General features: G+C 48.4%; 1 protein-coding gene across 2 annotated transcripts; it reads left to right on the forward strand.

Moving 5' to 3' along the window:
• Window positions 1–25,078: 25,078 nt before the first annotated feature.
• On the forward strand, window positions 25,079–87,160 carry ogfod1 (2-oxoglutarate and iron-dependent oxygenase domain containing 1). 2 transcript variants are annotated; one of them, XM_072518544.1, is made up of 14 exons: window positions 25,079–25,319; window positions 38,490–38,638; window positions 40,151–40,197; window positions 55,729–55,829; window positions 57,365–57,481; window positions 58,951–59,042; window positions 59,311–59,439; window positions 61,828–61,941; window positions 72,137–72,216; window positions 73,348–73,397; window positions 73,482–73,655; window positions 75,352–75,480; window positions 79,560–79,618; window positions 86,659–87,160. In XM_072518544.1, exons 1-14 carry the CDS (start codon window positions 25,166–25,168, stop codon window positions 86,818–86,820), a joined length of 1,557 nt encoding a protein of 518 aa, XP_072374645.1. In that variant the 5' UTR covers window positions 25,079–25,165; the 3' UTR covers window positions 86,821–87,160. The 2 variants fall into 2 exon arrangements, with proteins under 2 accessions (XP_072374645.1, XP_072374644.1); XM_072518543.1 differs by having other exon boundaries at window positions 73,348–73,655.
• Window positions 87,161–135,638: the final 48,478 nt, after the last annotated feature.

Genomic DNA, 135,638 nt, shown 5'->3' on the forward strand with positions numbered 1-135,638 from the left:
CTTGAGTCCCCGAGCGTTCAACCTTTCCTGATAGGTTCACACTTTCGCTTTTGCTATTCTCCTTTTGGACATCTTTGTACCAATTTCAATGCTTCTGCGTGCCATTTATAACACGGAGAGTTGAATTCCCACACATAACCCCAAGTGTGATCTAAGCAAGGTTTTGTTAACTTTTTTCACGGCATGTGAGAGGTTGAATAAACTTGGTTTGTTCTCACTGGAACGAAGGAGGTTGAGGGGTGACCTAATAGAGGTCTACAAAATTTTGAGGGGCATAGACTGAGTGGATAGACAGATTCTTTTTCCCAGGGTAGAGGGGTCAATTACTAGGGGGAATAGGTTTAAGGTGCGAGGGGCAAGGTTTAGAGGAGATGCAAGAGGCAAGTTTTTTACACAGAGGGTAGTGGGTTACTGGAATTCGCTGCCAGGGGAGGTGATGGAAGCAGGGACGATAGCGACGTTTAAGGGGCATCTTGACCAATACATGAATAGGATGTGAATAGAGGGATATGGACCCCCGGAAGTGTAGAAGATTTTAGTTTCGATGGCCAGCATGGCTGGCGCAAGCTTGGAGGGCCGAAGGGCCTGTTCCTGTTGCTGTACTTTTCTTTGTTCTTTGTTTGTCCCCCATTTTTATTGCCCATCACCAGTTTGCCTTGAGAAGCTGGTGGTGAACCTCTTCTTGAACCACTCACACATAGTGCTGAGCCTCTGATTCAGTGACAGCAAAGGAACATAATTATACTTCCAGTCAGGGTGCTGTGTGATTTGAAGGAGAACTTGCAGGTCGTGATCTGCCCATACATCTGCTGCCCTTGTCCTTCTAGATAATGGAGGTACTTGTTTGGAAGATACCGACTAAGGGGCTGCTGCAGTTCATCTTGTGGATGGTGCACACTTCTGCCACTATCGATGGGGGAGTGAATATGGTGCAAGGGGTGCAATCAAGCGGGCTGTTTAAAACAATAATTTGGGGATGTGAACCTGGCTGGCTAATTTATTGTCCATACCTAATAGCGGGCAGGCTTTGGAGGGCCCGGGGGTGACTTACTCTCCGTAACACTGACCTGCTCTTGTAGCCACAGATTTACACGGTTGGTTCATGCAAATGTAATAAACTCTTCTTGGAGAATGTCATTTTGGACCCGAAATCTTATTCCTGTTCCTCTCTCTTCATTAGAAATGAAAATCAGACCCAGCTATTTCAATATTACCCAGTTCACAGCAATGGCCAACTCTGCAATGACATCCCCTGAAGTTTGAATTTTAAAGATAAGCATTTTTATTTCCCATTATCTCACCACTGATGCAAAAGGCCTAATCGAAATAATCACTTTGTGCCAAACTGCTGGCCAAAGGTTTGTCCTCCAGGATTGAGGATTGTGTTCCAGACGTTATTGAGGAGGACCAGATGGGGTTTGTTAAGGGTAGGCAGTTGGTTGCCAATATAAGAAGGCTATTAAACTTGATTATGATGCCCCCGGAAGGTAGAGAGGTGGAGGTAGTGGTTGCAATGGATGCAGAGAAGGCCTTTGATCGAGTAGAATGGGAATATCTGTGGGAGGTACTGGGGTGGTTTGGATTTGGGCAGGGCTTTATTGACTGGGCCAGGTTGCTGTATCAGGCTCCTGTGGCGAGCGTATGGACGAACAGGACAACATCGGACTACTTTAGACTACATCGGGGGACGAGACAGGGTTGCCCCCTATCCCCACTGTTGTTCGCGCTAGCTATAGAGCCACTGGCAATTGCTCTGAGAGCTTCAAGGGGCTGGTCAGGCGGGGTGGGGGTGGGGGGGGGGGGGGGGAGCACAGATTTTATGCAGACGATCTACTCCTGCTTTATGCAGATGACCTACTCCTGTATGTATCGGACCCAATAGAGGGGGCAGAAGAAATCATGAGGATTCTCGGGGAATTTGGCCGGTGTTTGGGGTATAAGCTAAATATGGAGAAAAGTGAGATGTTTGCAGTCCAGGCAATGGGACAGGAGAGGCGATTGAGGGAGATGCCGTTTAGATTAGTAGGGGGAAGCTTTATGTATCTAGGCATCCAAGTGGAGCGGGAGTGGGACCGGCTGCATGAATTAAATCTGGACCGACTAGTAGACCAAATGAAGGATGGTTTTCGGAGATGGGACGCGCTTCCGTTGTCACTAGCTGGGACGGTGCAGACGGTGAAGATGACGGTCCTCCCCTGATTCCTGTTTGTATTTCAGTCTCTCCCCATCTTTATCCCGCAGTCCTTTTTTAAACGGTCAACAAAGTGATCACTGGCATTGTTTGGGCAGGCAAGACCCCGCGAGTGTGGAAGGTAATGCTTAAGTGGAGTCGGGGAGAGGGCGGGCTGGTGCTGCCAAATTTTAGTAACTATTACTGGGCGGCGAATATAGCCATGATTCGGAAGTGGGTGGGTGGGGGGAGGGTCGGCATGGGAGCGTATGGAGGCGGCTTCATGCAAGGGCACCAGTTTGGGGGCATTGGTAACTGCGCCTCTGTCATTCCCGTCGGCATGGTACTCCACCAGCCCTGTGGTGATGGCGGCCCTGAGAGGCTGGGGCAATGGAGGAGACATGTGGGAGCAGATGGAGCATCGGTTTGGTCTCCAATCTGTAATAATCACCGGTTTGCCCCGGCAAGTATGGAGGGGGGTTTCCGGAGATGGCAGAGAGCAGTAATTGAGAGGATGGGGGATATGTTTATCGAGGGGATCTTTCCGAGTTTAAGGGCGAAGTTTGGATTGGTGAGGGGAAACAAATTCAGATACCTGCAGGTGCGGGACTTCCTACGTAGACAGGTTTTAAGCTTCCCGCTCCTACCACCAAGGGGGATTTAGGACAGGATAGTTTCCAGAGGGTGGGTAGGAGAAGGGAGCATCTCTGACATTTACAAGGAACTTATGGGGTCAGAGGAGACGCAGACTGAGGAGCTGAAGCACAAGTGGGAGGAGGAGCTGGAAGGAGAGATAGAGGATGGTCTATGGGCGGACATATTGCGTAGAGTCAACCCGTCCACAATATGTGCCAGGCTCAGCCTGTTACAATTCAAGGTTGCTCATTGGGCACACATGACAGTGGCCCAGATGAGCAGATTCTTTGGGGTGGAAGACTGGTGTGCAAAGTGTGCGGGAGGGCCAGCGAACCATGTCCACATGTTCTGGACATGTCCGAAGCTTAGGGGATTCTGGCAGGGGTTTGCAGATGTCGTGTCCACGGTGTTAAAAACAAGGGTGGCACCGAGTCCGGAGGTGGTGATTTTCAGGGTGTCGGATGATCCGGGAATCCAGGAGGAGAAATAGGCAGATGTTCTGGCCTTTGCTTCCCTGGTAGCCTGGTGACGGGTACTATTAGCTTGGAGGGACTCAAAGCCCCTGAAGTCAGAGACCTGGCTATCTGACATGGCTAGCTTTCTCTGACTGGAGAAAATTAAGTTCGCCATGAGAGGGTCAATGTTAGGGTTCGCCCGGAGGTGGCAGCCGTTCGCCGACTTCTTTGCAGAAAATTAATCGTCAGCAGAGGGGAGGGGGGGGGGGGGGGGTTAGTTTAGCTTAGAGTAGGGCGTTAATAAAGGTGGGACCTGTAAGGGAGGGAGATGGCTTTTGCACTATGTTTATAGATTCATGTACATTGTTTATTTTGTTGTAAAACCAAAAATGCCTCAATAAAATGTATATTAAAAATAAAAGAAATAATCACTTTGTTTCAGATAGGTTGCATGACAATCCTTTATCAAATAGATTCTATGATGGTACAAACAGAAATCTGACATTCTAATAAAAAGCTGGCAGGAAGCGACATGGGTTGGATTTTTCACATGCTGCCCTTACGGTTCATATAACAAATGGCTGATTCGCAAAGTCCGTTTTTCCCCTGGGCAGCAAATTGAAAATCTATCCTCCACGATGAAGGTAATAAGCTCAATATATTGTACATCACAGATCGTAATTCAAACACAACTGGGCTTCAATTTTCTGGTATCTCCAATTGCATAATTGGAAGTTTTGTTTTTTAAAAACAGGCCAACATTTGTACACAGTGAACTGATTTTACTGTTTTCCTATGAGGAGAAAATGAGGAAGATATTGACCTTTTATTACATTACAACCCGTTCTATGTCTATGTCTACGTCTAACAACACCCCAACCTCTTACTTTTGCTATCTGTGGAATGTAATACATTAATAATAATCTTTATTGTCACAAGTAGGCTTACATTAACACTGCAATGAAGTTACTGTGAAAAGCCCCTAGTCGCCACATTCCGGCGCTTGTTCGGGTACACAGAGGGAGAAACAAGATGGATAACACACCGATCTACAGCACACCGGACTGACTACACTGGACGTTCTCTTTTCATGTTATCATCAATTCACTTGTACTTCTGCAGCGGTTTTAATCAGAAGTTCGGCTACAGACATATGCACAAAGAAACGACCGTGTATTGATAAATACAAAATTATAATAGTTGTGATCTAGTCAGTGGACGATGGCATTATAACTAGTATATCCGGATATGTGATACTACAGAAAATATAGGGTTCGACCTTGCCTTTGTAGGACAGTGTCCAACGGCAGCAAGTTTTATATTTCTCCTCAAATGTTATTGCCATTGACTTTTCGTCCCAATCCCACTGAAACACTCGGGAGAGCTGTAAAATGTGCTTGTAAGTTCTCTGTCCCGCTATTTCACAAAGTCAAAATCTATCCGCATCGTCCATATCCTCTGGAAAAAACCGGTTTCACAATTTTATCGGTGAAAGCTTTGCTCACAGTTGGTCAGGTTCCGGACAGTTGTTTCCCGCGTGACCTGCTAAAGAAGCACAACATTCAATACTGGCCATGGATTGAAGTATCGATTACTTTGATTAATTATTACAAGCTTCCAAACCCCGCCAATTTTACCCGTCCTCTTTCAAATGCGCTGATAAGCTTTCCTTTTATGTCCGCAATATACTTTCTGATATCTCACCCAGCTAACCAACTTTGAAGGATACTTCTAAACGGTGAGGAACATACATTTAGCCTGGGCGACAGTGCAATGCTGGCGATTGGGAATTGTTTTTGAATTCCACCTGAATTACTTTTCCATTTTCTTTCAAGGAAAAATAGCAAATCGGTAAGAGCTGAAAACCGATTCGTTTTTGGCACGAAAGCTGATACCCTACAGAACTAATTTCTATCTCTGAGGCTGAGCCGGGTTTTGCTCTCGGGTGGAGGGAACATCACCGCCTAACACTAGCCTGAACTCCACACATTTCCGAACGAATCACTAACATTAGGAGTTTGACCAGGCTGATTTTACCTCCCCCCGCTCCCCCCCCAAGACAAGAACAACATAATGGAATCCTACTGCCCACGTGCAGAAAACATAGTGCCAGTATTGGAGTGGGAGATTTCCCCACTCACTATATTAATAATAATCATCTTTATTGTCACAAGTAGGCTTACATTAACACTGCAATTAAGTTACTGTGAAAAACCCCTCGTCGTCACATTCCGGCGCCTGTTCGGGTACAGGGAGGGAGAATTCAGAATGTCCAAATTACCTAAAAGCACATCTTTCAGGACTAGTGGGAGGAAACCGGAGCACCCGGAGGAAACCCACGCAGACACGGTGAGAACGTGCAGACTCTGCACAGACAGTGACCCAAGCCGGGAATCAAACCCGGGACCCTGGTGCCGTGAAGCAACAGTGCTAACCACTACTACAGACAGCGTTTGACAACGTGGCTACTATTTTTTTTAAACAAGAGACAGATTGAGAAATGCATTTGTTTAAACTTTCGAGTTTCTCGGGTTATTCACAGTCTGTAATAATAGCAGGTTGATCAGCGAACTTTATTTTGCCTACAAACATGGTTAAATCATGGTTAATTTAGCTCTGGTTAGCGACTAACGTTCGTCTGTTTATAGTCACACCGCTTTATAATGCTGCAGGAATCCATTTAGCTCAGTATTCTGGTCTCAGGCAGAGCAATCCAGTTAGTCACATTGACATACTGAGCTAGATGCCTTTAAAACAACCAGATTCTATTCTCATCACTGTTTCTGAAAATACATCCCACGTGGTAACAATTCTACGCTCCCTTCAGCCCTGTCAGAACAGTTAGAACCATAGAATTTACAATGCAGAAGGAGGCCATTCGGCCCATCGAGTCTACACGGGCCTTTGGGAAGAGCACCCAACTTAAGCCCACACCTCCACCCTATCCCCGTAACCCAGTAACCCCACCTAACCTTTTTGGCCACTGAGGGGCAATTTATCATGGCCAATCCACCTAACCTGCACATCTTTGGACTGGGGGAGGAAACCGAAACACCCGGAGGAAACCCACGCAGACACGGGGAGGACGTGCAGACTCCACACAGTAACCCTAGGCCAGAATTGAACCCGGACCCTGAAGCTGTGAGGCAGCAGTGCTAACCACTGTGCCACTATCAACTAATATCACAAATTTCACTAATAATCACTTTCCAATATTCTAATAGACTCCATTCGTTTCCAAACATCCTGATCTCCCTTGACCTGCCGGAACTTCGTTAGAAGAGCCGCGGAGGCCCAAGAGAAACCTGAGACCCGGGAGGCCGAAGTTACAGGAGTTGAACGGAAGAATTCACTCGTGTAGCGTTGAGATGAACCTTAATGACGTTTCCACGTGGCCGTCCTGTGCGGTGGCATTGTAAATCTATTTATAAATGGCCTTGTGGTTTTGAAATCCTAAAGTTGCTCCAAAAGGAGAACAAAATTTGGTGCCAGTTTTAACTTCATTTGTGTGACCAATGCTCCTCCGCGGCGGAGATTGGCTACGTTTGATGTTCCATGCAAAATTGTAGGAATTTTCTAAGCAAACGTTTGAACACAAACAGAGGAAATCTTCCATCCAGATATCAGGCCACATCCAGCACACATGGACTTTGTGTGATAATAGAAACCAGACCAGAGCCTCTGTTGCATCCCCTCTGGTTTATATTGCCATTTAAGTTGGAATCACCAACTTCCTGTCAACTATTCTGCACGTCCTGCGCAAAGCCAAGTCTACACTTGCCACTGGGAGGGGGTGCAGATTTTCTCCCCTGTATTCTGCAAGATTTCACCCCTGGAGTGTCTTGATGCTGATACTGGATATATAAATCTAACTCACCATTCACGCAAACTTTCCCACCTCTTTGGTATTTTAGCAAATAACCATTGCACACCTCACGCCTGCAATGGCAGCATCGGGGACTCACCGGACACATGGAGCCCTGAGCCGGTTCCATTCCCAAACATTCTTCCCCCGCAGTACACGGAGCAATAATAGCGGCCAGAATCTTGGAAGCTCACATTCAGAAATTGGAGGACGGCTGCCCCTCTTTTCAGAAGCCTATACTGTCTCTTGTTCGCTTCTCCGTCGGCCAAGAACTCGCCGTCACCATGCCGCCACCAGTGAACCATGACGCCTGAACCCTCTGGAAAGAGTGTGAATGTGCAATAGAGAGTAATGTTCGTTCCGCTGAGCGCAAACCTGAATGGAGGGGTTTGGGCTATGCTGGAATCCCCAAGAACTATCAGAAAGTCAATATAAAGACAAAAATACACATCTCATTGCACAAGTAAATAAAGATACAAATGGGATATAACAATTATAATTCATAAGAACTGCAGAGAGAAATCCACTGATCAAATAATATCACTATACAAAAATTGTTCTTATTTCTAACCAGTAAATATTAAGATACCTGTGTGTGCATCGCCAGGATCAGTATACATGACAGCATGTCGGACAATGGGGGCGAAATTCGCCCCCAACGGCGCGATGTCCGCCGACTGGCGCCAAACACGGCGCCAATCAGACGGGCGTCGCGCCGGCCCAAAGGTGCGGAGTGCTCCGCATCTTTGGCGGCCTAGCCCCAACATTGAGGGGCTAGGCCGACGCCGGAGGGATTTCCGCCCCGCCAGCTGGCGGAAATGGCGTTTGTTGCCCCGCCAGCTGGCGTGGAAATGCGGCGCATGCGCGGGAGCGTCAGCGGGCGCTGTCAGTTTCCCACGCATGCGCAGTGGGGAGAGTCTCTTCCGCCTCCGCCATGGTGGAGGCCGTGGCGGAGGCGGAAGGGAAAGAGTACCCCCACGGCACAGGCCCGCCCGCGGATCGGTGGGCCCCGATCGCGGGCCAGGCCACCGTGGGGGCACGCCCCGGGGTCAGATCGCCCCGCGCCCCACCCCAGGACCCCGGAGCCCGCCCACGCCGCCTGGTCCCGCCGGTAAATACCAGCTTTGATTTACGCCGGCGGGACAGGCAATTTCTGGGCGGGACTTCGGCCCATCCGGGCCGGAGAATCCAGCGGGGGGTCCCGCCAACCGGCGCGGCCCGATTCCCGTCCCCGCCCAATCTCCGGTACCGGAGACTTCGGCGGGGGCGGGATTCACGGCGGCCTACGGCCATTCTCAGACCCGGCGGGGGTCGGAGAATGACGCCCCGGAAGTCGAACGCATTTTGCTCAGAAATGCCTATTCTCCCATGTGAATTGCTGGTTAGTGATAGTCCAGATAATAATAATAATCTTTATTGTCACAAGTAGGCTTACATTAACATTGCAATGAAGTTACTGTGAAAAGCCCCTAGTCGCCACATTCCGGCACCTGTTCGGGTACACAGAGAGAGAATTCGGAATGTCCAAATTACCTAACAGCTCGTCTTTCGGACTTGTGGGAGGAAACCGGAGCACCCATTGGAAACTCACGCAGACGTGGGGAGAACGTGCAGACTCCGCACAGAAAGTGTTGGCTACCAGTTGCTGTTCTTGGTCTCATAGTGGTTCTCGGAATCTTGTTCCATTTCTCTCACCATTGCTCAATACTATTTCTAAATGGCAACATTAGTTCTCAGTTCGGACTTTCAAACTATGGTTAAGTTGCCATTCTGCCCACAGCTAAGCCACAGGAGTCAGTCGAACTGAAAATATAAATTTGAAATCAAGTACCAAATTGTTGTCTGGAAGGGAACAGAATGAGTTAGAAAACTGTCCATTTATTGTTGGCAATTGGCTACTTTTAATTGCAGGTTGAAATTCACCTTTGTCTCGTGAAGGTAGTTTGTGCCATTTTTATTCAGAAATGTTCCAGGATTGACTCTGAGGGGAGTGGGAAATGTTCTATGAAGATTGGGATATTGGTGAGATTTGAGGTTGTTTTACTTCACTACTTACCAACCCGTGATACCCATGACCTACAAGTGGTCATGAGTCCTTTTGGAAGGAGTTTCTTTGCTTGATTTTTGTATCTTATTTGAGAATGCGTTATGCTGCAGCTGAGTATTCGGGTTGGTGAAATACTCTATTCCCATTAAATGAGGTGCACTTCTCGGATTGGAGATAAGGTGCTTGGTTGGGGGGCGGGAGGCAACAATTGTTTTGGAGCTTGGTACTTTTCATTGATATGTTTCACTGTTCTGACAATGCCACAAATTTAAAACAATCACCTTACCAGTCCACCTTCAAGTTCCATCTTTGCAACCTCCTCCATTCCTGCAAGCCTCTGAGATCATTGTGCTCCTGCAATTCTAGTTTGATATTCCACTTCAGGGCGGGTATAAACCGGTTGAGAGAAGATCAACCGCTTGTCCACACCGGCTGATAAATCAGATGGGATGTGAAGTCGGTAGATGTTGAACTGCCACCTCTTTTGCACCTCGCTAAGTTGACTTTCATCACTTTTTCATGTGTTTCTTTAGCTACTTTGTATCTCTTTTATGTCAAGTGCATGATGGATCCTCTTAATACTTTTACATTTGTCAGAAAGTAGGAAGTCATTATCCTGCACAAGGAAGGACAGAATCGTTAAACATTTTTACTCTTCTTCAACATAATAAGAACACTAGATATAGGAATAGGCCTTCGGGTTCTTGGCATCTGCTTTGCCACTCAATAATATGACAGTTATCTTTCTACATCAGTTCCAATTTCCTGCCCCAAGACCATGGGTGGGATTTTCTGTCGGCTCACGCCCAGATTGGGAAACTTGATTGGGTGGAGAATCGATTCTGACGCCGAAATTGCGGTGGTGCTGATTTCACGCCAAATTCTCCACTGCCTCGACAGCAGCGCCAATGCGTTCTAGAACACACATAAAGTAAACACTGTTGGAATATCATTAGCAGGCCCGACCCAGGATTCTCCAGGGCCTCCGCAATTCTCCATCTCCAATGGGCCAAATTCCTGACAGTGAGGTTCACTTGCGCTTTTAAAAATCTTGAAACTAGTGTTGTGGCTGATGAGGGAGGGAGAGGATATAGGACACAGAAGCATGCCCATGGGCTGCTGGCCAGTCACTGGCCTGGCTTGCTGGGGTGGGGGTCCCTGCCAGGGTGGGGGAGGGTGACAGGGGAACAGACCGGGATAGCCCCCATGGGACTGCGGTAGTGTCCAGGCACAGACCGCCATTGCTGCAGCCATCTTGTTGCGCACCCTACTGACTACTCACCTTGGATCCTGGTTCTGCAAAGTGACACTGGCCATATGGGTGCCCCCAGCCCCCACCCTCTACACTAGCCTCTGCCATATCACCCCCCCCGGCTGCCACCTGCTGGTGGGGCATCACATAGTCCAACCGAGTACAATGCCCACAGTAGCCCCAAAGGAGATGGTGGGCGGGGGCCGTGGAGTGTACTGCTGGCAAAGGCAGCACCAGCCAATGGTACCCCTGGCAGCACAGATGGACACCAGTGCCAGAGACCCCCATGGTGCTGGGCACCGATAGGGCCAGGGGTGAGGGGATGGGGAGGCATGCGTGAGCAGGGTCCGCAGTGCCAACCAGGGCCACTGTGCAGCTCATTGGACCTGGTTGGGCATGGGGGTCCACACCATGCTAACATATTGGTCTTTCACCCCCTGCACACAATGGATATTGGCATTCAACAGCAATGGTGGCCTCCCTGCTAGTCACTGCAGCCCTGGGGGATGCACTGCAGCTGTACAAGCTGAAGCTGCTCAAAGAGGAGGAAGCAATGAAAGGCGCAGCAGTGGAGCATGCAGCAGCAGGACAGGAGGCAACCGCTCAGGATGGAAAGCCAGCCGCCAAACAGGTCAAGGAGGAGGAGGTTCCAAGGAGGCGCTGCATGAAGCCCGCATGGCCCAGCAGTGCATGTCGTCCGAGGAACGTCCGGACCGCGCATGCCGTTGCAGACTCTGGCTGAGCAGAGAGACAGCAACATATCTGCCAGATCATGGTGCACCCGGCACTGTGGGGGAATAGGGGAGGACACCTGCTCCTGGTGGCCTTCAAGGTAATGGTCGCCCTGAACCTTTAAGCCACGGGCTCCTTCCAGGCGTCGAGTGGGGAACTGTCCTAGAATCTCAGAGCGCGGTGCACAGGGGTATCCATGCCATCACATCCATTTCAATGTGGACCGAGCCCACCTGGATGCCCGGGCAGCAGCGTTCACTGCCAGAGCCAACATGCCCCAGGTCCAGGGGGTGATTAACAGGATGCATGTCCCCCTACGAATACATGAAGATGACAACACGCTCTACGCAAATTGAAAAAAGTTCCACTGGATGAATGTATAGTTCATCTGTGACCATCAGATGTGCATCATGCACCTCTGCGGCCGATACCCGGACAGTGTGCAGGACACATTCAAGACCCCCCGCCCCCCTCAACTGGGGGGTTGGCTTCTGGGTGCCGAGAGTTATATAGTGTGGCTGTGACTGATGACACCTATCCGGAGGCCACAGACTGACGCCGAGACCCGCTACAACGACACCCATGCAGCGACCAGAGGTGTAATCGAGCAGTGCTTCAGCATCCCGAAGATGCGGTTCAGGTGCCGGGCCCACTCTGGAGGGATCCTCCAGTATGATGCTGAGATGGTCGCCCACATCGTGGCACCCTGCTGTGACCTCCACAACATTGCACAACAGAGGGGTGCTGTGCTGGAGGAGGTGGTGGAATACCAGACCTCATCCGATGAGGAGAATGTGGGGAGGGCAAAGATGGGCAGGACATGGGGCCCAGGCAAGCATGGGAGGCCATAGGACATGTGCGGCAGGGCCAACAAGCACGGACACTCTGATTGCCTCCAGGTTCACCAACTGGGGTATGGAGGAACTGACCTGTGGTACGGACACCAACTCCCACCCCCACATCTCCCCACCCCCTGCAACCCCCTCCGTGATATATACCTGCCGCACTATGGGGGTGTGAACCCTGGGTTGGCAGTATCAGTGGGTCTTGTCCTTGAGATGGTGGATGATTATAACCCGCTCCGCGATTAGCCCTGGTGCTCTGCATTGATCGCCAATGTCTGGCTCCTGTGCATGGTAGCACTTCCCACTGTCTACCTGGATGATCCCTGCATGTGAGCTGACAATTCCATCAGACTGTCCCTTGAGATCCATGGGGTAGCGGAGGTGGGGACGGCTGGAGGGAAGGTGGAGCACAGCCCACCCACAATGTCCACCCATCCACCCCCCCTCCCCCCACGCACCCCTCTCTGCCCAAGATCCGCCCATCACTCAGGCTGTAAGATTGGAGACTGGCCTCACAGGCTGTTAGATGAAAAACTGGCCTCCTTGTTTCTGAGGGTGATGGTATTACAAATAATTTTTCTAGACACCTGTTTCTTGTTACTTTTGAAATTGCATCACATTATGCCTTTTGAATACTGGCCATTGCTGTCACTAGGCAGGTTTCTACCTGTTGCTGGGTAGATCGCATCTCATCATGCCTTGTTAAATTTGTGTAACTTCTGTTACTAGGCAGATTTCTAACTGTTTCTGGGCTGACCTGTTGCTGGGCAGATCCATGCCAACCATTTGCCTTTTTTACTGCCTGTTGCACCTGCATGCTTATATTCAGTGACTGGTGTACAAGGACAATCATGTCTTGTTGCACATTCCGCTCTCTCAATTTATAGCCATTCAGAAAGTAAGCTGCCTTCCTGTTTTTGGTAATGAAGTTGATAATCTCACCTTTATCAGCATTATATTGCATCTGCCATGCATTTGCCCACTCTCCCAGCTTGTCCAAATTGCATTGAAACATTGCTGCATCCTCCTTACAGCTCACCCTCCCACCCAGCTTCGTGTCATCTGCAAATTTGGATATATTACATTTAGTTCTCTCATCTAAATCATTAACATGTATTGTGAATAGCTGGGGTTCCAGCACAGATTCCTGCGGTACCCCACTAGTCACTGCCTGCCATTTGTAAAAACACCCATTTATTCCTAATAGAACATAGAACATAGAACAATACAGCGCAGTACAGGCCCTTCGGCCCACGATGTTGCACCAAAACAAAAGCCATCTAACCTACACTATGCCATTATCATCCATATGTTTATCCAATAAACTTTTAAATGCCCTCAATGTTGGCGAGTTCACTACTGTAGCAGGTAGGGCATTCCACGGCCTCACTACTCTTTGCGTAAAGAACCTACCTCTGACCTCTGTCCTATATCTATTACCCCTCAGTTTAAAGTTATGTCCCCTCGTGCCAGCCATATCCATCCGCGGGAGAAGGCTCTCACTGTCCACCCTATCCAACCCCCTGATCATTTTGTATGCCTCTATTAAGTCTCCTCTTAACCTTCTTCTCTCCAATGAAAACAACCTCAAGTCCATCAGCCTTTCCTCATAAGATTTTCCCTCCATACCAGGCAACATCCTGGTAAATCTCCTCTGCAACTTTGTTTCTTGTCTGCCAACCAGTTTTCTATCCATTTCAAGACACTACCTCCATCCCAAGCACTTGAATTTTGCACACTAATCTCTTATGTGGGATTTTGTCGAAGGCCTTCTTAAAGTCCAAATAAACCGCACCACTGGCTCCTCTTCATCAACTCTGCTAGTTAGATCCTCAAAGAATTTGAGTAGATTTGTCAAGCATGATTTTCCTTTCATATATCCATGCTGACTCTGTCCGATTTTGCCAGTGTTTCCCAAGTGCTCTGTTATGAAATCTTTTATAATGGACTCTAGAAATTTCCCACTACTGAAGTCAATCTGACTGGTCTATAATGCCTTGTTGTCTCTACCTCCCTTTTAAATAGTGGTGTTACATTAGCTACCCTCCAATCTGTAGGAGCTGTTCCAGAATCTATGGAATCTTGGAAGGTGACCACCAAAGCATCCACTATTTCTAGGTCCGCTTCCTTAAGTGGTCTGCAATGTAGATTATCGGGCCCTGGGGATTTATCAGCCTTCAATCTCATTAATTTCCCCAGCACCATTTCCCTACAAACACTGATTTCTCTCAGATCCTCCCCCTCTTACTAAACCATGGTTTCCCCTTCATTCTGGTATGTTATTTGTGTCCTCCATTGAGAAGACAGGGCCAAAGTATGTATTAAGTTGATCAGTCATTTTTTTGTTCTCCATTACAAATGTCCTGTTTCTTACCAAAAGGTACCTACCTACATTTGTCTTCACCAATCATTTTATCTTCATGTACCTATAAACACATTTATAGTCAGTTTTTATGTTCCCCACATGCTTACTCTCATGTTCTGTTTTCCTCTTCATAATAAATCCCATGGTTCTCCATTGCTGAATTCTAAACTGTTTTTACATAAGTACATAAGAACTAGAAGCAGGAGTAGGCCATCTGGCCCCTCGAGCCTGCTCCACCATTCAATGAGATCATGGCTGATCTTTTGTGGACTCAGCTCCACTTTCCGGCCTGAACACCATAACCCTTAATCCCTTTATTCTTCAAAAAACTATCTATCTTTATCTTAAAAACATTTAATAAAGGAGCCTCTACTGTTTCACTGGGCAAGGAATTCCATAGATTCACAACCCTTTGGGTGAAGAAGTTCCTCCTAAACTCAGTCCTAAATCTACTTCCCCTCATTTTGAGGCTATGCCCCCTCGTTCTGCTTTCACCTGCCAGTGGAAACAACCTGCCCGCATCTATCCTATCTATTCCCTTCATAATTTTATATGTTTCTATAAGATCCCCCCTCATCCTTCTAAATTCCAATGAGTACAGTCCCAGTCTACTCAACCTCTCCTTGTAATCCAACCCCTTCAGCTCTGGGATTAACCTAGTGAATCTCCTCTGCACACCCTCCAGTGCCAGTACGTCCTTTCTCAAGTAAGGAGACCAAAACTGAACACAATACTCCAGGTGTGGCCTCACTAACACCTTATACAATTGCAGCATAACCTCCCTAGTCTTAAACTCCATCCCTCTAGCAATGAAGGACAAAATTCCATTTGCCTTCTTAATCACCTGTTGCACCTGTAAACCAACTTTTTACGACTCATGCATGAGCACACCCAGGTCTCTCTGCACAGCAGCATGTTTTAATATTTTATCATTTAAATAGTAATCTCTTTTGCTGTTATTCCTACCAAAATGGATAACCTCACATTTGTCAACATTGTATTCCATCTGCCAGTCCCTAGCCCATTCACATAGCCTATCCAAATCCCTCTGCAGACTTCCAGTATCCTCTGCACTTTTTGCTTTACCACTTATCTTAGTGTCGTCTGCAAACTTGGACACATTGCCCTCTGGCCAGTGTGTATGCCTCTTCCTTGGCCTAATACTATCTCTAATTTCCCTTGAATGCCATGGTTTAACTACCTTTCCCGTTTTAATTTTGTGCCAGGCAGGAATAAATAATTATTGCAGTTTGCTCATGTGCTCTTTGAATGTTTGCCATTACCTATACACCATCTTCCCTTTAAGCAACATTTCCCAATCCATCATAGCCAACTCACGCCTCATACCATCATCGATTCTTTTCTTAAGATTCAGGACCCTAGTCTCAGAATCAACTACGTCACTCTCCATCTTGATGAAGAATGTTATCATATTATGTTTGCTCATACCCAAGAAGCCTCACACAACTAAGTTGCTGATTATTCTTTTCACATTACACAATATCCAGTCTAGGATGGCTGTTTTATAGTTGGTTCGTCAATGTATTGTGTATTGGCCCAGAAAAACTTCACCCAGAGCCAGTGTCTATGTATTTACATTGTGGACCTTGTGTTGCCCTGTTATGTATTTTCTTTTTCTTTTCTTTTTTTTCCTCATGTACTAGATGATCTGTTTGAGCTGCTTGCAGAAAAATACTTTTCACTGTACCTTGGTACATGTGACAATAAACAAATCCATCCAAAACCATCCTGTGTACACTCCAGGAATTTCTCCTCTATAGTATTGCTACTAATTTGATTTGCCCAATCTATATGCAGATTAAAGTCACCCATAATTACAGATGTTACTTGATTGCATGCATCTATAATTTTCTGTTTAATGACATTCCCAACATCACCTACAGTTTGGGGGTATATATGCAATCCCCACTAATGTTTCTTCGCCCTGAGCATTTTTCAGTTCTATTCATGTAGATTCCACATCATTGGAGCTGATACCCTTCCTCATTATTATGTTAATTTCCTCTTTAAGCAGCAACGCAACTCCACCACCTTTTCTTTTTTGCCTGTCCATCCTAAATACTGAAGAGCCTTGGGTGTTCAGTTCCCATCCCTGGTTACCCTACAGCTATGTCTCCATAATTCTGAGTATATCATACCCATGGTATGATATAGGTCTCCTTTTAACCTTTTCTACCCTAAGGTTCTATATTTCCTGGTTCTGTAATCTCTCCTAAGGCCTCTCATCCCCTGTATCATCCTAGCAAACCTCCTCTACACCCTCTCCTTCCTAAAATGTGGTCCCAAAATTGTACTCATTAATCAAGCTGTTGCCTAATCAATGATTCATAAAGGCGTTGTATGATTTCCTTGTTCTTTTTTAAATTTAATGCTCTTATATACAAACTAAATATCCCGTATGTGTTCTTAATCATATCAACTTGGCTTGTCACCATTGAAGATTTCTGAATATGCACCCCCAGTTCCCTGAGCAATTCACTCTCCGTTCCTAGGTTATTCAAAAAAGGTGCAAGGCTTGAACATATCCCTTTTGTTTGCAGCAAATGATTTCCTGCCTGTGAATGTATTTTGCTTCTAGCAGCCATAATAAATAAGCCATGTTATGAACTTGAGTGATTATCTTAAATTGGTTGTAAATGTAGCTATTAGTGCACTCATGATTATTAAGCAAGTGATGCCCAATCACAGAATCACACCTTCTTGTTTTTTTCATGGCAATGCCTCCACCAACCAGGATCAAAGTGCTAATCAATTAGCACCCTTTTCTTATGTAGTATAAATTGTTTGAAATTTGGTATTCATGTGTTTACCCTGATTGCAAGATCAAATATTTTTGCAACATATCTCACTTCTGCAATTTGCTGATGCTATTGTTAAGAGCAGTAGCAAAGAACAAATCATTAAAATTTCAAGAAAAATATTTTAAAAAAAGCAAAGGACAAATATCGAGGCAGGTATCTGTGGTCCCGTTTTCTACCACTGGGAATGCACCATCTCATCGCTCCAGTGTCTGAGTAAAGAATGGAGCAGTTGCCATTGTCCTGGTTATGAGTGATCGCCAACTCTGCCTGCACTGCCTCAGTAGGGCCTTTAGGTGGCACTAAAATCAAAGCAGAATACTGTAGATGCTGGAATCTGAAAGAAAAACAGAGAATTCCTGAAAATCTCAGCAGGTTCTGCAGCATCCATAGGGAGAGAAAACAGAACTAACATTCGGAGTGCATTTGACTCTTCTTCAGGACTGAACAAGAGGGAAAATATGTTGGATATTATACTGTATAAGAGGGCTGGGACAGCTGGAGCAGTGATTAGTGGGAGCTGGAAGAGTTTGTAACAGATGTAGCAAACTTAAGAACAAGAGACAGATGGCCCAGAGGGGGCTTAGTGGGGTTGGGGAGGTAGGGGTGAGGAAGGGTATTTGTATTGAGACATAAAATGAGGTAGATAAAAAGCAGATTAAGATGGAGGAGAAAGGTCATGGTCTAAAGTTGTTGAACTCAGTGTTGAAACCTGAGATGCTACTCCTCCAGCTTGCATTGGGCTTCACTGAGTATGGCCAAAGATAAACAAGTTGGCATGAGAGCAAGGTGCTGAGGTGAAATGGTGAACAATAAGAAGGTTGGGGTCACGCTTGCAGGCTGAGCAAAGGTGTTCCGCAAAGTGGTCACCCAGACTGCGTTTAGTCTCCACGGCGTAGAGGAGACTGCATTTGGAGCAGTGAATATTGAAGAAAGGCAGGCTGGAGAGGCAGCATCTCATTTTATGATTAGGTACTTTATAACCCTCAGGACTCAACATTGAGTTCAGTAACTTTAGACTCTGACCTTTTTCCTCCATCTTATTTCCTTTTTAAAAAAATATTCACACATCCCCTCACTCAATGTAAAAACCCTCCCTTTCCCCCTGTCATGGCCCCCTGGCCTAGTGTGTGGTCAAATCCAGCCCCACTTGACCCCGAATCACAACACAACTAAAATTAGACATTATTTTAATATACCTGAGTACCTTGGCTGAGCCCAAAGAACAGCAGTCACCAGGTACGTAAATTTAACACAAATAACCTTTATTATTTAATAGTAATGTAATTAAACTGACAAAAATGTAACTGACTACCTAATACTCCTTACCCAACCCCCCCTTTCCAACTTGCCCCACTTTACACACACACCTACACCGACACCATAGAGGGAAAGGGTGGCTGAGAGGGAAATAAACAATGATAAAGTAAAAGAATAATGGATCTCCAATGCACTAGATTGGCTTCCAGTTAAAGTCTTTCAGCAGGTCAGGCTTTCGTTTTGACACTTATTCCTTATAGACATAAGATTTTGTTTTCGAACAAGGTTGTCTAATTTCTTTGTAAATTCAAGATGATTTCAAATATATAATGCATGTGGCCAGGAACAGTGCCCTGCAGTACAGGGGGAGGCTGGGCCCATTGTTCTTCCGGGAGCAGGGCCACAGATGGCAGAGCTTCAGAGAAGACACTACCGGCCAAGGGTATTTCAATGTCAAACTTCCTCCCTCCTGATGTCAGAGTTCCAGTGCAGGAGAAGACTACATCTGTTCCAGGGGACGGTAGACCACCAGTGACACGTGATGCAAAAGTTGGTACCATATGGACTGGGAGGTCACCCTTTGCCTGTGGCCCTTAAAGGTACTCCCATTCTTTTTAATAAAATTTAGAGTACCCAATTATTTTTTTTTCCAATTAAGGGGCAATTTAGCGTGGCCAATCCACCTAATCTGCACATCTTTGGGTTGTTGGGGTGAAACCCATGCAGACATGGGGATAATGTACAAACCCCACACGGATAGTGACCCAGGGCTGGGATTTGAATCCGGGTCCTCATTGCTGCAGTCCCAGTGCTAACCACTGCACCACATGCCGCCCTGGGGTACTCCCACTCTGAACATCTATGCCAGCTGCTCCTTTCAGGACAGCGCGTGTGACCTGTGCGCCATAATCCAGTCAACCGAGCAGAAATGCATAAAGGAGTTCATATATGCACGATTAGAATGGGCCCACATATCATCACCGTGGACCAGGACCACGTGGACCAGGATGCCAGGGTCATGGGCTTTGCCCTCATAGCAGATATGGCCCAGGTCATGGGCTTCGCCCTCATAGCAGGCATGGCCCAGTTGCAGGGTGTCACCCACTGCATCCACATGGCCTGTAGTCTCCACAGAACATGGGATGTCATTTATGCACCTCAAGGGATATCATTCCCTCATGACCAGCTTGTCTGTGACCACGCAATGTGCATCATGCAGTTGTGTGACTATTTCCCAGGGAGTGTCCATGATAGTTACATGTTGGGATGCTCGCAGATCCGAGCCATCTTTGCAGGAGAGCAGCGGCTGGAGGGATGGCTTCTTGAGGACAAAGGGTACCTCCCCTTTTGGAGGTGGCTGATTGAGACTGCCTGCAATGAGGCTTATGCGTAAATGTGCATGCTGATCGAGCAGGCGATTGGATTGCTCAAGATGCCGTTCCTTCCAGTGCTTCGACCAGTCGGGGGGAAGCCCTCCAATACAGCCCCCAGAGGGCATTCCGCAACATTGTGGCATGCTGTGTTCTGCACAACTTGGCACTGCAGAGGGGAGAGTAACTGGACCAGGAGGAGGTGGAGGAGCACCACATCTCCTCGGGTGAGAAGGAGGTTGAGGAGGGTGGATTGGGTCAACATGCAGAGGAGGCAGAAAGGCCTCTAATGATGATTAGGGCCCACATGGGGCAAAGGACTAGGGATGCCCACATAGTATCTTGGTTTGTGGACGACCAGAACTAGGGAGTCAAGAACTCTCCCACCATGGGGGTCTGGCACCAACTCACTAATATGGTGCCTGCGGGAGGTCTTGTGATGGTTCCTACATTCATGTGCAGGACATCAATGCTATTGGCTGCACGCCTCTCCTCAGCGATATGTCTGACTCCTGCCTGACAGAGTTGAATGCATCCTGCCAATGAACGGGTGATCAGAGAAGCTACATGACAAGTCTTAGCTACTACTGTTTCCTCTGAGATCAGGGGTCCTGGTGTTTTTCCTCCACCTTACATACAAGGTAGGCACTCGCTCAACACTTTGTCAGCCCTTGGCATCCTCATCACTGAAGAAGAGTGGCAGTCATGAGAGATATGATGTTGTCAGGGTGCGGGAGAGTCTTACCTTCCATGGATGGGAGGGTTGTCTTTACTGCGTCTTCGGTGTGGGAGATGGAAGGGTTATATCACTGTGTTTCTCATAGTCTACAGATATGAAGCGCTGAGTGTGTGCAAGGGGTTTTCAGAGCTTGGAGCCATGACATGACAGCATGCAAAGGCAGAGACAGGAAAGGGGATTGGCACTCCCGAACATGATGCGCTACCATTGGGCAGCGAATGTGGAGAAAGTGAGGCATTGGTGGTGGGAGGGGGCAGAGTGGATCGGGTTGGAGGAGGAGTCCTGTAATGGCTCATGTTTGAGGGCCCTGGTGATGGCCCCGTTACCGTTGACTCCGAGGAAGTATACGGGGAGTCCAGTGGTGGAGTCGACTATTGAGATTTGGAATCAGCTGAGGAGGCACTTTAAATAGGATCAAATGTCGGCGTTGACGCCACTGTGTGGGAACCATGGGCTGGATTCACCGCCGGCAGGCTGCTCCGTTTTGCTGGCAGCCCAGGGGTTTCCTGAAGGCATGCGGCTGCCCCACAATGGGAAACCCCATTGGCCAGCCGGTGAAACGGAGCATCCCTCCGGCGTGCTGAACCAGAAATCTGGCGCGGTGGGATGGAGAAACCCGCCCCATATGTTTACGCTCATGGAGGATGGATGGGATGCACAGGTGGTGGAAGGAGGAGAGGTTGGAGTGGGTCAAGGATTGTTCTCGGAGGGGAAGTTTGCTGGGTTAGATGAACTGTGGGAGAGGCAAGAGGGGGTTGAGCTTGTGTACTGGCTGGTGCGGGACTTTGTGCAAAAGGGGCTACCTATGTTCCCCCAACTACAGGATTACACACAACTGGAGAAAATGTTGCTGCCAGATGAGGTAGGGGAGGGCAGGATCAGGGACATATATAGATGGTTGGGAGAGCGGGGCAAGGCGTTAGTGGAAAGGATTAAGCGGAAGTGGGAGGAGGAATTGGGGAGGGAGATAGGATGGGGACTCTGGTGTGAGGCAATGCAGCGAGTGAACTTAACCTCCTGCTGTGCCAGAATGAGCTTGATTAAGTTTAAAGTGGTGCACAGGGTACACATGACTCGGGCTCTGATGAGTCGGTTCTTTCCGGGGTAACAGATGGATACGAGAAGTGTGGACGGGGGCTGGTGAATCATGTTCACAAGTTTTGAGGACGCGAGAGGTTGGAGAGCTATTGGGAGGTGGGTTTGGGGGTGATGATAGTGGGGGCTGAGGTGAAACGGGATCCCATGGTGGCGATCTTTGGGGTTTTGGAGGTGCAGGAGCTGCTGGAGAGTAAGGGGGCCGATGTCATAGCCTTCGCCTCTCTGATTGCCCGGCAACGGATTCTTTTGAACTGGAGGTCAGATACGTCATCGGGGGTTGTGGCTTGGCTGGTAGACCTGTGCAGGTTTTTCTAGGGGAGGAGAGAAGGGATTAAAAGGGGAAACATGTACATACTGTTAACTTTGCTTTGTTGGGATGTTGTTTTGTTGTTATAAGAACATAAGAACTAGGAGCAGGAGTAGACTGCCCAACACTGATCCCTGAGGGACACCACTAGCTACTGATTGCCAACCAGAGAGACACCCATTAATCCCCACTCTTTGCTTTCTATTAATTAACCAATCCTCTATCCATGCTACTACTTTCCCCTTAATGCCATGCATCTTTATCTTATGCAGCAACCTTTTGTGTGGCACCTTGTCAAAGGCTTTCTGGAAATCCAGATATACCACATCCATTGGCTCCCCGTTATCTACCGCACTGGTAATGTCCTCAAAAATTTCCACTAAATTAGTTAGGCACGACCTGCCCTTTATGAACCCATGCTGCGTCTGCCCAATGGGACAATTTCCATCCAGATGCCTCGCTATTTCTTCCTTGATGACAGATTCCAGCATCTTCCCTACTACGACGTTAAGCTCACTGGCCTATAATTACCCACTTTCTGCCTACCTCCTTTTTTAAACAGTGGTGTCACGTTTGCTAATTTCCAATCCGCCGGGACCACCCCAGAGTCTAGTGAATTTTGGTAAATTATCACTAGTGCATTTGCAATTTCCCTAGCCATCTCTTTTAGCACTCTGGGATGCATTCCATCAGGTCCAGGAGACTGGTCTACCTTTAGTCCCATTAGCTTGCCCATCACTACCTCCTTGGTGATAACAATCCTCTCAAGGTCCTCACCTGTCATAGCCTCATTTCCATCAGTCACTGGCATGTTATTTGTGTCTTCCACTGTGAAGACCGATCCAGGAAACCTGTTCAGTTCCTCAGCCATTTCCTCATCTCCCATTATTAAATCTCCCTTCTCATCATCTAAAGGACCAATATTTACCTTAGCCACTCTTTTTTGTTTTACATATTTGTAGAAACTTTTACTATCTGTTTTTATATTCTGAGCAAGTTTACTCTCATAATCTATCTTACTCTTCTTTATAACTTTTTTAGTAGCTTTCTGTTGTGCCCTAAAGATTTCCCAGTCCTCTAGTCTCCCACTAACCTTTGCTACTTTGTATGCTTTTTCCTTCAATTTGATACTCTCCCGTATTTCCTTAGATTTTCCATCTTTCTACCGTCCTTCCTTTTTGTTGGTATAAATCTTTGCTGAGCACTGTGAAAAATCGCTTGGAAGGTTCTCCACTGTTCCTCAACTGTTTCACCATAAAGTCTTTGCTCCCAGTCTACCTTAGCTAGTTCTTCTCTCATCCCATTGTAATCTTCTTTGTTTAAGCACAACACACTAGTGTTTGATTTTACCTTCTCATCCTCCATCTGTATTTTAAACTCCACCATATTGTGATCGCTCCTTCCGAGAGGATCCCTAACTATGAGATCATGAATCAATCCTGTCTCATTACACAGGACCAGATCTAAGACCGCTTGTTCCCTCGCAGGTTCCATTACATACTGTTCTAGGAAATTATCGCGGCTACATTCTATAAACTCCTCCTCAAGGCTGCCTTGACTGACCTGGTTAAACCAATCAACATGTAGATTAAAATCCCCCATGATAACTGCTGTACCATTTCTACATGCATCCGTTATTTCTTTGTTTATTGCCTGCCCCACCATAATGTTACTATTTGGTGGCCTTGAGACTACTCCTATCAGTGACTTTTCCGCCTTACTATTCCTGATTTCCACCCAAATGGGTTCAACCTTATCCTCCATAGCACCGATGTCATCCCTTACTATTGCCCGGATGTCATCCTTAAATAACAGAGCTACACCACCTCCTTTACCATCCACTCTGTCCTTCCGAATAGTTTGATACCCTTGGATATTTAACTCCCAATCATGACCATCCTTTAACCATGTTTCAGTAATGGCCACTGAATCATAGTCATTCACGATGATTTGCGCCATCAACTCATTTACCTTATTCCAAATACTACGAGCATTCAGGTAAAGTACACTTATGTTGGCTTTTTTTTACCTCTGTTCTGAATTTTAACACCTCGATCAGTAATCTCTCCTAAGTTATATTTCCTCTTAACTTTTCTCCTAATTTTCCTTGTCGTTGAACCCATATCTTCATGTAACAACCTGCTGTGTCGCTTACCATTCATGTTTATGTTTATTGTTATTGTGATTAATGTTATTGTTTATGTTTGAAATAAAACATCTTTAAGAAAAATGACATGACAGCATGGAGGATCTGTATGGGCGAACAAAGTGATGTTTAATACAAGAGTGATATTACAATGGTGACTATCTCTCTACTAGTGCCTAGGTTCACCCACCTCATGTGTTTATTAAGTCTTTACAGGTCCAGATAGTGCGACTGGAGAGAAGGATAATCACAGGTTAAAGAGGTGTTAATTGTCTCAAGGCAGGCCAGTTGGTAGGATTTTGCAAGCCCAGGCCAGATGGTGGGGGGTGAATGTAATGCGACATGAATCCAAGGCCCCGGTTGAGGCCGTACTCATGAGTGCGGAACTTGGCTATCAGTTTCTGCTCCATCTGGACCTGTAAAGACTCAATTACCTGCAAAGACTCGCATTGAAAGTATAGTCTTGCATCATTGACTTTGTCTTTATATGTGTTTCTGGAATTCACCTTAGAAAGGAGCTGTGCTCCGAAAGCTAGTGATTCAAAACAAACCTGTTGGACTTTAACTTGGTATTGTAAGACTTCTTACTGTGCCCACCCCAGTGCAACACCGGCATCTCCACATCATGTGTGGAATTTGCACTTTCTCCCTGTGTCCACGTGGGTTTCCTCAGGTGGTCCAGTTTCCTCCCACAGTCCAAAGATGTGCAGGTTATATGGATTGGACATGCTAAATTGCCCATCAGTGTCCAAAATGGTGTGGTTACTGGGATAGGGTGGGAAAAGGGGCCGAGGTAGGGTGCTTTTCCAGAGGGTCGGTGCAGACTCGATAGATCAAATGGCCTCCTTCTGCACGGTTGGGATTCTCTGCTATGATTCCGCCCATTCACTGTTTTCTTTCCCTCCGGATGCTGTCGGACCTACTGAATTGTCCTCGCAGTTAGGTGGCGCTGTTGCGGGAGGCGATGATTCCGTTGGTGGACAGGCTGTTGCCGGGAGATGTAGTCCCTGGTGAGGCAGCAGGTGACACTGGATTTGAAGCAGCTGCTCCCGGGTAGCGATGAGCTCCAAGAGGCGACGGAGTGATCCGGAGAGTCGGGTTGGTGGGAAGAGACAGCTAAAGCATCAGGAGCTTGCGGAACTCAACCCGCTGCTGCTGGAAGCGAAGGAGCGAGTGAGCGAGGCCTGGAGCCGGGGGCTCGAGTACTCACATGGTGAGGGCCAGTAAGAGATATGGGGCTGGGAGGAGGGACTAAAGGTCTCAGAAGATTGGGAAGCGGCCAGTCCGATAATCCAAGGCCGGAGAAATTATTCCAGTGTCAGTTCAGATCAGTGGGCATGCACTGACAGTTCAGCGGCGACTACACTGCCAGCATCAGCAAATAATACGCCGCTGAAATTAATGGCAATTTTTGAAGTCCATATGTGTGCAGTTAGAGGTGGAAACTCAGTGATTCCATCTTTAGACTGTAATAAATTGGAAATCACTGAATTGGCAGTTTTAAGTGATTCATCTTGCTGTAAAAATCTTGTAAAAAGTTACTACGCCTTGTTGAATGAAGTGTAACTGGGTTTTTAAAAATATATTTTATTCAGTCAATTTTATACAAACCAACGTGGGTTAAATTGTCCCTTAATTGGAAAAATGAATTGGGTACTCTAAATTTATTAAATAATAAAATAAAAAACAAACCGAAGCAGAGGCAAAATTACAGATGATAAATAACCAACACCCATTCCACACCCTCTCTTCCCCCCCCCCTTCCCACTCTACATCCTCCCCGCTTCCCACTCTACACCCCCTCCCGCTTCCCACTCTACACCCCCTCCCGCTTCCCACTCTACACCCCCCCCGCTTCCCACTCTACACCCCCCCGCTTCCCACTCTACACCCCCCCCCCGCTTCCCACTCTACACCCCCCCCCGCTTCCCACTCTACAACCCCCCCGCTTCCCACTCTACAACCCCCCCGCTTCCCACTCTACACCCCCCCCGCTTCCCACTCTACACCCCCCCGCTTCCCACTCTACACCCCCCCCCTTCCCACTCGACACCCCCCCGCTTCCCACTCGACACCCCCCCGCTTCCCACTCGACACCCCCCCGCTTCCCACTCGACACCCCCCCGCTTCCCACTCTACACCCCCCCCCCGCTTCCCACTCTACACCCCCCCCCCGCTTCCCACTCTACACCCCCCCCCCGCTTCCCACTCTACACCCCCCCCCGCTTCCCACTCTACACCCCCCCGCTTCCCACTCTACACACCCCCGCTTCCCACTCTACACCCCCCCGCTTCCCACTCTACACCCCCCCACGTCCCACTCTACACCCCCCCGCTTCCCACTCTACACCCCCCCGCTTCCCACTCTACACCCCCCCGCTTCCCACTCTACACCCCCCCGCTTCCCACTCTACACCCCCCCGCTTCCCACTCTCCACCCCCCCGCTTCCCACTCTACACCCCCCCCGCTTCCCACTCTACACCCCCCCGCTTCCCACTCTAGCCCCCCCCGCTTCCCACTCTAGCCCCCCCCGCTTCCCACTCTAGCCCCCCCCGCTTCCCACTCTAGCCCCCCCGCTTCCCACTCTAGCCCCCCCCGCTTCCCACTCTAGCCCCCCCCGCTTCCCACTCTAGCCCCCCCGCTTCCCACTCTAGCCCCCCCGCTTCCCACTCTAGCCCCCCCGCTTCCCACTCTAGCCCCCCCCCGCTTCCCACTCTAGCCCCCCCCGCTTCCCACTCTAGCCCCCCCCGCTTCCCACTCTAGCCCCCCCCGCTTCCCACTCTAGCCCCCCCGCTTCCCACTCTAGCCCCCCCGCTTCCCACTCTAGCCCCCCCCGCTTCCCACTCTAGCCCCCCCCGCTTCCCACTCTAGCCCCCCCGCTTCCCACTCTAGCCCCCCCCGCTTCCCACTCTAGCCCCCCCCGCTTCCCACTCTAGCCCCCCCCGCTTCCCACTCTAGCCCCCCCCCCGCTTCCCACTCTAGCCCCCCCCGCTTCCCACTCTAGCCCCCCCCCCCGCTTCCCACTCTAGCCCCCCCCCGCTTCCCACTCTCCACCCCCCCCCGCTTCCCACTCTCCACCCCCCCCCGCTTCCCACTCTCCACCCCCCCCGCTTCCCACTCTCCACCCCCCCCGCTTCCCACTCTACACACCCCCGCTTCCCACTCTATACACCCCCCCCGCTTCCCACTCTACACCCCCCCCGCATCCCCCTCTACACCCCCCCGCTTCCCACTCTACACCCCCCCCGCTTCCCACTATACACTCCCCTACTCTACACCCCGCCCTGCTTCCCACTCTACACCCCCCCCCGCTTCCCACTCTACACCGCCCCCCGCTTCCCACTCTATACCGCCCCCCGCTTCCCACTCTACACCCCCCCGCTTCCCACTCTACACCCCACAGCTTCCCACTATACACCCCACCTACTCTACACCCCGCCCTGCTTCCCACTCTACACCCCCCCCGCTTCCCACTCTACACCCCTGCCGCTTCCCACTCTACACCCCTGCCGCTTCCCACTCTACACCGCCCCCGCTTCCCACTCTACACCGCCCCCGCTTCCCACTCTACACCGCCCCCCGCTTCCCACTCTACACCGACCCCCGCTTCCCACTCTACACCGCCCCCCGCTTCCCACTCTACACCGCCCCCCGCTTCCCACTCTACACCGCCCCCCGCTTCCCACTCTACACCGCCCCCCGCTTCCCACTCTATACCGCCCCCCGCTTCCCACTCTACACCCCCCCGCTTCCCACTCTACACCCCACAGTTTCCCACTATACACCCCACCTACTCTACACCCCGCCCTGCTTCCCACTCTACACCCCCCCCCGCTTCCCACTCTACACCCCTGCCGCTTCCCACTCTACACCCCTGCCGCTTCCCACTCTACACCCCTGCCGCTTCCCACTCTACACCCCTGCCGCTTCCCACTCTACACACCTGCCGCTTCCCACTCTACACCGCCCCCGCTTCCCACTCTACACCGCCCCCGCTTCCCACTCTACACCGCCCCCGCTTCCCACTCTACACCGCTTCCCACTCTACACCGCCCCGCTTCCCACTCTACACCCCCCCGTTTCCCACTCTACACCCCCCCCCGCCTCCCACTCTACACCCCCCCCCGCCTCCCACTCTACACCCCTCCCGCTTCCCACTCTACACCCCCCCACCCGCTTCCCACTCTACACCCCCCCCGCTTCCCACTCTACACCCCCCCCGCTTCCCACTCTACACCCCCCCCCTGGTTCCCACTCTACACCCCCCGCTTCCCACTCTACACCCCCCGCTTCCCACTCTACACCCCCCCCGCTTCCCACTCTACACACCCCCCGCTTCCCACTCTACACCCCCCCGCTTCCCACTCTACACACCCCCCCGCTTCCCACTCTACACCCCCTCCGCTTCCCACTCTACACCCCCCCGCTTCCCACTCTACACCCCCTCGCTTCCCACTCTACACCCCCCCGCTTCCCACTCTACACCCCCCCGCTTCCCACTCTACACCCCCCCGCTTCCCACTCTACACCCCCCCGCTTCCCACTTTACACCCCCCCGCTTCCCACTCTACACCCCCCCGCTTCCCACTCTACACCCCCCCGCTTCCCACTCTACACCCCCCGCTTCCCACTCTACACCCCCCGCTTCCCACTCTACACCCCCCGCTTCCCACTCTACACCCCCCCGCTTCCCACTCTACACCCCCCCGCTTCCCACTCTACACCCCCCCGCTTCCCACTCTACACCCCCCCCGCTTCCCACTCTACACCCCCCCACTTCCCACTCTACACCCCCCGCTTCCCACTCTACACCCCCCGCTTCCCACTCTACACCCCCCGCTTCCCACTCTACACCCCCGCTTCCCACTCTACACCCCCCGCTTCCCACTCTACACCCCCCCGCTTCCCACTCTACACCCCCCCGCTTCCCACTCTACACCCCCCCGCTTCCCACTCTACACCCCCCCACTTCCCACTCTACACCCCCCCGCTTCCCACTCTACACCCCCCCGCTTCCCACTCTACACCCCCCCGCTTCCCACTCTACACCCCCCCGCTTCCCACTCTACACCCCCCCGCTTCCCACTCTACACCCCCCCGCTTCCCACTCTACACCCCCCCGCTTCCCACTCTACACCCCCCCGCTTCCCACTCTACACCCCCCCGCTTCCCACTCTACACCCCCCAGCTTCCCACTCTACACCCCCCCGCTTCCCACTCTACACCCCCCCGCTTCCCACTCTACACCCCCCCCGCTTCCCACTCTACACCCCCCCGCTTCCCACTCTACACCCCCCCGCTTCCCACTCTACACCCCCCCGCTTCCCACTCTACACCCCCCCGCTTCCCACTCTACACCCCCCCGCTTCCCACTCTACACCCCCCCGCTTCCCACTCTACACCCCCCCGCTTCCCACTCTACACCCCCCCGCTTCCCACACTACACCCCCCCGCTTCCCACTCTACACCCCCCCGCTTCCCACTCTACACCCCCCCGCTTCCCACTCTACACCCCCCCGCTTCCCACTCTACACCCCCCCGCTTCCCACTCTACACCCCCCCGCTTCCCACTCTACACCCCCCCGCTTCCCACTCTACACCCCCCCGCTTCCCACTCTACACCCCCCCGCTTCCCACTCTACACCCCCCCGCTTCCCACTCTACACCCCCCCGCTTCCCACTCTACACCCCCCCGCTTCCCACTCTACACCCCCCCGCTTCCCACTCTACACCCCCCCGCTTCCCACTCTACACCCCCCCGCTTCCCACTCTACACCCCCCCGCTTCCCACTCTACACCCCCCCGCTTCCCACTCTACACCCCCCCGCTTCCCACTCTACACCCCCCCGCTTCCCACTCTACACCCCCCCGCTTCCCACTCTACACCCCCCCGCTTCCCACTCTACACCCCCCCGCTTCCCACTCTACACCCCCCCGCTTCCCACTCTACACCCCCCCGCTTCCCACTCTACACCCCCCCGCTTCCCACTCTACACCCCCCCGCTTCCCACTCTACACCCCCCCGCTTCCCACTCTACACCCCCCCGCTTCCCACTCTACACCCCCCCGCTTCCCACTCTACACCCCCCCGCTTCCCACTCTACACCCCCCCGCTTCCCACTCTACACCCCCCCGCTTCCCACTCTACACCCCCCCGCTTCCCACTCTACACCCCCCCGCTTCCCACTCTACACCCCCCCGCTTCCCACTCTACACCCCCCCGCTTCCCACTCTACACCCCCCCGCTTCCCACTCTACACCCCCCCGCTTCCCACTCTACACCCCCCCCGCTTCCCACTCTACACCCCCCCGCTTCCCACTCTACACCCCCCCGCTTCCCACTCTACACCCCCCCGCTTCCCACTCTACACCCCCCCGCTTCCCACTCTACACCCCCCGCTTCCCACTCTACACCCCCCCGCTTCCCACTCTACACCCCCCCGCTTCCCACTCTACACCCCCCCGCTTCCCACTCTACACCCCCCCGCTTCCCACTCTACACCCCCCCGCTTCCCACTCTACACCCCCCCGCTTCCCACTCTACACCCCCCCCGCTTCCCACTCTACACCCCCCCGCTTCCCACTCTACACCCCCCCGCTTCCCACTCTACACCCCCCCGCTTCCCACTCTACACCCCCCCGCTTCCCACTCTACACCCCCCCGCTTCCCACTCTACACCCCCCCGCTTCCCACTCTACACCCCCCCGCTTCCCACTCTACACCCCCCCGCTTCCCACTCTACACCCCCCCGCTTCCCACTCTACACCCCCCCGCTTCCCACTCTACACCCCCCCGCTTCCCACTCTACACCCCCCCGCTTCCCACTCTACACCCCCCCGCTTCCCACTCTACACCCCCCCGCTTCCCACTCTACACCCCCCCGCTTCCCACTCTACACCCCCCCGCTTCCCACTCTACACCCCCCCGCTTCCCACTCTACACCCCCCCGCTTCCCACTCTACACCCCCCCGCTTCCCACTCTACACCCCCCCGCTTCCCACTCTACACCCCCCCGCTTCCCACTCTACACCCCCCCGCTTCCCACTCTACACCCCCCCGCTTCCCAATCTACACCCCCCCGCTTCCCAATCTACACCCCCCGCTTCCCAATCTACACCCCCCCCGCTTCCCAATCTACACCCCCCCCGCTTCCCACTCTACACCCCCCCGCTTCCCACTCTACACCCCCCCCGCTTCCCACTCTACACCCCCCCCGCTTCCCAATCTACACCCCCCCCGCTTCCCAATCTACACCCCCCCCGCTTCCCACTCTACACCCCCCCGCTTCCCACTCTACACCCCCCCCGCTTCCCACTCTACACCCCCCCCGCTTCCCACTCTACACCCCCCCCCCGCTTCCCAATCTACACCCCCCCCGCTTCCCACTCTACACCCCCCCGCTTCCCACTCTACACCCCCCCCGCTTCCCACTCTACACCCCCCCCGCTTCCCACTCCACACCGCCCCCCGCTTCCCACTCTACACCGCCCTCCGCTTCCCACTCTACACCACCCCACTTCCCACTCTACACCCCCCAGCTTCCCACTGTACACCCCCCCTACTCTACACCCCGCCCTGCTTCCATTTCTACACCCCCCCCCCCCGCTTCCCACTCTACACCCCTGCCGCTTCCCACTCTACACCCCTGCCGCTTCCCACTCTACACCCCTGCCGCTTCCCACTCTACACCCCTGCCGCTTCCCACTCTACACCCCTGCCGCCTCCCACTCTACACCCCTGCCGCTTCCCACTCTACACCCCTGCCGCTTCCCACTCTACACCCCTGCCGCTTCCCACTCTACACCCCTGCCGCTTCCCACTCTACACCGCCCCCGCTTCCCACTCTACACCGCCCCCGCTTCCCACTCTACACCGCCCCCGCTTCCCACTCTACACCGCCCCCGCTTCCCACTCTACACCGCCCCCGCTTCCCACTCTACACCGCCCCCGCTTCCCACTCTACACCGCCCCCGCTTCCCACTCTACACCGCCCCCGCTTCCCACTCTACACCGCCCCCGCTTCCCACTCTACACCGCCCCCGCTTCCCACTCTACACCGCCCCCGCTTCCCACTCTACACCGCCCCCGCTTCCCACTCTACACCGCCCCCGCTTCCCACTCTACACCGCCCCCGCTTCCCACTCTACACCGCCCCCGCTTCCCACTCTACACCGCCCCCGCTTCCCACTCTACACCGCCCCCGCTTCCCACTCTACACCGCCCCCGCTTCCCACTCTACACCGCCCCCGCTTCCCACTCTACACCGCCCCCGCTTCCCACTCTACACCGCCCCTGCTTCCCACTCTACACCGCCCCCGCTTCCCACTCTACACCGCCCCCGCTTCCCACTCTACACCGCCCCCGCTTCCCACTCTACACCGCCCCCGCTTCCCACTCTACACCGCCCCCGCTTCCCACTCTACACCGCCCCCGCTTCCCACTCTACACCGCCCCCGCTTCCCACTCTACACCGCCCCCGCTTCCCACTCTACACCGCCCCCGCTTCCCACTCTACACCGCCCCCGCTTCCCACTCTACACCGCCCCCGCTTCCCACTCTACACCGCCCCCGCTTCCCACTCTACACCGCCCCCGCTTCCCACTCTACACCGCCCCCGCTTCCCACTCTACACCGCCCCCGCTTCCCACTCTACACCGCCCCCGCTTCCCACTCTACACCGCCCCCGCTTCCCACTCTACACCGCCCCCGCTTGCCACTCTACACCGCCCCCGCTTGCCACTCTACACCGCCCCCGCTTGCCACTCTACACCGCCCCCGCTTGCCACTCTACACCGCCCCCGCTTGCCACTCTACACCGCCCCCGCTTGCCACTCTACACCGCCCCCGCTTCCCACTCTACACCGCCCCCGCTTCCCACTCTACACCGCCCCCGCTTCCCACTCTACACCGCCCCCGCTAGCCACTCTACACCGCCCCCGCTTCCCACTCTACACCGCCCCCGCTTCCCACTCTACACCGCCCCCCGCTTCCCACTCTACACTGCCCTGCTTCCCACTCTAAACCCCCCGTTTCCCACTCTACACCCCTCCCGCTTCCCACTCTACACCCCTCCCGCTTCCCACTCTACACCCCCCCGCTTCCCACTCTCCACCCCCCCCTTCCCACTCTACACCCCCCTGCTTCCCACTCTACATCGCCCCCCTGCTTCCCACTCTACATCCCCCCCCCGCTTCCCACTCTACATTCCCCCCCGCTTCCCACTCTACATCCCCCCCGCTTCCTACTCTACATCCCCCCTTCCCACTCTACACCCCCCGCTTCCCACTCTACACCCCCCCCCGCTTCCCACTCTACACCCCCCCCCGCTTCCCACTCTACACCCCCCCGCTTCCCACTCTACACCCCCCCCCGCTTCCCACTCTACACCCCCCCCGCTTCCCACTCTCGCCCCCTCCTCCCATCCTGCCTTCCCCATTTTAACCCCCTTACCCGCCCTTCACCCCTCCCCTTTTGCTGATTCCTCAATCCTCCTTAAAGAAGTCAATGAACGGCTTCCACCTCCGAGCGAATGCATGGACCGACCCCCTCAGGACGAACTTGAATTCCGGCTATCAGGGAGGTAAAGGCCAAAATATCGGCCTCTCTCACATCCTGGACTCCCGGGTCTGCCGACACCCGGATATCACAACCACTGGACTCGGATCACCTTTACCCCAGCACCTCGGACATTAGTCCACAAGCCCCTACCAGAACCCCTTTATCTTCAGACATGCCCAGAACATGTAGACATGATTCACGGGCCTCCCCGCCCACTGCCCACAACTATCCTCTACCCCCTCAAAAAACCTACTCATCCACGCTATCGTTATATGTGTCTTGTGAAATACTTTAAACTGAATGAGCCTTAGCCTTCGACACGGCAAGGCCGCATTCCCCCTCCACAGGGCCTCAGCCCACTTCCCGGCCTCCACCCCCCACCTCTACTTTATATCCCCCACCGGGGCCCTCTCCCAATCCATCAACTCTTTATAGACCTCTGATTCCTTCCACTCCCCTATTTCCTCCTTCGATAGCACCTTTTCTTACAACCGCAAGGGTGGAAATCCAGGAAAAGACTGTATCATCTCTCTCTTCACAAAAGGGCAGCTCATACTCTTCCTCTAGGTCCTCCAATTTCCTGAAACTGCCCCCCTACAAACAGGTCACCAAATTGCTCAATCCGTGCCTTCCTCCACCCCATAAACCTCGCTTCCAGCCCCCCCCCGGTGCAAACCTATGATTATAATAAATTGGTGCCCACACCGAGGCGCCCTCCACCACCACATGCTGCCTCCATTGCTCCCACACCCTCAAGGCCGACACTACCTCTGGGCCCACGGAGCACCTGGCTGACGGGAATGGCAGAGGCACTGTTAGCAGTGCCCTTAAGATCATTCCCCTGCAGGAAGCTGCCTCCATCTGCCCTTATGCCGACCCCTCCCCCACTGCCCATTTCGTAACCATGGCCATGTTTCCCGCCCAGTAGTAGTTCACAAACCCAGAGATCAGCGTGTTAACCGTTTTAAAGAACAACTTCAGGATAAAGATCGGGAGGTTCTGATATATGAACAGGAACCTTGGTAGCACAGTCATCTTTACTGTCTGCACCCGAACCCGCCAGCGACAGTGGCAGCACATCCCACTTCTTGAAGTCTCTCTTCATCTGCTCCACCAGCCGAATCAAATTTAACTTGTGCAGCTGCACCCAATCCCGTGTCACCTGGATGCCCAGGTGTCTAAAACCCACCCCCACTATCTTGAACGGCAACTCCCGTAAACTCTTCTCCTGCCCTCTAGCCTCAATCAGGAACACCTTGCCCTTTCCCATGTTCAACCTGTACCCCACAAATCAGCCATAGTCCTCCAAGATCCCCACAATGTCCCCAAAACCACCCAATGACTTCGAGATATATGACATGTCATCCGTGTGCAACAAAACCATGTGATCGACGCCCCCCCCCCCCCCCCCCCCCCCCCCCCCAATCTCTTTCCAATCCCTCAACGCTCTAAGCGCCATTGCCAATGGCTCTATAGCCAAGGCAACGAGCAACGGGGAGAGCAGGCACCCCTGCCTTATCCCACAATGCAGCCCAAAATATCCTGAACTCACCTGGTTCGTCCACACCCTTGTGACCTGTGCCTTGTACAGCAGCCGGACCCAGTCCGCAAACCTCTACCCAAACCCGAACCACCCCAGCACCTCCCACAAATATTCCCACTCCACCTAGTCGGAAGCCTTCTCTGCATCCATCGCCTCGACCACATCCACCTTCTGCCCCTCCGGAGGCATCATCATAGAATCTACAGTGCAGAAGGAGGCCATTCGGCCAATCGAGTCTGCACCGGCCCTTAAAATTAGCACCCCACTTAAGCCCACACCCGTAACTCAGTAACCCCACCTAACCTTTTTTGGATACTAAGGGCAATTTAGCATGGCCAATCCACCTAACCTGCACATCTTTGGACTGAGAGAGGAAACCGGAGCACCCGGAGGAAACCCACGCAGACACGGGGAGAACGTGCAGACTCCGCACAGACAGTGACCCAAGCCGGGAATCTAACTGGGACCCTGGAGCTGTGAAGCAACTATGCTAACCACTGTCCTCCTGTGCTGCCCTGTAATCATAATCACATTAAGCAGCTACCTCACATTCACTGACAACTGTCTCCCTTTCACAAAACCCATTTGATCCTCACCTACCACCCCTGGGATGCAGTCTTCAATTTGCGAAGCCAACACCTTCGCCAGCAACTTGACGACCACATTCAACAGCAATATTGGACATACGATTCACACTGTTCCGGACCCTTACCCTTTTTCAATATCAAAGACATGGATGCCTGCGATAGTGTAGGGGGGAGTTCACCCCCCTCTCCTTAGCCTCATTGTATGCCCGTACCAGCAGTGGCCCCAGGTGCCCCCAACAATTTTATAAAACTACACCAGGAAGGGCCCGGGCCTTCCCTGCTTGTATCACCCGCATACTCTCCATCACCTCTCTCAAGCCGATAGGGGCTCCATTAACCCCTTCTGGGTTCAACACCACTCTTCCCGTCTCGTCCTTTACTCTGCCAGTCTCCCTCGCTGCCTCCTGCTTCCTCAGCTGGTGGGCCAGCATGCTACTCGCCTTCTCACCATACTCATATACTGCCCCTCTGACCCTCCGCAGCTGCCCCTCTGCCTTCACCGTGGACACTACCCGAACTCCATCTGGAGCCTCTGCCTCTCCTTCAAAAGCGCCGTCTCAGGGCTCCGTTTACCTTCTGTCCATCTTCAGAATCTCTTCCACCAGCCTTGCCATCTCTGTCTGTTCCGCCTTCCCCCTATGCGTCAGAATTAAAATAAACTCCCCCCGAATCATCGCCTTGAGTGCCTTCCACAGCATGGCAGCCTTGATCTCCCCCATGTCATTCAGCACTACATACCCCCCGGATGGCAGCCCACACCTGCTCGCATACCTCCTCATCCGCCAACAACCCCACATCCAGCCTCCACTGCAGGCACTGCCCCCACTCGCAAATCTATACCCAATGCGGCACGTGGTCAGACACCACGATCGTCGAGCACTCCGAATCGACCACCCCGCCAGCAACACCCTGTTCAGCATGAAAAAAATCCCGGAGTACACCTAATGCACCTGGGAAAAATATGAGAATTCCTTCACCCTCTGCATGCCAAACGCCAGGGGTCCACCCCCACCCCCACACATGCTCCATAAACCTCTACAGCTCCTTCTCACTGGCAACAGATTCCCCGATCTCGGGCTCAACCAGTACAAACATGCCCCCCCCCGCCCCGCTCATGGAACCCGCCTCATGAAATCTACATCATTCCAATTTGGGGCTGTGGTGGTATGTATTAGGGGTCATGTGGGACTGTGACGCCGTGATGCTATTGGCTGACAGATCCCGGGTCCTGGTTGGCTGCTGACTCCTGGCTCCGCCCTGAAGGCGGAGTATAAGAACCCGAGCTTCTCCCCGCCGCTTCGTTCTGTTGCTGAACTGCTGGGGACAAGTCTCGCTTAATAAAGCCTGAATCGACTTCATCACTTCTCGTCTCTCTCGTAAATCATTGTGCGCTACAGGGGCATAAACGTTTACCAGGACCATCGGCATCCCCTCCAGCTTCCCACTCGCATCACAAACCTCCCCCCACCCCCACCCCAGGATCTGCCACAATGTTCCCCACCTCAAATGCCACCCGCTTATTCACCAGCACAGCCACCCCGCCTCGTCTTCATGTCAAGTGCCAAGTGGAACACCTGCCCTCTCCATCCTTTCCTTTCCCAATCTTTAAATGTGTCTCCTGCAAAAAGGCCACGTCTGCCTTCAGACTCTTCAGCAAACACACATGACCGTTTGACCCGCCCATTCAACTCCCTCACTTACATGTGGCCAGCTCGCCCCCCTGTCCACGCTCTCCCAAAAAGCAGAAAAGATGCACTCACCATTGAGGGACCTGCCCTCCAAACACCCCGCCATCGAAACCAAAAGAACATTTCAAGGGCAAATGTTTCCCGGGAGCAAAGAAATCTCTTCACAAACTCTTCCAAAGTGCAATGTCCTCCTTCTCCTGCCAGTCCATTGTCCCTCATGAACTCCATCGCCTCCTCTGGCGTGCCAAAATGATACCCGTGCTTCTGAAAAACCACCCAGAGGCGGGCCCAAACCTCATCTCCTGCTTGAAGAGGGCAGCCTTAACCTGATTAAACCCGGCCTGCTTCTTTGCCAGTTCTGCCCCCAGTTCGTGTTACACCCGCAGCTTATTCCCTTCCCAGGGGCACTACCTCGTCTGCCTCGCCCACTGAAGATTCTTTTTATACAGAAAGCGGTGCAACTGCACCACCATCGGCCTTGGAGGCTCGCCCGCTTGCGGCCTCCGCATCAGCGCCCTGTGCGCTCGGTTGAGGCCCAGGAGCCAGTCGAAGGCCCCCTCCCCCATCAACTGCTCCAACATTTCGGCCACACATGCGCCACCTCCGCACCTTCGATGCTTTTGGGCATCCCCACAACCCTCAAATTTTGCCTTCTGAAGCGGTCCTCCACCTTCTCCTTCAGCCTCTTCTGGGTCTCCCGCATCACCCCCACCTTGGCCACCAACGAGGCCAACTGCTCCTTGTGCTCGCCCACCACCTCCTCCACTTTCTGGATCGCCCGACCCTGGGACTCCAGCCTCTGCTCCACTCTCTCAATACCTGCTTTGGCTGTAATCAGTGTAACAATGTACAGATATTTCTTCTTTGTAGTTTTTAGGAATCTGACAATTCAACTTCCCTTTACTTTCACAAATGTGGTGTGGTAAGCAAAATATTTCATGACTGTAAATTGTTGTAGTAAAACTGTTCCAAGATATTAACATGCCTTTCCTCCTCCCTTTACAGAGAAGGGTTTGCTGGTGGACATTCAGCCATTTACACACTGTGTGATATCAAATTTTATCCAGAGTCAAACATTCCTGGAAGGGCTTCAGAATGAACTTCTGAAGCTGAACTTTCACGAAAAATCGAATGATCTGTATAAATTCAAGCAGGTGAGAAACTGATTGTGCAATGGAAAGGTTTGTGTGGGGAGAGATAACAAAGAGGCAGGCATTTTTGCTGGTTGAACATCAACAGAATTGTTGGTTCCATGTAGACTGTTTTGAATGAAAGGACCTCATATGTTGCAACTGGTAATAATCTTTATTAGTGTCACAAGTAGGCTTACAGTAACACTGCAATGAAGGTAATGTGAAAATCCCCTCGTTGCCACACTCCTGCGCCTGTTCGGGTACACAGAGGGAGAATTCCGAATGCCCAGTTCACCTAACAGCACATCTTTCGGGACTTGTGAGAGGAAACCGGAGCGCCTGGAGGAAACCCACGCGGACACGGGGAGAACGTGCAGAATCCTCACAGACAGTGACCCAAGCCAGAAATCAGACCCGGGTCCCTGTTGCTGTGAAGCAATAGTGCTAACCACTGTGCTACCGGGATACTTTTGCATGGTGTAGACTGAGGGGAGATCTGTGCAGTGGATAGACCAGATATACTGAAGAAATGGAGGGCAAGAGAATCACTGTGCAGCAGAGAGGAATGGATACACTGGAGTGAAATGCATTTATGTAATGCCTTTTCACAACCCCAGAACATCCTGAAGCATTTCTTTTCACAGTAACTTCATTTGAAGCCTACTTGTGAGAATAAGTGATTTTCATTTCACCGTCACTAAAGCAATGTTGTGTAAGGTGATTAATGTGCCGCAAACATGTTGGAACGCCATCGGATGAGTGGTCCGGTGTGAATGAGCCGTTCCAGAATGATGTAGGATGAGCAAATTCATTGTTCAGTTTATCCACTTACAATCACAGTTATCAATTATAGTCTCTTGGGACAGGCATAAGTTGTGGGTATCTTTTACTGTCTGAGTATTTACTGATATATTCAACAGAAACGGGTGCAAAATAAAAACAACCAACTTCCATATTGTGATGCATGAAATGGCAGTCAAATGCACTGGTTTTTGTGATTATGAATGTAAATATTTGCACTGAGCTGACCGAGTGAGATTCTAGATATGAATATTCAGAAGTAATTGAGTTTCTAGACATCAATATTCATACATACATACAATCTACAGTGCAGAAGGAGGCCATTCAGCCCATCGAGTCTGCACCGGCTCTTGGAAAGAGCACCCTACTCAAGCCCACACCACCCTATCCCCATAACCCAGTAACCCCACTCAACCAACACTAAGGGCAATTTTGGACACTAAGGGCAATTTAACATGGCCAATCCACCTAACCTGCACATCTTTGGACTGTGGGAGGAAACCGGAGCACCCGGAGGAAACCCACGCACACACTGGGAGAACGTGCAGACTCCGCACAGACAGTGACCCAGCCGGGAATCGAACTTGGTACCCTGGAGCTGTGAAGCAATTGTGCTAACCACTATGCTACCGTGCTGCCCTCATGAGGGTAATGTTCTCATGTACATTTTTAGGCAGAACTAATATGCTGAGGTTCTGGATATAAATATTATATTTTTTCATCTCTTGACAGTCTGATGATCTGCGGAAGAAAAAAGGATATCATATCCCATCATTAAGGTGAGTTACTGTGAACCCATCTCTTCTGAACTTGTTCCGGGCATAATTGGAACTGGATTATTAGACTGAAATATGTTAGTGTTTTCAGTATGTTTCCCTTGTTGCAACACTAATTTTCAGTTGAGTGGTTTCCTGTGAGCTTTCTGAATATTGTGAGAGCTAGTGAACAGGTGAAGTTAACATCTCTGAGATCAAGCTGCTGTTGCACAATTTGGTGAAATGTAGCAGAAGTAAGCTAGTTGGAAATAAACTATTTTGAGTAAAACTTTTAAGAAGCAAATTGAGCAGACTCAATGGACCATAGGGCTTCTTCTGTACTGCATTAGTCTGCGAGTGTGAGATTATTCTGTGAACATCGCCAAGCCATCTAGCTGTGCAGGAGCATATTTGTTCTTGTTTTTATTAAGTTTGCGACTTCTGCGGGCTGGCATTGACTGCTGTGCAAACTCCAGGAATCGCACGTAAATGTTTTGTTCCAACTTTTTAAAAGAAAAGGTTTTCTCCTTTTGTTTGCTCTTATGTACTCGTACTTTCTGTGCCTCGGACTGATTAATTCAGTTCTTCTCCATCATGCTAGTTTGTTTAACCCTTGCCCTTATTGCTGTCAGTTTTTTTAAAGTTCTTTCACAGGATTTGGGTTTGGCTAGCAAGGCCATAATTTATTGCCCATGTCAGAATTACCCTTGAAATGACTGGCTTGCTAACCCAGAGGATATTTATGAGTTTACACATTCCTGTGGACCCAGAGCCACATGTAGGTCAGACCAGTTAAGAAGGCAGAGTTTCTTCTGCTAATGGGCATTTGTGAACCAGATATGTTTTTGCAACAATCAATGGTCACCAACTTGCTTTCTATTCCAGATTTATTTATTGAATTTAAATTCCATCAGCTGGTGTGGTGAAATTTGAAGTCATGTCCTCAAAGCATTAGCCTGTTGTCATGTGAGAGTACCTTTAAGAAATAGGTGTTTTTTATAGAATAGCTGTAGTGGGTGTACCTTTAAGAAATGGGTGTTTATTACTGCAGTGATGTCAGAGTGTGGGTGGAGCTGGGCTGTCTGTCAGCTTTTACCTTTGCTTTGGGCTCGCAGCTACAGGGTGTGTTTAGTTTTAGTTTTGGAGACGCTGCAGTCACAGCAAGATGTGTATGAATCTCTGCAAGTTTATGAATGTCCATTTGGTGATTTCAACGTGGTAACTGTTCTCAGTAGTGAAGTTAAACCTGATGTCTTTCTGTACAAAGGGTTCTTTTTGTCTTATGGATGTTGCAAGGAAAGATTCAGAGTTACTTAGAGCATACTGTATTCTTTGGGGGATTTATTGATGTTGATAGTTGTTAAGATGTTTACTTTGGGTTTACAAAGTGTTAACTGGACTCATAAATAAACGTTGTTTTAATTTAAAAGTACTTTAACTCTTTGTTACCTGTAAGGTAAGCCCGTTTACGCCCCATAACCACAGTCTATTAAAAGTTGTGGGTCAGGTGAACTCCATGATACACTTTGGGGTTCTCGTCAAAAAGAAAAAGGAGGCATTTGTCAGGGCTAAAAGGCTGGGAACAGATGAAGCCTGTGTGGAATATAAGGAAAGTAGGAAGGAACTTAAGCAAGGAGTCAGGAGGGCTAGAAGGGGTCACGAAAAGCCATTGGCAAATAGGGTTAAGGAAAATCCCAAGGCTTTTTACACGTACATAAAAAGCAAGAGGGTAGCCAGGGAAAGGGTTGGCCCACTGAAGGATAGGCAAGGGAATCTATGTGTGGAGCCAGAGGAAATGGACGAGGTACTATGAATACTTTGCATCAGTGTTCACCAAAGAGAAGGAATTGGTAGATGTTGAGTCTGGAGAAGGGTGTGTAGATGCCTGGGTCACATTGAGATCCAAAAAGACGAGGTGTTGGGCGTCTTAAAAAATATTAAGGTAGATAAGTCCCCAGGGCCTGATGGGATCTACCCCAGAATACTGAAGGAGGCTAGAGAGGAAATTGCTGAGGCCTTGACAGAAATCTTTGGATCCTCACTGTCTTCAGGTGATGTCCCGGAGGACTGGAGAATAACCAATGTTGTTCCTTTGTTTAAGAGGGGTAGCAAGGATAATCCAGGGAACTACAGGCCGGTGAGCCTTACTTCAGTGGTAGGGAAATTACTGGAGAGAATTCTTCGAGACAGGATCTACTCCCATTTGGAAGCAAATGGATGTATTAGTGAGAGGCAGCATGGTTTTGTGAAGGGGAGGTCGTGTCTCATTAACTTCACAGAGTTTTTCCGAGGAGGTCACAAAGATGATTGATGCAGGTAGGGCAGTGGATGTTGTCTATATGGACTTCAGCAAGGCCTTTGACAAGGTCCCTCATGGTAGACTAGTACAAAAGGTGAAGTCACACTGGATCAGGGGTGAGCTGGCAAGGTGGATACAGAACTGGCTAGGTCATAGAAGGCAGAGAGTAGCAATGGAAGGATGCTTTTCTTTTTAAAAAAAAAATATATTTTATTGAAATTTTTCGATCACAATTTTTTCCCCTTACACATCAAACATAAGAAAAAGAAAATTTAACAGTACATGTAACATAGTAACCACAGTCTAATAATAAGTAACTAACCAACATGGTAAACTAATCATTTAACATAAAATAAAACTTCCCCCCCCCCCCCCCTCCCCCCTGGGTTGCTGCTGCTGGTCATCTATCTTCCCTCTAACATTCCCCTAGGTCAAGGAATGGCTGCCACCGCCTGGTGAACCCTTGAGCCGATCCTCTCAGCGCAAACTTCATCTGCTCCAGTTTTATGAACCCCGCAATATCGTTTGTCCAGGCCTCCAGTCCGGGGGGGTTTCGCTTCCTTCCACATGAGTAAAATCCTACGCCGGGCTACTAGGGACGCAAAAGCCACAACATCGGCCTCTTTCGCCTCCTGCACTCCCGGCTCATCCGCAACTCCAAATAAAGCTAACCCCCAGCCTGGTTTGACCCGGACCTTCACCACCTTCGAGATCACTCCCGTCACTCCCCTCCAATACCCCTCCAGTGCCGGGCACGACCAAAACATGTGTGTGGTTTGCCGGGCTTCCGCCGCACCTCCCACACTTGTCCTCCACTCCGAAGAACCTGCTCAACCTTTCTCCCGTTATGTGTGCTCTATGTAGCACCTTAAATTGAATCAGGCTAAGCCTGGCGCACGATGAAGAGGAATTTACCCTGCTTAGGGCATCAGCCCACATACCCTCCTCTATCTCCTCCCCGAGCTCTTCTTCCCATTTTCCTTTCAGTTCGCCCACCAACTCCTCCCCCTCTTCTCTCAACTCTCGGTATATCTCTGACACCTTGCCCTCTCCGACCCACACCCGCGAGAGCATTCTATCCTGGATCCCCTGTGCCGGGAGCAATGGAAATTCCCTCATCTGTTGTCTTGTGAACGCCCACCTGCATATACCTGAAAAGGTTTCCCCGGGGCAGCTTATACTTTTCCTCCAACGCTCCCAAGCTCGCAAACGTCCCGTCTATAAATAAATCTCCCACCCTCCTAATTCCCAATTGGTGCCAGCTCTGGAATCCTCCATCCATCTTCCCTGGGGCAAACCTATGGTTGTTCCTGATTGGGGACCCCACCAGGGCTCCCAGCACACCTCCCTGTCGTCTCCATTGTCCCCAGATATTTAATGTTGCCGCCACCACTGGGTTTGTGGTAAATTCTTTTGGTGAGAGCGGTAGCGGCGCCGTCACCAACGCCTCTAGACTCGTCCCTTTACAGGACTTTCTCTCCAGTCTTTTCCACGCCGCTCCCTCTCCCTCCATCATCCACTTACTTATTGGCAGCCCAATAGTAGTCGCCCAAATTCGGCAGCGCCAGTTCCCCTCTGTCTCTGCTACGTTGTAGGAATCCCCTCCTTACCCTCGGGACTTTTCCCCCACACGAAGCTCGTGATACTCCTGTCTATTTTTTTAAAGAAGGCCTTAGTGATCAGTATAGGGAGACATTGGAATACAAATAGGAACCTCGGGAGGACTGTCATCTTAATTGCCTGCACTCTGCCCGCCAGTGACAGTGGCTGCATGTCCCACCTCTTGAAGTCCTCTTCCATTTGTTCTACCAATCGTGTCAGATTAAGTCTGTGCAAGGTTCCCCAGCTCCTGGCGATCTGAATCCCCAGGTATCGAAAGTTTCTTTCCAATTTCCTTAGAGGCAGGCCTTCTATCCCTCTACTCTGGTCCCCAGGGTGTATCACGAAAAGTTCACTCTTCCCCATGTTAAGCCTATATCCCGAGAAATCTCCGAACTCCCTCAATATCTGCATGACCTCTGTCATCCCCCCCACTGGGTCCGTCACATACAACAGTAGGTCATCTGCGTAAAGCGACACTCTGTGTTCTTCTCCCCCTCTAATCACCCCTCTCCATTTCCTGGAGTCTCTCAGCGCCATGGCCAGTGGTTCAATTGCCAACGCGAACAGTATTGGAGATAGCGGGCATCCCTGCCTTGTTCCCCTGTATAGTCGGAAATACTCCGATCTTTGCCGACCCGTGACCACACTCGCCGTTGGGGCCCCATAGAGAAGTTTGACCCAGCTAATAAACCCGTTCCCGAACCCGAACCTCCTTAGCACCTCCCATAAGTACTCCCACTCCACCCTGTCAAATGCCTTCTCTGCATCCATTGCCGCCACTATCTCTGCCTCCCCCTCTACTGGGGGCATCATTATCACCCCTAATAGCCGTCGCACGTTGACATTTAGTTGTCACCCCTTTACGAACCCTGTCTGGTCTTCGTGCACCACCCCCGGGACACAGTCCTCTATCCTCGATGCCAGCACCTTTGCTAGCAATTTGGCGTCCACATTCAATAGTGAGATAGGTCTATAGGACCCGCACTGCAGCGGATCTTTATCCCGCTTCAAAATTAGCGATATCGTCGCCTCCGACATTGTCGGGGGTAGAGTCCCTCCTTCCCTGGCCTCGTTAAAAGTCCTCACCAACAGCGGGGCCAGCAGGTCCACATATTTTCTATAAAATTCCACCGGGAACCCATTCGGTCCCGGAGCCTTCCCTGCCTGCATATTCCCCATCCCTTTAATAACCTCGTCCACCCCAATCAGTGCCCCCAGGCCTTCCATCTCCTGCTCCTCCACCCTCGGGAACCTCAATTGATCCAGGAACTGCCGCATCTTCTCTTTTCCCTCCGGGGGTTGGGACCTATACAGTCCTTCGTAGAAGGTCTTAAACACCTCGTTTTTCTTCCCTGCTCTCCGCACCGTAGCTCCCTTTTCATCTCTAATTCCCCCTATCTCCCTCGCCGCTGTCCTCTTTCGCAGCTGATGGGCCAACAGGCGACTAGCTTTTTCCCCATACTCCTACCTCACCCCCTGTGCCTTCCTCCACAGCACCTCCGCCCTCCTGGTGGTCAGAAGGTCGAACTCCGTCTGGAGTCGTCGTCTCTCCCTGTACAGTCCCTCTTCCGGGGTCTCCGCAAATTCCCTGTCCACCCTAAGATCTCCCCCAGTAGTCTTTCCCTTTCCTTGGCCTCTGTTTTCCCTTTGTGGGCCCTGATGGAGATCAGCTCTCCTCTGACCACCGCTTTTAGTGCTTCCCATACCACTCCCACTCGGACCTCCCCGTCGTCATTGGCCTCCAGGTACCTCTTGATACATCCCCGCACTCTTCCACAAACTCCCTCATCCGCCAACAATCCCACATCTAATCGCCAGAGTGCTCGCTGCTCCCTCTCCTCTCCTAGTTCCAGGTCCACCCAATGTGGGGCATGATCCGAAATGGCTATGGCTGAATACTCAGCTTCTTCCACCCTCTAGATCAATGACCTTCCCAAAACAAAAAAATCTATCTGGGAGTACACTTTATGAACATGGGAGAAGAAGGAGAACTCCCTGGCCTTTGGTCTAAGAAATCGCCATGGATCCACTCCCCTCATTTAGTCCATAAACCCCTTAAGCACCTTGGCCGCTGCCGGCCTTCTTCCTGTCTTAGATCTGGATCTATCTAACCCTGGGTCCAGCACGGTGTTGAAGTCTCCTCCCAATATCAAGTTTCCTACCTCCAGGTCTGGTAAACGTCCCAACATTCGCCTCATAAATCCCGCATCGTCCCAATTCGGGGCATATACGTTAACCAACACAACCTCCATTCCCTCCAACCTGCCACTCACCATTACATATCTGCCTCTACTATCTGCTACAATGCTCCTTGCTTCGAATGCTACCCGTTTCCCCACCAGTATGGCCACCCCTCTATTCTTTGCATCTAGCCCTGAATGGAACACCTGTCCCACCCATCCTTTCCTTAACCTAACTTGGTCCTCCACCTTCAGGTGCGTCTCCTGGAGCATAACCACGTCTGCCCTTTGTCCTTTCAAGTGTGCGAGCACTCGGGCCCTTTTAATCGGTCCATTTAGGCCTCTCACGTTCCACGTGATCAGCCTCACTAGGGGGCTACCTGCCCCCTTCCCGTGTCGACTAGCCATCACCTTCTCTAGGCCAGTCCCACGTCCCGCTTCCGCGCTCCCACTCGTTCCCCAGGTGTCGCATTCCAGCCCCGACCACCCATTCTTTAGCCAGTTCCTCTGATTTCCGCAGCAGCAAACCAGTTATCCCCCCCCCCCCCCCAAAGATCCCCCTCTAGCGTGATTGCTCCCCCCATATTACTTCCGCAAGTCAACTGACTTCAACTGACCCCGGCTACTCCTGCTCACTCCTTGACCCCCCCCCCCCCCGTGTGGGGAACTCCCATCTACCTTGCGCCTATCTTCCCGCCATTATCTTTCTGGCGCGGGAACATCTCTATAGCTGACCCGCCTCTTGTGGCGCAGCTCCCTTTCCCATCCCACTCCCATTCCTCATCATCCGCCTATGTCCCTTCTTTTCCCCCCCCACCGGCGCCCACATTTCTTAGTGTCTCCCCCCTTCCCAATTTACTTCTCTATTTACATCGACAGTAACATTTCCCTGCAATATCAGTCCCTCAGTTCTGATCCAATTTCTCATCTTTAATAAAGGTCCATGCTTCTTCCGCCGTTTCGAAACAGTGATGTCTCTCCTGGTACGTGACCCATAGTCGTGCCGGCTGCAGCATCCCAAACTTCACCTTCTTGTGTAACACCTCCTTGGCTCGGTTAAAACTCTCCTCCTTCTCGCCACCTCCGCACTCCAATCCTGGTACACCCGTACCACTGCATTCTCCCATCTGCTACTCTGTACTTTTTTGGCCCATCTCAGAACCACTTCTCTATCTTTAAAGCGGTGAAATCGCACGATTGTCGCCCTAGGTGGTTCTCCCGCTTTTGGTCTCCTCGCCGGGATCCGATGAGCCCCCTCCACTTCTAAGGGGCCCAAAGGGGCCTCAGCTCCCATCAGCGAGCTTAGCATCGTGCTCACGTAAGCCCCGCAGTCCGCTCCTTCCATTCCCTCAGGGAGACCCAGAATCCGAAGGTTCTTCCTTCGTGCTCTGTTTTCTAGGGCCTCAATCCTTTCAATGCACTTTTTGTGGAGCGCCTCGTGCGTCTGTGTTTTGACCGCCAGGCCCAGGATCTCGTCCTCATTATCCGTTACCTTCTGCTCCACCACGCGGAGCTCTGTCTCCTGGGTCCTTTGTGCCTCCTTAAGCCCCTCAATTGCCTGTAGCATCGGGGTCAGCACCTCCTTCTTTAGTAGCTCCACACACCGTCTTAGGAATTCATCTTGATTGGGCCCCCATGTCGCCTGAGCTTTCTCCGCCGCCATCTTGTTTCTCTTTCCTTTCTGTCCCTATCGTCGAGGATTCCTCTCGCTGCAGCCGCCGCCGCCGATATTTTCCTCTTTCGTTGGGGGGGGGACTCCCTATTCACTCACCCCACACCGGGTTTCGTCGCGCGAAAATTTCCCGTTGGGGCTCTTAAAAGAGCCCGAAGGTCCGTTGGAGCTGGAGCCGCCGAAACGTGCGGCTTAGCTGGTCATCGCCGCAACCGGAAGTCGAAGGATGCTTTTCTAATTGGAGGGCTGTGACCAGTGGTGTTCCGCAGGGATCAGTGCTGGGACCGTTGCTGTTTGTAGTATATATAAATGATTTGGAGGAAAATGTAACTGGTCTGATTAGTAAGTTTGCAGACGACACAAAAGGTTAGTGGAATTGCGGATAGCGATGAGGACTGTCAGAGGATACAGCAGGATTTAGATTGTTTGGAGACTTGGGTGGAGAGATGGCAGATGGAGTTTAATCCGGACAAATGTGAGGTAATGCATTTTGGAAGGTCTAATGCAGGCAGGGAATATACAGTGAATGGTAGAACCCTCAAGAGTATTGAAAGTCAGAGAGATCTAGGAGTACAGGTCCACAGGTCACTGAAAGGGGCAACACAGGTGGAGAAGGTAGTCGAGAAGGCATAGGCATGCTTGCCTTCATTGGCCGGGGCATTGAGTATAAGAATTGGCAAGTCATGTTGCAGCTGTATAGAACTTTAGTTAGGCCACACTTGGAGTATAGTGTTCAATTCTGGTCGCCACACTACCAGAAGGATGTGGAGGCTTTAGAGAGGGTGCAGAAGAGATTTACCAGAATGTTGCCTGGTATGGAGGGCATTAGCTATGAGGAACGGTTGAATAAACTCGGTTTGTTCTCACTGGAACGACGGAGGCTGAGGGGCGACCTGATAGAGGTCTACAAAATTATGAGGGGCATAGACAGAGTGGATAGTCAGAGGCTTTTCCCCAGGGTAGAGGGGTCAATTACTAGGGGGCATGGGTTTAAGGTGAGAGGGGCAAGGTTTAGAGTAGATGTACGAGGCAAGTCTTTTACACAGAGGGTAGTGGGTGCCTGGAACTCGCTACCGGAGGAGGTGGTGGAAGCAGGGGCGATAGTGACATTTAAGGGGCATCTTGACAAATACATGAATAGGATGGGAATAGAGGGCTACGGACCCAGGAAGTGTAGAAGATTGTAGTTTAGTCGGGCAGCATGGTCTGCACGAGCTTGGGGGCCGAAGGGCCTGTTCCTGTGCTGTACATTTCTTTGCTCTTTGTTTTTGTTCTCTAAACCCTGACCCATAACACTGGGTCTCTAGATTTTTAAAAAAATATATATTTTATTCAAAATTTTTGGCCAACCATGACAGTACATTGTGTATCCTTTACACAGTAATATAACAATATAAATAACAATGGCCAGTTTTAAGCAAGAAATAAATAATATATAAACAACATCAAAATTAAAAAACAAAACTAAATGGCAACTGCCTTGTCCCAAATAAATACTCTCCAAAAATACAATTCAACAGTCCAATATACAATTACCTATAACAACAACCTATACATATTATACATGTACACTAACATCCCTGAGAGTCCTTCTGGTTCCTCCCCCCCCCCACCCCCCCCCGGTTGCTGCTGCTGACTTCTTCTTTTCCATTCCCTCTATCCTTCTGTGAGGTATTCGACGAACGGTTGCCACCGCCTGGTGAACCCTTGAGCCGATCCCCTTAGGACGAACTTAATCCGTTCCAACTTTATAAACCCTGCCATGTCATTTATCCAGGTCTCCACACCCGGGGGCTTGGCTTCTTGGCTTCCTTCCACATCAACAGTATCCTGCGCCGGGCTACTAGGGACGCAAAGGCCAAAACATCAGTCTCTTTACTGAGCCGTGCTCCAGTCATATGCGCCCTGTGTAACACCTTAAATTGTATCAGGCTTAGCCTGGCACACGAGGACGATGAATTTACCCTACTTAGGGCATCAGCCCACAGCCCCTCCTCAATCTCCTCCCCCAGCTCCTCTTCCCATTTCCCTTTCAGCTCATCTACCATGATCTCCCCCTCGTCCCTCATTTCCCTATATATGTCTGACACCTTACCGTCCCCCACCCATGTCTTTGAGATCACTCTGTCCTGCACCTCCTGCGTCCAGAGCTGCGGGAATTCCCTCACCTGTTGCCTCGCAAAAGCCCTCAGTTGCATATACCGGAATGCATTCCCTTGGGGCAACCCATATTTTTCGGTCAGCGCTCCCAGACTTGCAAACGTCCCATCTACAAACAGATCTCTCAATTGTGTTACTCCTGCTCTTTGCCATGTTCCAAATCCCCCATCCATTCTCCCCAGAGCAAACCTATGGTTATTTCTTATCTGGGACCACCCCGAAGCTCCCGTCTTACCCCTATGCCGTCTCCACTGCCCCCAGATTTTCAGAGTAGCCACCACCACCGGGCTTGTGGTGTATTTCTTCGGTGAGAACGGCAACGGCGCCGTCACCATAGCTTGTAGGCTAGTCCCCCTGCAGGACGCCCTCTCCAATCTCTTCCACGCCGCTCCCTCCTCTTCTCCCATCCACTTGCATACCATTGAGATATTGGCGGCCCAGTAGTACTCACTTAGGCTCGGTAGTGCCAATCCCCCCTGATCCCTACTACGCTGCAAAAATCCCCATCTCACTCTCGGGGTCTTCCCGGCCCACACAAAACTCATGATACTCTTCTCAATCCTTTTGAAAAAAGCCTTCGTGATCACCACCGGGAGGCACTGAAACACAAAAAGGAATCTCGGGAGGACCACCATTTTAACCGCCTGCACCCTCCCTGCCAGTGACAGGGATACCATGTCCCATCTCTTGAAGTCCTCCTCCATCTGTTCCACCAACCGCGTTAAATTTAACCTGTGCAATGTACCCCAATTCTTGGCTACCTGGATCCCCAAGTAGCGAAAGTCCCTTGTTACCTTCCTCAGCGGTAAGTCCTCTATTTCTCTGCTCTGCCCCCCTGGATGCACCACAAACAACTCACTTTTCCCCATGTTCAGTTTATATCCTGAAAATTCTCCAAACTCCCCAAGTATCTGCATTATCTCTGGCATCCCCTCCGCCGGGTCCGCCACATACAACAACAAATCGTCCGCATACAGAGATACCCGGTGTTCTTCTCCTCCCCTGAGTACTCCCCTCCACTTCCTGGAACCCCTCAATGCTATTGCCAGGGGCTCAATCGCCAGTGCAAACAATAATGGGGACAGAGGACATCCCTGCCTCGTCCCTCTATGGAGCCGAAAATATGCAGACCCCCATCCATTCGTGACCACGCTCGCCATCGGGGCCCTATACAGCAGCTGTATACATCGAATATACTCATCTCCAAAGCCAAATCTCCTCAACACCTCCCACAAATAATCCCACTCCACTCTATCAAATGCTTTCTCGACATCCATTACCACCACTATCTCTGCTTCCCCCTCTGGTGGGGGCATCATCATTACCCCTAGCAGCCCCCGTATATTCGTATTCAGCTGTCTCCCCTTCACAAACCCAGTTTGGTCCTCATGGACCACCCCCGGGACACAATCCTCTATCCTCATTGCCATTACCTTGGCCAGAATCTTAGCGTCTACATTCAGGAGGGAAATAGGCCTATAGGACCCGCATTGCAGCGGGTCTTTTTCTTTCTTTAGGAGAAGCGATATCGTTGCCTCTGACATAGTCGGGGGCAGCTGTCCCCTTTCCCTCGCCTCATTGAAGGTTCTCATCAGTAGCGGGGCGAGCAAGTCCACATATTTCCTGTAAAATTCAACTGGGAATCCATCCGGCCCCGGAGCCTTCCCCGCCTGCATGCTCCTAATTCCTTTCACTACTTCCTCCATTTCGATCTGTGCTCCCAGTCCCACCCTCTCCTGCTCCTCCACCTTAGGAAATTCCAGCTGGTCCAGAAAACACATCATTCTCTCCTTCCCATCCGGGGGCTGAGCTTCATATAATCTTTCATAGAATGCCTTGAACACTCCATTCACTCTCTTCGCTCCCCGCTCCATCTCTCCCTCCTCATCCCTCACTCCCCCTATTTCCCTCGCTGCTCCCCTTTTCCTCAATTGGTGGGCCAGCAACCTGCTCGCCTTCTCCCCATATTCGTATTGTACACCCTGTGCCTTCCTCCACTGTGCCTCTGCAGTACCCGTAGTCAGCAAATCAAATTCTACGTGTAGCCTTTGCCTTTCCCTGTACAGTCCCTCCTCCGGTGCCTCCGCATATTGCCTGTCCACCCTCAGAAGTTCTTGCAGCAACCGCTCCCGTTCCCTACTCTCCTGCTTTCCTTTATGTGCCCTGATTGATATCAGCTCCCCTCTAACCACTGCCTTCAGCACCTCCCAGACCACTCCCACCTGGACCTCCCCATTATCATTGAGTTCCAAGTACTTTTCAATACACCCCCTCACCCTTAGACACACCCCCTCATCCAACATTAGTCCCATGTCCATTCTCCAGGGTGGACGCCGTTCTTTTTCCTCCCCATCTCCAAGTCCACCCAATGTGGAGCGTGATCCGAGATAGCTCTCGCCATATACTCCGTCCCCCTCACCTTCGGGATCAACGCCCTTCCCAAAACAAAAAAGTCTATTCGCGAATAAACTTTGTGGACATAGGAGAAAAACGAAAACTCCTTACTCCTAGGTCTACTAAATCTCCATGGGTCTACTCCTCCCATCTGCTCCATAAAGTCTTTAAGCACCTTGGCTGCTGCCGGCCTCCTTCCAGTCCTGGACCTCGATCTGTCCAGTCCTGGTTCGAGCACCGTGTTAAAATCTCCACCCATTACCAACTTCCCCACCTCCTAGGTCCAGGATACGTCCTAATATGCGCCTCATAAAGTTGGCATCATCCCAGTTCGGGGCATATACGTTCACTAAGACCACCGCCTCCCCCTGTAATTTGCCACTCACCGTCACGTATCTGCCCCCACTATCCGCCACTATGGTCTTTGCCTCAAACATTACCCGCTTCCCCACTAATATAGCCACCCCCCTGTTTTTCGCATCTAGCCCCGAATGAAACACCTGCCCCACCCATCCTTTGCGTAGTCTAACCTGGTCTATCAGTTTCAAATGCGTCTCCTGTAACATAACCACATCTGCCTTAAGTTTCTTTAGGTGTGCGAGTACCCGTGCCCTCTTTATCGGCCCGTTCAGCCCTCTCACATTCCACGTGATCAGCCGGGTTGGGGGGCTCTTTACCACCCCCCCCCCCCTTGTCGATTAGCCATCCCCTTTTACCCAGCTCCTCACCCGGTTCCCACGCAGCTGTGTCCCCCCCAGGCGGTGCCCCCCCGCCCCGCCCACCCCACCCCATACCAGCTCCCCCTTCTCCCCAGCAGCAGCAACCCAGTAAATCCCCCCCCTCCCACCCCCCCCGCTAGATCCCCCACTAGCGTAGTTACACCCCCCATGTTGTTCCCAGAAGTCAGCAAACTCTGGCCGACCACGGCTTCCCCCCGTGACCTCGGCTCGCACCGTGCGACGCCCCCTCCTTCCTGCTTCCCTATTCCCGCCATAATTACCATAGCGCGGGAACAAAGCCCGCGCTTCCCTTTTGGCCCCGCCCCCAATGGCCAACGCCCCCAACTCCTCCACCTCCCTTCCTCCCTCCCCCACAGCCTATGGAAGAGAGAAAAGTTACCGGGTCGCAGGATTAATAACAACAAAAATCATCTCTTTCCCCCCTTTTTCCCCCCTCTTCGCCCCCCATATTCGCCCCACCACTTTGTCTCAAACGTTCTTTTTTAATAACCCACTCATTCCAATTTCTCTTCAACAATAAATGTCCACGCCTCATCCGCCGTTTCAAAGTAGTGGTGCTTCCCTTGATATGTGACCCACAGTCTTGCCGGCTGCAGCATTCCAAATTTGATCTTTTTATGAAGCACCGCCTTGGCCCGATTAAAGCTCGCCCTCCTTCTCGCCATCTCCGCACTCCAGTCTTGATATACGCGGATCACCGCGTTCTCCCATCTGCTGCTCCGAGTTTTCTTTGCCCATCTTAGGACCATCTCTCTGTCCTTAAAACGGAGGAATCTCACCACTATGGCTCGAGGAATTTCTCCAGCCCTCGGTCTTCGCGCCATAACTCGATAGGCTCCCTGCACTTCCAGGGGACCCGTCGGGGCCTCCAATCCCATCAACGAGTGCAGCATCGTGCTCACATGCCCCGACGTCCGCCCCTTCTGCACCTTCAGGAAGACCAAGAATCCTTCAATTCTTCCTCCTCGCATTATTCTCCAGCACCTCCAGCCTTTCCACACATCGTTTATGGTGTGCCTCGTGCATCTCTGTCTTCACCACCAGGCCCTGTATATCGTCCTCGTTCTCGGCAGCCTTTGCCTTCACGACCCGAAGCTCCCACTCCTGGGTCTTTTGCTCATCTTTTAGCCCTTCAATCGCCTGTAATATCGGGGCCAACAGCTCCTTCTTCATCTCCTTTTTAAGCTCTTCCACGCAGCGTTTCAAAAACTCGTGTTGTTCAGGGCCCCATATTAAACTGCCACCTTCCGACGCCATCTTGGTTTTTGCTTGCCTTCCTTGCCGCTGCTCTGAAGGATCCACCGCAATCCGGCCACTTTCCTCTCCTTTTTCCATCCGTGTCCAGGGGGGATTCCCTTCTGGTTTACCGCACAGTGTTTTTAGCCGTTAAAATTGCCGTTGGGGCTCCTATTAAGAGCCCAAAAGTCCGTTCCACCGGGAGCTGCCGAAACGTGCGACTTAGCTGGTCATCGCCGCACCCGGAAGTCCCCTGGGTCTCTAGATTATTAGTCCAGTGACATTACCACTTCGCCACTGTTCTTTCTACTGTTAGTGATTGTGATCCTGGTTTAGTCCCATAAACTTAACTGTGATCTATGCTCACGGACCCTGAATCACATATATTTTTTAAACATTAACTGAATGTTTCTCACCACCATGTTGTATTGTGTTCCTTCCAATGCTTTCAATGAGCAAACTGTCCACAATACAAGGTAATACATGAGAAAATCCTTTTCACTTAGTCGATGAACATGACCAGTGTTTTAATGACAATAACATTTGCATCTCGGTGCCATTGCCTGGCACGTTATAAGAACATAAAGTATTCATGAATGACTTTCCCCCAGCTCGTTCTCTGACACATTGGACAAAATTGTGATGGTACCCTCTGCAGGAACATTTGAAGGCGGGACTGGGAGGAAACTTGGAAATTAGGACACAAGTCGACAGGCCAACATGTTGCGGGTGGAGGCGCGTGAACATAGGCAGCATCTATCCACCTGGTAGTTTTTCCAAGGATGCCTCTATTTTGGGATATCCTCATATTCTCCTTTCTGCCTGAGCTGCATTCACCTCTCCCAATGACCTTCCAAAGCTAAAGGCTCTCTGATTGGGCCTGTAGCCTCAGGGTCCTGCTTGCCTACAGCCTGCAGGGACTCGCAGACAATGTGTGGAATCCGTCAAAGCAGCATGCATGAAACAGCAGGTAGAAAGCGATGAACAAGGTTCATCAGTAATACAATCAAATTCTCCACTCTCCAAAGGGTCTCCCTCCCCGACCTACACCCAGGTCAGGGTTTTTATACCAGTGAGGGCTCCCCTTGTTAAGGGGCAGCACCCGAGCTCTCTGCCTGTGAGCAAAGATGGTTACTCACTCACTCGGTTCCCCACAGAAGCCCCCCCCCCCCCTCTCACCCCCCACCCCCAGTCTCTTAAACATTTGTGGAATTTGTGATTTAATTTTGGTTTAACTAAGATTCACTTATTCAGTTGTTTTTCTCTCTCCAGGAAGGTTCTCTTTGAAGATTTTCGTACATGGTTGTCAGATATTCTTGGTATAAAACTGGAGAGCACGGTGGATTTGTCCTGTGCTAAATATGAATACACAGGTATAAAACATTAAATAAATTATATTTACGCATTGGATACATTGCACACATACCATCTTATTGGGATACTGTATGATATATTGGTGTTATTGCACATGTGGTATCACATTGGCACTTCTTTTACATTGGAGTGATTACATATGTGACATTTCACAAGCATTATAGTCGTCAGAGGGGGCAATATTGCATAAACAGTGTTACATTGAAAATACTTCTTGAAATCATACTTGCAATGGGAATGCTGCACATCTGGTGTATGAAGACTTTGGTATACACTAGAGATAATAGATGAGTCGTATGGTAAGCCCTGAAAATATTGCAGACAATGAATTAATTTGTCTCAGCAGTAAGGATGGTCTTTAATATTGCAATGTTTTGCTAGTTTCAAATTTATTTTGGATGCCATGTTTAATGTACTGGATGTGTAAAGAAAAGCACAGTCTACACCTTTTGCAATTTTAACGTGTTCCTGATGGCCATAAAGAACTGAATTCCAGAAGACTGAAAGAACTTTCAAGAGATATGGATTGATTTATGCAGCACCCCATCATGTCCCTCACAAATGGCACAAAGTAATTTGCACATAATGAAGTGTCGTGATTATCCATATATGTAAATACAATACCAATTTTAAATATGTCAGTGAGATGAATGGCTAATTAGTTTGTTTTTGGTGTTGGTTGAGTGGAAATAGCTGAACAGGGCACTGTGGGTACTCCCTGCTTTGTTGTCCGCTAAATCCAGAATAGGACCTCCATTTGAAGCTTTGTCAGAGGAATATACTTTTAGCAATGCAGCATCATTGCAAAGCAACACTGGAATGTCAACATGAATTATGTTAAGAGTGAGACTTGTTCTTATAATGTATATCTGAAGGGCAGCATGGTGGCGCAGTGAGTAGCACTGCTGCCTCACGGCACCGAGGTCCCAGGTTCGATCCCGGGTCTGGGTCACTGTCTGTGTGGAGTTTGCACATTCTCCCCGTGTTTGCGTGGGTTTCGCCCCCGCAACCAAAAGATGTGCAGGCTAGGTGGATTGACCACGCTAAATTGCCCTTAATTGGAAAATATGAATTGGGTACTGTAAATTTATTTATTTTTAAAATAATGTATATCTGAGGTAAAAGTGCTGCTTGATAAAGTGAGCTTATGCTTATTTGGGTTAGGAAACCTGTGCTTCCTCAGGGAAATCATATGAAGGCTGATCAAGAAGCATTCTTCCACAGGTGCTGACATTTGTGCAATGTTCAGTACAAAAGGTCCTTCCACACATGAGATGGGATACGTAGTATTAACAGAGTTTTAGATCATCGGCCATCACAGCTGAAAATGCATTTGCATGTCCACTCTGCCTGCAGCATGGGCTATTGAATTGGATGCAAGGCCAATTTGGCAACGATTGCTAGGACCAGCACACCATCAGCAAAGCCCCAGAAGAATACATTTTAAAAAAATCCATGAATACATCAGTCAAAATTACTAAACTGAAACGGAAATGCTAAAGCTGTGTTAAAATCTAAACCAATGATTTTGCAGATGTGTTGCTCTGTCACGATGATGAGTTAGAAGGGCGGAGAATAGCGTTCATCCTGTATCTCGTTCCTGAATGGGGAGCCGGTGATGGTGGCACTTTGGACCTTTATGATGCAGATGGTGAGTAGGATTAGCCATATCTAACTGCATATTCCAGCTTTAGCCCTGACTTGGTGCCTCCACCCTGAGATGTGTTGATCTGATACTCAGCATAGTTGTGGGCATTAGCTTTGTGTTGAATTTGAAGCTCCAATTCGTGACAATTAACATTATGAATATCCTGATACACTACTGGATACCTATTTGTTATGGGCCAGGATTTAAAAAGTCCGAAGTGTATAATGGAGTTCACCTGACCTATAATCTTTTGTTGAAACTGACTAGGATGAGTACAAGAGCCTTCACTTGAGGTGTGATTCAGTTGTCTTCCTGGACATTTTAATCAAAATAAGCTTTACTCTAAGAACTTAGTTAACATTTATATATAAACAAACAGCAAGAATTTTTATCAATTACTAACATGAAGATACCCCACAGCTGCAGTAATCTATGTATAACGCTTCATGAATTCCCCTTTTTACTGTTCCAATTCAAAAACAAAATCCCATAAACCAAAAAAAACCTTTTCAAGGGCGTGGCCCTGCACTCTGCATTCTCACTTGAACAAGACTGGCTTTCCCTGAGAGTCTGACCCCGTCTCACCAGTAGGTTTAAGCCCTTCCTGAAAGCAAACTATATTTTTTAAGTTACTAAAGCATGTAGCTGTAATCAATGTTTTTTTTTCCTGGAATAACTCTTTGAAATGAAAATAGAAAGACAGGAACAAAATACTTCTTTTTCCCTGAGTCCACAGCAGTCAAATCTGAAAGCGAATGTAAAACTCATATCCACAGCTCAGCTCCACCCACAAAAATGACCACTGAAGTCATGTGATAAGACAAAAACCTTTCTTAAAGGGACACTCCCACGACATAGTGTGTTATCATAATGCATCCGTGTACATCCTAACTCTGCAAATTAAAGCTATTCGTAGGATTTGGGTGTTTACAAACAATGAAGCTGCAGCAGGGTAGGTGGAGCTTGAGGGTTTGGCCAATTTCTAATGGTGGAACTCGGAATTAAAGTTGCTATTGTGGCAGACCAAAACAAAATGAAGAAACACAAATTGGTTGTTGAATGTAAGGTAATCTCATGTAGGAAATTAGAATTCCTCTGTTATGCAAGAAATTGTGTTAGAAATCTCTTTTCTTTTCTGGCCTTCTACTGTTAACCCAGCCATGGTTTCAAAGATTAAGGTCTGCATTTTTGAATATAGGATGGGTTGAAAACTAGATCAGAAATCTGTCCAATTTGAATCTCAGTTCTGCAATGTGACTGACAAATGTGGTTGGTTATATTTCTTTTCTTTCACTTGCAGTTCAAAGTTAAGGCAGATTTGGAGGTGTGGAGGGTAGAAGTTTTAATTTGATGATTCTAATGTGGAATTGACACAAATTAATTTGGCAGTTTATAAATAGCAATTAAATAAATTTATTCTACATGCATGACTCTGAGACTTATTGTGTACCTAAATTGATTGTCTTTTACAGAACATAATCAACCTCAGCAGATTGCCAAGTCTCTAACTCCGTCATGGAACACATTAGTTTTCTTTGAGGTTTCCCCTGTGTCTCACCATCAGGTACAGAAATTCAGAATATTCTGTAAATGGAACTGAAAAATTCAGTGGTATCTGCACCTTATGCACTTGTTTGGTTTATGTGCCACGAAGCAGAGCATGTTAGGCATTGCTGTTGTTTTCTTCATTGAGGGAGGGTTTGCTCTGTCAAAAGACATTCATTGTTGAAAAGTGAATTAATAAAGCAAAAGATAGCTTGTCTCAGTGCAGTGCATAACATATCTGACTGAATTCAGTGCTTAATGCTACTCTGCATATCTTCCCTATTCAGGTGTCTGAAATTCTGTCAGAGGAAAAGTGCCGTCTTTCTGTTAGCGGCTGGTTCCATGGACCATCATTGGCAAGGCCACCACGCTACATCGAATCTCTTTCCCCTCGAAATCCACATATTGCAAGTGATGTAAGTACAGATTCTATCATCTTGGCCACAATTAGCACACTAAAGTTTTGTTCTGATTAAGATAGTTAACCACTAGCTTTTGGATATGGGAACTGAATGCTGTTGTGGGATCTCACGTTACCATTTTTCCCCCCAAGACTTGGGTTTCTATCCAGTACAAGACAGATGGGATGAAAGAGGGCTCCTCTTCTTTACAGTTGTTTAATATTTGAAATGAGCTTAGGATATAAACTATGATATGAATTGGACAAACATTTGGCACAATTGACATTGGCCAGAAAGGTCACAAAAATGGCTGACATTGAAAATGGAAAAGATGATAATTGATGCAATAGGGATTGATCTTCTGGGGCGGAGGTATGCTGTCGGCCTGAGTATGGGAAGTTTTGCTCTGTGTCTAACCCGTGTTATACCACATCTGTGAGTGTTTGATAGCATGATGGTTAAAAGTCCAACTGCTTCATTCACCAAAAATATATTTTATAAATTAGAACAAGAATAGATCTGCCGTTCCAATAGCTCATAACAATAACAAGAACATGTATTTTTATGGCATCTTTAATGTAATGAAATGTCTCAATGATGCCTATCATGGCTCCATATTACTTGTAACCCTTACCGAACAAAAATATATATTTTGTCTTTAGAATTCCAATTTGAAAATGAATGAAATGAAATGAAATGAAAATCGCTTATTGTCACGAGTAGGCTTCAATGAAGTTACTGTGAAAAGCCCCTAGTCGCCACATTCCGGCGCCTGTTCGGGGAGGCTGGTACGGGATTTACCCATCAACATATCCTTTTGATGGAGAGAGTTCCAGAATGCTATGACCTTTTGTGTGAAAACTGCTTCCTGTTTTTGCTTCTACATAGACCAGCTCTAATTTTATGTTCCAACACCCTCCCCCCCCCCCCCCCCCACACCACCACCCTGCTTCTTGATTTCCCTCACCAGAGGAAATACTTGCTCTGTTACAATTCTATTGAGCTTGTTTAACATTTCAAGCACCTTCATCAGATCACCCTTCAATCCTCTATACTTCAGGGAGCACAAGACATATCTATGCAACCTGTCTTCCGAATTTAATCTTATAAAGCTAATTATTTTGTGGTGAATTACAAAGCAAGTTCCAATTTTTGAGCTTGCGATACAGTGTGATGTAATGGGGAAGAAGGGTGGTGGGTGGGTGGCGACCCTGCTTTCTTCCTACCTCCACCCAGAGTTAAGTCTGCGGAAGGAAGGCTTGTCGCTGGCGCTGCTGCCCTTGAGGCCACTCAAGGGCCTCCTCCTGTTGCTGCTGTTTCTTTCTGCCACTGCATCGCCTACTTCTGACAAGAAATTTTTTTCATCTTAAAAAATCTAAATAGCACAGCAAAGCGCGAGCATGGTTCTATAAAAGGTGACACTGAGTTCTTGCTGGCTTACCAGCTGGTAGGAAAGACCCTGGTAAATTCCATTAAATCCAGCCCATCATTTTCGTAGCAGGATATGGCCTAATTGTCAGATCTTAAACCATTTTTAGTACCACGTTCTTGGTTTGCTGTGTTATTTTGTATTTTCTAAGTGAAAAATTTCCAAAGTTACCAGGAGTAGGCTGTTGTGTAGTTGTAGAAAGTACATCCAGTAACCAGGACTTCCATTTATGTAACACCTTTAACATTATAAAATGGTCCAAGGTGTAGAAACACTGCGCCGCAAAATTAGAGTGTAAACTGTATAATTAGATATCAGGGCAGGTGAACAAGAGCTCAGACAAACAGATATATTTTAAGAAGCATCTTAAATGAAGAGGAATAGGTAGAATTCCAAAGCACAGAACTGTTGAATCCCAAATTTCTTTATCCGTCAGTCTGGCCTCAATAAAAGTCGAGATGGATTTGCAGGTATAACATTAGTTATTTTATTCAGCTTGCAAGCTACCTAGTCCACAGGGATACAGATAACATGTTGCTCTCTGCAGCCCCGGGAACTAAGTGAATGTCCCAGACAAAGAGATCAGTACTGATACATTCAAATGGCATCAAGTTTCACATACTCGACACCCATAGGTCATCCTATGTCCCTCCTGACTTGTTTGATCTATTCTGATTGGCTCACTTCCAATCCCTTTCTCCGGCCCCTATCAATTCAGCATCACTCTCATAGACACACCTCTTCCTGCTTTTTTCCATGCGGTCTAAAATCCTTTGTCTCTACTTGCCAGAATCAAAGTGGCTTATTTCTACATTACATTAACTAATATCTCTAAAGTAACTATTTTATATCACATTCGTCAGAACCAGTGCCATACCTAGAACAGAGCAAGAACCTGACACTTTGGTGTCACTGCAATGTTAAGATTATCTCAATTGGATGAAATATGTTTGCTTCCTTTTATTATGTTTCAGGAGGAAATTCTTTATGACTGGATCAATCCAATTTACCTGGATGTTTCAACTCAAGTTCACATCCAGGATGAGTTTGAGGAGAAATCTGAGATACTTCTGAAGAACTTTTTCAAGGTGAAAGCTCAATTGTGGATTCGTTCAGCGGAAAGGCAACAGCCCTTTTTTTAAAAAAAAATGCTTGTGGAACATGAACAAGAAAATGGATATGATTCATTGACAACAGCCATGGGAAGGCCCGTGGAATTAATCAATGTCTTTACTCGAGTGTTGGTATGAGGTGTCCTCTTTTGTTCACTGCTGGTTTGTTTATTATGATTATCATATTCAGATGTAATACATGGTGGTGGATTCAGCTGTTGTGGGAGAGGAGTGGGCTGTTTTTTCTTTGGTTAAAGATTGCCACAGGAGTCAGATGTAATTAAAATAAGAGAAACGTAGACACTGAAAGCTAGTCTGGTACTTGGAACCCAACTATAAAGCCAGGTAGGCTGTGATGGACATGATACTTAAGGGAAGGGAGTACTGTCCCAGGATTATACAAGGTTTATTCTGTTTAGATTAAGCTAAAACCCAAGGTAGCTTGGGTTTATTTCTTTAATATCATTACATTAAGTTGCATGATTTAATGTTAGCAGTCAATTGCTTCACACAATCCACTTTCCTAAATTGTGCAAGAATGACTAGGAATTCAAAGCAAACTTTGCCTCACCTGTTTTAACTTGGTACACCTTCAGAAAGATTGAAGAAGTACAAATGCAAAAGACACAGTGAGTTTTATTCTTCGAAATCCTGCTACCATACAAATGGATATCGAATAGTGAGCCAACTCCCTGAAAAATAAGCTAATTAGACAACTTGTACGCGTGATTGACACCACTGCACCCGACAAGATACCCAACAGTATCAGGGACAGAAGGACTAGGAGCAGGATTAGGGAATTCAGCACCTCGAGCCTGCTCCACCATTCAATACAATCTTGGCTGATCTAATCTCAGCCTCAACTCCACTTTCCTGCCCATTCTCCATAACCCTTCAACCCATTACTCATTAAAAATCTATCTATGGCCACAAATTTACTCAATGTCCCAGCATCCACTGCACTCTGGGGTAATAAATTCCACAGATTCACAACCCTTTGAGAGAAGTAATTTCTCCTCATCTCTGTTTTAAATCTGCTACTCCTTATCCTAAAGCTATGATCTCTCATTCTAGATTGCCTAAAAGAGAAAGCATCCACTCTACTTCTACTTTGTCGATACATTTTATCATCTTATGTATCTGGATTAAATCTCTCATTCTTCTAAACTCAAGAAAGTATAGGCCTAAACTGCTCAATCTTCCTTCATAGGACAAACCCCATATATCTGGAATCAATCTAGTGAGCCTCCTCAGAACTGCCCCTAATTCAACTACATCCGTCCTGAAATAAAGGGACCAAAGCTGTATTACGGTCTCACCGAAACCTTGTACAGTTGCAGCAACACTTCTCTAATTTTGTATTCTATTCCTTTTGCTATAAATGCCAAAATTCCATATGCCGCCTTTATTTCCTGCTGTACCTGCATACTAGTTTTCTGAGATTCATGTATAAAGACACCCAGCTTCCACTGCAGCAAAGCACTCTACAGCTTCTCTACGTTTAGATAATAAGTTGCCTTTCCATCTTTCCAACCAAAATGTATAACCTCACACTTATCCACATTAAACTCCATCTGCCAAATTTTGACCCATTCACCTCACCTGTCTATATCAATTTGTAAATGTCTTATTTCCTTATTGCAACTTACTGTCCCTCCTACTTTAATGTAATCTGCAGATTTGGCTATAGTACCTTCTATCCCTGCATCCAAGTCATTAATATATATTGTAAATAGTTGCGGCCCGAGAGCCGAAAGCTACGGCATCCCACTAGTTACATCTTGCCAACCAGAATAAGAACCATTTTTCTCAACTCTCCGCCTTCTGTCGGTTAGCCAGTGTTCTATCCAATCTAATAAATTACCTCAAACCTTATGTGACCGTACCTTGTGAATTAATATTTTGTGCGGCACCTTCTGGAAGTCCAGATGTACTACATCTGCAGGACCCCCATTATCCACTTGGCTTGTTACATGTTCGAAGAACTCTAGAAAATTAGTCACACAATTTACCCTTCTTAAACCATGCTGAGTCTAATGGATCACGTTTTGACTTTCCAAATGTCCTGTTATTACTTCCTTAATAATAGATTCTGACAATTTCCCAACTGCAGATGTTAAACTAACTGGTCTATAGTTTCTTACTTTCTGCCTCCCTCCCTTTTTGACTAAGGGCATTTTTGACATTAGCGTTTTCCAATCCACCGGAACCTTTCCTGTATTCAGGAAATTTTAGAATATTATAACCAATGGATCCAGTATCTCTGCTGCCACGTCCGTTAAGATCCTAGGATGTGGCCCATCAGGCCCTGGGGACTTGTCGGCCTTCAATCCAATAGTTTGTTCAGTACTTTTTCTCTTTCGATTATTGTTCTAAGTTCCTCGCTTTCTATTACCTCTGCATTATCTGTTACTACCGGGATTATACTAGTGTCCTCCACCGTGAAAATGGAGGTAAAATATTGATTTAGCGTCTCCGCCATTTCTGTGTTCCCACCATGAACTCCCCGGTCTGATCCTCCAAGGGATCAACATTCACTTTATATACTCTCTTCCTTTTTATATACTTATAGAAGCTTTTGCCATCCATTTTTATATTTTGCCCTAGTTTTCTTTCATAATTTACTTTTGTTCTTTTCATAACATTTTAGCAACTCTTTGTTGATCTTTAAGTTTCCCAATCTTCCAACCTGCCACTGACCTTTGCAATATGGAGATGATGAGGAATTTCTTCAGCCAGCGGGTGATGAATCTGTGGAACTCTTTGCCACAGAAGTCTGTAGAGCCCATGTCGCTGAGTGTCTTTAAGACAGAGATAGATGGTTCTTGATTAATAAAGGGATCAGGGGTTATGGGCAGAAGGTAGGAGAGTGGGGATGAGAAACATAATTGCCATGATTGATTGGCTGAGCAGACTAGATGGGCTGAATGGCCAAATTCTGCTCCCATGTCTTCTGGTCTTGCAATTAGTAGCCCAGTGGTCCAATATCTGGAGCGGAGCCAGAGCAAATGGTAGACTGGCCCACATTGTTATACAGACCTTGAGTTTTATTACCTGTGGAGTTTCCCTTGGGCTGGCCCCACAGACAGATTGTGCCTTTGTGATCTCTTTTTACAATTGGCAGCTTGTTCCTCACAGTCAGAACTGACAACTTTAACTTTTACTTCTTTTACTAGCAAAGCTACACCACCTCCTTTTCCTCTCTGTAATCCTTCTGAAATACTGAGTACCCTTAGATATTCAATACCCAGACCTGATTTCCTTGTAGCCATGTCTCAGTAATCACTATCAAATCATACCCATTTGTCGCTATTTGCGCTGTTAACTCACTGATTATGTTCCAATGCTTCGTGCATTCAGACATAACATCTTTAAGTTTGTTCCATAATCCATGGAATCTCTAAAGTGCAGAAGGAGGCCATTCGGCCCATCGGGTTGGCATCGTTCTTTGAAAGACCACCCTACCTAGGCCCAATCCCCTGCCCTGTTCCTATAACCCCACCATAAGGGGCAATTTAACATGGCCAATCCACCAAATCTGCACATCTTTGGCCTGTGGGAGGAAACCGGAGCACCTGGAAGAAACCCACGCAGACACAGGGAGAATGTGGAAGCTCCACACAGACAGTCATCCAAGGTGGGTATCAAACCCAGGTTGGATTGGATTTGTTTATTGTCACGTGTACCGATGTACAGTGAAAATTATTTTTCTGCGAGCAGCTCAACAGATCATTAAGTACATGAGAAGAAAGGGGAAGAAAAGAAAATACATAATAGGGCAACACAACATATACAATGTAACTACATAAGCACTGGCATCGGATGAAGCATACAGGGTGTAGTGTTAATGAAGTCAGTCCATAAGAGGGTCATTTAGGAGTCTGGTGACAGTGGGGAAGAAGCTGTTTTTGAGTCTGTTCGTGCGTGTTCTCAGACTTCTGTATCTCCTGCCCGATGGAAGAAGTTGGAAGAGTGAGTAAGCTGGGTGGGAGGGATCTTTGATTATGCTGCCCGCTTTCTCCAGGCAGCGGGAGGTGTAGATGGAGTCAATGGATGGGAGCCAGGTTCGTGTGATCGACTGGGCGGTGTTCATGACTCTGAGGTTTCTTGCGGTCCTGGGCCGAGCAGTCGCCATACCAGGCTGTGATGCAGCCCGATAGGATGCTTTCTGTGGTGCATCTGTAAAAGTTGGTAAGGGTTAATGTGGACATGCCGAATTTCCTTAGTTTCCTGAGGAAGTATAGGCGCTGTTGTGCTTTCTTGGTGGTAGCGTCGACGTGGGTGGACCAGGACAGATTTTTGGAGATGTGCACCCCTAGGAATTTGAAACTGCTAACCATCTCCACCTCTGCCCCGTTGATGCTGACAGGGGTGTGTACAGTACTTTGCTTCCTGAAGTCAATTACCAGCTCTTTAGTTTTGCTGGAATTGAGGGAGAGATTGTTGTCGCTACACCACTCCACGAGATTCTCTATCTCCCTCCTGTATTCGGACTCATCGTTATTCGAGATTCGGCCCACTATGGTCGTATCATCAGCAAACTTGTAGATGGAGTTGGAACCAAGTTTTGCCATGCAGTCGTGTGTGTACAGGGAGTAGAGTAGGGGGCTAAGTACCCAGCCTTGCGGGGCGCCGGTGTTGAGGACTATTGTGGAGGAAGTGTTGTTGTTCATTCTTACTGATTGTGGTCTGTTGGTCAGAAAATCGAGGATCCAGTTGCAGAGTGGGGAGCCAAGTCCTAGGTTTTGGAGCTTTGATATGAGCTTGGCTGGGATTATGGTGTTGAAGGCGGAGCTGTAGTCAATAAATAGGAGTCTAATGTAGGAGTCCTTGTTTTCAAGATGCTCTAGGGTTGAGTGTAGGGCCAGGGAAATGGTGTCTGATGTGGATCGGTTGCAGCGATATGCAAATTGTAATGGATCAAGGTGTTCTGGGAGTGTGAAGGTGATGCGCTTCATGATCAACCTCTCAAAGCACTTCATTACGACTGGAGTCAGGGCCACTGGTTGGTAGTCATTGAGGCACGTTCCCTGACACTATGAGGCAGCAGTGCTAACCACTGTGCCACCAAATTTCCCTACTATTGTATGATTCCTTGGTGCAGTGTGTTCACACGTTCTGTCCCTTCCTGTTATTTTCTGGCAACAATCTGCCTCATCACTAATCAAGTCAATAACTAGTTCAAAGAACTGAAAACTTATTTACAATGTTATCTTTTTAAAAAGTGTAGCAAATAACTAAATATTTTGGTTATGACTTTGCCTGTTCTTCTAATTTGTTGAATCAGGTTATTTAGAACGAACTTGTGTTTACACAATGCCTTTCATTATTTAAGAAAGTCCCAAAGTGCTTTACAACCAGTACTTTTAAATTGTATTTGTTTTTATGTAATGAGACTTGGCAGTTAATTTGCACACAACAAGCTCACAGAAACAACAATGAGGTAATGACAAGATAATAGATGTTATAATGCTGGCCCGTGGGTAAATCTTAGCCAGGGTTCATACATAGAAACATATAAGTAGGGGAAAGCCATTTGGTCCTTCAAGCCTGCTCTGCCATACATTATGGTCATGGCTGATCATCAAGTTCAATACCCTGAACCCGCCTTCCCACCTTGATCCCTTTAGCCCCAAGAGCTATATAGAGCAGTCGTTAGCACTGTTGCTTCAAAGCGCCAAGGACCTGGGTTCGATTCCCGGCTTGGGTCACTGTCTTTGCGGAGTCTGCACGTTCTCTCCGTGTCTGCATGGGTTTCGTCCGGGTGCTCTGGTTTCCTCCCACAAGTTCCGAAAGACGTGCTTGTTGGGTGAATTGGGCATTCTCAATTCTCCCTCACTGTACCCAAACAGACCCCATAGTGTGGTGACGAGGGGATTTTCACAGTAACTTCATTGCAGTGTTAATGTAAGCCTACTTGTAACACTAATAAAGATTATTATTATAATTCCTTCTTGAAATTGCACAATGTTTTGGCATCAACTACTTTCTGTGGTAATGAATTCCACAGATTCACCACTCTCTGGGTAAAGAAATTTCTCCTCACCTCTGTCCTCAAAGGTTTACCCCTTATCCTCAAACTATGACCCCTAATTCTGGACTCCCTACCATTGGGAATATTTCTTTGAATCTATCCTGTCTAATCCTGTTAGAATTTTATAAGTTTCTGTGAGTTCCCTTCTCGCTCTTCTAAACTCCAATAAATATAAACCTTTACTGCACTCCCTCCATAGCAAGGACATCCTTCCTCAGATTAGGACACCAAAACGGCACACAATACTCCAGGTGTGGCCTCACCAATGCCCTATACAATTGCAGTAATATACAATTGGGGCTGGTTTAGCTCAAGTGGGCTAGACAGCTGGTTTGAGATGTAGAACAAGGCCAGCAGCGCGTATTCCCGTACCAGCTGAGAATTCTGAATTCTCCCTCTATACCCGAACAGGCGGCGGAATGTGGCGACGAGAGGCTTTTCATAGTAACTTCATTGCAGTGTTAATGTAAGCCTACTTGTGACAATAAAAAGATTATTATTGTTATAAAAGATCTCGATTCCAATACTCAAATCCTCTTGCTATGAAGGCCAACAAACCATTTGCCTTCTTTACTGCTTGCTGTACGTGCGCGCTTACATTCAGTGACTGATGCACAAGGACACCTAGGTCCTGCTGAGTACCCACCTCTCTAAATTTACACCCATTCAAGTAATAATTTGCCTTCCTATTTTTGCTACCGAAGCAGATAACCTCACATTTATCCACATTATACTGCATCTGCCATGAATATGCCCACTCACTCAGCCTGGCCAAATCCCGCTGAAGCATCTCTGCATCTTCCTCACAGCTCACCCTCCCACTCAACTTTGAATCATCTGAAAATTTGGAGATAATATATTTAGTTCCCTCGTCCAAATAATTAATAATAATGTGAACAGTTGGGGTCCTAGCACAGATACCTGTGGTACCCCATTAGTCACTACCTGCCAATCAGAGCAATACCCATTTATTCCAACTTTTGCTTCCTGTTTGATAACCAGCTTTCTATTCTTCTCAAGGCACTACCGGTAATCCCATTCGCTTTAACTTTACATAATAATCGGCCATGTGAGACATTGTTGAAAGCCTTCAGAAAGTCTAAATAAACCACATCCACCTGTACCAGTTACATCTTCAAAGATTTCTTGTAGATTTTTCAAGCATGATTTTCCTCTTGGTAATCCATGCTGACTTTGTCTGATTATACCACTACTTTCCAAATGCTGTGCTATGAAATCCTTGATAATAGAATCCAACAACATCCCTACTACCGACATTAGGCTCACTGGTCTATAGTTCCCTGTTTTCTCTCTACCTCCCTTTTTGAATAGTGGGGTTATATTCCCTACCCTTCAATTTGTAGGAACCATTCCAGAGTCCAAACAATTTTGGAGAATGACCACCAATGGATCTACTATTTATAGGGTCACTTCCTTAAGCACTCTGGGATGAAGATTATCAGGCCTTGGAGTTTTGACCGTCTTCAATCCCGTTTATTTCCCCCAAACCATTTTTTTACTAATACTAATTGCCTTCAGCTCCTCGCTGAAACTTGTGTTGCTCAGAACATCTGGTACATTATTCATGTCTTCCTTTGTGAAGGCAGAAGCAAAGTATGAATTTAGCTCCTCAACCATTTCTTTGTTCTCTGTTATGAATTCCCCAATTTCTGACTGGAAGGGGCCTACATTAGTTTTTTATCAACCTTTTTCTCTTTACATACCCATAGAAAGCTTTACAGTCAGGTTTTATGTTCGCCACTAGCTTACATTCAAATAGTATTTTCCCTTAATCCCTTGGTCCGAGTTTTCTGAATTTTAAACTGTTCCCAATCCTCAGGTCTATTGTTTTATCTTGCTAATTTGTATGCCTCTACTTTGAATCTAATACTATCTAATTTCCCTTGTAAGCCATGGTTTGACCACAGTTCCCTTTCTACTCTTGTGCCAAATACGAATAAACAACTTTTGGGGTTAACCTATTTGTTCCTTGAATGCCTGCCATTGCCTGTCCACTGTCCTTCCTTTCAGTAATTAAAAAAAAATTAATTTAGAGTACCCAATTCTTTTTTTCCAATTTAGGGGTATTTAGCGTGGCTAATCCACCTACAGGCTCTTTGGGTTGTAGGGGTGAGACCCACGCAGATACTGGGAGAATGTGCAAACACCACACGGATAGTGATTTGGGGCCGGGATCAAAGCCAGGTCCTCGGTGCCGTGAGGCAGCAGTGCGAGCCACTGCGTCACCGTGCCGCCCTCCTTTCAGTAATGTTTCCCAGTCCGTCGTAGCCAGTACCAAGAGAAGTGCTCTGCTGTTCTTGCATCCACCCAATTGCCTGGGAAGATGGGGCAGTAATTTTAATGCCTCATCTGAAAGACCGCACACTGCAAAGCTCTGTTGATGCTGTACTGGACTATCAGAGTAGATTGTGAGCTCAAGTCTTGAAACCTTCTGACTCAGGTGAGCATGCTAAGAGTGAGCCAATGCTGACACCAAATAATTCTGAGCACAAGCTTAAGTTGTGCAAAGTTTTTTTTTTTGTTGAGTATTGACAGAGGTGGGCATTCTTCAGTGAAGAGTTTAGCATGATCATTGGTCAACATTTGGTCCTGGGCTATGTAGAATAGGCTAGTTTTCATTTGTCATTTGTTTTCTGCTGGTGGAAACTTCTGAAAACCTTGTCTGAGGAATTTGTGTTGGCATCCTTCCATCTACAAATGTTGGACTCCCAGCAATTTATGTGGGGTGTCTTCATTTGGTGCACTTTGCTCATGGGCTGTGAAGCCCGAACCTTGAGAGGCAAGGGTCTGTCCCAAATGCTTCGCATCAAGCTGTTGACTGCGGTTTTCTTGATGCTTATGTCAGAGAGAACAGTTTAAGGTGAGGAAAGGCAGCCCATGAGTCTTGGCAGCTGAATTTCTGTGTGGGTGACGAGTGCAGCATTATCAGAGCAGACGAGTTTTCTGATCAGACACAATATGTTTTTGTCTTCGCTTTCAGTCTTGATAGATTATAGATTGTCATCTGATCTAGTGTGCAAGTAGATTCCTATATCTAGAGAGAAGACGAAGGTCAGGAGCATTTAGGAGAAGAGACCTAACAGAATTAGGACACCGGTCTGTTTCACCCCATTCTTCACTCTGTCTAAAACCATGCCTTGGCTGGCCACGCAACATGAGAAATAGGTACTGGTAAAACTCCAAACTTTATCAGTGGCTTCATTCTAAAATGTTAGAAAAGTTTGGTTGGATCTTCCGAAAAACATAATAACCTGTCTTGCACCTTGTGGTGCACACTCATGTTACATCAAACTTTTTAATGACTGGGCTGTTATGGCTTCTCATATACCAGCTTAGATCAGTCTTGTACAGCACATATCTCTGAGACATGAGCTGAACTGTATTAGAAGCATATCATTCTCTTTTGCATAGGGTAGCAAGGTAGCACAGCTACTTCACAGCTCCAGGGTCCCAGGTTCGATTCCTGGCTTGGGTCACTGTCTGTGCGGAGTCTGCACGTTCTCCCCATGTCTGCATGGGTTTCCTCTGGGTGCTCCGGTTTCCACCCACAATTCAAAGATGTGCAGGTTAGGTGGATTGGCCATGCTAAATTGCCCTTAGTGTCCAAAAAGGTTAGGTGGGGTTACTGGGTTACGGAGATAGGTTGGAAGAGTGGACTTAAATGGGGTGCTCTTTCCAAGTGCAGACTCGATGGGCCGAATGGCCTCCTTCTGCACTGTAAATTCTATGATCTACAAACTGGACAGGCACCAGAGTGTGACGTCTAGGGAATTTTCACAGTAAGTTCATTGCAGTGTTAATGTAAGCCTACTTGTGATAATAAAGACTATTACTATTATAAATGAAGACTGAGCATCTAGGCAAATGTTACATGGTAGCACAGTGGAGTCACCTATTTTACATCATGTGTACTGTACATGCAAGGGATCAAAAGATGTGCGTGAGCCATACAGCTATGCAATGTGTATTCAGTTGGTAGCAGCAAATATACGAGCCACGCACAATTAGCTGGTGTAAATTGTTTTTTCTCCCATACAAATAGAAATGCGTTTGCTCTGTCGGCATGCACATGCTGGAGTGTAACCTTAACACCTACATTTTCTTTCACTTGTGCAGAATGAAAAGTTTGAACTGGTTTGTGAGGCTTTACACAGCCCAGAGATTAAATGGAAGAGAAGAGGGCCTGCCAACAAGAGGTAGGTGGACCCCAGAACTCTTAGAAGTTTGAACCTATAGATATTAGAGCTATATAGTTAACCAGTAGTATGCATTGTGAAGCAGCACCTGCAGAGGAGATGCGGCAGGGAATTTCAGTAACCACACATTATGCTTAAAAAAATCCAGGAAATCTGGAACAATAAACGATGCCAATGTCAGAATACTTCCTTGTTTTAAGGAAACAAACCTATTATTTGCACTACAATATATAAATACAAAAATATTGAATTATTTTTTCAATTTTTCTATCAAACATTTTTTCTTCCACATGCGAAGGAGATGGCAATGCTGGCCCTGCCAGCAGGTTTCTAAAGTTGGGCCTGCCTCTGAGTCTCTTTCTCTTTTTTGATTCCCAAAACAATATGGATGATGGAGCTCTGTGCAGTTGAGCATCTTTATTTTTGGTCAGTGGCAACATGTGCTGTTGCTACAGCACACTGCTCCTCTCCAGAAACATTTTGTTCCTTTAACATACCCTGTGGGAAGCAAGCTCAAGCCTCTACTTAAAGCAGTTGGGTTATGATGGGGAAAGTTTATATCTATACTTCAAATCCTATCACTTTGTGACATGTGGCTGCATCAGATCATGTTTGAGAGTCCTTTGGGCCTTTCCATTTGACCTGTGATAGTCACGTGGTATTGTAGGTTATGCGATTAACAGGGTCCAATCACATTTACACCCATGAACCCACTTTTGATCTTACACCAGCATCCCTGCTCCACCCTAAATCTTCCGGCCGCCTTCCCCTCCAACCTGATTCTGCCTTCCTCCATACTATAATTTGCCATGCTCCTGGTCTGACTGGTGCCTTATACCCTGATTATCCTGATTATACTTCAATTGGAGGGCCAGCCTCTGCCTGCATCCTCGGCCACAGTTTACTTTACATATCCTGCTCATGTTGAGTCATATAACTGGTTCTTTTAGTACTGAGATATGTGAGAAACCCAGTTGATGTTGAAGTATGTAGCAGATTTCAGAGATATGAAGTTCCCACTGTACCACTGAAATTCATGACAATCCTTGTTAGTATTGAGGCACCAGTATCTGATCCATTAATTTTTTTGTTATGTGATTGGTACTGTAATATTACTTCTTTGTTTTATAGGAGCTATGATCAAGCAGAGGAAGATGGCCTCCCTGACATTCTTGCCAAGTGTATGGAACTATTTTGTTCTGAGGCCTTGTTCCTACTTCTATCTAATTTTACTGGCTTAAAACTCCATTTCCTCGCATCCTCAGATAATAATGATGAGGATGAGCAGGAGGATGAATTGGAGGAGTCCGATGGCCATGAGCATGCATGTTCTAGCACTGAAAAAGGAAACAAATCTGATTTAACAGAAGATGATCAGAGAAAAGAGGGAGATAAAATTGGACCAAACAAAGTTGAGATGCCAGGAGAGAGTCCCAAAAGTAAGCTTTTAACCATTTAAAATTCTCCGGTGACTGTTGTTATTAGGAGTTCAGAACTGATATTTGAATTACTTTGGAAATTAAACCAGTAAAATAATCATATTAATTGTTACAGACAGTAGGGTAATTAATTTAAGCAGTCGTGATTTCTCATATAAATACCTGTTTGGAAACCAAAAGGTTGTATTTTTGAGAGAATTCTCCCTCTGTGTACCCGAACAGGTGCTGGAATGTGGCGACAATGGGATTTTCACAGTAACTTCATTGCAGTGTTAATGTAAGCCTACTTGTGACAATAATAAAGATTATATTATATTATGGTCTTTAAGGCAAAGGCACAGAAGTTCCAACGTCCCAGTAGCTCTCCGTGTAAATGTGGGCAGGCAATTTTAGATCTGTACAGAGCTCTTTCTGCTGCAACTTGTTACGATGGTAAACGGTAGACCAAAATAAGTTGCTTGCCTGGGGTCCTGCTTCTCTTCTGAGGGGAAATAATTATTCGAGATAAAATTCAAAAACTCTATAACTAAAGGAGTTAAGACAGCTCAAGTTTTGGTCATGTGACATGGTGGATTCAGGTTGAGTTATTTAGCTATTGAAGCCCCTGGTTGAAACTCATAATGCTTTGGAGCAGGCAATGTTGGCACCATCCACACAACATTGGAGATTAAAAGTCACAAACAGCTACTTTTGTCCATAGCTGGCTGGGGCAGACATCTCGTCTGCCAATCCATTGTGTTGGCTTGGTTGGAATTTTTTTATGATGCAAGGAGTGTTACATTCCAGGGTGTGTTAGGTATAAGCCTTTGCTTGCTTTTAAACTGCGCAGAAACATCCAGAAGCCAGCAGGCGATCAGCTGGAGCAATTATGTCAGCCCAGCAATTGTCCATTTTCAGAAACACAAAAAGTATCATTTTATAAAATAGCCAGGCTGACAGATACCTGTCCTGTGGTGGGGACGTAATTATCCACTTAGATGCCTGCATGCACTGTATTGAGTACTTTGAGTTTCCATTACGTTAGATAAGCTGTTTGAGTAACCTAAACAAATAATGGCTTGTCTCGGTGTTTTACTGAGCCATTAACATTAGTCCTGATTGGGTGATATTTGCGAAGTTGGTGAGACTGTTGTGAACATTGAGGAAAACTGAGCTAAAATTGAACAAAGCCACTGAGATTGTGCACCACTGGGTTTGGTCTCAATTTGTAGCCAGGGTAGTTGATGCAGTCAGAAGTAGGCAGATGCTGGCAATAACCGAACAAGGTAACATCTCTCTTGACGTTGAGCTGCTGGAAATGTCTCTCTGACTTGCTGCGACAAGCACAGTAGCATCTTGAGAGTTGGCCCTGGTGGTAAGTAGTTATGTGTTGTTGGTATAATTTATAAACAATGCCCATATTTCCACTTAGGGGGTTGCATGCAGGGGGTTTCATGCAGATGAGGAATGAGTCAAGAAACCCAGAGATTCCCCAAAGATCAGGAATGTGTTGCTGTAGGACATTTATGTATGTGTGAGTACCACTGAGCCCAAGTCATCTGCATGTCAATTGGTAAATGTCCCAGGGAAGCTAAATAAAAAAGGAGACAAGATAATATAATTAAAAATAGCAGGTCAAGTCAATGTTTGGTTCTCAAACTCAAAAGCAATAGGTTAAAGACTATGAATATACTTCCATTATGTTTGTTCATCTCAGATCCTAGTGTTCCTGTCTGCCGAGGTGAGTTGCGACACTGGAAAAATGGACACTATACACTTATTCATGATACCAATGTGGAAAATTCTGAGTTTGCTCTGGATCTGCTGTTGTACTGTGGATGTGAAGGTAGGAGTTGTTGGCTTTTTTCTGACAGAAGTGAATTCTTAACCCACTTGTGGAGTTGTAAAGAAAGCTATTTTTAATGTGAGCAGTGGATTAAAATTGGCAAAAGTGGAGAAAAATTGAATTAAAGAGTAATTGATAATCCATTCCACTTCACTTGAGGTATTGCTGATACATATGGATTTTATTATATTTCAGTGGACCCATTCTGCAGATTTATATTTTATTTTGGTTTAACCTGCTTATTTATTTGCCTTAGATTTAGTGTGACTGGTTGTTATTATTTGCAAAATTTGCATCCTTATGAATCAGATATGTCTGTACAATTTCAATATGTGAATGAATATAGTGAATCTCAGGCTGAACCAAAAACCCTCATCAATGTACTCCATATAAATCATGCCACATGAGCTTCTTGATTACTGGGTTGGAGAATGTAGCAAATTGTGACTCAGGCTTTAAAACATTACAATTAAGAAGAAAGTGAACAGTACTCAGTCTCGCAATATAATTAATGGAAGTGTAATCTTAGAAAAATCATAGGATTTGCACAGTGCAGAAGGAGGTCATTCGGCCTATCAAGTCTGTAACTCCACCTAACCTGCACATCTTTGAATTGTGGGAGGAAACCAATATTGACAAAGGGAGAACGTGCAAACTCCACACAGTCAGGCCGGAGGCAAAATGGAAATCTTCTCAATGTTTTCAATGTCAAAGCAACAAACATGGCACCAATTTAGAACTGACTTCAGGAACGTCTTCTTACAAAGTGATCAATGTATCTCACAGAGAAGTGGAATTGAAAACTCTGGAATCTTTAAGAAAGCATTGAATGCTGAACTGGGAGGAATGTAACATCACGGGTTCGATGAATTAAGATGGGTCAAGTGGCCTTCATCACCTGCATGATTTCTGTAATTGGTGGAAGTACAACTCATTAGGAAAGAGCATCAAAAGCCAAATACTGCAGATGCTGACGATCTGAAACCGAAAAAGAAAATGCAGAAATATTCAGCAAGTCAGTTACATCTGTGGGGAGAACTGACGTTAATGTTTCAGTTCAAAGGCCTATCACCTGAACTGGAAAGCATTGGAAATATAATGGGTTTTACATGAGTGAAAGAGGAGAAGGTAGAAAAAGAGCAAAAGGGAAAGTCTGTGATAAGACTGGGAGATGGAAGAGATTAGATAACAAAAGCGTTGGTAGCGCAAGGCTACTTGGCCAAAGCAAGCAGGCCTGGTGGGAGGTGGCTGACCACTTGAGGAACCACGGTGTGGTCAGAACGACCCAGTTGTAGAGGATGATAATGGGTTAAGTAAACAAAAGATGTGGGCAGCACTCTGACACAGTGGTTAGCACTGCTGCCTCGCGCGCCAAGGTCCCAGGTTCGATCCCAGCTCTGGGTCACTGTCCGTGTGGAGTTTGCACATTTCTTCCCATGTTTGTGTGGGTTTTGCCCCACAATCCAAAGATGTTCAGGGTAGGTGGATTGGCCAGACTAACTTGCCCTTAATCGAAAAAAATGAATTGGGTACTCTAAATTTATAAAGAATAAAGTAAACAAAAGATGTGTCTAGAGGAGGTATGGGTGGCAGAATGCTGAAAACAGCTGCTGTCTAAAAGCAAATGAAAAATTAGAGTAAAATCAAAACCTGCTAAATAAAAGGAACCACAATGGGTGTAGGAGATTACCATGGGGGTACATTTCTCCCCTGTTCAGGAGCAGTACATGTCCTTAGGATGCTCTGCCAGATTGTCTGCTGCTGGTTGCCGACCTGGAGACCTGTCGCCTGGGTGTTGTGCTACACTCACCTGGCCAGAACAAAGAAGGACATTAAACCGATTGCGACACTGCACCCAGCTCTTCCTGATGACATCACAGCTTCTCGCATCCTCTGCCAGTTCCAGCAGGTGTGCTTAGTTTGGCTGAGTGGCCTTCTCCATATATCCTCAGGGAAGACGACTCCCTGCCTTTCATGCACCAACTCCTACACGATCTCTGGGGTGTCATTGCAAAACCTTGGGGTGACCTTGCCACAGATACCTGCTGACTTTTGCCTTTCATTGTGTTCTACAGTAATGGCTGCTTTTATGCCTTTAATTTGGGCCTCCATTTTGGATTCTGGCCCCTTCTGGCTTCCAGCACTAATCGGCCGCTATACCCATCCTCCAGTCAATTAGAACCAACATCAGGGAATGGTGGGACTCCAGACTGCTTCGATGTCAGAGTGCGTCTGGACTCAAAAACGTTTCCAATGTCAGGTTGCCAATGAAAAATCGTGACCAAAATATTTTTTCAACACCTCTAACCATTTTCTCACTCTCATGATAATTTTTCCTGATTCTGCCTCCAAGGAACTGTAGCCACCTAAAATGGCTGATTCCCTATTAATTTGGCCAAAACCTGATTTAAAATGGCTAACCGAAAAGGCTGATGGGAAAAGCAGCCAACAGGACACAAACGGACACCTGCAGACAGAATAGCGAATTTCGGCTCTGGGGAAGTCGGCCCAGATCAATACTCAAGACTATTGGCAGCACATCAACCCAGACATCTGCAGTTTAATCGGCTATCCCCGGGAACAATTGCAATATATTAGCAATTGAATGCCGGACCAGACCTGTCGGCGCCTGCAGTGGCCGAAACAAAGACAGGTGAACGACCACCCCCCGATCGAGGAATCGCCCCGTTATTGGACATATCGAACCCAGTGATGGGAACAAGTCCAATCACTTGGGATTCAGGGTCAAGGGCCGCCCCGAGAGGCGGGAAGCCCCTGGGCCCTATAAAGTGAGGGGCCAAGTTCAGATCTCTCTCTCTCTCTCTCTCTCCCTTCTTCACCTGCTCGAGACCTTCGCAAGAACATCGACTAGAAACAGTAAGTCTGACTCCAGCGATCGCTACCCGATAAAGACTCCTAGCCATTGACCCGTATCAGCCTTTTTGAATCCCGCGGGCCAGATCCGATTCGATAAGCCATTCGTTTCCCTGACCTGGTGGGCCCTTCCTAAAGTTAAGTATTGGCCAGTAGTGATAGGTTTCTAGCTAGATAGTAGGATTATTGTGTAAGCATTCATTGTTGTATATAATAAATGACCGTTGATTTCAATCTTACTAAGCGGTGTGCTGACTTATTAATCATAACTCGAGCTTGAACCACGTGGCGGTATCAGAAAGATACCTGGTGACTCGTGAGCAAAGGTGACATAATCAGAGGTAATAAAACTAAGGCTAAAAAGAGTAACAGAACCGACATTTACTTTCGTTACTCACCTTTTCGTATACTTTGTAAAAGTTCTTGCAGTGTGCATTTATATTCCTGGCAAGTTCACTCTCTTATTTTTTCATGTCATATCAATATTCCGGTTGGCGTTTCCTGTTTTCTAAAACAATACCAATCCTCATGCTTGTTATTTTTCTTTGCAATACTATAAGCTTTACCTTTTAACCTGATACCTTCCTTCACTTTCTTGTATGGCACGCGTGGATCTTTCTTGCTGTGTTTTTGTTTTTTAATGGAACATATTTTTGTTGAACATTTAGAATTGATCCTTTAAATGTTTCCCACTTTTATTTATCCTCATACCTTTTAATCTATTTACTCAATCAACCTCTTCCCCTGCATTTTTATGAATTTGATTTTGTTTAAATTTAAGATTTTTGTTTGGGGCTGGAGAATGGCACTTTCAAACTTAATCTGGAATTCAGTTTTATTGTGATCACTTTTTTCCCAGACTATCTTTTGCTATGGGATTACTGATTAAACATGCCTTATTGCATAATTCTAGGTTTAAAATAATTTTATCCCTACTTGGTTCTACAATATATTGTTCTGGGAAACTAAATTAAATTGACTGCCACCGCATTCAGTGGATGATTTACATTGATGTGCTGCACTTAGTAGTGGAGATCAAGGAGAAATGAATAATTCTCATGGGCCTGCCTTGCCTTCCTAGTGTCCTGTTTAATAATCATAGGATGCCATTGTTTGAAAACATTGTTGCAGGTTGAAGAGGAAAATAAGATACCAGAAAGGAAGCGGACTAGGAAAGTCAACGTTTATCTTTTCCTCTGTTTCAGACTGGAATGACGAATTTGGTGGCATTACTTCATATATCGCAAAGGGGGAAGATGAAGAGGTATGCTTATTAAAGTTCAGTGAAGAAAGAAATATAAAACTTGCATTTATATAGCACCTTTCATTATCTCAGGACACTCTTAACACAATTAATTACAATTCATCAAGTACTTTTTCAAGGTAGGCACCATTGTAATGTAGGAAATTCAGCAGCCAATTTGGGCACATAAACTCCTACAAACAGAAGTGATAATAGCCGGATATCAAATTTAGCCATTTTGGTTGAGAGATAAACATGGGCTAGTGCACCAGGGAAAAATTTGTCGATATTTTTCAGAATCATGCAATGCGAGCTTTTATGCCCACCTGAGAAGGTAGATGGACTCAGTGGAAAGAGAGCTCCTCTGATGATGCAGCAGTCCCTCAGCATTGCACACATGTGCCTGCCTGGGGTAACTCTGGTTTCAGGTGTGACTTGAAGTAGATTAAATGGTAAACGCAATGAGGATATTTGAAGTGTCAAATGATAAAGAAATCAGTCGTCAGCCAGGGCAGTAGGATCAAACAGCGTAAATTTATTTATTTTAAATATGTTTATTAAGAATTTTAAAACAATTTTCAACCATACAAACAACCCCCCCCCTCCGGGTAACACAAAAGAAAGAAAGCTCGCATAGCAAGACATGAACATGGCAATTCAATATGATACAGAACTTTGTACATTGGATTCCTCCCGTACATATCAGTTTTCCGGATCATTCATGTATTTTCTTGCTCGACTGCCCCCCCGAACCCCCACCACACCCCCCAGAAAGATATTTCCCCCCCCCCCCCCCCCCCCCCCCGGGTTGCTGCTGCTGCTGTCCGACCTTCACCTAACGCTCCGCGAGATAGTCTAGGAACGGTTGCCACCACCTGTAGAACCCCTGCGCAGACTCTCTCAAGGCAAACTTTATCCTCTCCAACTTGATAAACCCTGCCATATCATTTATCCAGGCTTCCACGCTGGGGGGGGGCTTTGCCTCTTTCCACATTAACAAGATCCGTCGCCGGGCTACTAGGGACACAAAGGCCAGAATACCGGCCTCTTTCGCCTCCTGCACTCCCGGCTCGTCCGCTACTCCAAATAATGCTAGCCCCCAACTTGGCTTGACCTGGACTTTCACCACCTTAGATATAGTTCTCGCAACTCCCCTCCAGAACCCATCCAGTGCCGGGCACGACCAAAACATATGGGCATGGTTCGCCGGGCTTCCTGAGCACCTCCCACATCTGTCCTCCACCCCAAAGAACCTACTCAGCCTCGCCCCCGTCATGTGCGCTCTGTGAACTACCTTAAACTGTATCAGGCTGAGCCTGGCACACGAGGAAGAGGAATTAACCCTACTTAGGGCATCAGCCCACAGCCCCTCCTCAATCTCCTCCCCCAGCTCCTCTTCCCATTTACCCTTCAGCTCCTCTACCAAAGCCTCCCCCTCTTCTTTCATCTCCTGGTATATCGCCGACACCTTGCCCTCCCCGACCCATACGCCCAAAATCACCCTGTCCTGAATCCCCTGTGCCGGGAGCAGCGGGAATTCCCTCACCTGCCGCCTCACAAACGCCCTTACTTGCATGTACCTGAAAGCTTTTCCCGGGGGTAGCCCAAACTTCTCCTCCAGCGCCCCTAAGCTCGCAAACGTCCCATCAATGAACAGGTCCCCCATTCTTTTAATCCCTGCCCTATGCCAGCTCTGAAAACCCCCGTCCATCCTTCCCGGGACAAACCGATGGGTGTCTCTGATCGGGGACCGAGGCTCCCATCGCACCACTGTGCCGTCTCCACTGCCCCCAGATCTTTAGCGTTGCCGCCACCACCGGGCTCGTGGTGTACCTTGTCGGCGAGAGCGGCAGCGGTGCCGTCACCAGCGCCCCCAGGCTCGTTTCTTTGCAGGACGCCATCTCCAACCTCTTCCATGCCGCCCCCTCTCCCTCCATCACCCACTTACGGATCATCGCCACGTTGGCTGCCCAGTAGTAGCCACCCAGATTCGGCACTGCCAACCCTCCTCTATCTCTGCTACGCTCCAGGAACCCCCTCCTTACCCTTGGGGTCTTGCTCGCCCGCACAAATCCCATAATGCTCCTGCTTACCCTCTTAAAAAAGGCCTTGGTAATCACAATTGGGAGGCATTGGAATACAAAAAGAAACCTCGGGAGGACCACCATTTTAATCGACTGTACCCTGCCCGCTACCGAGAGTGGCAACATGTCCCACCTTTTAAAGTCCTCCTCCATCTGTTCCACCAGCCGTGTCAAATTAAGTTTGTGCAGTGCCCCCCAGCTCCTAGCTACCTGGATCCCCAAGTATCGAAAGCTGCTTTCCGCCCTCATCAACGGTAGGTCGTCTATCCCTCTTCCCTGATCCCCCGGATGCACCACAAAGAGCTCACTCTTTCCCACATTGAGCTTATAGCCCGAAAAGTCCCCAAACTCCCTTAGGATCTGCATGACCTCAGCCATCCCCTCCACTGGATCTGCCACATACAGCAACAGGTCATCTGCGTACAGTGACACTCAATGTTCCTCTCCCCCTCGGACCACCCCCCTCCATTTCCCCAACTCCCTTAACGCCATGGCCAAAGGTTCAATTGCTAATGCAAACAGCAGAGGGGACATGGGGCACCCCTGCCTCGTCCCTTGATACAGCCGGAAATACTCCAACCTCCGCCGGTTCATCACCACACTCGCCACCGGGGCTCTATACAGGAGCTTAACCCAACTAATACACCCTCCTCCGAACCCAAACCTCCTCAACACTTCCCAAAGATACTCCCACTCTACTCGGTCAAAGGCCTTCTCCACGTCCATAGCTGCCACAATCTCCGCCTCTCCCTCCACCGATGGCATCATTATCACATTTAGGAGCCTTCGCACATTGGTATTTAGCTGCCTACCCTTTACGAATCCCGTCTGGTCCTCGTGAATCACCCCCGGGACACAGTCCTCTATCCTCGTAGCCAACATTTTTGCCAGCAACTTAGCATCTACGTTGAGGAGCGAGATCGGTCTATATGACCCGCATTGCAGTGGGTCCTTATCTCGCTTCAGGATCAAAGAGATCGTCGCCTCCGACATTGTCGGGGGCAGGGTCCCCCCCCTCCCTTGCTTCATTGAAGGTCCTTACCAGCAACGGGGCTAACAGGTCTACATATTTCCTATAGAACTCCACCGGGAACCCATCCGGTCCCGGGGCCTTCCCTGCCTGCATGCTCCCCAGTCCTTTAACCAGCTCCTCCATCCCAATTGGCGCCCCCAAACCAACCACCTCCTGCTCCTCCACCCTCGGGAACCTCAGTTGGTCCAAGAATCGGCGCATCCCCTCTTTTCCCCCTGGGGGCTGGGACCTATACAGCTCCTCGTAAAAGGCCTTGAATGCCTCATTCACTTTCACCGCACTCCGCACCGTAGTTCCACTGCCATCCTTGACTCCACCTATTTCCCTCGCTGCCATCCTCTTACGGAGCTTGTGCCAGCAACCGACTCGCCTTCTCCCCATATTCATACATCATCGCCATGTTGGCGTTTCCTCCACTGTGCCTCTGCCTGCCCCGTGGTCAACAGGTCGAACTCCGTCTGCAGACTTTGTCTCTCCCTGAGTAGTCCCTCATCAGGGGCCTCTGCATATCTCCTGTCCACCCTTAAAATCTCCCCCACTAACCTCTCCCTTTCCCTGCCCCCTCTCTTTTCCCTATGAGCCCTGATGGAGATTAACTCTCCCCTGACCACCGCCTTCAGCGCCTCCCATACTACTCCCACCTGCACCTCCCCGTTGTCGTTGGCCTCCAGATACCTTTCAATACACCCCTGCACCCTCCCACACACTTCCTCGTCTGCCAGAAGTCCCACATCCAACCGCCACAATGGGCGTTGGTCCCTCCTCCCCCAGCTCTAGCTCCACCCAATGCGGGGCGTGGTCTGAAATGGCTATGGCCGAATACTCGGTCCACTTTCGGGATCAATGCCCTGCCCAGAACAAAAAAATTTATCCGGAAGTAGGCCTTATGTACATGGGAGAAAAAAGAAAATTCTCTGGCCAAAGGCCTGGCAAATCTCCACGGACCCACTCCCCCCATCTGATCCATAAACCCCCTGAGCACCTTGGCCGCAGCCGGCCTCTTCCCCGTCCTAGATCTGGAACGATCTAATGCTGGGTCCAACACAGTGTTGAAATCCCCACCCATTATCAAGCTCCCTATCTCCAAGTCCGGAATATGCCCCAACATCCGTTTCATGAATCCAGCATCGTCCCAGTTCGGGGCATATACATTCACCAGTACCACCTCCGTCCCCTGCAACCTACCGCTCACCATCACGTATCGGCCTCTATTGTCTGCTACTATGTTCTTGGCCTCAAACGACACCCGCTTCCCCACCAGTATTACCACCACTCTATTCTTCGCATCCAGCCCTGAATGGAACACATGTCCTACCCATACCTTCCTTAACCTGACCTGATCTGCCACCTTCAGATGTGTCTCCTGAAGCATGACCACGTCTGCCTTCAGTCCCTTTAGGTGCGCGAACACTCGGGCCCTCTTAACCGGCCCATTTTGGCGCCTCACATTCCACGTGATCAGCCGGATTGGGGGGCTACCCCCCCCCCCCCCCCCACCCACCCACCCCCACCCCCACCCCCCCACCGACTAGCCATCTCCTATCTTAGGCCAGTCCCGTGCCCGCGTCTCCCGCACCGTCTAGTCCCCCAGATGGGGAACCCACGCCCCGACCACCTCTTCCATTTTCAGTTCCCCCTCGGCCTGTGCAGCAGCAACCCTGTTATCCCCCCCCCCTCCCCGCTAGATCCGCATCTAGCTCTTTTGCTCCCCCCATACTACTTCTGTGAGTCAGCTGACTTCTACTGACCCCGGCTTCCCCCGCCTTCCCGTTGATCTCCCCCGTGTGGGAATCTCTCCTCCTCCTTACGTTCCTCCATCCCCCCTCCCTAGCGCGGGAAAAAGCCCGTGCTTTCCTGAGCCAGCCCCGCCCCCTGTGGCGCAGCTCCTGTTGTGGCCTTATCCCAGTTCCCCCATCCCCGAGTCTCACCTCCCTCCAGTACCGACGCCCACATTCTCCACTATCTCATCAAAAGAAAAAAGAACTCTTTCCCCATCCATCATCCCACCCGTGAAACATTCATTACCCATATTTACAACCCTGTATACAGTCAACATCTCCCCCACAACCACAGCCCCTCAGTTCGAGTCCAATTTTTCCGTTTGGATCAAGGTTCAAGCCTCTTCTGGCGTTTCGAAATAGTGGTGTCGGTCCTGATAAGTGACCCTCAGTCGCGCAGGCTGCAGCATTCCAAATCTCACTCTTTTTTTATGCAGCACCGCCTTGGCCCGGTTGAAACCAGCTCTCCTCTTTGCCACCTCCACACTCCAGTCCTGGTAGACTCGAATCACCACATTCTCCCATCTACTGCTCCGCACCTTCTTGGCCCATCTCAGGACACACTCTTTGTCTGCGAAGCGATGGAACCTCGCCACTATCGCCCTTGGCGGCTCGCCAGCCTTGGGTCTCCTCGCCAGGACCCAGTGAGCCCCTTCTAGCTCCAGGGGGCTCGGAGAGACCTCCGCACCCATCAGTGAATGGAGCATCGTGCTCACATACGCCCCGTCATCAGCCCCCTCCACTCCTTCGGGGAGACCCAGAATCCGGAGATTCTTCCTCCTCGACCTGTTCTCCAGGACCTCGAGTCTCTCGGCCCACCTCTTGTGCAACGCCTCGTGCGCCTCCATCTTTACCGCCAGGCCCAGGATCTCGTCCTCGTTCTCATTAGTTTTATCCCTCACCTCACGGAGCTCCACCGCCTGGGTCTTCTGGATCTCCTTCAGCCCCTCGATCGCCAATAGCATTGGCGCCAGCACCTCCTTTTTAAGCTCCTCCACGCAGCGCCAGAGGAACTCCTGCTGGTCCGGCCCCCATGCTGCTCGATCTCGGTCCTCCGCCTTCTTGGTTTTTCCCCCTCGTTTTTGCCGCTGCTCCAGAGCCTCTTTCTCCGTCGCTCCACCGCCAATCCCCGCCATACGACGTAAGGGGGGACCTTACTTCACCTACCCACACGGGATTCAATCAAAAAATTTCCGTTGGGGCTCCTCCGGAGAGCCCAAAAGTCCGTTATAGCGGGAGCTGCCGAAATGTGCGGCTTAGCTCCGGATCGCCGCAACCGGAAGTCTCAGGAAGAAAAAGTATTGATTAAAAAATGAAGAATATTTAGATTAATTTGCCATGCAATGGCTATAAATAGTTTGGAACATTTAAAATATAGTTGAATGCTAGCATGGGTGATTTGGAGGGCCAGAAGCATGAGCTGTAAGGGCCATGGGTCTTTTCTCTGCACTTGTGTTACGATTGTAATAGACAGGAAATTAATCATCTCGAGCAGCCTGGTGACCCAATTGGAATATATTTGATGTGCAGAAATGCCCAACATTATTTATTCAATAATAATGACTCTCCTCCAATAACTGCAGGCATTCCAAAAGCAACTCGTGTGCAGCCATGACATTCTGCATATTGGGAGATTAACACTGATAGTTTCTCCATTTGAGTTGGGAGGCTGTCTGGCAGGGAATAGCACTGACAGTGACCACTGGCAACATACCCATTCTTCCCAAGTGGAGAATTTGGACTTGCATGAAGATCCTGAAAGAAAAATATTTACAATATTAATGGTGCAATAACCTTTTAGGGTGGAAGAGTGGTGCCCTTAAGTGCACCAAATCCCTAACTGGTGTCTGCAGTAGTGTGGAAAGATTAAAAACATTCCTTACATTGAGTTACTAGTTTCAGCCAACTCACTGAAGAAGGGGCTATGTCATCCTGAGGAAATACTAAATGAAAATTTTGTACTCTAATAAGGGAAAAGGGGAAAAATGTTTAGAGTGAATCACCTCGGATGGCCTCACTATTAACTGTTAGAAAATGTCTGGGAGATGTTGTGTGCCTCCCATTTGACCAAAGATAAAGTGTAAGTAGGGAGTTGAGGAAATGAAGAATAGACCTGTTTAACTCACTATAATGAAAACATTTTTTACGGTTTGTGTTGTATTTCAGTTACTTACTCTTTGCCCAGAAGACAACTCCTTGGCTTTGATCTACCGAGATAAAGAAACACTGAAGTTTGTGAAACACATTAACCAACGAAGCAACAGTCAGTGTAAGAAGACACACGAGAAAAGGGGGTTCTGGGACTTTTCCTTTGTGTATTATGAGTGATAGCACATCTGCTTGCGTAACTAAATCTTTGTATCTGATGTGGGATAAATCATCAAAATGCTGAATGATGTGCTCTCACAGATAAAAGAGGCTTTTGTGGTATATGCACGTCGAAGATCTGATATACGATGGTGACAGTTGGATCATCACTGCACTTCGCCTGGGCTGCTTTTGGCTTTGCCAGATGTTTGTACATTTGAAGAAAGACCTTTTTGGTTTGGGAGGGGTTGGTGTTAAATTCGTAATTGACATGAACTCTGCTGTAATACTAATTAAAATATTTTTGGCAAAATGTTACTTTTTTAAATTAAAAACATTTTTGTAATAATTGTAAATCAAACCTTTAATTTTCCTTGTCTCTTTGTATTTGGTCCCTCTTCACAATCATCTGTCTTCAGCTTGCATGCTATACGTTTTGCATGGTAATGCCCTCTAAATCAGTGTTTTTCAAACTATTTCCCCGGAACTCACTTCTACCAACTGGCTGACCTTTGTGACCCATGCCGACCTTTGCGACCCATGCTGGCCGACGTTCATGATGCACGCCAGCCGACCTTCGTAACACACCATTATTACTTACCTTTAATGCGACAGGTGAGTCTGCTTGGTCCTCACGATCTCACTTGCTTTGTCATTCAATGTTAGATTTCTGCTAAGGCCTTCAGCTGATGATTTAAGTTTTCACTGCTTCCTTTGAAAAAAAAAATCAAGAGGTATGTCCTTGAACTTGCCATGTCTTTGAATTTTTTAGGGTTTTAAACTTACTTTCCTGTATAAAACATGCATGGGCTTTGCATCCTTATTTGCAGTGGCAAAATTAACAAAGCCATACCTCAAGAAAACATCTTTATCCTGCTTTGTTCCCGATTTCAGTTTTTTGTTAATTGTTTGTTCACCAGAGGCCCTGGAGCTCTGGATACAGCTCACACTAGCACTGCTTTGTCCTGCCCTAGCCTCTACTGAGAAGCTCTCTCTGGTAGATTCAATGGTGAAAACCTGACCTGTTTGTGGCTCTGGCCCTCTCTCCCTCATCATAAAATAACCTTCTCTTCAGTTTTTCACACAGTCCTGTTGCTTGCTTGCTGGCAACTACAAAATGGAGCAATCTCTCCTCCATGATTTCACGCACAAAGCACGGACCTAGTCAGTGCCATCAGTTTACGTGCCGGGCGCGTGAACTGCTCTCTGCTGCCGCTTCTAGTGGGAAGACTCCCAACGTTTGCATTTAAAGGCCAGGTGCAACCGGCATTCTCGATTTAAAAGCCAGTCGCGGCCGGCATTCTGAATACCCAGTCGTGTCTGTTGGGCACTTCTGCGATCGGAACGCCACGACCAATCGCTCCGCGATCCTCCACCCACCCGCGGGCCGTGACCCTAAGTTTGAAAAATCCTGCTCTAAATTTCAAATATTCCATAGACTGAATTTGACAGCAAGACTATTGCAGGTGCACTGATGCTCCTTTTCGAATTATGGAATCCCTACAGTGCAGAAGGTGGCCATTCAGCCCATCCAGTCTGCACCGATCCGTTGAAAGACCACCCAACCGAGACCCAACTTCACACACAATGACTGTGCTGTGAAGTTCTTTTGTATAAACAAGCAACGTTTTTGAGTGCATAATAATCCAAGGTATAATTGAAAAGCATTTAGAAATATGTGGGTTAATCATGTACAGCCAGTACAGATTTAACTAAAGGAATGTCATGTTTAACAAACTTAATTGGATTTTACTTTGCAGAGATGACGAGATAGCTAATGAAATACAATAGGATATATGTATGGATTTTCAGAAGCCATTTGAAAAGTTGTCTTACAAAAAAAGCTGTGGACAAACATATTAGGTGTTTGACCTGAGGGAATGTAGTATGCTTCAACATCTAACAATGTGGACATAAAGTTGGTTGCTGGACAGGAAACCAGCAGTTAGGAAAGATGGTGTTGCCCATCAAGACCTGCTTTGGAGGTTAGTGGTGCCTTCACAACTGGAGGCTTTTTCCAGTGAAAGCTTTAAGGTTTACTACATGCACACTCAACATTTATGGTGCATTTACATATTGACTTTAGAGTTGCTGAGAAGCTTCAGACTTGCTAAGGTTGCAGTGGGGTCTGGTGCTGATTTGACTTTGGAGTGAAGTGGTGTGAGTTTCACCAGACGGAGCAGCCTCATTGGGCTTGGTTAAAGAATTGGGTGTAACTCCAGTTCGGCATCAAACGTGTGTTCAGAAAGTGCACAGAAGGTCTACAAGACCTGTCAAATATATATTTAAATTCAAACATGTTTGATGTCCAAAGATGTGCAGGGTAGGTGGATTGGTCGTGCTATATTGCTCCGAAGTGTCCAAGAGTTAGGTAGGGTTACAGGGTATTGGGCTTCGATGTGGTGCTCTTTCGGAGGGTCGGTGCAGACTGGTTGGGCCAAATGGCCTCCTTCTCCACTGTAGGGATTCTCTGAGTCTATGATTCAGAACTGCTCTAATTTATTCTACATACAGTATTAGGCATTTATTAAACGTGAAATTGATGGTCACACTCAGAACAGGAAAGATGATCGGTGTGGGCAATAGAAGTAAATATAAGCAAAAGGAAGTACTATTCTGGAATGCAGATTGGGAACTCAATAGATTCTCTGCATCGGACCCTGCTGCAGAAAAAATAGGTTGCTTGGCCCAAGATGCTTGTTGCAATCCTTTCCTTTGCAATGATGCATTTCCTAGATTAGTTGGCAATGGCCCATAACATCCACAGAGTGGTATCTCCGGAGGATTGCCACTCGCCAGACTTTAAAAAAAAAAAATCCTTTTATTGGCATTTTCAAAGTTTCAAAAAACGGCATTTGCCGTTCGTTTTCATTTATTATACAATGTAAAAAGAGGCTTTATCTTACTTTTCTTTATTTACATGTTGTTGCCATCTAGTTCGGTGTGTTCCCCCCCCCTCCCCTCAGCCCCCCTTTCCCTAACCCCTCCCCCTCTCCCCAACCCCTCCCCCGTCCACCCCCCCTGATGTCCTCCCTGTTGATCGCGGGGGTGGGGGGGGGGTGCTCCTCTTTCTCCTCCCTCCCCCCCTTTCTTTTCTCCCTCTGTCGGCTTCCGCTGTGTTCTTTTTATGGATTGGGGAGGGGGTCACTCTTGCCAGACTTACCTGAGCCCTTGTATCACCCAACCTTCCTCACTCAGGGGCTGGTTTAGCTCACTGGGCTAAATCGCTGGCTTTTAAGGCAGATCAGCAGCACGGTTCAATTCCCGTACCAGCCTCCCCGAACAGGCGCCGGAATGTGGCGACTAGGGGCTTCTCACAGTAACTTCATTGAAGCCTACTCATGACAAGCGATTTTCATTTCATTTTCATTTTCAAGCTAGGTTAGACAGAAGCAGCGAAACTCATGAAAGAAAAATTGATGCCGATACCAACAATTGAGCCCAATATGTTGAGTGGGTACAACTGTTTTTTTGTACAAACGCCATCGTGGGTGATGAAAGATAAACAGTCACACTGCTAACCGCTGTCGGCAGTCCAACCTATGCTTTTCTTAAAAGCCTCGCCTTCCCGGAGAGGCTGGACACACGACCGTTCATAATGCAGGTCGACTTGATCGAAAGACAGTTAAACCCACAACCCCCAATCATGGTCTGGAGATACCATTTCCACACGGCGTTGCAGGTCCCGACCAAATCCAATGGGAAGTTTTTGGCATGCCTGCGGATGCTCATCGTCCCCTGCGAATTTGGGGCCGCCTTGGCCGAATCTCTGCGGGACCGAGAGACACAATGTAAATTACTGATGGGAACTCCCCTGACCCAAAGAGAGCTATAGACCGTGCACTCTCTAGGAAGAGTCTGAGCGTGGCCCCCAGGAATTCCAAGGCCTAGCAGCCTTCACTATCAGCCATCGACAGGACCGCTGGCTGGCCGCGATCGGAAGAGATCAGCCGGAGTTTTCGTGAGGCGGAACCCATTGCAGATTTTGTGCCCTTTGCTGCAACTCACCCCGGGGAAACTGGAATTTCCTTCAACCCAACGTTCCAGGATGGCAGCCACCAAAATCGAGCAGGATGCCGCAACCAGGACAAATGCTCTTGGAGATTACGTGGGGACTCTGTTCCCCGCCAACAGACCAGTTGCTATGCCACCCCCGTGCCACCTTCCAAAAAGCCAGATGTACTACATGGACAACCCAGAAGCAAAGAATTTTCCCATGCTGCTGCACTGTACGGGCCCCAGGACCACACCAATTCGGTTCATGCTATAGAAAAATGGCCAGCCCACCAAGGTGGAAGTCAACACTGTGGCCGCAGTCTCAGTGATCAGTCATCGAACATTCGTCACAATCCAGACCGGCCCGCGGACCCTTGAACTTTGAGATACTGGAGCCAGGTTGGCCACTTACACTGGGAGTATCTGGTGATTGAGGTCACTGCCCATGTGCCTGTAGAATGCAGGGACCAATCACCGTGCTTGCGAATGTTGGGGGTCCACGGCAATTGGCTACACCACCTGTGATTGGATTGGCTGCGCATATGTCGGATTTACATCTGCGGGCTGGAAGGAGTGCTGGCCGAGCTCCCGGGAGTCTTCGCTGAGGGCCTTGATACCATAAAGGGAGCGATGGTCATGATCAATGTAGGCGAGAACATTCAACTCCGGTATTGTCGCGCCCGCCGCACCTTATGCACTGCGCCCCAAGGTCAACCATGAGCTGAGGGCAGCACGGCGGTGCAGTGGTAGCACTGCAGTCTCACGGCGCCGAGGTCCCAGGTTCGATACCGGCTCTGGGTCACTGTCCGTGTGGAGTTTCCACATTCTCCCCGTGTTTGCGTGGGTTTCGCCCCCACAACCCAAAGATATGCAAGATAGGTGGATTGAACACGCTAAATTGGCCCTTAATTGGAAAAAATTAATTGGGTACTCTAAATTAATTTTTTTTAAATATGCATGAGCTGGACCGGTTAGAGCATTTGGGCGTCATCTACCCCGTCCACTTCGCAGATGCGGCTGCACCAGTGATCCCGGTCCTGAAGCCCGACGGATCTGTACGGGAATGATGCCAACCACCACCTTGACCACATTCGACGATGCATGCAAGAACCGCTGGAGCTAAGTTAGGGTACCCTGACCAGGGCCAGGATGCTATTCCCTTTACAGCCTAGAAAGACCCCGGAGGCACCGCCAGGGCCAGAGCACCGCTCGACATCGCCACCACCTGGCAAACATCGGGAAGCCGACGACAACGGTGATGGCTCTGACATGGCCACCGACCTGCCCGATGACAGCATACCTTTGCCGGCTGAGCCACTCCCACCTCTGTTTAGTCCATTAGAGTGATTTATCTTCTGACCTACTGAAGTTACTTCCCAATTTTTCTGATTATTGATTATGCAAGCTATTTTTGATCTTGCACCAAGCAGTAAGAACTGAGAGGTTTTATTAATCAGGAAAACATTGAACAGTTCGGAGGCTCTTGAGTAGGCTGAGGATGACTTGTTCCTACAATGTACCGACAGAGGAAGGGTTGGTTTGAAGAAGAAATTGTTGAGTTATTGAAAACCAGAGAAGACTTTCACAACAACATGATGGATGATGAAACTACGTCAGAATCAACGTCAGCTGCAGTGTCAGATAGTTCAGCCGTTCCGCTCCATATGTAATATATATATATATATATATATATATATTTGTTAAACCAGCTTTTTAAAATTTTAAAGAAAAAGATTAATACTGTTAGACTCACAGGCTAATCATAACACATGTAAATATACTGATGATAATGTAATAATTTATTCCTTTGAAGGAAAGGGTGGTGATCGTGTGGTTGTGCTGTAATTCACTGGCTGACCACTAGGAGCCTCATTGGTATATAAGTGACTTGGGAGCTGGGAGAGAGATAGTGGTTTGTGCATGATCACACTTATTCACCTGTTGTTTTGTATATATTTGATCCACGGTCAATGTTTATAAATCGATTATATCTTTAGCTACAAGTGTTCTTGTACTATAAATCAGGGCATCTGTCAAGAACATCACAGTCCCCACAGATTGCATAGCAATTGCACAGGAAAAGTTAGAATTAAACCCACTTTTAACTTCTAAGTTATAGCAGTGCTGACCCCTCTAGAACCCTGCTAAAATCCCATGAAAACCATCCCACCACCCTCCTGACTACCCCCGACTCTACCCCACCTGACTACCCTCTTATTTGTTCTCCCACAACCATTCCCACCCACCCCCAACTATATCCAACACCTGATTCTGTGCCCCCCCCCCCACCCCCTATAAAGTCCCTGCACCGTTTCCACTCCTGCTCCCAACTCCCATTATCCTCCAAACCCCCACCCCGATTATCTTCCCACCCCTCGCGATTAACAGACTTCCTGTCTGTTCTCGCACTTAAGTCGATGGTCTGCTGCCCATGTGAAGCGCGACCAACCGGCAGTGCTGGAAGCGAGTTGTGTTTAAACTTCTTGTCTGCTTTTTTTGCCCTGCTTGTCTTGATGCGCTGCTCTGAACCTGCTGTATTAAAACTCCTTGGACAGCACTAACTTGGTTGTCTTCCCCGATGTTAAATAAGGTTTTACACTTATTTGCACTTTTTTTTCATGGTCCATGATCATCGAGCAGAGGCAGGAGACATCGGGAACCATTATTTTGGCAGCTTAATGTTTTACATTTTACGTGTTTAGCATTTATAAGTATGTTTAAAATGCAAATAAATTGAAAAGATATATATATTTTTAAAATTTCAACTTTTGTTTGTCACGAGGCTGTTAATTCTATTAAAGAAACTATAATCGATAGAATAGGGAATCACTTGTTAACTAGTACAATTGTCCACTGAAGATACTCTGTGTTACTGGTCACAAGTTCTGTGGGGGCTTGCGTGGCTGATTAGCCCGATTTTGGAGCCACATCTTCAATCGCTCACTTGGCGGGAGTTTCCAAAAGGTGGGATCATCAATCCTTGGACTCTAGGGGTATTCCTTTGTCAGGTTTCTTTTCCAGGCCTATACTTGCAGTTGGATGTTCTCAAAGAATTGTGTCCCTTCAATCAGGAGGTCCTCCAAGTCGGATTCTTCTGAGCAAGAACCTCCAGGCAGTTCCATTTCTTTTATAAAAAATTAAAAAAAATTTAGAGTACCCAATTATAATTTTTTTCCAATTAAGGGGCAATTTAGCATAGCCAATCAACCTAATCTGCACATCTTTGGGTTGTGGGGGTGAAACCCACGCAGGCACGGGGAGAATGTGAAAACTCCACACGGACTGTGACCCAGGGCCGGGATTGTACCCGGGTCCTCAGCACGCAGTCCCAGTGCTAACCACTGTGCCACCGTGCTGCCCTTATGTTCCATTTCTTGAAGTTAGCCTTCAAGGTGTCTTTGAAGAGCTTCATTTGTCGTCCTCCTTGTTTGGGATCCTTCCTTGAGCTGGTTGAGGAAGGTTTGTTTTGGCTGTCGGGGCTCTGACATCCCAAGCATATGGGCTGCCCAGTGGATTTGGTTTTGAATGATCATGGCCTCAATAATGGCGCTATTAACTCCTTCAAGGACACTAATGTTAGCATGCCTGTCCTCCCAGCTGATTCGGAGCTAAAGTACATTTGGATTTTGCAATGTATTTTAAGCTGTGTTATTAAGAGCCTCCTTGATGTAATGTTCAGCCTTACAAGCCTCAGTGATTACTTCAAATGCTTCAACAAATTTTAATGCCTTATATGCAAGCCGTCTCTAAGCTAATGTTAACTATCTCCCTGACAGGTATTGCAGATCCAAAATCTGTAGTCATGTTTCACCTCCGTTGGGGAATTACGCTTGTACCTTGGCTTCTTAAAAACCTTGAACTTCTTTTGAGGCTTCGACGTAGGTGTAGGGGTCAAAGAACGAACAAAGAACTGTACAGCACAGGAACAGGCCCTTCGGCCCTCCAAGCCCGTGCCGACCATGCTGCCCGACTAAACTACAATCTTCTACACTTCCTGGGTCCGTATCCTTCTATTCCCATCCTATTCATATATTTGTCAAGATGCCCCTTAAATGTCCCTATCGTCCCTGCTTCCACTACCTCCTCCGGTAGCGAGTTCCAGGCACCCACTACCCTCTGCGTAAAAAACTTGCCTCGTACATCTACTCTAAACCTTGCCCCTCTCACCTTAAACCTATGCCCCCTAGTAATTGACCCCTCTACCCTGGGGAAAAGCCTCTGACTATCCACTCTGTCTATGCCCCTCATAATTTTGTATACCTCTATCAGGTCTCCCCTCAACCTCCTTTGTTCCAGTGAGAACAAACCGAGTTTATTCAATCGGGTCATGAAAGAAGAGTCAGGCCTCATCTCTGCCTGGCGAGGAAGCAAATCAATTACACACACCTAAGAGTGTACAGGTACAGGACATCATATGGGTGGCATGATAGCAAAGTGCTCGCAGAAAAATACTTTTCACTGTTCCTCGGTGCACGTGACAATAAACAAATCCAATCCAACAGCGGTTAGCACGATAGTTTCCAGTGCCAGGGTTCTGGGTTTGATTCCCGGCTTAGGTCACTGTCTGCGCGGAGTCTGCATGTTCTCCCAATGTCTGCATGGGTTTCCTCCAGGTGCTCTGGTTTCCTCCCACAAGTCCCGAAAGACGTGCTTGTTCGGTAAATTGGACATTTTGAATCCTCCCTCTCTGTACCTGACCAGGTGCCGTCGTGTGATGACTGGAGGATTTTCACAGTAACTTAATTGCAGTGTTAATGTAAGCCTACTTGTGACTATAATAAAGATTGTGAAATGATGTCAGAGGTGATGTGTGCCAGGAAACTGCTTCAGCAAGGAAGCAATGGGACGCCTTTGTGAAATGTTGAAGGAAGACTGAAGCCAAGCTCGAACCGCTGCACTACTGCAACAGTGTAAATGAAACTCGAGCTGAATTTCTTTACGTCTGGGTCCTTTCAACATGGCATTAGTGACATATGCAACTTTTCGCAGAATGCTGCCAGGACCTGCATTCACCAGGTATAATTACAATTTATCATGAGCTTACTGTGAAGATGGAGAGGCCTATCGCATTTTACAGGATTGCTGCTTTCCCAAAAGTAATTGGGACTGTCGATGGAACACGTATTGCATTGAAAGCACCAAGAAATGACAGTGTTTCATTTATCAACAGGTAGGGCTTTCTTGGGGCCATCCAGTGTGATGTAGGAGGGGGGGGGTTGGTCACCTGAAAACGCAAGAGACTGACAGGATAGGTCCCCCCCCCCCCCCCCACTGCCTTGCTGATCCCATGTCCAAAGAAAAGGAAGAGACACCAGCAAGCCTGAAACTGACCTCTCGGCGGACTTGGGAGCCTCATGGAACACCTCAGCACTTAAGATGGCGCCCTCAGCGCAGCAGTCAGCAGCAGCCCCAATCACGTTAGATTTGCTCCCAGCCGCCTTGGCTAAGAATTCAGTAAACACTTCAACTTACACTTCGAGATGCAGTGGATGCTGATATCAGACACAATTTGTAAGTCAAGAGAGGAAGTGCTAGGACCGGTTCGGGTGGAGCTCGACAAAGCTGTTACAACGTTAAAAAAGGGCAAAACACTGAAAAGTGTCAAGGAGACACTAACAAGACACGAGGACCAGCTTACATTGATCGAGGTTGAGATTGCAGTGGGGACCAATGAAAAAAGGTTGAATGCGAAGGTCGACGACCTGGAAAATGGGTCTCGGAGGTGAAACCTCCGAGTTGTGGGATGGCCGCAGGGAATGGAGGGCCCAAATCCTATTTATTTATCACGCATGTTCTGGAAGATGGCGGGCGATCATGGTCTCTCATCTTCCCGGCGCTCCACAGGGCCCATCGGATGCTTAGGAAGATGCCGAAATTGAATGAACCACCCCGTACATTGACCATTTGGTTTCATAACTTCCAAGATGAGTAAAAGGTCCTGCAGTGGGTCAAGGAGCATTGTGGCGTGAAATGGGAAGGAAGCACTATACGAGTGTATCTAGATGTGGGTGCAGAACTAGCGAGGAAGCGGGTGGTCTTTAACAATGTGAAGGCATGTTCTACAAGAAGGGTGTTCATTTTGGAATAGTGTACCTGGCAAGGCTGCAGGCCACATACAAGGCCAAAGATTCTTTCTTTGAGACGCCTGAAGAGGTGGAGGAGCTTATCAATAAACATGGACTGGAGTCCAATTAAAAGAGAGGTGCTGTGTGCGGATCTTCTTTTTGTCTGCGGTTTCCTGTAAAGGTTATGGGCTGAACCCATGTGCGGGTGAGGGATCAGACCAGGCTGTTGGGTTTTACTGTATATAGTTCTTGATAACTGAACGTTGAAGCTTACCTCCAGTTCAAGGAGTAGTGGAGGAATTTCTATGTTGTATGACTGATGGATCTCACTCACTTCTCTTATGAGAAATAGTTTATCCTCACGGGCAATTTCTATGTTGTATGACTGCTGGATCGCTCTCACTTCTCTTATGAGAAATAGTTTATCCTCACGTTGGGCAATTTCTATGTTGTATGACTGATGGATCGCTCTCACTTCTCTTATGAGAAATAGTTTATCCTCCCGTTGGGCAATGATCTTGTCCCTTTCATTGTCCTGATGCAGCTACCTCGCCAGCAGTGTATAATGCTGATGAACGGGAGTGAGGTGGAGGGGGAGGAGCTGCAGCCTTAAAACCAGTATGAACTGGTTTAGCCTGCTTAGAATCTGGGTTTGAGGGTGGGTGGGCGTGCTGAAGCGATGGGTTTGGTTCCAGTTCGGTGATTTGGGGGCAATAAGGGGGAAGGGGGATGGGTTAGCCGGCTGATGGTTGATCTGGAACATTTTTGGTGTCTTTCTGGAGGTGTGACTGGCTGTCACCTTGGGGCGGTCCTTTGATTGATACCTCTTTAAGGTTTATTTGTTTATCCCTGATGGTGGAAATGGCTGATTCCTGGAGGAAGGGAGTGGGAAACCCCTAATTCGAGTGGTACCTGGAACGTACGGGGAATGGATGGCACAGTGAAGAGATCAAGAATCTTTTTCCATCTAAAGAGCTTATATTCTGATGTGGTATTTTTGCAGGAGACCCATTTGCGGGTGAGGGACCAGACCAGACTCCAGAAGGGAATGGTGGGGCACGTGCTCTACTTGGGCTTCAATGGTAGAATCCGAGGAGCAGCAATTTTTATTAATAAACGAGTGCCTTTTTCGAGGGGTGGTTTAGTGACAGCACTGAGAGAAGTCAGTGAGGCATTTGAGGCTTTCTACAGGGATCTGTGTACGTCGGAGCCACCGGAGGGGGTGACAGATATGGTCGAGTTTCTGGAGAGGTTGTTCTTCCCCAGAGTAGAAGAGTAGGGAGGAGCTGGAGGCATTGAGGGCGATTGGGTTGATGCAGACTAACAAGGCTCTGGGCCCATATGGGCATCCTATTGAATAATATAAACAATTCTCTGACCAGCTATTCCCAGGCCAGCTGGTACCAATAATGGTAGATATGTTCAACAATGCTTTAGCTTGAGGTATCCTGCCTGATACACTTTCATATGGCCTCATTCTTCCTTATTTTAAAGAAAGATAAGGATCCCATGGAGTGTGGTACTTACAGGCCCATTTGGCTGCTAAATGTGGATGCCAAGGTACTGGCTAAGGTGCTGCTGTGGTTAGAGCGATGTGTCTCAGGCAGGAAGGGTCCAGAGGACTGAAAAGTGGACAATATAACACCGCTGTTTAAGAAAGGAGGGAGGCAGAAGATGGGGAAATATAGGCTGGTTAGCTTGACTTTGGTCATTGGTAAGATTTTAGAGTCCATTTTTAAAGATGAAATTGGGGAGTACTTGGAAGTGCATGATAAAATAGGACTGAGTCAGCGCGGCTTCGTCAAGGGGAGGTCATGTCTGACAAATCTGTTAGAGTTCTTTGAGGAAGCAACAAGGAAGTTAGACAAAGGAGAACCAGGGGCGTGATGTATTTAGATTTCCAGAAGGCCTTTGACAAGGTGCCGCATAGCAGACTGTTAAATGAGTTAAGAGCCCATGGTGTTAAGGGTAAGATCCTGGCATGGATAGAGGATTTGCTGACTGGCAGAAGGCAGAGAGTGGGGATAAAGGGGTCTTTTTCAGGGTGGCAGCCGGTGAATAATGGTGTGCCTCAGATTATGCAGGTCAGGAACTCGAGGGGTAGGTTAGTGACAGCAGGAGGAGGAATTTCTTCAGCCAGAATCTGTGGAACTCTTTGCCGCAGAAGGCTGTAGAGGCCAAATCACTGAGTGTCTTTAAGGCAGAGATAGATAGGTTCATGATTAATAAGGGAATCAGGGGTTATGGGGAGAAGGCAGGAGAATGGGGATGAGAAAAATTTCAGCCATGATTGAATGGCAGAGCAGGCTCGATGGGCCCAGTGGCCTAATTCTGTTCCTATGTCTTATGGTCTTATATAATTGTATAGGACCAGGCAGGATTTGTGAATGGTAGGCAGCTGTCATCTAATATATAGCTGGATCTGAACATTGTTCACTCGCCTTCTTTGGCCCCCAAGCCAGAGGTAATTATAGCTACGGATATAGAGAAAGCATTCAATAGAGTGGAGTGGACGTACCTCATTGAGGTACTTGGGAGGTTTGGGTTTAGGCAGAAACTGATTTCATGGGTGTGGCTGCTGTACAAGAACCCCATGGTGAGCGTTCACACCAATATGACAAGTTTGGGATACTTCCCACTGAGCAGGGCTACAGAACAGGGATGCTCATTGTCACTGCTCCTTTTCATTCTGGTGATAGAACCCCTGGCGTTGGCACTAAGGGCTTCTGAGGGATGGAGGGAGATTGATTGGGGGTATACCACAAGCCCAGTGGTGACCTCAACTTTGAAGATATGGAGGTAGCTCAGACATTACAAGCTGAGTGCCATGCCATTACTGGCTCCTATAAAAGTTAACCATTTCTTTGTGCCATCGCATTTGGATTCAGCTTTTATGGCATGGGAAGTGAACGATCGAACGTACTTTAGAGACCTGTTTATAGATGGACGGCTTGCCACTTGGGAGGAGTTCTCAGCGAAATTCCAACGAGCAACGTTACACCTATGCCAATATTTTCAACTGCATGACTTTGTTTGCAGAGTTTACCCTGTGTTTCCCTTGGTGCCACAGCCTTCCTAGTTGAAGGAAATCTTATGGTTGGCAAGAACTAGAGGGGAGAAGATTTGGAATATTTATGAGTGGTCTATCTCATTGGAAGCTACTATGCTTGACCGGGTGAATGCGAAATGGGAGGAGGATTTGGGACCCATTTTAGATGAGGCTGTGGAAAGAGGTCCTCTATAAGATATATTCTACCTCATCCTGCGTGTGGATCAGCCTGATCCACCTCAAGGTGGTTCATAGAGCACATCTAACCAAAGGCAGGATGAACGGGTTCTTTGATGGAGTGGAGGGCAGTTGTGAGCGGTGTTCTTGTGGGCCCGCCAACCATACCCACATGTTCTGGTCTGTTCCAAAGGTGATGAGCCTTTGGGTCTCCTTCTTTAACACCATGTCAATGCTTCTTAACATTGATCGAATTGTCATGTTATTCACATTGGGATAACATGGACTGCAACTGGATGCAGTTGTTCTTGAAAGTAGACTCCAAACTGTGATGTTGGTTCAATATGCTTTATTGAACTTGTTAAGCAGTGCACACAGTTTGCTGTGGGTTTGACACTCTACTAATCTAAGTGTGCTTACTATAACTAACTAGACCAGACTAGCTCTGAGCCATGTGTAGAAGGTGCTAACTGATATATACACCCTGACTGTCACTACAGTTGTCACCAGTGGAAAGAGGCAGAGTGCTGATGCTTTGTGTGTTTTATAGTGACAGGCCACCCTCTACTTATTATTGTCACAAGTAGGCTTGCATTAACATTGCAATGAAGTTACTGTGAAAATCCCCTAGTCGCCACAATCCAGCGTCTGTTCGGGTACACAGAGGGAGAATTCAGAATGTCCAATTCACCTAACAGCACATCTTTTGGGACTTGGGGGAGGAAACCGGAGCACCTGAAGGAAACCCACACAGACACTGGGGGAATGTGCAGACTCTGCACAGTGACCCAATCCAGGAATCAAACTCAGGTCCTTGCGCTGTGATCTGGAGCCTTGTCCGTTGGTGTCCATTTTGGGGCGTTGGACTCGCTGGGGCTGCAGACGGGGGTGAAGATAGATGCACTTGCCGATGCCTCACAGATAGCCTGAAGGCGAGTTCTGCTGGGATGGAGTGTGTGAAAGTGTACAAACTCAGCAATAGCATGATGGGAAAAATAGCCAACTTATGTAACCAAGTGTAAGACAGCTGTGTCAGCTAAGTGCCAAGTTCAGACCCTGACAAACTAGACAAAGCTAAGAATCCACATAATCGTATCATACAAGGCCAGAAGAGGGAAAATAGTGCCTGACCTTAGTAAAACCTGATAACAAAGCCACGATCTAGGAATGTCCCAATAACACAACCTCCTCATGACCTAGGTCCATCTGCGTCAAGGCATCATGAGGGCAGAGGTGAAAAACAAAATAGGACCACGTCTTAAATCCTCTAAAGACAAAATACTGCAAATAAGCCGAGTCAGGGTCTTTCCATGACAACATGTTTGATCAGAAGTTATGACTGTATTGACATTTTTGAACAAGGTCTGTTTTTGTAAAATGATACAGCTTGTGTATCAATATTGAACGTTTTCTCCATGTCTTTGCGAGCTTGAGAAAGAATGAGCAGGTTTACCTTAACAGCTCTCTCTCTCTCTAACCTGTAGCCATCTGCATGCAGACTTTGGTCAATAAAGACGAAGTTAGTTTTATCGAAACCAAGGTGTAAAGTTGTATTTTTCACAGTCTTGAAGTAGGAAAAATTTTAAAAGACGACAAGTGCATCTGCTCCGCCTAGTGCCACAGCCTGGTTGGGTGACCTTATGGACTGTTTATACCTGGAAAAGGTCAAACACACTGTCAGGGGATTGGTGGAGGGATTCTACCTGAGGTGACAGCCATTTATTTCTCACTTTAAAGAGTTAATTACCATCAGCTGTTAGGGGGAGAGGTAGGGTTTATTTGTGGGGTTGGGGCTGTATGCGGGGTGTGTAGCCACCTAAATTGGCCAACTCCCGATTTAAATTGGCGAACAGCAAAGGCTGATGGGAAAGTCAGCCAACACAGACAGAAACCAGCAGGTGCAGGTTTGCTGTGTATTTAACTCTGCAAAAGCCCAGACAGCATCGATACCAGCGACCATCAGCATAACAATATAGCAGCCATCTACATACTGATGAGCAATCCCTGGGAACAATAGCAACATTTGGGACACTCAAAACTAAGCCAGACTCCCCGGCGCCAGCAGGAGCCAACACAAAAGAGGTTAAACGGACACCTCAAGACCGCCCATCGATCAGCGAACCGCTCCAGTATTGGAGAAATCGAACCAAGCGATTGGAACGAAGTCCAATCACCTAGAACCAGGTACAGGGTCCGCCCCGAAAGGTGGGAAGCCCCTGGGGACTATAAACTTAAGCCCCCAAGTTCAAATCGCTCTTTTCGTCCTGCCCGGGTCACCCAGCAACGCGAACCAACCTTGACCGTGACCGGTGCAGTGACCACCGAAAGAAGTAAGTCTTAATTCAACGCTCGCTACGAGATAGGCGCTCCTAGCTACCAATTCGTACCAACTTCGAATCCCGCAGAATCAGAACCCGAGCGAAAGTCCATTTGTTCCCCTGACCTTTTGGGCCAGTTCGAAGTTAAGTATAGGCCTGTTAGTTGTAGAAGTAGCTTAGATGTAGAATTTGTGCATGAGTAGCGATTATTGTGTATAATAAATGTGCTTTGATTTGAATCTTACTAATCGGTGTATTGAGTTACTGATCATTACTTGGACTTGAACCTCGTGGCGGTATAAAGATACCTGGCGACTCGACAGCAAAGGTAATAAAACAGAGCAATTGAACCAACCGGAAAGTTTGCAACATTATTTGGTGACTCTGACGAATGTAATATAAAATAGTTACTTTAGAGATATTAGTTACTGTAATGTAGAGATAGGCCAGTCTCATCCTGGTGAGTTCACAGACAAAGGATTTCAGACCGCATGGCAAAGCAAGGAGGAGGTGTGTCCAGCTATGGAGGGGAAAAGGATGCTGGGTAATAGGGGGCCAGAGGAAGGGATTGGAAGCGAGCCAATTAGGATGTATGGCCAGGTCAGGAGGGGTATAGGATGACCTATGGGAATCGTGTATGTGAAACCTGATGCCATTTGTGTGTATCAGTAGGGATTTCTTTGTCTTACACATTCACTTAATTCCGGAGGTATACAAAGCAAGATGTGTTTTGTACCGCTGTGAATTGAGACAGACTTGCAAGTCAAATAAAATAACTAATGCTGTACCTGCAAATCCATCTCGACTTTTATTGAGGCCAGACTGACAGGTAAAGAAATTCTTGATTTGTCATTTGGTGCCGGAAACCCGGGATTTCTCAAGACGGTTCTGACCAACCGCAAAATCAGAATTAGACTGATTATGAACAGGAGGATGGGAAAAAAGGGGCCACAATGTACAGCTGGAAAATGACCGCGCATTGATTTTTCCCCTCTTCTTATCGTCTGATTAGTCTGGTCACTCGCGGTTGGTACGGAAAGATTGTCTCGACGAAATCAAAGGTCAGTCTGGGGATTAGAAATGTAATTGATGGGATTTCATATTGTTGATTCGGCTTGCGTTAGGTTTTGGGTTGATGTAACATCTAAAAGGATGATTCAATTCCATGTGTGAGTGTTTTAAACAACTGATGTGACTTCAGCAGATGAAGGTTCAGTTAAATGACTGTTTTAAACAACTGATGTGACTTCAGCAGATTAAGGTTCAGTTAAATGAGTGTTTTAAACAACTGATGTGACTTCAGCAGATGAAGGTTCAGTTAAATGAGTGTATTTAAACCTGAAGAGGATTCAATTCCATGTGTGAGTGTTTTAAACAACTGATGTGACTTCAGCAGATGAAAGTTCAGTTAAATGAGTGTATTTAAATCTGAATAGGATTCAATTCCATGTGTGAGTGTTTTAAATCTATAGTTGATTAAGCTAAAATTGTACCCTTGGACTGTAGTGGTGAAAAACGCAGTTCTGAGGACTAGTTGAGATTATGGGGAATTCCTTGGATAGCACAAATGATCCAGGCATGCCACTGCAAATATTATGCGATATGTATCCGGATAAAGCAAAAGATTTCAGGAAAATGTCAGCAACGTTAAGGAGCAAAATGGGTGATGAATGGCCAGTAGGGGGCACCAACGACCTAGAAATCATTAAGAAAATTCAGGGACACATCTGGAAAAAGAGTCAAAGTATGAAAGCAAAAGAATTAATTGGATTATGGAGACAATATTGTCAAGAGGAAAGAGATAAGATCATGTTATCAAGTTGGCAGGACAATGCCCTTAAAATGGGAATTCCAATTAGTGAACAGGGTAACCAAAAAACATTACAGGTCTTGAAAAAGGAATGTGCATTCAAAAAACGCGCAAGTAAAGACAGGGAAGGTTCGGGTCAAACAAAAGATGGGCTACGTAGTTCAATGGCTGCCCTTGAATTGACAGAAAATGACGAATTCGATGATTTGAAAATGTCAGCAAAGGTTCCGACTGCACCTGTAGCATTGTCTGCACTAATTCCAGAACCACCAGAGTATAATAATTTATATCCAGTCCCTGCTCCCCAGATTCCAATCATGCCAGTCACTCCAGCCCTTTTGGTTGATAGCGTGGGTCCCGATTTACCATCTTCACGATCAGTAGGGGAAGAGGAGCTCTGTTCCACAAGCCCAGTTAGCTCTAGGACCCGATCTCGGACAGCGAGAGAAGGGCTTGAGCCTAACCAGAAACAATTAAGCATACCACCTAAATCCCTTCAGACCAAGGGGAAACCGCAAATTTCGAGAACAAAGGGAGATGCCAGGGATGATTCTGACGAGAAAGAACTCCCTCTAGTGACAGGGAGGGACGTCGAAGTCTTGGAAGAACCAGAGGAAATAGCTAGAGTGCCCCCTGGTGAGACTCGGAGACAGTTGACGATTAGGAAGATACCAAACCCTGACGCGGTGACCGTCGGGGCCCAGCCCACGATAGACGTTTATTTCCCATGGACACCCAGTGAGATGATGGCTATTATGGCTACAATCCCAGATAGAAAAAAATATCCTGCTGCTTTCGTGGATTCCCTGAGAACTACCATCTCAATTTATCAAGCTGATTCTAGGGACCTCTGGGCCCTAGTCCAGGAGGTTTTAACCCCAGCAGAGTACCGCAATTATCTTAATCACTTGAATTATGCTAGCCACGCCGCACTTCAGCAAGCCCATGCGTTGGACGACGATAGACGGACACAAATCCTGAATGCGTTGAATAGCACATTTCAAAAGCCCATAAATATTTCTGCTATCTTAGACCTAAAACCTAAGAAGATTGAAGAGCCAGAGGAATTTCTGGAACGTTTTAATGAAATCTACCGTGGGCAGTCAGGCGACTTGCCATATCAAAATGGTCAGAATTCCCCTCAATATTGTGCTATGTTAATGCATTGCCTACCACCTTCCGTGGCTACTGCTGTGAAATGTAATAACATGAATTGGACAGAGAACGACCCTTCCCAGATGGCAAGGGCAGTCAGATTTTATTGGAAGGAGGGTGTAGGCCGGGAAGGAGGCTCAGTTACAAAGGTTAAGACTGAGTATGTAATGAAAAAGGATGATCTGAGACCCCAACAAGCGGCAGAAATGGTAGCTTACCAGCTGGAGCCCCAATATTGTGACTTTGGGTGGGTGGATCAGCGAGGGGGAGGATATCAAACCCACCCAAAGGGACCCTCAGCTCCTTTTTATGGCCCACCGTATGCACCAACAGCTTTACAACCGCCGCCCCCTCTGGGGCCATTGGTCTACTGGGAGAAGAGGACGGGGCAGATATAGAGGGAGCAATGCATGTTTTAATTGCGGCCGTGCAGATCACTGGCAACAGGAATGCCCCTTTAAAAGACAGGCAGCAGAAGGAGACTACCCGACCCAAAGGAGGGGTACCCACCAAGGGGAGGACAGACGAGATACACTGACTTCTCTCAGGCAAACCCTTTCCCAACACAGGATTGACTAGCTAATTTATCATAAGGACTCTCCAATCGGACAGGGAACCTATTATCTCTCTGCAGATAGGATATCAACATCACTCATTTGTAATCGACACTGGAGCAGCCATGTCTTCTGTGCAATCAGAACTTCGACTACCACTATCCGACCACACGCAGCATTTGTCGGGGTTCGAAGGACAGGTGTGTGAGTATCCTATTTCTGAACCTGTGACAGTCACTTACGAGAATAAGTCTGCAGATCATCAGTTTGTAGTGACTACTGGATTGGACTGTAACTTGTTGGCCCGAGATTTACTGTGTATCTTCCAGCTACAGCTAGAGTGCGGAGACGAAGGGGTAACGGTTCAATCATGGAGGATAAGACAACAGTGCTATACTTCTATCACCCCCCAGTGGTGGACGTTAGACATTGAACATTCACTGCATCACGTTACCCTGGCCTATGACAGAACTGGACAAAACAGGGAGTTGGAGGACAAATACTGGCCATTAATTGGGACTGAATGGCCAGTCAAGGTTACAGCCACAGTCACGGGAAAGGAAGGTACAGCCGATTTTGTTACAATATCACCACATTTATGGCCACAGTCAGCTTCGGTAAGCCCTCATATTACACGTCAGGTCCACGACCAGTACCATGCCAGGGATCTGGGGCTTATGGTAAGGAGGGCAGTGGATCATTCAGATCCAACAGAGTACGCACTTCAAGTCACGCCCGACGGCACTGCCATAAAATATTTTGAGGTCCCTGAAACGATTAACACTCGACTGCAGCATCACAGGGGACATGATGTTTTGGAATATGTCAATCCACAGGTCTGGGCGGAATACCCATCACAAGTGGGAAAGACAAATGTTACACCTATTAAGGTAACGATTAAGGACCATGTAAAGCTGCCTTCCATTCGGCAATACCCCCTGAAATCCCAAGCTGCTCCGTCTATAGACAAATTAATTCAAGAGCTGTTGCAACAGGGTATTTTGGTCTCTTGCCAATCAGAATGTAACACCCCCATACTTGCTGTGCCTAAACCAGCCAAACCAGACCAGTACCGATTAGTACAGGATTTATGTTCAATCAATGCCATCGTACAGCCGTTACATGCTCTCGTCCCTAACCCTGCCCACATACTGGCTCAAATTCCAGCTCAAGCCCGGGTCTTCGCCATAATTGACCTTCAGCACGCCTTCTTTGCCCTCCCACTTGCAACTGAAAGCCAATATTTGTTTGCCTTCACTTACAATGGACAGCAGTATACCTGGACCCGACTGCCACAGGGGTTCGTCAACTCACCTACGCTCTTCTCCAGATGTCTGCAGACCCAACTCCAGGCCTTGACATTGGAGCATGGTTCCACTCTAGTGCAGTATGTAGATGACATATTGGTAGCAAGTCCTGACGAGCCCAGTAATAGGGATGATGTGATCCAGCTATTAAACCACCTATCCTCGTTGGGTTATGTTGTCTCACAATCAAAGGTCCTGGTGGCTCAGGGAAAGGTTAAGTTCTTAGGAGTTTTACTTACAGCCACAGAAAGAAGTCTCGAACCCAGTAGGATTGAACCAATATGCCAATTCCCCGCCCCTACAATAGCCAAGGAGGTCCGTCATTGGCTGGGTATGGTGAATTATTGTCGGCAGTGGATACCAAACATCGCTGTCTATACAAAGCTGCTGACGCCTTACACTAGTGAAGGGGGGAACTTTACTCTCACCACCGAGGCACTCGAGGCCTTCCGTTGCCTGAAGCAGGCCCTGTTACAAGCACTGGCCCTCGGGAGGCCCTTGTACGACCGACCATTCCAGATATACTGTACTGTTCTGGAAGGATGTTCAACAGCGGTACTCACCCAGCAACATGGGGACAAGCACCGGCCCGAAGCATATTACTCTTCCAAACTCGACCCAGTGGCGTTGGGCCACCCTGTTTGCACCCAGATCTTGGCAGCGATATACAGTAGTTTGCAAGCTGCTGCCAATATCACTCTCCAACAGGATATTACGGTATATAGCTCCCACTCGGTAATCGCACTATTGGGGCAACTGCAAACTCAACATCTTACCGCAGCTCGTCAGAATAGGTATGAGATATACCTTTTGAACAATCCACGTCTGACATTTAAATACTGTACCACTATCAATCCAGCCTGTTTTCTTAGCGGTCCCCCTGTCTATGAGGACGCACCTGGTCACGACTGTTTAGCCTTGATTCAGGAAACTACCACAATAAGGGACGATCTGAGTGATATTCCGCTAGAACAACCTGACATGATTATGTATGTTGATGGCAGTGCATTAGTAAGCCCCACTGGCCGGAGATTGTCCGGTTATGCAATCGTAGAACAGGATGGTCTGATTCTAGAAGCGGCAGCTTTCCAGACCCCTTATTCAGCCCAACAAGCCGAACATTTTGCCCTCACCCGTGCATGTATACTTGGGGTAGATCGTCGGGTAAATATTTACACTGACTCCCGATACGCTTTCGGGGTAGTTCATGACTTCGGACAACTCTGGAAGAATAGCGGATTCCTTACCTCGGCAGGCACGGAAATATCCCACCGGGGTTTAGTTAATGACCTACTGCAGGCCCTCCTTATGCCCGCGCAGATTTCCGTCATTAAATGTGCTGCCCACACAAATGGTAAGACCCCAGTTGACGTTGGTAATGAACGAGCAGATTGTGCAGCGCGAACAGCCGCGCAAATTCAGCAAGTGATGGTGCCTAAGATGTTAAGTCAGACTAAACGATCTACTATAAATATGTCTGCTTCTGACAAGTCAATGCCAACCATCCAAGACGTCATAAGGTTACAGGAGGACGCTCCTGAGAGTGATAAACAAATGTGGAAACGGTTAGGTTGTACACATGATTCTGTTTCCTCTTTATGGACCACACCAGCACATCAGACTTGTATGTCTGATGTACTGGCTTTATGGGTCATCGAATGTGTACACTTTGCAACTCATTGTGGGGCTCGGGGGACTAGTGATTTGTTGCTGGACACTTGGTGGCACCCTAAAATGCAGGGGTTGGCCCAGAGTATCAGTAATCGGTGTTTGATTTGTCAGCAATATAACACCGGCAAAGGTATCCCTTGTGGGATGGGGCAAACCCCATTGCCCAGTGGTCCCTTTGAGATGCTACAAATGGATTACATTGAGTTGGAAAGGTGTCAATGTTATAAATATGTTTTGGTCATTGTGGATGTGTTCAGCAGATGGGTCGAGGCGTATCCGACTACCGATAATAAAGCTGCTACTGTGGTTAAAGTTTTGATGCGGGAAATCATTCCCCGGTACGGTATACCAGCTCAGTTAAGTTCTGATAATGGGCCTCATTTTATTGGACAAATTAACAAGGAGTTTTGCTCCCAGTTGGGCATACGCCAGCAGTTACACTGTGCTTACAGACCGCAGGCGGCCGGGTTGGTTGAGAGACACAATCAGACCCTCAAAACTAAATTGGCTAAATTAAGAGCAGACACGGGACTGACATGGCTTAAGTTGCTCCCCGTTGCCCTCTTCCAGCTGTGGGTTACACCTGCGGGACCGGCCCGGCTCTCTCCTGCCGAGATTCTTTATGGCAGGCCTCTTAGAACTCCCTGGGGCCTGCATGCTTCCAGACTGGTTCAGTTTCACCATATGACTGAAGAGATGACCACCTATGTTCTAGCCCTCACGCAGGTGCTCAAGGAGCTCCATGGCCAGGTCCGCGCGGCTCACCAGCCATCGCCCCCAGTACCTAGCTCACTTTCAGTCCAGCCCGGTAGTTATGTCATGGTCAAAAATTGGACTAGGAAGGGGTCGGAGCCGCGATGGGACGGGCCCTTCCAAGTTCTCCTTACCACCCCCACAGCAGTTAAAGTGGGGGGGCGGAGTGCTTGGGTCCACCTCCATCACTGTAAATTGGGTCCGTCTCCACTACTGTAAAAAGGTCGGTTACCAACCTGCCTCCCTTCTCCAGTGCTATTTTACATGTGTGGAATATGATGGGGTGGCTACGCACCGCCTGTGTGATCTACGGCCTCACCTCGCTTGGAGTGTTATTGGCGACGGACATGGAAAAGGGAAATATTATCTACATTTGTAACCCCAACCAAACTACAAGGACATTTCATTTATGCAAAGGTGATGTTCTTCGCTGCCCCCATATATGAGGACATGGTATCGACTCATGGAAGGTCATCAAAGTCAAGGACAATGCAGGACTCATGAAGCAATTGCACCGGTCCCGGCGATGGGAAGGGAACATTATATGGACATTGCCTTGTTTTTGGAGTACATGTAAATTTGATTTTGGATGTGTTAAGATTGGTGCGATAAAGGTAACATCAGACCGCCAGGAGAGCATAGGAAGAGGCTGTGAGAGAGAGAGGGGGACTAGAGAGAGGACGAGGCGTGTGAGAAGGGAAGTACAGTTAGAACGTAGGTTATCAGGAGATACACTTAATTTAGTTAAAGGCCAAACTGAGGAAAACCCGGGTAGTATGAATCTCTTCTACCAGATTTACCACCGCTTGTATGGCCACGGACGGGTTGTCTGCTATCCGAACCCCGCAGCGGTGTCTAGGTTATTTTCTGTTTCACCGCTTTGGGGCACTCCCCAAACGGTGGTTCATTGTCAGCGTTCCGAGCCACCACCCGAGCAAGTCATTCTTCCTTACGATCCGGGTTCAGCACCACCGGCTATTTGCCTTCCCCTTCCTCGGCATAATTCCCACTCACAGTATGATAGGCTGCAACGGTGGAGGGCGTACATACCTAGCCACTTCACTCCCAAAAGGGATTCCCCGTTGTACGAGAATTGTTTCAGAAGTGAAGGATACGGCTGTTTGCTGGTAGAGGTGGAAACAAATATAACAGGAGGTGTCATATCACCCAGGCGTCTGGCCAATGCGTTTGTTACAACACCACCTGCGTTCCATTGAACGCCGGCCTCCAGCTCCTTTGTGGCTGGGCGAATGTCTCTCATATCACTGTTGGGACTAAGGCTTTCCGCATTGCTAGGCGGCCCGAATGGGCGTTTCGAAGCTGGATAAACTGGGCTACTGGGGGATCCCTATGCAACCGATATACTGATTGTGATGCTAGCCTGCACACGGAGCAAGGATACTATTTTTTATTTAGTGGCACAGCGACCAATGTTTTGTCACCCCCATTTCCCCGCCAAATTGCTATTGGGACTCTAGTCCCTACCACAGTCCCCTGCCCTTCGGCGTGGATGCTGCATACTCAGTTAACCCGCTGGGCAGTCTCAGCTGAATTCTGCGAGAACTGGAAAAAACCTCAGGTTCTCGCACCCAACCGGGGCCACTCAGCCGGGTGGGGGATTCTGAGCGTATTGACGCTGGGAGGTGTGGGGGGTTCCTTGGCTGTCAGCGATAGGAAATATTTTATTTGTGGCCTTACCATCTTGGGAAATGAAACCTTGGGAGCTCTTGGGGCAATAACCAAGGAATTGTCTCAGCTGCGGTTGTTTGCAATGCAGAACCGGTATGCTCTTGACTATCTTCTGGCCCGTGAGGGTGGGGTATGTGCCATAGTACAGGGCAAGTGTATCATGGGCGTTCAGGACTTGACCGCTAACATCACTAAATTTATGGATCACATACGGGATCACCTGGACGGAATGCAGGATCCCGGCTCTTGGGGTAACTGGGGATTTGGAGGTTGGAAGGACTGGTTGATAAATATGGCCATGTATTTAGTGGTGGCTATCGGCTGCATCTTTGTGGGCCTAGCCATCCTTAAATGTGTGATAGAATGCGGGGTGCACTGGAACAGATCAACGCCCCTAAAATCTTGGCTGTCAAAATCCATGAGGGTGCAGCAGATGAAGGGGGGCTACGCCAGGAATTGGAAATGCTGCAACGGATCTTTTTAGATGAGGGACCGTAGCTATGGATTGGATAGTTTGGTTATCATGGAATGATAAAAGGAGGGAATGACGAATGTAATATAAAATAGTTACTTTAGAGATATTAGTTACTGTAATGTAAAGGTAGGCCAGTCTCATCCTGGTGAGTTCACAGACAAAGGATTTCAGACCGCATGGCAAAGCAAGGAGGAGGTGTGTCCAGCTACGGAGGGGAAAAGGATGCTGGGTAATAGGGGACCAGATGAACGGATTGGAAGTGAGCCAATTAGGATGTATGGCCAGGTCAGGAGGGGTATAGGATGACCTATGGGAATCGTGTATGTGAAACTTGATGCCATTTGTGTGTATCAGTAGAGATTTCTTTGTCTTACACATTCACTTGATTCCGGAGGTATAGAAAGCAAGATGTGTTTTGTACCGCTGTGAATTGAGACAGACTTGCAAGTCAAATAAAATAACTAATGCTGTACCTGCAAATCCAACTCGACTTTTATTGAGGCCAGACTGACAGGTAAAGAAATTCTTGATTTGTCAACTCTGGTGGGACCCGATCTAGAAGTGGTATAACCACTCCGGCAGAACCCAGAATTTGAATTAGGGATCCAATTGGGAGCCGAAAACCACAAGCGTTCAAGCAGTTCTGATCAATCCTCATAATTCGGAAGTGTGTGTATGCATGCGTAACGAACAGGGCGATAAGGTAAAACTGATAGATTTTTTGTTGTGACAAAACTGTCAGGAGTTTGTATTTCGGAAAGTAGCGAAAGCCGTACCCGTATTTACAGCACCGCCTTAATACCCCTGTCCCAAATTTGATGAGCAGCATTCGGATAGGAAAGATGGCAATGCAGGCAATGCAACGCCTCATGAACCCCGAGGAATTTGCGGTCGCAGCGAACAGCAGCAGTAGAGTGGGACAATGTCCCATTTGGGAGGAAGAGATCAAGAAATATCTCAAAGGGAAGGGATGGCCCCTTTGGAGTGAATTCTATTACAGCGAGGAATCAGGCCCCAGGAGTATAGGACATACTTGGTGGGAGAACCTGAGCGAGATCCACAAGAAGAGCTTAGGGAAAGCTCGCAAGCCGATGGCAATCGTGTCCTGCTTGGCACAGTTGCAAAGCACAGAGGAGGTCATTAGGACTCTCCGGAAAGAGGTAGAAGGCATACATCGAATGAGTATGGTCGATGAAAGCGAGGTAGAAAGAGAGAACTTAGAGTTAAGGAGGAAGTTGGCAGCAAAAGACGGAGCGGTGGAGGATGCCAAGAGGTCACACCAGTCTTGTCTGGCGCACTTAAGCAGCTTCCAGTCGCAGTATGAAAAGGCCTATCAGGACACTCAACGTGCAGTCCTGGTACGTGAAGAAACCGAGAAGCAGGTAGAGACATTGCAGAGGCAATATAATGACCTGAAGGCAGGGTTAAGAGCACTCCATGCTGCCACCACGGAACAAAGACAAAGCTCACTAGACCACGCAAAGTGCCAGAAGCAGATTGCAGAGCTGCAATCACTGCTTTCAGTTCAAAAAGGATTCCAGGAAACCTTTGGAGCAAAATTAGTTGAGGACGACGGCCCTGATTGGGAAGAATTAAATGAGACAGTGCAGAGATATGTTCAGGGAACATCTGCACAGGGAAAGCCCCAGAAGAGAAAAGCACCCCAACCCCCCCACAGAGCAGATAATTCAGGCTCCAATGAACCCAGTCACCACCCACCGCACAGCCACATCGGACGACACAGAATTTCTGTACACCACCCCCTTAACAGTGACCCAATTACGGGACACGTGCGAGAAAATCACACTATTCCTCCGCGCCTCAGACCCCCACCATTTCTTTGCCAGAGTAAAGCAGCAGGCGACCATGTACGGCCTGGATGAGCGAGAGCATGCAAAGCTCACAGTTTTAAGTTTAGACCTTTCAGTCGTAGCAACCCTTCCCGACCCACAGAATGTAGGAGGAGGCACCCTTGCAGAAATGCATACCGCGATCCTGGATGCGATCGGGTATAACCGGAGTGACCCCGTAGATGGCCTCAACAAATGCAGGCAAAAGAAGACCGAGCACCCCACAGCATTCGCTGGATGCCTGTGGATCCACTTTGCAGCAGTCTTTGGAGACTTAGACCGCGCCCATTTGTCCCCTGATGACATGGCCAATCTCCCATGCCACAGAACAGAAAGTGTGCGCCACTTATGATCCCTTAGAGGAGGCTCATAACGAGAAGTGGGTAGTAAAACGATTGTCCCGTGCCTGGGAGCAGTCTGTACAAAGCAAACCCGCAGTTAAAAATCCCAAGGAAAAGCAGGCTGACGCAGATATACAGGCAGTTACAACACACCAGAACCCCACATGGGTAAATGAAGGAAAGAACAGCCCCCCACCCAAGTCACAGGAGTGTTACAACTGTGGACAGTTGGGACACTTTGCAAGAGAGTGCAATGCCCCTAAAAAGCCACAGAGAGCCCAGCAGACGGGCACTCTGAGTAAGAATAAGACAGAGCTCATTCATAGTGTTAGCGTCCGTTCAGATCAGATGGACTTGACCGGAATGGACTGACGGTGTACGGGCTCCCCCAGTTGGGTCTGCAACACCCTTTGGGATAGGTCCGGACGACCGGTAGTTGCAGCAAAAATTTGGGGACAGCCCATCAAATTTCTATGGGACACAGGAGGGTCCCGCACCACAATAAATTCCTCCACCATGTTCCAAAAAGACACGTGGCCCACTACAGCCACTATCCCCTCAGCGGCTTTACAGGCCACTCACAGCAGGGACACATCACAGCCCCAGTACCCATTCAAATCGGCAACATCACCACCAAGCACCCCGTAGTCTTAGTTGATCTGCCCCACACAGCAGAACACATTCTGGGAATCGATTTTATGAATTTCCACAATCTTTCATTTGATCCAGTCAACCAGTGTGTCTGGAAAATGGCAAAGTCTGCAAGAGCCCCCGCAACGCTCAAGATAGGAGAATACGCTGAAGTAGGAAATGGTTCAAAAGGGCACTTGGCACAGAAGATGGCTGCCTGACACACAAGATGGAGACACAGAGAATAAAGCAGACATAACTGATGCCTGGAGTCCAGCGGGGTGCCAGTAGGACAGATAGGAACAGATCCAGGACAAAGGACGCCAGACAGGAAGATTAAGAAATACATAAATGCACCACTTGAATAAAGCTGACTTCAGCCAAGGTGTACACAATGATATGCTAATACGAATGTCTTGGGCCATTTCCTAAATCAAAGGGACAATCGATACTACCTTCCTTCTGCTGCCTGTAACCTGTTAAACCTCTTTGACTGTGGCCATGTGTAAATGGCAAAATGCTTACAAATAGCGATGTACAATCTATAAAATGTTTAAAGATAACAAGGTGATAATTGTTTTGTATCTGGGCTCATTGTGAACCCAAAGTATAAAATGAATAACTGCCATTCAAACCGGGAGAAAGGCTGGCTTCTGTACCGCGGGGTACATACGCTTTCTCCCGAAGCTTCGTGTAACAATAAAACTGCACTTATTTGAACACAGCAAGTCTGACTCTTGAAGTGGTTGATTTTTCCCACAACATATTGACGTAGTCTGGCAGGATCTTACTTCTGGTGAGTTCTGATCGAAGGCCTCGATCGGAAAGCCTGAGTAAAGATCATTTCGAATCTGCAGGAGTCAGACAGGTCAAAAGGTGCAGTTTAAAATAAGGTACCTATAGTGATATAAGTCTTGACTGTATAGTGACATGATAATAGATCATATTTGGTCCTAACTGCTGATAGTATTAAGGATTTGTGGCTTGTGCTGATCAACAAATGGACAAGGTAGTGCTGCCCCAAATGCCCAGCCTTAGACTGGCTGTCAAGAGGAGGAATTTTGGGTAATGCATTTTGGAAGGTCTAATGCAGGGAGGGAATATACAGTGAATGGTAGAACCCTCAAGAGTATTGAAAGTCAAAGAGATCTAGGAGTACAGGTCCACAGGTCATTGAAAGGGGCAACACAGGTGGAGAAGGTAGTCAAGAAGGCATACGGCACGTTTGCCTTCATTGGCCGGGGCATTGAGTATAAGAATTGGCAAGTCATGTTGCAGCTGTATAGAACCTTAGTTAGGCCACACTTGGAGTATAGTGTTCAATTCTGGTTGCCACACTACCAGAAGGATGTGGAGGCTTTAGAGAGGGTGCAGAAGAGATTTACCAGAATGTTGCCTGGTATGGAGGGCATTAGCTATGAGGAGCGGTTGAATAAACTCGGTTTGTTCTCACTGGAACGAAGGAGGTTGAGGGGAGACCTGATAGAGGTATACAAAATTATGAGGGGCATAGACAGAGTGGATAGTCAGAGGCTTTTCCCCAGGGTAGAGGTGTCAATTACTAGGGGGCATAGGTTTAAGGTGAGAGGGGCAAGGTTTAGAGTAGCTGTACGAGGCAAGTTTTTTACGCAGAGGGTAGTGGGTGCCTGGAACTCACTACCGGAGGAGGTGGTGGAAGCAGGGACGATAGTGACATTTAAGGGGCATCTTGACAAATACATGAATAGGATGGGAATAGAGGGATACGGACCCAGGAAGTGTAGAAGATTGTAGTTTAGTCGGGCAGCATGGTCGGCACGGGCTTGGAGGGCCAAAGGGCCTGTTCCTGTGCTGTACATTTCTTTGTTCTTTGTTCTTTGAATCTCCCACGCGAAGGTCAGGATTTGAAGTGGGTATTGAGGCACCAAAAGGCACTAAGGATTGTGAAGCATAAGTGCCGGAAATCGGCTAACCCCGAACTCTGTAGTGGCGAACAAACGCAGAGTTCTTGTATGAAAGTAGAGCATAAGTTGGGTACTGGGCTGTCCAATGTCTTATTAGCGGTGCGGAAAAGGAGCTGATCAACTCTGACCTAGAGCCGAACTCTGGTGGAGAAGCACGTTGCCGAGGTGGTAATAGTGGACACTGTGCGTATAAGTCAAACCCTGAGAGACGGTAGCGATAGCGCGGCGCTGGAATAGTAATAGTGGCTGGGGGGTAGTGAAGTCCCTTCAGTAGAGAGCACACTTTGCTAGGAGGCAGCTGTGGCCTTACAGACGGTGCAAGGGTAGTAATAGTGGCTGGGTGGTAGTGAAGGCCCTCCAGTAGAGAGCACACTTTACTCATTGTAACCGAGGGTATTGAAGTCTGCGGGATGGCAGACAATGATATAAAAAGGGGATCTGTAGGTTCTCTTATCGAGACATATATGACAGACAGACAAGTGTTGATAAAAAAGATGAAGAAGGACGGCTGGGACACTTCCCAGACCTTAGAACAACAGAGGGGTTGGATAGACAAAGAGAAGAGAAACAAGACTAAAAAGATAGGGATAATGTTAGTACATCAGTTAGCAGGACTAATTGAACAAATAGGCACCTCTACTGAAAAGTGGAAGGAAGACAAAGAGAAGATCAGGGAATTAGAATCTAGAGTAATGGAACTGGAGAAACACAACCACTTGTTGAGAGAACAACAAGGGAGCGGGGAAACTGATCCCCTACCCCCTTACGAACCCACACAGCAGGGGCCAACCGCCCCTCCGGCAGGGTGGGGTGCGTTAGAATATAATTTAGCGCCAGTAACCCGAGGGAGAACAAATGCGCAGCCAAAAGCGAATTATAAACCCTTTACCCCAGGTGAGAGACAACAGAAAATGGCTTCTCTGGGCAAATTACAACCTAGAAGCGCAAACACCAAATTCTGGGAAGAATTAGACACAATCTGGGTAGGACACCAGTTACACCCAAGAGACGTACACCAGCTGGTCAGGGCAGCCTGTCCAGCAGATAAGTGGAGGCAGGTAGCTGGCGGACCCGCCAGTCCTGCAGCCCAGGATTATAACGGGGGACGGTGGACACATGCCGTCGCTTTAACAGCAGAAATAGATGCACAGCCCGATTTTAAATGGAAATCCAGAGAGTGTTAGGGAACGCTTCCACTAACTGGAGCAAGATCACTACCACAAGACAGCAGAAAGGAGAACGTAGAATAAAAGACATATCATTAACAACAGCTGAGGAGACCCTCTTTGTAGATGGGTCACAAAAATATGTGGAAGGATCACCCCGGACAGGATGGGCAGTAGTGAATGAAAAGTTAGAAATCATAAGGTCAGGAAGGATTGACGGAGGTCAATCCGCGCAAGTAGCTAAACTAGTGGCGCTCACACAAGCACTAGAGTTATCTGAGGGAAAAACCGTAAACATATACACGGATAGCCGATATGCATTTGGAATTACACATAATTACATGACAACATGGGGAAGGAGAGGCTTCATAACCACTGGCGGAACCCCTTTCAAACATCAGCAAAGAATTAAGGCGCTATTAAAAGCCAGTGAGAAACCCCGAGAAGCCGCAGTAATCAAAATTCAAGCGCACCAGAAGGAGCCAGGAAGAGACAACCTGGATTGGTTGATTTTCAAAGGAAACCAAGCAGCTGATGCAGCAGCACAACTGGCTCTAGAACAAAAAATGATTAGCGAGCTGTAGCGCACAATGACTTATGAGAGACGAATAGAGATGAAGTCGATGAGGCTTTATTAAGCGTGACTTGTTCCTCGCAGTTCAGCAACAGACTGGAGCAGCGGGGAGAACTCCTGGTTCTTATACTCCGCCTTCAGGGCGGAGCTAGAGATCAACAGCCAACCAGGACCCGGGATCTGTCAGCCAATGGCATCACGGCTTCACAGTCCCACATGACCCCTAATGCATACTACCACATTCACCCCTTGTTAAAAATGAACCCGGCGGGGTGATGCTTCGCATGGTGGTAGGGGTTTACAAGGCTGGTCCTGGGAGGAAAAACTTTTGCATGTCATGACAGTGCCCTACACTTTGCCCTACACTGGGCTATGTACAGGGTTTGTGAACTATTTACAATGTTCGTAAGAAGAAAAAAGGACATTCTCGTTAAAGTCCACAACATTCTTGTGTTACACCGATGCCACGAGTCGAGCGGGCGGTCTGGACTTCCTTGTCGATCGCCTCAGCCCCGGTGGTGGTGCAGGTGCTTGTTCCAGCGTTGTCGTCTCCGGGAGCTTTACGGTGTCTGCTTCTGCTTCACTCCTGGTCGGACATGGGAGGAGGACCGATCCTCCCGGGAAGGGGGCGGTCGCGAGGTGCGCCGGTGGCAGGGAGGGGGTGATTGGTGTCGGGGGGGTGTGCGTGTTGCCGGCGGGCGCCAGGTCTCGCAGGGAGACCATGTCCTGTCGGCCGTTGGGGTACGCCACGTAGGCGTACTGCGGGTTCGCGTGGAGGAGGTGAACCCTCTCGACCAACGGGTCCGACTTGTGCGCCCGCACATGTTTCCGGAGCAAGATGGGTCCTGGGGCCGCCAGCCAGGTCGGCAGTGACGTTCCAGAGGAGGACTTCCTGGGGAAGACAAGGAGGCGCTCATGAGGCGTTTGATTAGTGGTAGTACACAGCAGCGACCGGATGGAGTGGAGAGCGTCCGGGAGGACCTCCTGCAACCGTGAAACTGGGAGATCCCTGGACCGTAGGGCCAGTAGGACGGTCTTCCAGACCGTGCTGTTCTCCCTCTCTACTTGCCCGTTCCCCCGGGCGTTGTAGCTGGTCGTCCTGCTCGAGGCTATACCCTTGCTGAGCAGGAACTGGCGCAGCTCGTCACTCATGAAGGAGGACCCCCTGTCGCTATGGATATATGCGGGGCAACCGAACAGTGTGAATATGGTGTTAAGGGCTTTAATAACTGTGGCCGCTGTCATGTCGGGGCAGGGGATGGCGAAAGGGAAACAAGAGTACTCGTCCACCACGTTCAGGAAGTATGTGTTGCGGTCGGTCGAGGGGAGGGGCCCTTTGAAATCCAGACTGAGGCATTCAAAGGGACGGGAAGCCTTGATCAGGTGCGCTCTATCCGGCCTGAAAAAGTGCGGTTTGCACTCTGCGCAGATGTGGCAGTTCCTGGTGACTGTACGGACCTCCTCCACGGAGTAGGGGAGGTTGCGGGACTTTATAAAATGGTAGAGCCGAGTGACCCCCGGGTGGCAGAGGTCCTCGTGGAGGGTTTGGAGACGGTTTATTTGTGCGTTGGCACATGTGCCGCGGGATAGGGCATCGGACGGCTCGTTCAGCTTTCTGGGACGGTACAAGGTCTCGTAGTTGAAGGTGGAGAGCTCGATCCTCCACCTTAAGATCTTGTCATTTTTAATTTTGCCCCGCTGTGCATTATCGAACATGAAAGCTACCGACCGTTGGTCAGTGAGGAGAGTGAATCTCCTGCCGGCCAGGTAATGCCTCCAATGTCGCACAGCTTCCACTATGGCTTGGGCTTCCTTTTCCACTGAGGAGTGGCGGATTTCTGAGGCGTGGAGGGTTCGGGAGAAAAAGGCCACGGGTCTGCCCGCTTGGTTAAGGATGGCCGCTAGAGCTACATCGGAGGCGTCGCTCTCGACCTGGAAGGGGAGGGACTCGTCGATGGCGCGCATCGTGGCCTTTGCGATATCCGCTTTGATGCGGCTGAAGGCCTGGCGAGCCTCTGTCGACAGGGGGAAGGTAGTGGTCTGTATTAGGGGGCGGGCCTTGTCTGCGTACTGGGGGACCCACTGGGCGTAATATGAAAAGAACCCCAGGCAGCGTTTCAGGGCTTTGGAGCAGTGGGGGTGGGGAAATTCCATGAGGGGGCGCATGCGTTCGGGGTCGGGGCCTATTATCCCATTGCGCACTACATATCCCAAGATGGCTAGCCGGTTTGTGCTAAACACGCACTTGTCCTCGTTGTATGTGAGGTTCAAGGCTTTAGCGGTCTGGAGGAATTTTTGGAGGTTGGAGTCGTGGTCCTGCTGATCGTGGCCGCAGATGGTTACTTTGTCGAGATACGGGAACGTGGCCTGCAACCCGTGTTGATCAACCATTCGGTCCATCTCCCGTTGGAAGTCCGAGACCCCATTTGTGACGCCAAATGGGACCCTGAGGAAGTGGTATAGTCGCCCGTCTGCCTCGAAGGCTGTGTACTTGCGGTCACTTGGGCGGATGGGAAGCTGGTGGTAGGCGGACTTGAGGTCCACGGTGGAGAAGACCTTATATTGGGCAATCCGATTGACCATGTCGGATATGTGGGGGAGAGGGTACGCATCTAGCTGTGTGTACCTGTTGATGGTCTGGCTATAGTCTATGACCATCCTTTGCTTCTCCCCTGTCTTTACGACTACCACCTGTGCTCTCCAGGGACTATTGCTGGCCTGGATTATGCCTTCCTTCAGCAACCGCTGGACTTCGGACCGAATAAATGTCCGGTCCTGGGTGCTGTACCGTCTGCTCCTAGTGGCGACGGGTTTGCAATCCGGGGTGAGATTTGCAAACAAGGATGGGGGTTCAACTTTGAGGGTTGCGAGGCCGCAGGTAGTGAGTGGGGGTATTGGGCCGCCGAATTGGAATGTTAGGCTCTGCAGGTTGCACTGGAAGTCTAATCCCAGTAATGTGGGCGCGCAGAGTTGGGGAAGGACGTAGAGCCTGCAGTTTTTAAACTCCCTCCCTTGCACCGTTAGGGTCACTATGCAGAACCCTTTGATCTGTACGGAGTGGGATCCTGCAGCTAGGGAAATCTTTTGCGTACTGGGACGGATGGTCAAAAAACAGCGTCTTACCGTGTCGGGGTGGATGAAGCTTTCTGTGCTCCCGTAGTCGATCAGGCATGGTGTCTCGTGTCCGTTGATCAGCACCGTTGTTGTCGTCGTCTGGAGCGTCCGGGGCCGTGCTTGGTCCAGCGTCACCGAGGCCAGACGTGGTCGCAGTGTCTCAGCGTCTTCTTCGAACCCCGTGGAGCCGTCGATGCTGGGGTCCATTGTTGTCGTCCAAGATGGCGGCGGGGGTGAACAAAATGGCCACCCCCATGCATCGCACATGGCTGGGGGGTCCCAAGATGGCGGTGGGGGTGGACAAAATGGCCGCCCCATGCATCGCACATGGCTGGGGGGTCACAAGATGGCGGCGCCCATCCTCCCCTCATGGTGGCCGGGACCCAAAATGGCGGCGCCTGCGGGTCGCACATGGGGCGCTGGGGGGGTTGAGGAGCGTTTGGGATGCGCTGGACTCTTTCTTCTCCGGGGACAGCGGCGACCCCCCGGGACCGGCACACAGCCGCGAAATGGCCCTTTTTGCCGCAGCTCTTGCAAATCGCTGCGCGGGCCGGGCAGCGCTGCCGGGGGTGTTTCGCCTGGCCGCAGAAATAGCAGCGGGCCCCCGCGGGATGACCTGGCGTCTGAACCGCGCAAGCCTGTGGGGGGGGGGGGGGTTTGTTGCGACGGGGGTCCACGGAGCCCAAGGGGCTGCCGCGCGGTCGGGGCCGTACGCGCGGGCGTTTTGCGCGGCCACATCTAGGGAAGCTGCAAGGGCCCGTGCCTCTGAGAGTCCTAGCGACTCTTTTTCTAACAGTCTTTGGCGGATTTGGGGAGAGTTCATACCTGCCACAAACGCATCGCGAATTAACATGTCCGTGTGTTCAGCCGTGTTTACCGGCGGGCAGCTGCAGGCCCGTCCCAAAATTAGCAGCGCGGCGTAGAATTCGTTTAGCGATTCTCCGGGACTTTGCCGTCTCGTTGCGAGTTGGTAGCGTGCGTAGACCTGGTTCACTGGGCGAACGTAGACGCTCTTTAGTGCTGCGAACGCCGTCTGGAAATCCTCTGCGTCTTCTATGAGAGGGTAAATTTCCGGGCTTACCCTCGAATGCAGGACCTGCAGTTTCTGGTCTTCTGTGATCCGGCCGGGGGCCGTTCGGAGGTAGCCTTCGAAACAAGTCTGCCAGTGTTTAAAAATTGCTGCTGAGTTCACTGCGTGGGGGCTGATCCTCAGGCATTCCGGGACGATCCTGAGCTCCATAGTCCTTTAAGCACGCTTAATAAATTGTAACGCACAATGACTTACGAGAGACGAATAGAGATAAAGTCGATGAGGCTTTATTAAGCGTGACTTGTTCCCCGCAGTTCAGCAACAGACTGGAGCAGCGGGGAGAACTCCTGGTTCTTATACTCCGCCTTCAGGGCGGAGCTAGAGATCAACAGCCAACCAGGACCCGGGATCTGTCAGCCAATGGCATCACGGCTTCACAGTCCCACATGACCCCTAATGCATACTACCACACGAGCTACCAATAGCAGCTACAGAACCAATAGAAGAAGATATAGATATTAGGGAATTACAGGAGAACACCCCAAGTGAGGAGAGAGGGAGATGGGAAGCGCAGGGTGCAGCCAAAGGGGCTGATAATATTTGGAGACGAGAGGATAAGGTGATAGCACCGGAATGCATACAGAACACCCTAATCGAATTACACCATGGGCTCTCGCATGTGGGTAGAGAGGCCATGATAACCAGCTTAGGAAGAGAATGGTGGTGGAAAGGGATGGGAAGAGACGTAGCCCGACACTGCCACCGATGCGTGATATGTGCACAACACAACCCTGGTAAACCCATCAAAATTAAAATGGGACACCAACCCAGACCCAAGGGACCCTGGGAACACCTGCAAATGGATTTCACAGGGCCACTACCACAATCCCATGGAAAAACTTATTGTCTGGTCATCATAGACCAATTCACCCGGTGGGTAGAAGCATTCCCTACCAGAAATTGTACTGCTACCACAGTAGCCAGAATATTGGCAGAGGAAGTAATCCCTAGATGGGGGAGTGCCCCTACAAATTGATTCGGACCAGGGGACACACTTCACTGGGAAAGTGATGAAAACAGTATGTAAGCTGATGGGGATAAAACAAAAAATCCATATCTCCTATCATCCACAGAGGTCTGGGATAGTGGAACGTATGAATAGAACACTTAAGAATACATTAGCTAAAGCCATGCAAACATCGGGAAAAATGTGGACAGAGGTGTTGCCCACTATACTAATGAGGCTAAGAGCTACCACAAACCGGACAACCGGATTAACCCCTTATGAGCTAATGACAGGACGGGCGATGCAATTATCAGAAAGCATCATAACAGGCGGGACCGATGTCGGTCCGCTAAAAGACAGAATCAGGAGATATGTTTCGGAACTGAGCACCCAGCTAAAAGGGATGCGCAAATTCGTAAAAGACAATCAGAAACAAAAAGACACATAAAGGGAGCTTGAAATATTCCCTGATGTCCCAGCAGCGGGAAGTCGCGTCCAAATAAAAATACTACCTGTTAAGCCAGGATTTGCCCCAAAATGGAATGGGCCATATGAAGTGATAATTAGTGGAGCCACCTGTGCCTGTATTGACATAAGAGGGAAGGGAACATGGAAACACGGGACCCAGATAAAATTGTATAAACCTGAACATGAATGAACTAATCCGATTGCTTTCCCCCAAACACAGGAGGAGACCGCGAGCGAAGGATCAGTGTACTCGGAAAGTGTAGAACAGTTCTGCAACCAAGCATACAGACAGATTATAAACTATAGCGTTAGAATTGATATTTGCTCGTTGTAAAAATGTGTGTAACCACGGTGTGATTATGATACTTTGCGTTGTCGCGACTGTAAATTTGACTGGGCTGGAGGATAATCTATTTTACAAAGCCCACATAAACTTACACGGGAATTGAACTGTATGCTACCCATTAGCGCAGTCGGTAGAAGCCCTATTTGTAGCCACCCCTGGGTGGATCCCGAGCAATTTATATATAGTTGATACATCAGGTGCACCCTGTAAGGGAGAAATCGGAAAGTATAAAAAGTGGATACAGGGGAGATGTGTGAAACTTGTAAATCCCACCGACTCTTGGGGCGGGGAGCTCCAAAAGGAGGGAGGGAAAGCTGGTCAAGATACAGCAAGCTATCCGCTTTGTTTCACAGTGCACGGATGGGGATGTGCCTATGCCCTGGTCCCCACGAGTAATTCCTGCATACAGATGCAGTGCATCCGCCAGCATTGTCGGGTTAATAAAGGGCAGTTTACTTGCACCTGCAATGAACTAAAATGCCTGAACATAACCGCAGGAAGACAGCTCATGTGTGGGCAGTGCAATGGGAGTCACGTAAGCTCAGCCACATGGACATACCCGTTTGATACTTACCAGGTGGTGGAATCCAACGGGGAGTCAGGGGAACCGAAAAATTGGGAATACAGGCAGACTCATAATCAGGACCCGGGCAAAGGACGGATATGTCTTCCTCTTCAATGGAACTGACGAATGTGATATAAAATAGTTACTTTAGAGATATTAGTTAATGTAATGTAGAAATAAGCCACTTTGATTCTGGCAGATAGAGACAAAGGGATTTGAGACCGCATGGAAAAAGCAGGAAGAGGTGTGTCTATGAGAGTGATGCTGCATTGATAGGGGCCGGAGAAAGGGATTGGAAGTGAGCCAATCAGAATAGATCAAACAAGTCAGGAGGGACATAGGATGACCTATGGGCGTCGAGTATGTGAAACTTGATGCCATTTGAATGTATGAGTACTGATCTCTTTGTCTGGGACCTTCACTTAGTTCCCGGGACTGCAGACAGCAACATGTTGTCTGTATCACTGTGGACTAGGTAGCTTGCAAGCTGAATAAAATAACTTCTTTTTACGTGCAAATCCATCTCGACTTTTATTGAGGCCAGACTGACGGAGAAAGAAATTTGGGAATCAACAGAACGTACGCGACAGAAACACTACATCTCCCAGGCCTTTTTGCAGTGGGAACCATAGGACCACTCACCGTACCATGCCCTCAGAAGGGACATATTCGGAGAAGAATAGTGACCCGGGCTATCAGCAAGGAATTGTGCGCTGATTGGGAAACCCCGGGCACATTAGGATCATCCCTGGGGTACGGGTTCCTCGGGACTCTATCTCGGGGGGGAGCAGCAGGAGTGATTAGTGCTAAGAACAGAAATGTAATTGTTTGTGGATTAACAATCTTGGGAAACAGTACCTCAAAAGCGCTAGAAGCTGTCAACCAAGAAATGGCTGAACTCAGATTATATGCACAACAGACACAGTATGCAGTAGACTACCAGTTAGCTCAACAAGGGGGAGTGTGTACAATCATAGGAGATAAATGTATAACCCATCTCATAAACGAATCCTATAATATTGCAGAGGCCATTCACAATATCAGGGAACAACAGGATAACTTCAGACAGGGACCCACAAAAGGAAGTAGCTGGCTAGAGTAGCTAGTGGGAAATATCTGGGGACCCAATTTAATACACGGACTGGTCATGTTCATATCGGTCACACTGGTGTGCTGCCTTAGCTTTGGGTGTCTAAAACTCTGCTGTAGTACCATAACAAAGGTTGTGTCATGAGCCAGTGCCACTCTTAACAAAACCACGATATTCCCCAAAGACTCCAGGAGATGCGGAGAAAGACGGGAAGTTGTGGACCTATACCTATGAGAGATACCGTGGTGTTGGTCTACGGGGCTGTTGGGGCGACAACAGCCCGGACCAAAAGGAGGGGTTGAAGTGGGAAATGGTTCAAAAGGGCACTTGGCACAGAAGATGGCTGCCGGACACACAAGGTGGAGACACAGAGAATAAAGCAGACATAACTGATGCCTGGAGTCCAGCGGGGTGCCAGTAGGACAGATATGAACAGATCCAGGACAAAGGAAGCCAGACAGGAAGATTAAGAAATACATAAATGCGGGACACCACTTGAATAAAGCTGACTTCGCCAACATTGAGGGCATTTAAAAGTTTATTGGATAAACATATGGATGATAATGGCATAGTGTAGGTTAGATGGCTTTTGTTTCGGTGCAACATCGTGGGCCAAAGGGCCTGTACTGCGCTGTATCGTTCTATGTTCTATGTAAGGTGTACACAATGATATGCTAATACGAATGTCTTGGGCCATTTCCTAAAACAAAGGGACAATCGATACTACCTTCCTGCTGCTGCCTGTAACCTGTTAAACCTCTTTGACTGTGGCCATGTGTAAATGGCAAAATGCTTACAAATAGCGATGTACAATCTATAAAATGTTTAAAGATAACAAGGTGATAATTGTTTTGTATCTGGGCTCATTGTGAACCCGAAGTGGCTTTTTAAAGATAAGGTGATAATTGTTTTGTATCTGGGCTCATTGTGATAGCAATGTACAATCTATAAAATGTTTAAAGATACCAAGGTGATAATTGTTTTGTATCTGGGCTCATTGTGAACCCGAAGTGGCTTTTTAAAGATAAGGTGATAATTGTTTTGTATCTGGGCTCATTGTGAACCCGAAGTGGCTGTTTAAAGATAACAAGGTGATAATTGTTTTGTATCTGGGCTCATTGTGAACCCAAAGTATAAAATGAATGACTGCCATTCAAACCGGGAGAAAGGCTGGCTACTGTACCGCGGGGTACATACGCTTTCTCCCGAAGCTTTGTGTAACAATAAAACTGCATTTATCTGATCACAGCAAGTCTGACTCTTGAAGTGGTTGATTTTTCCCACAACAACGCAAACAAAATTAGCGCAGTAGGCAAATTTTGGTTCAACCCGACCACGCTTAGCACGGACAAGCAGGTTAGGGCAGTTCTGCAAAAGAACAGGACAGCATTCGTGACCCACAAACACGACTGTGGTCGGATGACTGGTTCCGTACAGATCACAGGACCTGACCCTAGACCCCAAAAACAGTATGGATTTCCCCAAGAGGCAGAGGGAGAAATTGCAAAAGTAATCAAAAGCTTATTAGAACAGGGCATACTTAGATCAGTAGCTTCCACTAATAATGCCCCGATTTGGCCAGTGAGAAAGCCCGATGGATCATGGCAACTGACCATCGATTACTGGGAACTCAACAAAATCACCCCCGCAGCAGCCCCCTCAGTAGCCACAAGTCCCGAGACCATGCTCAAGCAGGGACTCAATTCCCGATTCTTTACGGTTTGGGATGTCAGTAATGGATTCTGGTCCATTCCATTGGCAAAGGCGTGCCAGGACAAATTTGCCTTCACTTTTAAAAATCAGCAGTACATGTGGACATGCCTGCCACAAGGATTCTACAACTCCCCCTCCATTTTCCACCGACAGCTGGCAAATGGTTTAGCCAAATTCTCTCGCCCCAAATGTCTTATCCAGTACGTAGACGACCTACTACTGCAGACAGACACCAAGGAAGAGCACATCGAGCTTCTGTCCAAACTCCTGGAACTCTTACATTCAATTGGTTGTAAAGTTAACCCCAAAAAGGCCCAGATTTTGGACGACAAGGTGATATATTTGGGAACAATTATCACGCACGGTAAACGCGAGATTGAGCATAAAAGGATTGACTCGATTGCTAAATTGACCCTTCCCCAGAACGTTTCAGCCCTCTGGTCGGTTTTAGGACTGGTTGGCTACTGCCGAAACCACATTGACGGTTTCGCCAGCAAGGCAGCGCCCCTCTCAGACCTCCTAAAGAAAGGAGCCCCCTGGGAATTGCTTCCGCAGCATACGGATGCTGTGGACTCTTTAAAACAGGCACTCATAGCAGCCCCCGCACTACAAGTTCCAGACCTGCTTTCCCCTTGCGCTATAGAGGTAGCAACCACAGACCGCACCCTTTCGGCCGTGCTCCTCCAGGAACGGCACGAACAGTTAAGGCCCATAGCCGACGACCTACAGTACCCCGGAACCCCCCATGAATGTGAAATTATCTCTCCACACCACAACACAGGCCCCTTTATTGCGAAAACACCCCCCAGAAAAATAGGTAGTTCAACCCAGAGCCCCAAGCTCACAGACACGTGCAAGCCCATAAAGAAATATGTGGATGGATCTTCCACAGTATTGGATGGGAAGTGCATAACAGGTTGCGGTATTTATGTCGAGGACGCACAGGGACGCGCCCTAGAAGAAATCGCAATAAAACTTCCAGGCCACTTAGGCGCACAGGTAGCAGAGCTTGCGGCCATCGCATATATAGAGGAACACCCAGATTCCTTACCCAGCCTAGCAGACATATACTCGGATAGCCTCTATGTCTGCAACAGCCTTACGGAATTCCTGCCCCTGTGGAAAGCAAGAGGGTTTGTTTCCGCAGACGGAAAACCCCTCCCCTCAGCCCCATTGCTCCGTCACATCTTAGCGAGAGCACAGAACAGGACTTTTGGTATAGTCAAAGTTCGAAGTCACCATCGTTCCTCCCCCCCTGGAAATGTAAAAGCCGACGCACTGGCTAAAGCAGGTTCCAGACACGGATATATTTGGACACCCGCCGAAAGTGCACCAGTGAATGCAGTTCAGGTCTCACAGACTAAGATCGAGGATCTAGTGGAGGCCCAGAAGCAGGACAGCAATCTCAGGGAGATTGTAAAAGGACAATATCCAGCACCCTATGAGAGGTTCAAAAATGCACTGACCACACATGACGGTGTGGTGTTAAAAGACACCCTTTATGTGGTTCCTGAACAGGACAGGAATCAACTGATTTGTTTGTTCCATGATGGTCATGGACATCAGGGAATCGATCCCACTACAGCCCACCTCAGGCAGCTTTGTTGGTGGCCGAATTTAAAGGACGATGTAAATCACTACATCGAGAATTGTCTTATCTGTGCCCAGAATAATCCGGTCAGGTACGCCAAAAAGGCTGAGCTTAGTCACACCCGACCTATTAATGGCCCCTGGACTAACCTCCAGATTGATTTTATAGGACCATTGCCCCCTTGCAGGAATGGTTATAAATATGTACTCGTGGTGATAGACACGTTTACAAAATGGGTGGAAGCATTCCCATCCAGGACAAACACGGCAAAGACCACAGCCAAGATTTTAACCCACCACATCTTTACAAGATGGGGACTCCCCCCAGCATTGAATCCAACCAAGGTTCCCATTTTATGGGACGCGTCATGAAGAACGTCCTCACGATATTTGGCATTACCCAAAAATTCCACATTGCGTACCACCCCCAGTCAAGTGGTATCATGGAGCGCATGAATCGGACCCTAAAATCCACCCTCAGAAAAACGGTCCAGCAAAACAACACCACTTGGGATTCAGTCCTCCCTTTTGCGCTGATGTTTTTGCGTAATACAGTTTCAACTTCTACAGATTACACCCCACACATCCTCATGACCGGACGCCCCATGAAAGGCACAGAATTTTTATTAGGTTTAGACTTGACCAGCCCCGAAGTGACGGCCCTCACACATGAGAAAGCAGTAGAGCAATTAGTGGATAATGTTAAAACGGCTCAGCTAGAAGCCGCAGTGAAATTGGGCACAAGGAAGAAACAGAGCAAGGCTTGTTTCGATAAGACATGCATGCGACTGAGTTCAGTGTAGGACAGCAAGTCATACTCTCCGTATACAACCCCAGCGCATTCCTGACACCAAAGTACTCGGGTCCATACTCCATTGCGGACAAAGTAAGCCCTTCCGTCTACAAGATAAAGTATCCCAACGGAAAGACTGCATGGTTGAAATGAAATGAAAATGGCTTATTGTCACAATTAGGCTTCAAATAAAGTTACTGTGAAAAGTCCCTAGTCGCCACATTCCGGCGCCTGTTCGGGGAGGCTGGAACGGGAATTGAACCGTGCTGCTGGCCTGCCTTGGTCTGCTTTAAAAGCCAGCTCTTTAGCCCAGTGTGCTAAACCAACCCCTCCATATCAACCAGCTGAAGGCATATGGAACACAGTCTAACCACGCACACCACGTCATGCTCGACGCAGCACACCACACCCAGCCCACAGCCAGCGTAACCCTACCATCCCCCAACGCGTCCAGCCCAGCACGGACTCAACCTCAACTCCACCCCCGAAATATACACTTCGCCCCGCAACGCCCACAGACTGCAGCAGCAGAGACAGCGACTGTGACTCGGACGATAGCCACAGCACGCCTCCCTACTATCCCCATGCAACAGGACCCACACCCAGCGCATCTGACCACGATTCGAGTGATCCCTTCATGATCACTTTCCTAAACAAACCCCACCAACAACCACCGACCCACAATGACGACCCCAATTCCGTCCCCACACAACTAGACACCACCTATTGGCACAGAGACAATTCGTTCAGACTCGTCCGGAATGACGAGAGCGATCCGAAATCACACCAAACAGCCCTTTCAGCCCTGATACATTCAAGAGTTTGGCATCCGGGAGAAGATGACGACCTTGAGTCTGACTCCCAAAACGAGAACCCCTTTGCGACCCTGTTCGCAACCGATAACTGAGGTGTCCGGATGATGTTTTAAAAGGAACCGCTTGGGAGAAAACGGTGTCCTTTCTGATGGAACCTGCAGCATGTTTTATGTTGTTTGTAGTGTTTTGTTAAATGTTGTATGTCAGACCGGAATTTTTTTTTTCCACGGCCCCACACCTTTTCGGCCGAAACCTCTGAGGACTTGCCCACAGAGACTTGCTACTGTCCCAGACGCCAGTTCAGAGGAACGCGTCTGTCGACAGACGCCAGTTCGTAACTGCCCTTCTGGTTCGAAGGTAGAACCAATACGGCAACCCCCCCACGATGACTACATTTCTTGCCCGTTCTTGTTCGTTGCTCAGGCAGTGAAGAAACAGCTTGGGACCCGCCCTGCCTGGGAACCCCCCCTCTGGTCAGCTACGCTCGGGTAGGGGAAACACGGCATTGGTTGCCGTCCTACCCGGGGACTCCATTCAACTCTGACCCGTCGCGGCCCATACGCACCTCATTTTGGAAAGTTTTAGTTCAAAAAGTTTTGTTTTGTTTCAGGTAACCCTTAGGTTGCCAACCATATGCTATTTACATCCTAAAACATTGGGATGGTAAATCGCACAGTCTGCGAGACGGCTCGCACTGGTTCATTATTTGTAAGTGTGTCTTGTCCTGAAACTCGGTTTGAAAAAGAATTGAGGGAGTCACACATCATGACCAATTATAAAGGGAGTAAGCCCAGCAAATCACACCCATATGTTCTGGCCGTGCCCAGCGCTGGAAGAATTTTGGAAGGGCGTAGCGAGGATGGTGTCGAGGGTGGTAGGATCCCGGGTCAGACCGGGCTGGGGGCTCGCAATATTTGGGGTGGCAGAGGAGCTGGGAGTGCAGGAGGCGAAAGAGGCCGGAATTCTGGCCTTTGCGTCCCTGGTAGCCCGGCGAAGGATTCTCCTTCAGTGGAAAGATGCGAGGCCCCCAAGCATGGAATCCTGGATCAGCGATATGGCAGGGTTAATTAAATTGGAGAGGGTGAAATTCGCCTTGAAAGGGTCGGTACAAGGGTTCTTTAGGTGGTGGCAACCGTTCTTAGACTTTCTGGCAGAATGATAGACATTGGTCAATGGCAGCAGCAACTCGGGGGGGGGGGTTACTTTATTTTTGTTTATGTTATTTACACTGGAGGGTCTGAGGGGGTGTATACACCTGTTGTGTTTAGTCGGGGTGTTAATGTTAATTTATTATTTATGTACGGGGGGGAGGGGTTTGGGGGGTTGCTTTTTTAGATTGAAAAAAATGAATGAAATGAAAATGAAAATTGCTTATTGTCACAAGTAGGCTTCATTGAAGTTACTGTGAAAAAGCCCCTAGTTGCCACATTCCGGCGCCTGTTCGGGGAGGCTGGTACGGGAATTAAACCGTGCTTCTGGCCTGCTTGGTCTGGTTTAAAAGCCAGCGATTTAGCCCAGTGTGCTAAACCAGCCCCTTGTGTTTTGTACTTAACCCTGTTGGGTTCTTTTTTCTTTCTCATTTTGTTATTGATATTTTATGAAAACCTTCAATAAAAATTATTTAAAAAAAAAAAAAAATTATAAAGGGAGTAATTGGCACTAAAGGACAGACAGGCTATCATATGAGATGTTAAACCAAGATAGTAACAAATACTATGCTTGTTTCCACAGAACTCCAGAAGCTCCAGGACCGGAGAATAGAAGAGAACAGAAGAGAACAGAAGAGAAGTGAAAGAAGAAGAATCATGAGGACATCCTCCGGATTGTTCATCGTTATAGTGGACATTTGGTTGGGCGCGAACGCGAACCCCATGACCTCAAGCCCCCCAGCCATTAATGATTCACTTCCCCACAGTACCCAGAGCCCAGTCACCAGCGACACCACACCATCTTGGTGTGCCAGGTTTATAACCTGGTACTCCCTGTCCTACTTGATAGAATCCCTATTAGTATTGGCGATACTCTGCTGCATCGTGCAGACTATTCGTCTGAGAAAATGGAGAAGGAGAGCCTACCGCACTCGCACCCCGGTATATAGGATCAGATCCCCTATTTTCGGATACGACCAGACCCCTGACCCCCGCGATCTATAATAAAGAGCATTAGTTTGCGTTTTTGTTGTGAATAAAGAAATGTTCATGAGCAATTGTACGATCCTGAGCTTGACTGCCAAGCCAGGAAATATGTGTATAAACTGCTAGGATTTTGTTTGTATGGTTGAGGAAGTTAGAGTGATGAAATGTTTAAGTGAGTGTAGTGTATTAAGGATAGTTAGAGGTTCCCATTTTCTTGTTTTGTAATGCATGTCCCTGTTTGACATAGCGCCCCTTAGAATTGTCAGTTAAAATTTTTTTGCATAATTATGGTCAGTGTAGAGGCCATGAAAGAAGTGCTCACCGGGTCAGGGAATGGAAAACAACACAGTTATGTGATCCTTCACGCTTCACGTTAGGATCACAAGGAGGGTGTGTAGCCACCTAAATTGGCAAACTCCCGATTTAAAATAGCGAACGGCAAAGGCTGATGGGAAAGTCAGCCAACACAGACAGACACCAGCAGGTGCAGGTTTGCTGTGTATTTAACTCTGCAAAAGCCCAGACAGCATCGATACCAGCGACCATCAGCATAACAATGTAGCAGCCATCTACATACTGATGAGCAATCCCCGGGAACAATTTGGGACACTCAAAACTAAGCCAGACTCCCGGCGCCAGCAGGAGCCAACACAAAAGAGGTTAAACGAACACCTCAAGACTGCCCATCTATCAGGGAACCACTCCAGTATTGGAGAAATCGAACCAAGCGATTGGAACAAAGCCCAATCACTTGGGACCAGGTACAGGGTCCGTCCCGAAAGGCGGGAAGCCCCTGGGGACTATAAGAGTTAAGCCCCAAGTTCAAATCGCTCTCTTCACCTCGGTGTCCTGCCCGGGTCACCCAGCAATGCGAACCAACCTTGACCGTGACCAGTGCAGTGACCACCGAAAGAAGTAAGTCTTAATTCAATGCTCGCTACGAGATAGGCGCTCCTAACTACCAATCCGTACCAACTTCGAATCCCGCAGACTCAGAACCCGAACGAAAGGCCATTTGTTCCCCTGACCTGGTGGGCCAGTCTGAAGTTAAGTATAGGCCTGTTAGTTGTACAAGTAGCTTAGACGTAGAATTTGTGCATGAGTAGCGATTACTGTGTATAATAAATGTGCTTTGATTTGAATCTTACTAATCAGTGTAATGGGTTATTGATCATTACTTGGACTTGAAATTCGTGGCGGTATCAAAAAGATACCTGGCGACTCGAGAGCAAAAGTAATAAAACAGAGCAATTGAACCAACCGGAAAGTTAGCAACAGGTGGGTGGTTTCAGTTGTAGCCTTTGTTATGTGTTTTTCTGTACCTCTGATTTCTTGTGTTGTGAACATGACAATTGTACCATGTTTGAACAATTTTCATAGTTGTTGTGTTATAGTTCAGATCATGCTTGTTAAATGTGAAATCTTTAATAAAATATTATTTTAAAGAAAAGGAAAGGGTTCCATTCTTTAAATGTGATGTTGGTGCATGATGCACAAATGAGCATACTCAGTGTAAATGCAAACAATTGGGGCAGTGCCCATGACTCATAGAACATAGAACATAGAACAATACAGCACAGTACAGGCCCTTCGGCCCACGATGTTGCACCGAAACAAAAGCCATCTAACCTACACTATGCCATTATCATCCATATGTTTATCCAATAAACTTTTAAATGCCCTCAATGTTGGCGAGTTCACTACTGTAGCAGGTAGGGCATTCCACGGCCTCACTACTCTTTGCGTAAAGAACCTACCTCTGACCTCTGTCCTATATCTATTACCCCTCAGTTTAAAGTTATGTCCCCTCGTGCCAGCCATATCCATCCGCGGGAGAAGGCTCTCACTGTCCACCCTATCCAACCCCCTGATCATTTTGTATGCCTCTATTAAGTCTCCTCTTAACCTTCTTCTCTCCAACGAAAACAACCTCAAGTCCATCAGCCTTTCCTCATAAGATTTTCCCTCCATACCAGGCAACAACCTGGTAAATCTCCTCTGCACCCGCTCCAAAGCCTCCACGTCCTTCCTATAATGCGGTGACCAGAACTGTACGCAATACTCCAAATGCGGCCGTACCAGAGTTCTGTACAGCTGCAACATGACCTCCCGACTCCGGAACTCAATCCCTCTACCAATAAAGGCCAACACTCCATAGGCCTTCTTCACAACCCTATCAACCTGGGTGGCAACTTTCAGGGATCTATGTACATGGACACCTAGATCCCTCTACTCATCCACACTTTCAAGAACTTTACCATTAGCCAAATATTCCACATTCCTGTTATTCCTTCCAAAGTGAATCACCTCACACTTCTCTACATTAAACTCCATTTGCCACCTCTCAGCCCAGCTCTGCATCTTATCTATATCCCTCTGTAACCTGCTACATCCTTCCACACTATCGACAACACCACCGACTTTAGTATCGTCTGCAAATTTACTCACCCACCCTTCTGCGCCTTCCTCTAGGTCATTGATAAAAATGACAAACAGCAACGGCCCCAGAACAGATCCTTGTGGTACTCCACTTGTGACTGTACTCCATTCTGAACATTTCCCATCAACCACCACCCTCTGTCTTCTTTCAGCTAGCCAATTTCTGATCCACATCTCTAAATCACCCTCAATCCCCAGCCTCCGTATTTTTT

This window comes from Scyliorhinus torazame, chromosome 10 (genome assembly GCF_047496885.1).
Source record: "Scyliorhinus torazame isolate Kashiwa2021f chromosome 10, sScyTor2.1, whole genome shotgun sequence".
In the NCBI taxonomy this organism is placed as follows: Eukaryota; Metazoa; Chordata; class Chondrichthyes; order Carcharhiniformes; family Scyliorhinidae; genus Scyliorhinus; species Scyliorhinus torazame.

What these genes read in the sequence shown, in the direction of transcription:
- ogfod1 (XM_072518543.1), top strand. Translation starts at nt 25,166, where the DNA reads ATGAGCTCCAAGAGGCGACGGAGTGATCCGGAGAGTCGGGTTGGTGGG. An exon ending in GGGGCTCGAGTACTCACATG is followed by an intron (nt 25,320 to 38,489) that starts GTGAGGGCCAGT and finishes CTCCCTTTACAG; the next exon opens with AGAAGGGTTTGCTGGTGGAC. An exon ending in TTCTGAAGAACTTTTTCAAG is followed by an intron (nt 61,942 to 72,136) that starts GTGAAAGCTCAA and finishes TCACTTGTGCAG; the next exon opens with AATGAAAAGTTTGAACTGGT.